This window comes from Manis javanica, chromosome 10, assembly GCF_040802235.1.
Source record: "Manis javanica isolate MJ-LG chromosome 10, MJ_LKY, whole genome shotgun sequence".
Taxonomy (NCBI): domain Eukaryota; kingdom Metazoa; phylum Chordata; class Mammalia; order Pholidota; family Manidae; genus Manis; species Manis javanica.
Genome location: NC_133165.1, coordinates 66,127,851 through 66,272,029, shown reverse-complemented (window position 1 = coordinate 66,272,029; position 144,179 = coordinate 66,127,851). Strand labels below are relative to the sequence as shown.

Below are 144,179 nucleotides of genomic sequence, written 5' to 3'. Positions count from 1 at the left end.
CTTTCATATTCCTGTGAATTGTTTCCCATTCCCTTTGAAGTCCCAGACTCCTACCCACTTCTCCTTGGTTCAGGATGACAGATATGCCTCATTGTCCCTGGATGTCTTTGGAATCTCATGTCTGTGGATTCCTCATACTTACTCTTCGTTATTAAATACTTTCTTTCTCCTGCTAATCTGTCTCATGCCTACTTGATTCTTAGACTAGCTAGAAGAACCTTGAAGGGTAGAGGATGTTTTTCCTCCCAAGCAGCTGCTTGCTGCAAGCTAGGGAACTAGGAAAGTTGGTGCTGTATGGAGGAGTCTGAGTCCAAATGCCTGAGAATTGGGAATTAATGGTACAAGTCCCAGTGTGAGTCCAAGTGTGAGTCCAAAAGCCCAAGAACCAGAAGCACCAGTGTCCAAGGGCAGAAGAGGAATGTCTCAGCTCAAGCAGAGAAAGTGAATTCATCCTTTTCCCACCATTTTTTCCCATTTAGGGCCCTCAATGGATTGTATAATGACCACCCACATTGGAGGGGAGGGTCCTGCTTTACTAAATCCACCTCTTCAAATGCTAGTATCTTCCAAAAACACTCTCACAGACACACCCAGTAATAATGATTTACCAGTTATGTGGTGTCACTCTGGGGGGAATACACCTTCCCAGCCTGGGGCAAAAGACGTTTGAAACTGAAATCAGTTCAAGGGAGAAATAAAGTGGGAGAAAGCCGTTTACTGCTTACAAGCAGTTGTCACTTCTGCTCACCTGTGTCTCTTGCCACCAGGCTGAAAAATGGGACCCTAACCAACCTCTCTGGTCCAGATATGCCTTTGTGCCCCCTGTAATTACCTATTGATATGGAGATGGCTACTTTCCACTCCTTGGAAGCATCTATTGATATGGAGATGTACTAACGCCAGGGAGAGAATCTGGAAATATTGCAATTTTACCCACAGTGGGCATTCTTTAGCCCTATCTGGTTGACATATGAAATTGTTAGGGGGCATTGTGTATTTTCCTCCGTCCTTGTCCCCGCCACAGCAAAGCATTGAAGGGCAGAGGCACAGTAGTGAAGCAGAGTAAAAGTTTTATTTAAAGTCACTTAAAGAGAGAAAAAGTGCAAGCTACCTCAGGGAGGAGAGGCACCCTGAAGGCTGAAGAGAGAAAGTTTAAGGTTAAAAGGTTACGCACTTAGAAAGTACGGGTGACCCCAGAAGAGGAGCACCCTGAAAGGTTGGAGAGAGAGTCTATGCACTTAAAGAGTAAGGGCGACCTCGGAGAGAGGTGTGACCTGAAAGGTTTAGGGTCTGGGGTTTTATAGGTGGTTGAAGATTTTCAGGAATGTGACAAAGGGCTAGTGTGTGGACTTGTTTAGTGGTCCTAGAATGTTCATCCTTGCTGAGACTTTAAGTCTCTTATCAGTCTTCCAGGAAGTTCTGCAAAATTAACATAAGATTCCCTCCCAGGATAGCAGTTTCCTGGTCTAGGAGCATATCAATCAAGACTGCCTGCTTTGCTTCCAAGGTGGCTTGAGTTATTGTCTGTTTGCTAAAGAATATGTTAAGAATCTTACTAACTTCTTGGGTTTTAAAATGCAATTTTAGCTTTAAGATGGAATCTTCCTGTCTTTATTATGCAGTTTATAGCTGGGCCTTTTAGCAGGCTAAAGTAAATCTTACAATGGCATGATCTAAGTGACACAGTGAAGACATGGGCTGTGCTCAGATACTTTACTTTATCTGGGGAATATTAAACATTCCAGGCCAAGTTGCTCCTGGCAGTTTGAGCTTTAACTAATTAACTCATTAACTCTTGGGTCTTTTCTGGCTCTCTAGTTTTAACTGGTTAACTCTGAGACCCATGTAGTGGGCTTTACTGGCCTCAATTCTCTCTCCACCCCATTCATATCTATTTTCCTGCCTTACAAAATTAACACTCAGGGGAGGGAAGTGGGATCTAGAGTGGCTTGAGAGGGTTTCCAAGACCTCAAGGAAAACAGGACAGAGATGCCCAGAGCCATGGATGGACAGCTGCTGAGATCAAAACCTGCCCATGAGCCCCAAGCTGATCAAGTGGGCTGGGAGGAAAGGAGAAGCTGTAACACTGACTCCCACTGAAAGAGGTTTCCCGGAACCAGGGAGGAAAAGGGCAAGAATATCCCTCAAGTCAAGCAGAGGGGAGAGGAGTGGTTCTGGACAAATTCTGGAGATGGGGTTTAGCTCCTACAGTGGTTCCCCCCTCATTATTTAAGCATGAGTCTGTGTCACAGGACAGTTTTAATCGCTGGTGCTGGGATAGCTCAGAATGAGAAAGTTTGAGTTTTTGAGACTATAAGGCTGGGGATTAGACTTAGAACAGGGAGACCAAGTAGATTTTATCTCATGTGTTCATTCAGACCATTGGCTGCCTGACCGCAGAGTTGAGAAGGATTCTGAAGGTGCATTTAAACTCAACAGGAAAGTATGTCCAAGTAGGTCAGTGGTACCTGCCAATATTTTTGGGCAGAATTGTGGGGTGGCCTGAGAGCCCTATCTTACTATATAATTATGCTGCCATGAAGAGGTTCCACCTCAAAGACCAGCTGGCATGTCTATATCCTACTGCCTTGTGGCCCTTGATTTCCAACACCTTGTATGTTCATCTCTAACATAAGTTTCATTTTATATCCTCCAGTTTTTCTCATGCTCTTATACATATTTATTTCTTCAATAATTTGGTACAAAGACTCCCAAACTTACTATGTGTGTGGCAGCTCCTAGTATCTTGGTGATTTTTTTTACAGTATCCCTAGGCCAGAAGTCATCCCTAGAAGTTCCATTTATTAATTAGTTCTAAACAACTTAATAAATATTCATGTCTGAACAACTTAGTAGCTGTTTGAAAAAACTGTATGTATACATTGAAAGAAAAATAACATTTTGATTTCTTAAGGAAACAAAATTACTTATTAATGGATATGTAGCCTGTTGGGCCCTGTATAGCTCCTCAGGCCTTGTGATCAGACTTGCTAAAAATGACTGAGACAATGAGGTAATACAAACAAATTTTATTTAACACTTGGTGAAGCAGGAAGCCTCCAACGGTCCAGGCAACTGCAAAATGGGGCAGAAGGCAGGAAGCTTTTACAGGACAAAGAATAAGGAACAAGAAAAAGAAAAAAATAGAAAATGAATAAGGAACAGGAAATCAGTATGAAGCCCAGAGTTCATATAGCGTTTGGGGAACCAAACATACCTTTGCCCCCAACCCCTTATTGGTGGGGGGACATGTTCAAAGACCCCCAGCACATACCTGAAACCCTGATAGTACCAAACCCTATATATACTGTTTTTTTCCTGTACACACACACTTATGATAAAGTTTAATTTATAAATTTGGCACAGTAAGAGATTAACAACAATAACTAATAATAAAATAGAACCATTATAACAATATACAGTAATAAAAGTTAAGTGAACGGGGTCTCTTTCTCAAAATAATCTCACTGTCCTGCACTCACTCTTCTTGTGATGATGTGAGACGATGAAATGCCTGCGTAATGAGCTAAAGTGAGGTGAGTGACCTCCTATTCCACATTGTTTTGCACGGCAGTGGTGAACCCAGCCTCATAAGTATATGATGTCACAGAAGGAAATGCTGCCCAGTCTAATGCTGATACTGTGAGCTACCTTGAGCTTACATTTGGTGTGGCATTTGGCAGATGGCAAATATGGCTGTGCTGCTCTTAACATTTTAAAATAGCCTGTGGGGTCCCATGAGCATGCCGCATCCCAGAGCTTCTTGGAGCACGGGAAGCGCTCATCTCCTTCACAGGAATACCTGTCTCCTCTTGAAAAAAAAATATTTTCCTGTTTTCTTATCTGACCATTTCTTATCTTCCCATTTTCTTACTGGCCAGAGTCGCTCAAGTAGTGGAATACACTTGGTGTATTTTGGCCTTTAGGAGAAAATGCCAATGAAAATTATGAAAAATGGGGAAAAAAATGAACTCAGGAAGTCTTAGAAAATGAGACAAGGAACCATGCTCTTCCTAAAACATCTGACACATGTCAAAGTATGTCATAAAAGACATTTTTTCTTTTTAAATTATGGCAGACTTCTGTTACTTGGCTTTGAATGACAGCTGGGAGAGATTGGCACAGCGGGGAGTTTGTGAAACTACATACCCAGGGCAAAATGTGGGAAGGTGTTTTTTTTTTTAATCTTTAAAAAACAAGGAGGGAAGGAGAGAGAGAAGGGAAGAAGAGATTGTCGCTCCCTTCATATACATAGCTTTTTCTGTTTTAATTACACATTTGGCAAATATTTATACTCCCTTGTCTACAGGCAGTTACGTTTGCACCAAATGCTTTCATGCAGAATGTTAAAGAAGCAATGGCCGGTCAGAGCCCAGGCTAAAAAGGATTAAAGGATCTGTAGGCTTACAGACCGCCTTCCTGGTGTCTCCTCCTGCCTGGGTGGGTGAGATGGCCTTCAGGCCTGCTCAATTCTTTCTTTTGTTCCACTCTAAGCATCTTTGTATGCTAGTCTCTGGTCCTTCCAGACCAGAACAGGGTGAAGCAAAGCCTCACAGCGGGATGGGGTTGCTCAGACTGGGCACAGTGTTGAAATCTGCAGCCATTTGGAAGTGGGGACTATTGTTCTTAACCTAGGAGGAAGCTTGATTATACAAGTGAATGGGGCCCTCATGGGTAGTTCCTTAAAAACTTTAGTCATACAATCAAAAATCCCACAAGATCCTGAAATCCTTGAATAAAAATGATAGAGCACTCTTTCAGAACCAGGTGTACATTTTTGCTTTTGCTTCCAGATTGTTGAAAATAGGTTTCATCATACAGGAATCTGAGCTTGTTGAGCAAAAATGAATGTGTGATGAGCCCATTGGCTCACAGTCAGCATTTCCTTGCAGCCCAGCCTTAGAACAGGAGCAGTGGTAAGATTTTGCTCTCATCTTGCAAAGCAGCTGCGCTGACACTTCCAGCAGCTGGCTCTAATGTCAGCCATCCACTTGACGCTGATAATTGCATAAGCTAAGTTAAACACTCCAGGCCTTGCTTATAAGCAGCAGCAATGAAGGAAGCACTCCCACAGACAAACAGCCATTGAAAAGAACCAGCCCCTCAGCCTGCAGAGGAGAAAGTTCCCCTTTTTACTGAACTGAAAGGAAAAAAGGGACAGCATCATGTTTTGAGTTACTAGCAATCTATTTCATACTGCAGTCCAACCACTTATCTGCTGGACTGAGCATAGCACTCTAATAATTTTGTTTCATGCTGTTTGGAAAGTTCAAACTCTGCCGCTCAAAACATGCAGCTCATTTGCACCATCATTAAGAAATGAACGAGAGCGGTGGCACTGAAGAGTTGAGTATCGTGCTGTTATACAAAATAGAAACATCCTTTGATCATTTCTCCAGAGACCAGGCATGCCCTGGATTTTGCAAACCAGAAATGACTAAATAAGTGGTGTTACTGAAGGTATGGAAATAAAAAAGTCTGCCCCAAACTGTCTCCTTTACTTTAGGAACTGTTCATTTCCAAAGTCAAACTGGGCAATAAACATTTTTTAAAAGGCACCGTAGAAGTGCCGACCTTTAACCACATCATTAAGCCCAGCAATGAAGCACTTGAGGGATCACAACTACATGGTTACAGAAAGCCGGAAGGTGGACCCGAGGCTTCAATTCAGTCTAGTTTAGACTAGTGTAAGGAAGTTAAATAAGAACAGGGAAAATGGAAAAAGCCAGGTTCCCTGGCTTTGAATACCACCAAAGAAGAGAAGCAAGCAAGGAATGTGTATTGTACTATAGTACAATTATTATCTAAAGCACACAGAACCCTGAGAGGTTCTGGAGGAAGCCAAGAACCACAGATGTTTCCATGGGCCCAATGGACAGTGACCCTGAGTGGTTCCCACTGCAGATCAGGGAAGAAAGGAATGAGTTGAAACCTCGAATTTGGGATCTCAGGTGCAGATTCTGCTCACAGCAGCAGCACTACCAACACTATTGTTTCCTCCCTCACAGGCCTTGAACTTGCTCTTCCTGCTACAACACACACACACCCCCCACCCACCCCCGCCACCTGCCAGTGTTCATTTGGCTTGCTGCTTTGTGTCCTCAGACACCAGCACTCTCCACTGTATCACTCTGTTTTAAAGCTTTCATGGCTCTTACTACCACCCAAGTTTACCTTATTATTATCTAAGTATTTGTTAATGGTCTGTTTCTCCAGTGGTGGTAAACATTTAAGAACTGGATGTGGGGGACAGGGAATGATGGTAACTACATGTAGTACACAACTTCCAAATAATAATAAAATAGACAGCTCTGTTCATTGTGAATTTCAAATAGTCAGTTGATTCTTACAGAATGCCTTTGAGAATTTTTGCCAAACTCTTGTATTTATAATCAAACTGTGGTTGTAGTACAACCACGATTTGCAGAGAGCATTGCATCCCAATCTGCTAACTCTTTTCCTAATAAAAGTATTGCCATCAAATCTTGTATATCATCTGTTATTCAACTATTTCTCAGCCTCATGCAAATTTGCTCACTAAAAGGGCACCCAGTTCAGCTTCAGCACCATCAGTTATAACTGCACTAGCCCTCTGGTTCTATTTTTGTGGAGTGGCAAGGATGGGAACACAGCTTAGTAACAGTTTGCAAAATTCCTGAAAAAGTTAAGTCTGTTCTCATCGTCAACACAGGTTCTGAGCCTCATCAGCTCGGATGGTAGTGAAGCTCTATGAAAGGATGAAGGACGTTTAGTACATATCAAATATATAGGTCCCTTCTTAATATAAAACATACTAATACCTCGGTTTTGAATCTCCTAAACCTTCCTATACCTAATTCTTGCTCTTCCTGGGAAGGGAAGACTGGGAAGAGTCCTGCCATCCCAACTGCGGAAGCCTAGCTGCCAAGGATGGCAATTACCACTCTTTTTATTAGAGGATTCTGAAGACCAGAGATTTGGGGCAGACTGAGACCTGGAGCCGCAGACAGACATCCAGAGCAGTTCTCGAGATCAGACTGCCTTTTTATAAACATGGGGTAATGGCTTGCAGTGTTGAAAGGGTTTTGGTCTCCTGACTCACACTGTTTAATTCTGCCTACTCCCAGAAGGCTGCAGCTTCCACCCGGCTGGTCATGTGAGTGCATGTGGCATTTCTTCAGCTCCTGAGATGCGTAGACTGTCCATTTCCTAGGGCGCCATAACAAAGTGCCACACACTGGGTGGCTTAAACAGCAGAAATGTATCTCTTTGCTTCATCTTAAGGATAAATGAGATGCCAGTAAACTCCTAAGGAACTTGTCATAGTCACATCTAGATCCTTTCTAGGGCCTATTAAATTATTTCGTAGCCCAAAGTGAATTAATAAGGGTACAAGCCTGGAAGATGAGACTGTGGATGTAGAAGAGAAGGAAAATTGTGGGGAAGAAAAGGAAAAGGTGGTTGAATTTAATTTATCTGCAGCCCAGGTGTTATGGATCCTTGTGAGCAGTGCTTCCCCAGCTTTGGAGACAGGGCTCAGTCTGTGTTACATCCTCAACCAAGCACAGAATTATATTGCATCTCAAACTGCAAACAACCGATCAAAGTTCCCCATTAGACCTTTCTGTTATCCACCAGCTCTGGGCTGCCCTCCAAAGTCTCTTTCAATATATTTCCCTCCTATAGCCCTATCTCTTCTATTTACCCCGTCCCTTAATAGTCATCCTTCCTTAAAATTTGTCCTAGGAGAACAATGTGACCCTGTCTCAAATCTTTGCCTTTTGTGGAATTGCACATTACTTAACACTCTTTAAGAAGGATGATTTCACTTGGCACTCAGGAAACACATGATCCTCCAGTTGCAGGGCTCATGTTAGATACTTTATGAAAAGGACTTCCCCAATCCCAGTGCCAAGCACAAAATAATAAATGGGTTGTTATGATTATTATTAAATTACTCCCAATCTCAGTCATTCCAAGTATATGAGAGTCTATTAAATTGAACTCTAACTACTCAGTAAGCATGTATTTAATCGGTACTGCATGCATAGTAAAACAAAATAAGGAAAAAGGAAGTAGCAGATAAGCATTTACTGAGAGCCATCTATGTGCCAGGCACTTTACATATATCCTCTTATTTATTCCTCCAAATAATGTAATGAGAGATTAGTGTCCTCACTTCTATGGATAAGGAGACAGAGCTTTGAGAGGTTATATAACTTGCCCAAAAGGCACAGATCTGAGTTTGCGCCCAGGTCTGTGCGGCTCCAGAGCCCTTTCTCATCTATGAATTACAGTGCCTCAAAAGTAGAATATATGACCAGATGTTAAGTTCTAAAGGAAAAGGGGAGAAGAGAAGGATTAGATGAATAGAAAGGGGAGAGAGAAGACAGGGAGGGGAAGACAGGAAAGAGGACCAGATGCTGAGGGAGGGCTAGAAGAGCAGCGGGGGGGAAGCTGGGCAGGCGAGTCCTCCAGTCCCATCACACCACCTGCTGCTGGAGAGCCTGCACCCTGAACCCGCCCTGTCCGCCTCGGGTGACGACATGTGAGCCCGCGCCAAGGGCGGAGGCGTCCTTCCCGGGCTTACCCGCAGCTGCAGCTAGCGGCGAACGATCTCGCCCTCGCCTTTGACAGGTCCGGACAGAAGCACTTTAGCCTTCTGTGTCCAATTTAATTGTGTCTGATTTATAATTTAATTTTGTCCTACCCAATATTTGTCTTATATGGGTTCATCTCATCCCTATAATCAGAATATAAAACACTCAGTCCATGTACCTTGGTTTACTCTCCTGTAAGAAGCTGATCATGGATGGGAACACATTCTTAACTTCATGAAACCTTTCTAAAACGAAACTGGAGAATGCTAGATAGAACTTGGGATAGAGAGAGTTATTTTAAGAGTAAATAACATAGGACAGAGCAGAGAGCCCAAACATAAACCCACGCACGTGTGGTCAATGAATGCCAAGAACACACAAGGTAGAAAGGATAGCCTCTTTAATATATAATATAAATAAATATATATGATAAATATATTTAATATATTTAATAAATGGTGTTAGGAAAACTACATATCCACATGCAAAAAAGCGAAACAGGACTCTAAGCTTACACCACTCACAATTAACTCAAAATGGATCAAAGACTTAAATATAAGACCTGTAAACATAAAACTCTTAGAAGAAAACATAGGGCAAAAGATCCTTAACACTGACCTTGAATAAGACACCAAAAGCCCAGGCAACGAAAACTAGAACAAGCTGGGATTACATTAAACTAAAGAGCTTCTGCACAATAATCAATAAACTGAAAAGACAACTCACAGAATGACAGAAAATATTTGCAAACCACATATCTGATAAGGGGTTAATATCCAAAGAACTCATACAACTCAGCAACAAAGCAAATAATCCAATTTAAAATGAACAAAGACCTGAATAGATATTTTTCTAAAGAAGACATACTTATGGCCAATAGGTTTATGAAAATTTTCTTAACATCACTGTGAACCTGGGGAGGGAAATTCCTGGGGCAAAATACCTTTGAAACCAAAATTACAGGCAGAAATAAAGTTTAAAACCCATTTATTGCTTACAAGGAGTCGTCCTGCATCTCTTTCTCTCTCCTGTGTAGCAGAAATGAGCAAATACTCCCCCCAACCTCTCAGGTCCAGATAAGCCCTAGGTTGCCCTTGTAATTACCCATTGATATGGAGATTAACTACTTCTCTCCAACCCTTGGAAACACCTGTTAATATGGAGATGCACTAAAGCCAGAAGAGAAATTCTGGAAATATTGCAATTTTACCCACAGTCACTAATCAGGGAAATGAAAATCAAAATAACAATTAGATATCAAAAAGCAAGAGATTATACATGTCAACAGGGATGTGCAGGAAAGGGAGCCCTTATACACATTGATGGGAATATAAAATGGTGCCACCATTATGGGAAAAAGTAGGTGGTTCCTCAAGATCTTAAACAGAGAATTATCATAGATGTAGCAATCCCATTTCTGGGTGTATCTGAAAGAACTGAAATCAGTATCAATATCTCCAAGAGATAATCTGTACCCCCATGTTCATTACAGCATTACTCACATTAGCCAAGATCCAGAAACAACCTAGTATCTATCAACAGGTGAATGGGTAAGATGTGATATATATATTTATGAATTACTCAGTCATGAGAAAGAAGAAATTTTGTCACTTACAACAACATGGATCACCATGAAGGCATTATGGTAAGTGAAATAAGCCAGAGAAAGACAAATACTGTATAATCTCACATGTGGAATCTAAAAAAGCTGAACATGTAAAAACAATACAATAGTGGTTATGAGGTGCTGGGAGATGGGAGATTGGGGAGGTGTTATTTAAAGGTACTAACGTGCAACTGGTAGATAAATAAGTCCTGGAGATCTAAATGCACAACCTAGTGGTTATAGTCAACAATACCCTATTTACAAACAAAGGTCATTAAGAGGCCAGATCTTAATAGTTCTCACCCCAAAAAAGAAATAATAATAATGTAACATGATAGAGGAGTTAGCTAACACTAAGGTGGTAATCATATTGCAATACATAAATGTATCAAACCAACACACCTTCAACTTACAAAATGTTATGTTAGTTATATCTCAATTTTAAAAGTTCAAGGAAAATAAAGAATAACACAGATTTTGGAAATACACTGCTGGATATTATGAACTTATCTTGTCAGTCCCATGGAGGTTAGGGTGCCCCTGGAGGGCATGAATCCCCATCAGCTACGTGGAGAAGAGGTCAGTTTCAGAGCCGGGAGCAGACTCGGGGGGAGGAGCCCACTTGGAGGGAGGATGTGTTCTGTGCTCTGTGCCTGGCTAACCCTGGGCTGTCTCGGGGTTCCTCAGGGTAGGCTGCTCCCCATCACAGGGTGAAAACCTGGGAGGGAGGCAAGGAATGTGCGGAGGAAAGGGCCTCAGGTTAGCTCCTGACTGTTTCTGAATCATTCTCTGTGCCACGTGTCTGCTCATCATCCACGCAGGGTGTCCTTCGCTAGATCAGAGAGGAATCCACACCCGTGCTTGGGTCAGAGTTGATACAGGGAAAGGCTGGGTCCCTCCCCGGAGGTCTAAGGAAGATGCCAGCAAATAACAGGGCCCATCTGCTGCTGAGGCACCTCCAAGGCGGTACTTGGAGGAAGACACCTAACCAAAGCTCTGTCTCAGTTCCCTACTTGTGATATGAAAGGGAACGACGCCTACCTCTCAGGTACAGAGTAAGAGAAATGTATGCCATGAGGATAAGAGATGTATGTGGGGAGTGGCTGGAATTTACATACTCATTCATTGTTTATTCATCTCATCTCATGTTACTGTAATTACTACCTGCCAAGCCCCAGGCAATTGGAATAAGGCAGTGAGCAAGACAAGATCAAGTTCCTGTTCTCTGGACATTTATTCCAGTGAGGAGGGGAGAATGTGCAGCAGATAAATGCATTGTCATAGCCTGATTTAGGCGCATGTGATTTATTCAGGAAAAGCCTGTGAAGAGCTGGGAACCTGGATGGTGTTGAGGAAGGAACTGAGCGAGGGGATGCTCAGATACAGCCTCGCTTTTGCCTGATCGCCGGGGGCTTTTGGGGCACAACCCGCACCTTCAGAGCTGTTCTTTGAGGCAAGCAGGTGAAGCCTTTGGACCCCTCTGTCTGTCAGTCCTCGGCCACGCCAGGCAAAATGGCTCCTCAGACTAGGGAGAGCCCTCAGAGGTCACATGAGTAAGTTGTCAGCAGCCGCAGGCACAGGAAGGGGGCTTTAGTGCTTGGGCTGGGAAAGGGGCTCGACTCTGGGCAGAGTGTCAGTACTGTCCACATATATTCATAAGGCGGAAAGTCATATAGTGGCAAGTTCAAGAAAAGAATGAACATTCAGTAACATGAGAAGACTGTGTGATTACTTCATATTGGGTAGCTTTGAAACAGGTAGATATAGATTGTGTGGAACCTGAAGCTTATAATTTAGAGAAAACTTTTAAAGTAGTAAGAATATAAAACCAAGAATACAAAACTAGTATAAATATGAAGATTTCAAAATGAGAAGTCATGACAAATTGCAAATTTCACTTAGCTTTTATTAGCTACCAAATGTCTCAAACATCACAAAGATTCAGAAAAAACATAACATATTCATTTGAACTCCTTGACAGACCTCTACCATACCTTTTCTTCTGTATTTTGTCTATATACTTTTTGATAACCTCCTCATGTGCTAATGGTTTAGTAATACATTCTCCTTTAAGAGAATAAAGATATTTTGTCCTTTGCCCTAAAATGGTAGACCAAAAAATTATCTTTGTTACTGATTTTTTTTTTTTTTTTAGTTTATTCAGCTTTCAGAACTTGTTATTTGTTAAACTCATGTGATTTTTTAGGCCCTTTGTCAAATTTGGGCAAGCCTCTGTTAAGTTTCTTTCATAAATGTGCTATAAGCTTTGGAAAGATACACCAATCTGTCTTCTGTCATCACACATTTCAGACTCACTCTCCTGCCACATTATCCTCATGTTTTGGTTGTTGGGTGTCCGAGGACATGTTGGTCAGGAAATCATTATTGTGCCAGGCCATGTAGCAGTAAGTACCCACACCAGGAGATGACTGCAAATTACTTCAATATTTTTCATAAACTCAAATGAAACGAATCCCTGAGGTGACTTCCCCTTACCAGGTTTCCAAAATACCGGTAGTCGCTCCAGTGCCCCCTGACAGGGGAACGAGGGAGGGGCAGTTGGAGCAAAAAGAGAGAGTAGGTTTGCATTTTAATTGTGGTTAAAATATCTTACTTTTGCAGCATTTACAAAAATGCCCAGTCACATGAATAGAACCTAGGGTGCCTCCCAGGTTTTAGAAACGGCCCACCCTAGTTATGGGCTCTGACACATTCATCTAAAATCCACTTCCATCAGTAAGGGTCTCTCTAAGGAGGTGACACAGAAGCCAAAATCACTTAGCCAACACTCAGTAAATTATTACGAATTGGACATTCATTATGGGACATAATTATTAATCCACTGTGGTCTTTGAAGGCAAGGATCCTTGGCCCTATCCTAAGGCTCAGACCAAATGATGAAAGGGCAGGAATACAGCACTTCCTCAGGAAGTTGCCTGTATCAGGGACCTTCCCTAAAGTCTCCCCTTTGTGGTCATTGGCCACCCATGCTCACAGGCAATGAATGGCAACAATCTAAGCGTCTGTGCGGGGGCTGGTTGGAATCAGGAAAGATTTCAACCCAGTGCACTGTCTGTCTGTGTTCTGCATCTTCTCTTCCCTTTCTGGGTCTCTGGGCGAAGGAGTCCCTTGTGCTAGCCAGGTGTTCCTGATAAGAACACAAGTCTCCCAGCCTTTCATTTACATGGTTAGCTGCCTGTCTCTCTGACAGAAATAGCTGTGCCAGGGCAGGGACCCTATCTGATTCCTGCGACTAGCACACAGCCCAGCACACAGAGGGCACTTAATCCATGCTCTAAGCTGAGTACACAATGGCCCATCCAGGAATGTATGAAAGAAAGAAAATCATTCCACCAGTTTCTTTCTTCTTTCAAATTCCCAAGGCCAGGTAAGTCAACTCCTTGTCCAGTTTAGTCAGTAATGCAATGCTCGACCCTGAACGACTGAAGAATATTTCAGTTTTTCAGGTCATTTGCAGAAAGTATGAGCTAGTTTACATAAATAATTTTTACTTTTGGATAGGAAGCATTCACGAAATACAGAAGAAACAACACAAACATGCAGTTTTCCTTCTGGTTCCTATGCACTAAAATCCAGAACAGATTCTCTTTTTTTAGTTTCTGAGGACAAGAGAGCTGCTTGTCTAGAATCACTGCTCCCTTTGTTCATAAATGAAAGGTCCTTGTGTTTGCAAGGATTTCACATGATGTATTAAAATAAAAGGCGTGTAGAGTTTTCCATAACAAGTGTGTTCACCAAATTTGCGTGAACCACTTAATTACAGAGAAGTCAGAGGAATAAACCACACTTCTGTGCAGTGCTAATGGGAAGCCTACAGGATGTCTGGATGTTTTTCCTTTGGGTATCTTCTTTCCTCCCTAGCTTTCACAGATTCAAAATCAATAAAACAAAAACAAAAACAAAAACCCTCACAAATTATTTTTTAATTACAACGGATAATTTGAAGCTTATTTCCAAGGGACTAACAATATCAGACATGAAGCTAAATTAATAGCAGAGAAAAAAAATTTTCTCTATATTTAAACTACCAATAGTATTTAATAAAAGGCTACTTAAATCCTTCATAAACTTTCTAGGGTTCTCAAATAAACCTTGGATTAAGACAAGGACCTACTTAATTCTAAAGATTTCAAAGGAGTTAAACAATGCAAATATTTTTCATAAAAAATTTAAATCTGGACAAATCCTAAAGCTAGTAAATGTAGATTAATTCTAGATATTTGGAAAAGATCTCTATTTATCAAATATCTATGTTGGTAAGGCCAGAAGAGCCTTTGTTTCATTAATGAAGGAATGCATAACAGGAGCTGGCAAATAAAAATTTTTTATGTAAGAGCTAATCAATGATTTTAAAAAAGTTAATCCACGTAGCTTTAGGTGACAACTCTCTAACCAACTGCTCTATTTCTAAGAGTAATTATGAATAATATTGAAAGATTTCGCCTAACCAATCAACCATTTCTCTGCACACTGGTCTACTAGGTATCAGCTTATTGGGCTCTGCTAAAATAAGTTAGCAGACTATTAATTTATCTATCATTAGTACTTTAATTTGAAGTGGCACTTGAGCTAGCAAGAATGTGAAGGCAATAATTAGAATTCTGGGTAGCTAGGGTGGGTGGAGGGGTCAGAAAAAGTGAATACATAAAATGGTATCCAAAGGGTGGTTTAAAAAAAAGCAAGAGTCTCTAGGAGACAGAAATCCTCTCCCTGGGAGGAAGCTGTAGAATAAGATCACACATTGGGCTGTGGTTGATTCACTCAAGCCATGCCATCCCTAGAGGCTTTTCAGGAGATGGCAGATGACCTCACAGACCCATGTGCTTGTCTCACTGTGTGACCTGTGCTCTGCAGCCAGACTTACAGTTCAGTCACATGGCCTTGGATAAGGTGCATCTCTGTGTATGCATGTCTTCCCCAAAGAAATGCAGAGGACTTCCTTCAGTTTATGGCCACAGAAGAAAGCCTAGTACATAGCTGATGTTCAATACTTATTAATTGATTGGGTGAATGAAGCATTTCTCCTCTTTGAACCCAATTTTCTCATTTGTAAGATGAGGATCATACTAACATTCAATATAATGCATGTGTACAGGTGGCAGCCAGCCTGGAAATGCAGGAGCTTTAACTACCCCATGTCCTCTATGTCCTTCCTGTTCAGGGGGAGCACAGCTTCCGGATGTGCAGCTGCCGATGGAAGGGCGACGGATGAGGCAACTGCAGGTGGGTCCTGTTCCGTGTTGTTGAATTGCATTTACTTGGAAATTCACTCAGCTCTTTAAGAAGGAGATGTGGTCATACAGATGTCCTTACACTTTTATTTTTGTTGGGTCAGCCCCACATTTAATGAAACGAAAATTACTCCAATAAAATGTGACTGAGGAAGGAAGAGGGAGAGGAACAAACCTTTTCAGTTACATTTCATAGTTCTCATTCTCGTTTGGCTTCCACAGCCTGGGTGGGAAAACGTTTTTAGAATTCAGTGTGCTCATTACAAAATAAGTGTATAAAAGTTGGTATCTTTCCTACAGGTGGCTATGTTCAGTTGGAAAGGAAGGATGGAAGTATTTTTGCAAAAGCAAAGCTAAACATTAAGCACCAATGAATAAACTTAATAATAAACACAAAGGCTATGTGAGGAATTTTCAACAACTTGACTCAGAGACATAAAAGAAAGTAAGAGACACACTTCTCTTATGAATGAGAAGAGTCATAATTATAAAGGCATCAATTTCCCATATTAATTTATAATTTAATATGAACTTTTGCATAGTATTTTTCTTGGACCTATTCAAAATAATTATAAGCATCAACTTTTTAGACAAACTTATAAGAATAACCAATAATTTTAGAAAAACAGGAGAATATGGTTAAGAAAGAACTTGTCCTATCAATTACTTAATATAACATAATATAAAGTCATAATATTTAAGTATTATACTAAATAAGACTTATGATAAGGACTTGTAAGACATATATAAGACTGCTAGTCATGACCTCCTAAATTTATTTCATGGCCTACTAAAGGTTATGAACTGCAGTTTGAGAAAATCTGGTTTATAGATATCAAAAATGGACAATTTGGTTAAATATATTTCAGCATAGTTGTAATGCAGAACATATGCAGCTATTAAAAATAACATGGTAGATTTGACCCAGGAATTCCACTGCTAGGAATTTACCCTAAGAATACAGCAGCCCAGTTTGAAAAAGACAAATGCACCCCTATGTTTATTGCAGCACTATATACAACAGTCAAAAAATGGAAGCAACCTAAATGTCCATCAGTAGATGAATGGATAAAGAAGATGTGGTACATATACATAATGGAATATTATTCAGCCATAAGAAGAAAAAAAATCCTACCATTTGCAACAACAAGAATGGAGCTAGAGGGTATTATGCTCAGTGAAATAAGCCAGGCAGAGAAAAACAAGTACCAAATGATTTCACTCATCTGTGGAGTATAAGAACAAAGAAAAAAACTGAAGGAACAAAACAGCAGCAGAATCACAGAACCCAAGAATGGACTAACAGTTACCAAAGGGAAAGGGACTGGGGAGGTTGGGTGGGAAGGGAGGGATAAGGAGGGGGAAAAAGAAAGGAGGCATTATGATTAGTATATATAATGTGGGGGGAGGCATGGGGAGGGCTGTACAACATAGAGAAGTCAAGTAGTGATTCTACAGCATCTTACTACGTTGATGGACAGTGACTGAAACAGGGTTTTTGTGGGGGGCTTGGTGAAGGGGGAAGCCTAGTAAACATAATGTTCTTCATGTAATTGTAGATTAATGATACCAAAATAAAAAAAAGATTGAAAGAAAAAAAATAATAACATGATAGAACTATATTCACTGGCATGGAAAGGTGTTGACAATATATTGGTAACTAAAAAGTTTACTAGAATTACCTGATCGAAAGAAAAAGAAATATGTATATAAAGGCAGAGAAAAACATAGGACAGACAAGCATCAATATATTAACAAAGGGCTTTAGCTTAAACTTTTTTTCCAAATTTTGCTACTGTAAATAATATGATTACTAATTTTATGAAAAAAATTTCCAAATTTCAGATGATACCCTTAGGCTAGATTCCCAGAAGTAGAATTACTTAATAACATTTATAAGACTACATTGCAAAAATATTTTCTAAAAGGGTCATAGCAATTTTTATTCCTATGGGTAATGTATGACTGCCCACTTCCTTGTACCTACTCATATTAGACATCTCATTTTTAAAAGAATAGATGTAAAATTTTAAAACAGTATTTACTACTTTGATAGGCCAACATTTTTTCACTGCTGTTTTAATTTGTATTTCTCTTGTTTCTGGTGAGGTTAAACACTTTTCCATATGTTAGTCATTTGTATTTCCTCTTTTGTGTATTGTTGCAAATGCTTTCTGCCCAGACCATTTCCTTTCGGGTAGTAACCAACATTAACACCATAATGATTACTATGACATAACTTTTTTCACTCTTAGAGAACATATTATTATATAATCTCATATCAAAACTCAGGAACTAAAACCTTTTCCCATCTAAAGTCCTACCTTATCATAAAGTGAAGAAAAGTTTCAAGATATCTAAGGAACAATATGCCCTACAACTTCATTCCTTGCCGAAGACATTTTCGTCTATGCTTAAGACTCCAAAGATGCCCCAGAAAGGAATTTTAACTAATATTTGGGCCATTACTTTAAGAAATTTTTATTTACACAGCAAAAGGTTTATTATGAGCATTGAATAAATAAAATTGTTTAGAAAAAAACTATATTGTGTCCAACAGACCTAACAAAATAAGCTTACTGAGTTGGAACTAATTCTTGGTCTATTTTCAGCAATTAGCAGAGCTAGCATGAGACTTTCAGAACATATCTGTAGTGCCATAGTGAAGGCAGTCATTATTTTATTTTCATGCGATAGGTACTTGATTAAGTAAAAGCACTTTTGATCAGTGTTTTTCAATCTACAAGTGGGCCATACAAGTAGTTAAGTGGGTCAGACGGGCTTTTTTTAAAGTGAAATACAAGGGAAAAGAAAAGAAAAAACAAAGCAAGAGCATTGCATGTAACAAAGGTAAATATTACTTCATATGGCATCCACATTTATCATACATGTGGTACATACCTGTGGTGAGCCTTTTGTAGTGTATACAAAGGTCAAATCAATATTGTACACTTGAAACTAATATAATATGGTATATAACTACATACTTTAAGTTTTAAAAAAATATTACTTCATATTACTTGCTGGGTTGCTATGTCAAATGCATCCCTACTTGGGTTGTGGCCTACTAGGTTTAAAAGCACAGGACTTAAGATAATAGCCAGTGTTCTTATTATAAATAAAAGTCCTTCATGAGCTCTATCCTCATCTAATAATTACTCTCTATTACCATTAGTCTTTAATAACTTTGATTTGTTTTAAAGAGGCTCATTTATTTGCTGCCACCATATGCTAGGCATTGTCCTAGGCCCTGAGCCTGCAGTGGTAATAAACTGAGCTCCCTGCTCTTCTAGGGCTCCCACAGAACGGGAAGACAGGTGAGGTACAGCGTCTCCCGGTTCTATCAGCACCATGGAAAGAAGGAGGGAAAAGGCAGGGCAAGGGAGTCCGGGGCATTTTAGATAGGAAGGTGGAGGAGGCATCACTGAGAAGGTGACTTCGGAGTGGAGTTCCACATTTAGTTTTTTAATCAGCATTTTAAATGTTATTTTAAATCTAAATGAACATCTTTATAAATAATAGTGAACAATTGCTGAGATTTAGAATACATAAACCATTTCATTCCTTGTTACGATGTTTAACTTTTTGTTCATTTATATATACTAGTCATTTGCTCAACAAATGTTTATTTTGTGCCTATCGAAAGCTGGCCACTGTAGTGCGCCCTGGGGATTGAACGGAGAAGGAGGTAAGCTTAGTTCCTGCTCCCAAACGTGTCCACTTTACAGGGAATTCAAAGCAAGAAAATAGGCAAACACAATCACAACGTGCGAAGTGTGTAGAGGGGAGAACAGGTTGCAATTCCCTTCTTCAGGGACTGGGGACGGCTTCCTGAAGGAATGATGACTACAGTGAGATATAGAGGGTAAAATAAAATTATTATAAGTTCCAAATTTTTGACTCATCCTAGGTTAAAATGGTGGTTGAGACCATAGGCATTTCACTGGGACTTAATGAGAACTTTGAGTAGTGACAGAAATGCTTTCAACTTCACAGAGCCCACCAAGTTGGTCATTAACCCCTGTTTAAAAAATGCAGGAGGGGGTTAGGGAACATTTACACACCTGTTTCCATTAAATTCAAGTTGAATCTATAATGATCCTTTATGTTGGAATCATAAAGTTAGATTTCTGTTTGCTGAGAAGGGCAGAGGGTGTTCTATAATATTCTGAAGTATGTTTGCATAGTTTTCATCGCTGCTGATGCATCACCTAGAGATGACGAATGTTCGTACTGCAGAACTACATTCTACGCATTAGAATGTTATTGCGTAGAATTGTGTTTCTTCAATGAGGTTGTAAACTGTCAAGGGACCTTGTGATAATTAACCAGTAAGGCCTCACTGATGCTGTTTTAATGAACTCAACCAGCAAAAAAGACTGGGTTTTCTTGATGTAAGGAAAATATCTGAAGTTTTTTCTTCTTGTGTACATTATGCTAATAGAAATACAAAGGTGAGGCTAAACCAATTAATTTTAAGCACAACCCCGAATCTCGTTCTTCCACGAAAGTCAGCACACAAGGTGGAGCAAAGTCTAGTGTTCCAGATTAAGCAAACTAAATACAGTCAAAGACTGGAGGCCAGCATAGGCAAGTTGGTTTCAGAAACTGAAAGTCATTCAGATGGAAGCTTCCAGGTGAAGACGGTGGGTTGCCTGGATGTGTATGATTTCCCTCCTCAACTTGAGCTTACTCTATTGTAAAACCCTTCTGAATTGGCTTTTCATAACCACCACCACACAATTTTTTTTTGGTATCATTAATATACAATTACATGAGCAACATTATGGTTACTAGACACCCCCCATTATCAAGTCCCCACCACATACCCCATGACAGTCACTGTCCATCAGCATAGTAAGATGCTGTAGAACCACTACTTGTCTTCTCTGTGCTATACTGCCTTCCCCGTGCCCCCCCCCCACATTATGTGTGCTAATCGTAATGCCCCTTTTTCCCCCTTATCCAATTTTTATCCAAAAAATTTATAGCTCTCTAAAATGCTGTGTACTATACCCATTTCTTTACTGCTTCCTCCTCACTAGAACCTAAGCTCACGGAGAACAGTATTTGTTCTGTCTGTTTTGCTTACTGATTCCCCTGATTTAAGAATGGGAGACTAAAAACTAACTGGGAGTTCAAAAAGGAGACTTACTAACTTTGATTTTCATGCTAGGTCCAGTGTTACATGGGTGGATTATTTGCTGACTGCCTTCCTCCTCCTCACCGCCTACCACATTAGTATTTTTAAGTATTTTCCCTTGGCCTAGCCAGATATTTCCCCAGGAAGTCTTTCAGCCTCCTACCTGAAAGGTAAAGTCTGGCCAACTCAGATTCCCGAAACTGAGTGGGGAGAGAGCTCTGGGAGTTTCTACATTCATTATATTTTTTAAATCAATTTTTCCACATTGGTATATAGACCCATAGGAGCAGATCTATGCCCAAGTGAGATAGCTCAAGAAATAGAAGCAAAAAGTTGATTATCTGCCCTATGTCTTCCCATTGTATGCTTCCAACTTCTGCTAGTTGCCTTTGTCAGTCTCTCTTTGGTCCCATTTATCAACTCAAACATTAACCACTGTGATGTACATTTGATAATAAAAAAATAATTATAAAAAAAGATATGGCTATTTACTTAACCTTCAGTCCTCAACATGCTCCTTGCGGATTTCTGAGAATTTCTCACTCATTTTTCCTTGTCCTCCTACCCTCAGTGAAGCCACATCGTCTCTTCTTATTTAGCACAGGACCTGCCTATATAAGACAAGTCTTGTACATTTCCTTTACCCAAAGCAAGCAGAAACCTTCCTTATACAAGACTGAAGTCACATGTATTTATGACCAAAGTGTGTGAAGTGTAGGAAAAGGGAACCAAGGGAACTGACAGGAAGGACGCAGCATATTCAGGATGTTCAGTGGAGGTTCGTGGACTTCCTTAACTCTACCACATGTATAAAAAAGTGCCAGCTGAGTTTACGTGAACTTGTTGAACTTCCTTCTTCCACGAAGTATATTGGCAAGAAAATGGTCTTCAAAATCAAGTCCTTTGCTGAACCTTCCTTTAATTCTTCTGGTTTCAAGCTACCATGTGCAAATGAGCTGCAAAAACATGTCAAGACTGCCATATTGGCCAGCATTTACCAATGGGGACCCTGGAACTCTCAGATAGGTGATGTTACTTCTCACACAACAGCAATACTTTACCTAAGGATGGCTTGACATGTTATTTTTTAACCTGGCAGCCAAAACACAAATTTGCTGTTGGTACCAATGGAGATATTTTATTTGGTATAAATCTTTTGGGGGAGAACATTGCATTTGTTTCAAAGGAATGTCTTGATAAGGGCTTTTGGGATTGTAAAACAGAAGACTAGCCACCCAAGAGTCCATCGACAGTGAATGGATAAATAGAATGGGTATGTACTAGGATGGACTGTTCTTCAGCCTTAAAAAGGAAGGCTCTTCTGACACATGCTGTGACCTGGATGAGCCTTGAGGACATTGTGTTAAGTGAAATAAGGCAGCCACAGAAAGACAAATACTGTGTCAGTCCATTTGTATGAAGAATCCAGAGTAATCAAATTCATTGAAACAGGAAGTGGATGGTTGTTGCCAGGGACTGGAGCAGGGGAAATGAGCTGTTTAGTGGATACAGAGTTTCAGTTTTAGGAGATGAAAAAGTTCTGGAGATTGGTTGCACAGCAGTGTGAATATACTTGACACCACTGATCTCTAGAATTAAAAATAATTAGGATGGTTAATTTTATGTATTTTGCTGCAGTTAAAAATTCTAAAAACCTCTGGAAGAGACCGTGAAACACAATGTTTAAAACAATTAAACATTTTTAAAGGTTGCTGATTTTAATATACTTATGATGGCTTTCCAGCTTATACAGTTGTTTTTTAAATAAAAACATAATATAATTTTTTAAATACTACCTTTATTTATATTCTTTTTCTCATGACTCTTCCTGTCCTCCTGACAGTCCTGCAGCTCAGTCCTCATGACCACTGTCCCAGAGCATCCCACCTGGGAATGGCTGTGGCATCCCAGTAAATTGAAATGAACAAACTTTCCTAATTTTTACAGAGGATGACAGTTCCCAATAGCAAGTTGCATGGCCTTTCCAATAGTCTTTCACCTGTCTGACTGCGAATAGTAAAAAGTCAAAATATGTAGACCAGAAAGGATGTTTTATTTACTTATCTTCTACACAGCTGACCCTTGAACAACACAGGGATTAAGGATACTATCTCCCTGCACAGTCAAAACCCACATATAACTTTTGATTCTCCCAAACTTAACTACTAGCAGCCTACTATTGACCCGGGCCTTACCAATAACATAAACAGTGGACTAACACATGTTTTATATTATATGCCATATCCTTCCTTATCATAAGGTAAGCTAGAGAAAATTGTGTATTCAAATTGTCTCAAGCCTCCAAATAATGTCTCAATATATTTACTGAGAAAAAAAGTCCATATATAAGAGGACCCGGCAAATTAAAACCAGTGTTGTTCAAGGGTCAACTTTATGCTTTTTCATTGGGAACCCAAGCCCTGGAGATTCTGACTGCATAGGGCTGTAGTGAGCTAAGGAATCTGTGTTTTCTAAGTGGTCTCCAAGTATTTATGATGATTAGCCAGGCTTGGGGACCACCACACTAGAAGGGAAGCATTAAAATATTTGTATGGACTGGTAAATATTTGGGACTAATACTCTGAAGTGATTTTGAAGCTCTTACGAAAAGGGTTCCAAGTTTAAATTAAAAGATCTTTTTCAGGAGAAATGCTTACACTAGAATATGGTTTTACATGTTTATTCTTTCTCCTTGAAGATCCTAATTACATAAACAACTTGATTTCCTCCCTCAATTGTTACTGTAATCAATATGCTTAATTGAAAGTGTATAATTCTTCTTATATAGAATTATATAAGAAGGCCTGTTTGGCCTATAGAGAAAGGTATGTTCAGAATGGTCAGTTCACCTAATGAGTCATACTAAATGTATCTGAAACAGAGACTTAAGCAGGGCCAGCTTCCTGGGCTCAAGACCCATGCTTAGAGCCCCATGCTGGGTTTAATGCTCTCCCATTGCTATCTTGAAATTTTTAATAATTTTTTAACAAGAGGCCCCATATTTTCATTTTGCACTGGGCCCTTCCAAAGAGCTAGCTAGTCGAGGACTTAGATCACTGATTCCCAAATGTGAGGCTCTATGCTCAACTGGGGGAAAGGGTCACATAAGTAAAGAAGCAGCATTGTCTTTCATACTCAATATTCACTGTAGCTGTTTTGCACAAAATTTTCATACTGGTTTTGCCTTGTAGCTTTGCAATGCTAACACTAGTATGTACAACTAAAAAGATGCAACAGCACATAATAATTACATGCAAGATTCCCACAGACATCCTCACTAAAGCGGATATAATTTTCTCATAAATATTTACAAGTTTCAAATTGTTGGATATTAGTCACTCCATTTATCTCGGTGTTTCCTTGTGAATGAAGTCCATCCAGTGCCTACATCATACTGAGAAAAATCTGTGAAACCAATGTGGAAAGAAGAATCGAGAATGCCAAATATACATGTTTCCATCCTGAGCCAAAGAATGAACCATTTGTGCATTCATGTGTTATAAAAAACGTGATTCCTTTTTTCCAGTTTTACAAGGCCAATACCTATCAGATACACTAATTCTTATGGATACTGATTTGCACTAGATCTCAAAAGCCTGTTCATGGAAATGAACAAAGAATGTGTTTGTATTTTTATCCCAGAATTCTTGCCAGAATCCATTCCAAATCAGCAGGGTAACATTTACTTTTACATTTGTGTGTTATAGTGAATTTTATAAACCCTGAAGCGAACTGACTTTTGCTTGTAGAAATATCAACTAAGGTTGGGACAGAAGATGGGGATACAGCAGAACTGAAAAGTTTGTGCCTTATTTATTAAAAGTGATCATCCTTTCTGGCCAGAAATCACCACCCAGTGAGCTTTCTCAGAAAGTACTGAGGCCCAAAGTTTGTGTTTCACTTCCTCCTTTCCCTAAGGCGCTGAGCACAGTGCTGGCCCAGGGAGAGCACTCAGCAAATCCTCTCTTTACCCTTCCTCCAATTTTGGCCTCCCAGGGAACCATCTCCTTCCTTCTGCTAGTGTTTCATCCATGTCTGCCCTGACAGGGTAGCACCCCCAGGTAGTCAACTTTCCATATTCTCTCTTTCACACTTCCATTACAGTGTCATGGTCCCATGCCTTCTGATTTCCCACAGTGAAAACAATCCATTTAGTAAGGCTCAAGTTTTGATAAATTAGTGTATTGACAAGGTAGTGTGGGACTTCTATTATCCCTTAGGTAATATTTTTGCAGTGATATTTCAAGACAGTGTGGCCAATGGAGTAACTCTAAAAGTTGAAATTTCTGGCTAGGCACCTAGGATTTTAAAACACTTCTGAGTCTCATAATTTAGATAGGAGCCCATAGACAGGACTGGCTCTTTCTTAAATAACTTACTTATTTCTTTATTCAACCATCAAACATGTACTGAGGACAGTCTGTGTCAGGGCATACAACACTGAACAAGATGACCACGTCCCAGTTCTCATGGAGCTTATGTTCTAGGCATGTGGGAGTTTATATCCTTATATATGGGTCTAGAGGATGTATAAACAAATAATATTTAGTGATGATAAGTGCCTTGATGAAAATGGGGATGTGAAAAGAAGGGACTACTGGGGCATGGGGTGAGAGCTACAGAAAACTGGTCAGAGAAGGCTTCTCTGGGGGGATGGCATTGAAGTTGAGACCTGAATGATAAGAAGGATGACATGGACTGCCTGGGAAATGAACATGTCTGGTACATGGGAAGAGCTACTGCCAAGTCCCTAAGGTGAGAAGCAGCTCCATGTGTTCAAGGGTGTTGTGGCTAGAATGTAGAATTACAAGGGAGATGATGGGAGAGAGGTAGGCAGAGGCCAGTTCCTGTGGGTCTTAGAGGTCAGGAAGAATCTGGGTTTGACTGGGATGTTTTAAGCAGGGGAATGACAAGTTCCACTTATGTTTTAAAACAACCCTGTGGCATTTGAGTGGTGATGAGACTATAGATGCCAGAAAGGAAGCAGGGAAGGTAGTTAGGATGGAGATGATGGTGGCTTGGGCCAGGATAGCACCAGTGGAGGTGTCAGCTGCGGACAGAGGCAGGATATATCTTAAAAATAGATTCAACAGAATTTAGTGATATACTGCCAATTGTCAAGAGGGAAGTCAAGGATGAAACTGGGTTTTTGGCCTGAGTAACTGAATGTGTGATGGTGTCATTTCCTGAGATGGAAAAGCAAGAATGGGGAGGTAGAACAGGTTTGAAGAGGAAATCAAGAAGCACATTTTTTATAAACGTTGAGTTTGAGTTGCGTATTAGACGCCCAAGGAGAATGGTCAAGTGAGCATTTAGCTATGTAAGTCTGGAGCACAGAGAAGAGGTCACGGATAAAAATTGGGGAGTCGTTGGCAAACAGATGGAAGTGAAAGCCATGGGGTAGGATGAGATGACTAACGAGAGGGTAAATGAAGAGGTGAGGAGCCAGCCACACAACCACTTAGAGGATAAGCAGAGAAGTCGGCAAAGGGGCTGTTTGAGAAGGATAAAAATGTGGACAGTGTGTATCTCAGAAGCTAAGAGAGGGTAGTGTGTCAAGGACAGGGAGGGAGCAGTGTGCTGGATATTGGTGAGAAGCTGCAGAAGGTGCAGTCAGATACGTGGTCATTGGAGGGCTTCGGCCACCTTGGCAGGGCAGTTTCAGAGTGAGGGGACTGAAAACATACATGCCATGCTCTTCCAGGTTGGACAATACCCCCAAAGTGAGGCTGGTCCAGGAGCACAAGATGTTCTTAAAGGCTTTTTATTTTTTCTAAACTATGTGGCACACAGAAAAATACACAACAAAAAAATGCTGTGAAGTTTTCATTGCCACCTACATAGCCCATAAACCTTGAAATACCATGAAAGAAAGAACTCCTAAATAGCCAGCATTAAGAATTTTATGGGGTAGCTCATGAAGAAATAACTAATAAAAGCAATTGTAAAAAGTCTAACAAAAATAGAAAATCTGACTGGGGATAACTCATGCCTGATGAATTTCTCTGTTGTAATACCAACAAAGCTGCCATAAACACATGGTATTGACTTCTGTGATGAAGGCATTCATATTAGAACAAATCCCACAACCAGCAAAACATTTGTCGAGGACTGCAACAGGCTTTTATTTCACTTGTCACGCAGCGCTACTGAAATTGTATCACAGTCTGATTCAACAAATCTTCTCATTGAGCAAATAGTAAAGGGAGGGGGCTGTGCTTGCTGCTGGAGGAGACACAAAGACAAGTCATAAGCAGTCTCTGCCCTTGCAAAGCTGCCAGGAGGCCTCCCTGACAACAGGCTGGCACCCAGCAGGGGCAGGGACTGAGTCAGTGTGGGTGACCACGTAATAACCCAATGCCTAGACTCAGAAGGTGCTTGTCTTCGTCCATTTGGGTGGCTGTAATAAAACACCATAGCTGACAAATTTCTGTTGCTCCTCATAGTTCAGGATCATGGTGCTGGCAGATCTGGTGTTTGGCAAGAGCTTCCTGGTTCATAGACGGTAGCCGGCTTCCTGCTGTGTCTTCCCGTGGCAGAGGGGCCTGGGAGCTTGGTGGGGTCTCTTTCATAAGAGGATGAATCCCATTCACAAGGGCTCCACCTCCCAAAGGCCCCGCCTCTTAATGGCATCACCTTGGGCTTAGGTTTTCAACATATGGATTTTCAGGCCGGAGCAGTGCTCAAGTCAGTATTTGTAAAGAAATGAATGAATTCAAAATAGAGAAATATAAGAATATTTGGTAAATAGTAGGTGTTCAGTAAATATCTATTGAACAATCATTTTAGGATAGTTACAAAAGAAGCAGGAAAACCGTAAAGAAAGAGATAAAGGACTAAGACTGTCAGGAGAGATTCTTGAAAAGATTGTGGCTCCTGTAAGAGGCCTTGAAGGCTAGATGGAATTCTAATAGGTAGAGTTAGAAGGAGAAATATTCCAGGTATGGAAACAGGACACAACTGTTTCTGTAAGATATTCAGCCTCAAAAGGAGATCTTTAAAGAGAAAAGAAAAGAGAAAGACAGCTGAAGGAGGCTCTTCACTACCCAGTCACATGAAGTGTACTGCCTTGAGTTCATTATCTAACACCGAGCCAAATATTCTGTAAGGACAGTGTGTATCCATGTTCTGGCCCGGAGCCCACAGTGACAACTTGCAGAGAAAGCTGTTTTCTGTGAACTGGTACCTACCTCTCCTGCCTGACCCTAACTTCTTAAGAAATACTGGTTTGGGTTAGGTTACCTCTAAGTTTGACATGAAGATAATCAGCCGTCCATCTCAGTCAGTCATGAAAATAGGCCACAGAGCTCAAGCCTCACGTTCTTCTGACCCACCTGCAGGTGGGTGACCCAGAGAGGTGGCGTGCAAGGTTAGCCACAAATGGTTTTCCTCCTGACTTAACGCTCACGGGGCATCTCAGGCAGGCTTCAGGGGCACCTGCCAGACTGACCCACCAAAGGAGCCACTGCAGAATCCTGTCCTGTCCCCCTTCGTCCCCAGATTTGTAGAAGGCAAGGCTCTGGGAGGTGTGAAAAGATTATAAACAGGACAAACGGGGGAAAAGCCTCTTTCTCTCAGGCCTCTGATCCTCTACCTCAGGAACGTCCCAGATGAGTGTTTGGAAGAGGGGAGCAGAGAGAGCAGAGGCAGCTCTGAGGCTGTGGGGCCTGCACAGGCACTTAGGGGCTTTGTTTTCACTGTCTTAAAATTTGTAATAATCTTTGAACAAGGGACTGCGCCTCTTTATTTTGCGCTGTGCCCCACAAACTGTGTGGCCAGTCCTGGAGGTGGGAGCTGGCTAGAACTAGCCTCCAGGGAAAAGCAAGCTCAGGCCTGACTTTCCCCAGGGCCTTGAACTGACACTTCTTGGGCAGTTTCTGGTCAAGTTTTCTCCTCCCAAGTGCACGGATGTCAGAATAGAGGGACCTTGGACTGACTAGTCTGGGTCCCTGGGTCCCTGGGTCCCAGGGAAGAGCAGGGAACAGCTCTCCTCGATTGTGAAATTTTTTTGAAGGCTCCTATTTTACCCTTAAAAAACAAAGTGATATTTGCTTTCTGTTCTATAATATATTTGTTGGATACATTTTGAAAATAAGATAGGCTTTTCCCCAAATAATAGTCATTAAATAAGAGTGACACTGTACATCCTCTTTATCAGTTGTGGAGGAAGAAGGCCTTCTGGCTGCCCAAGAGCTTCCCAGCTGTAGCAACGAGGGGCATGTAGGTCCGGGAGTCGCGAGGCAAAGTCCAATTCAGCAAATACCCTCTCATGGGACTCCTCTCTCCTCTCTCCTCACGTGGTTCCTATGGCCTTTCCTGGCACATTTTGAACCCATGGGCTGGGCTCCTTTTTTTCTGCCCTTCTTCCTTTTCTTCTTCTCATAAAGTCACTTTTGCTTTCAAGAACACTGTCTTAAAGCTGCTCTGTATATCCTCTTTGTCCAGGAGTGCCTTCTTAGTCAGACTAGTTGGCTTCTAATTAGGCCTCCTGGCCTCCTGGGGAGGCTCTGCAGTCCTGGGCTCTACCCACCTCCCAGTCTCCGTCTGCCTTCCGGCTCTGGACACGGATGCATGGGTGGTGGGGCAAGCTTTGAGCATATGCGATACGATCTCAAGCAGTGATATCAGTTACTGGACTCTGTCCTGCAGCTCAGGTTTGCTCCCACAGTGCCCACTTCTCAGAAGACTTAAGGATGCCTACCTGTCCTCAGGCCTCAGTTTAGGTGTCATTTCTTCTAGGAATCCTTACTTGACATACCCCGCTCCCGACTCCCCACAAGACTAAGCTGGTCTTCCCTTACTGATTTCTTCTTCCCTTATAGGAATAATTGCCACACTACATTCTTGCTAACTTGCCTGTATCTCCCACTAAATCCCAAGCATGATCAGAACAGGGACGAGTATGCCTTATTCTCCATGTATTCCCCAAACCTGGTAGCTCCCCCCAGAAATGTTGAATGAGATACCATTAAGTGAGCTCATTTAGTATCTCAAAACAATGCTCAAAGGAAAGTATTAGTGTTCCCATTTAACAGATAGGGAAAGTAAGACTCAGAGAGATTAAGCTGTCCAAAGTCACAGTCAGAAGTGCCATCAGGTTCAGTCAGAGTTCAGTCAGAGAAGCAGAACCACTGGGAGAGACACGAGGGAGGGATTTAAGGATTAGACTTCGAAAGAGCAATTGTCAGAGCTCATAAAATGGTATATGTAAGGCTGTTGCTTCCGCACCTGATGCTGGGGCCTGTGTCTGCAGGGCAGGTAGTTGGGAAGGAAAGATGGACATAAAGTAGAAGAGAGTAAGAACAAATTGGAGCCTGCAGGTACTAGCTGGAACCCTCCAGGACAGACCGGAACCCACATTGGTATCTTCTTGCCTCAAGCTTCCAACTTCCATGTGAGGATGACTTCCAGGAGCACTGGGCATTTTTATTGGGTAAACACACACACACATCTGGTCCCAGGGACACAGAAGCTAAAGAAGGCGCCCAGCTGCTGCTGCATGCCAACCCAGTGAACTGGCAGAGAAGCAAGTGTATCTGAGCTGCAACTGGTGCTTGGATGCCCTGCCCTGCTCAATGTAGATCTATAGTCACTCCATCTCCTAGTCATTTTACTGTTACAAGTTACAAAACAAGGTTTCTACTTCCTGAAACCCATTATTTATAACATTAATATGTATATAACACTATGTAGTATAGGGATGTCCTCAATAATTATTTCCGTGCTAACTGCTTTCCAAAATTCTGGAGTGGGGTGGGGGTGAGAGGGTCCTTGCCTACACCAGCTATCCAATCTCATGTCTAGTTCTTCTGGGACCCCCTCTCCCCAAAACTGTACATGGAATGGCATTTCTTTGCTGGCTTCTATTTTGAGCCTTGAGAGTTCACTGTGGTATGGTGTGGTACCTGTGACTTATGTTTACTTTGTCCCTGTTCCTGGCACAGGGCTCCTAAAACCCTTGGAATTGCTTAAGTGATGAGAACTTAAAGGTGTCTGTTACTATGGTAAAGGAGTGATTTTTGGACTACCCCTCAGGGTGGGGGCTGGTTGGCAGGTGAACCAGTCATGTGATTAGAGGGCTAGAATTTTCTGTCCCACCCCTTCAGTCAGAGGGAGTGAGACGGTCTGGAGGTTGAATCAAAGGCCAGTGGCCAATGATATAATCAGTCATGCTTATGGAACGGAGCCTCCATAAAACCCAAAAGGATGGGGTTCAGAGAGTTTCTGGGTTGGTGAACAAGTGGAGGTTTGGGAAGAGTGGCTGGAAAGGGCATAGAGGCTCTGTGTCCCTGATCTATGCATCTCTCCCACCTAGCTCTTCCTGAGTTATAGCCTTTTATAGTAAACCAATATCTAATAAGTAAAATGTTTCTCTAAGTTCTGTGAACCACTTCACTAAATTAATTAAACCCAAGGAGGGAGTCATGGGAACCTGTGATCTATAGCTTGTTGGGGAACCACAGGTGTTAACCTGGACTTGTGACTGGCATTTGTAGTTGGGGGGGAAGTCTTATAAGACTGTACCCTTAGCCTGTGGAATCTTGTGCTATCTCCAGGTGGATGGTGTCAGGGTTCAGCTGAGTTGTAGAACACCCAGCTGGTGTCTGGAGAATTGCTTGTCAGTGGGGGAAAGCTTTCCCCTGCCCCACACTCCACACATTGCTGCTGGGTGTTCAAAACCTCTTTGAATGGGGAACTGCTGTGAAAGTTGTCTGCAGAGTGGGGATGCTGCACATAGACAGAAAACATGAAGGTATATACAGATCTATATTAAAAAAACCCTACTCATCTCAATATTGTTTCTAATGTGTATGAAGAAATGTAATAAAAACTACATGAACATGTAAAACAAAACATATTGTTCTGTTTGCCTGGACCCTCCATACCTCCACCCTTCAGGTTTCAGCTTGAACAGACACATCTTCCAGAAGCCTTCTCTGACTTCCACTCATGACCACCGCCCTGATGTGATTGACACCTTCTGTTAGTCTGTGTCATAATATCCTTTAATATCCTTTCTGTAATCAAGTGGCTGTTTATCTCTGAGCCTTCCCCAATAGAAAATGAACTCAAAGTGAAAGCTGTTTCTCCTTTCCACCATGGCATTCAAGTGGCTGACATATTACTCAAAGTTCAATAAATAATTATTGACAGACTGAATGAATGAATCAGTTATGAGAAGACAAAATAATTCGTTTTGAGTGTTGGAATAAAATTTGATTTTGTGGAGGTCATTGTTGAATGAACATGATCTAGTCTGTTTTCAAAAGGATCATTGAAAAGTAAGTGATTACATGAAACAAGTATCAACTACATTCAAACAGTCTCTTCTTTGTCATTCTAATATATATATGTACATCCTTTTCTTTTTTTCTCTCCCTTTTCCTTTTCATGGCAGGTATAGGATATTAACAAAGTTAGGGATTTTGTTTCTCAAATATCAGGTCTTTTTTTAATGGGTCAAAAGCCATCTATTTCTCAATATTTAAAACAAAGCTAGAAAAGAAAATGGAATTCAGTGATTAGACTCTTTCCTAAAGAGACAAGAGTACATTTATCACCTGCTCTATGTCAGATGGTTTGATAACTACATAATCTATTGACCCAATTAAATGCTGCTATATGTTTCCATCTTCGCTTTGGTAATTTGCCTTATGAGGCCCAGGAAGCTTTCTCTCATATCTACCACATAAATAAGTATAGCAGGAAAAGTGGGCATTTTTTTTTTTGCACTCAAAGACCATCTTTTTAAGAGAAGAAGTCACTATTCTGGGTCTTTTGCCTCTCTATGTAAACTTTAGAATCAATTTCTTCATATTCATAAAATAACTTGCTGGGATTTCGATTGGGATTGCATTGAATCTATAGATTAAGTTGGGAAGGACTGACATCTTAACAATATTGAGTCTTCCTATCCATGAACATGGACCATCTCTCCATTTATTGAGTTCTTTGATTTCATTCATCAGAGTTTTACAGGTTTCCTCATCTAGATCTTAAACATATTTCATTTTTTTGGATGCTAATGTAAATGGTATTATGTATTTAATTTCAAGTTCCACTGTTCATTTTAGTGTATAGGAAAGCAATTGACTTTTGTATATTAACCTCATATCCTGCACTCTTTCTGTAATCACTTATTAGTTCCAAAAGTTTTCTTTTCATTTCTGGATTTTCTATATAGATGATCATGTCTTCTGTGAAAAAAGATAGTTTTAAGTCTCCTTCCCAATTGTATATCTTTTCTTTCCTTCTTTTGCCTTATGGCATTAACAAAGACTTTCAGTACAATGTTGAAAAGGAGTAGCAAAGGAGTAGCACCTGACCTTAGCAGGAAAGCTTCAAGTTTTTCACCATTAAGTATGATGTGAGCTATTGGTTTTATGTAATAGTTTTTATCAAACTGAGAAAATTCCCCTCTGTTCCTAGTTTACTGAGAGGTTTTATCATGAATGGGTGTTAGATTTTGTCAAATGCTTTTTGTGCAGCTACTGAGATGATCATGTGGCTTTTTATTTTTTAAGTCTATTGATGTGATGGATTACATTAATTAATTTGTTGATATTGAACCAGCCTTGCATACTAGGAAGAAAACCCACTTGGTTGTGATGTATAATCTGCTTACACTTTTTAAGATTTTTATCTGCTGATATTTCCTTGAGGATTTCTGCATCTATGTTCACAATAGACATTGGTCTGTAGTTTGTTTTCTTATAATGTTTGTGTCTAGTTTTAGTACTAGAGTAATGCTGGCCTTATAGAATGAGTTAGGAAGTATACCCTCTGTGTCTATCCTCTGAAAGAGATTATAGAGAATTAGTATAATTTCTTCTTTAAATGTTTGGTAGAATTCATTAGTGAACCCATCTGGATATGGTGTTTTCTGGCTTGGAAGCTTATTAATTATGGACTCAATTTCTTTAATTAGAAACATAAGCTAACACTTGTCTTTTAAAAAATAAATTTAGATGTTAACTTATAGAAAATTGGTAAGATGTTAAAATTTTTGTCTAATGGAGATCCAAATAATTTTTGTTCTCTAACAATGAAAATGGTTTCCTCTCTATAAAGAAAACAGCACCAAAGATTTTATTTTATTGCTCTGTAGGACATTAAGCAAATTTATATCAAATTTAGCAATATTTAGAATGACTTCATCATGTGCTATATTTTTTTGTTTTCCTCATGGCATCTAGGTCAGTGTCAGTACATGCTTGCTGATTTATAAATGTTACTCCAGAAGGAAAGAGCATCAATATACATAAGAAGCAGTAAATTGCTAAATGCAGTCTGTGGAGCCAGGACTATCAGAACTTAAACCCTAGCTCTGTCATTTTCTGTGTATCCTTGACCATGTTACTTAACCTCTCTGTATTTTCATGTTCTTATCCATAAAAATGATATATATTATTTCTTAAAAATGATATATTATTTTTCACATCTTTCTTTGAAGTGGCTTTGTTTACTGCTGATGTTTCCCAATAATGAATTAAAATAAAAACTTGACCTGTGTTTACAGTGCATGATAATACTTTTTTAATATTTTGAAATCATACTTTTGACATTTTATAGGAGTACAACTTGGCTAAATATTTTTAAAGTCTTAAAAATGCACACACTCTTTTACCTAGCAATTGCATATCTAAGAATTGATACTAAGGAGACAGGGTGTGCTCAAAGATTTGGCTGTAAGAATGTTTATTAATGTGCTGTGTGTAATAGTGAAATATCAGAAACAAATGTGCAATATTAGGGGACTGATTAATACCTAAATTTGTTTTAAGAGTGGTTGTTTCTGGGTAAGGCCAATTTGAGGCTTTAAAATTTTCTTTTATGTTGTTCATATTTTCTTGTGACACTTTTGGAAGAAGAACAAAGAAAGCTTGAAGGTCACAGAGTCTAGTTTCATTGCTCTTTCCAGTCTTGTTGACCTCTGTTGAAGTATTTAGTTAGCTCTGGCTGCAGACTTTCCCTCTGATCGAATTCCTGCCCCTATCTCAAGAAACTTCAGGCTTTGAGTAGGATTAATCTATCATCCTAGCTTTTCAATTCCTTACTATCTCATTCCCAGTGACCTTCTTCACTTCTGTAATTCAGTCCAAAGAAATTTGAGACCCTGTCTTCATCCAGAACTGTTCATATCTGACATTTCTATGCTTTTGGCTCTGTTTTGCTTTTAGATAAAATGTCTTGTTTTTCTGATTAAGAGAAGTAACACATGTTTACTAGAAAAAACTTTCAGAAAATACAGAAAGATTCTAAATGAAAATCAAAACAGTACAACCTAGAGCTTATGACTTAGCATTTTTGTAATGCTTAAACTTTTTGTTAAGGATAGTTTTTTGTTTGTGTTCCAAAATGGGGTCTTACTGTTTGTTTATTATAATCTGCTATTTACCACCAATGATTTATCTTTCCAAGCCAATAAATGCAAATCTACATCATCATTATAATGGCTGAAAAATAATTTATTGTATGGCCATTATATTCTTTATCTAACCCACTGTAGAGAAAGTGAAAGTTCCTATGGCCAGGATTCTCACCTGTCCTTGGTCGGCTTGCTCTCTACACACATATGGGCAATAAGTTGTTATTGACTCTATATAAAGAACTCCACCCAGTGCTCTGGGCCTGCAGGGCTGCATGAGAACAGAGGCTGCGGTGGTGGCAGCTCCAAGAACAGAGACTGAGATGGCTGTGGAGGCAGAGAGGCTGAGAGGGACCAGCTTGCTGCATGCAGACTTGCTCAGAGGAGGATAGGACTCTTGTGCTTGACCTGCCACTATGGGAATAAAGTTGGGTATAAACCCTTTCACCCCAAGAATGTTCCGCTGTTAATTTTCAGTTTAACTGAATCAAGAGTCAACTTGCCCAGGGCTGAAACCCATTAGCAAGACACCCAGGATGTCTCAGCCTCAGCACTATTGATATTTGGTGCTGGATACCTGTTGCGGGAGGCTGCGTTGTCCATTGTAGGGCGTTTAGCAGCATCTCTGCCCTCTACCATCTAGAGGCTAGTAGCACCATTCCCCTAGTCACGACAATCACAAATGTTTATGTTTCCAGCTATTGCCAAATGTCTTCTGTGGGCAATATTGCCCCCAGGTGAGAACCATTAATATAATCAATCAGACATTTACATTTATCTACTTTGTCACAATTAAAAACAGTGGTGATTATAGAAATCCAAATATATATAAATTCAGCACTTTTCAAATAACTTCTATACCTTAAATTCCTAGCAAGGAAGAGCATGTTTTAAATTTGGTATCTATTCCCAGATTGTCCTCCAGAAAGGCTGTATCAATTAATAGTAGCGTTAAAGTAACAGAAATGTCATTTTCTCAGATCTTATTTATTTCCAAGTATTGCTGTTGATTCTCAGTGCTAAGCAGAACAAATATTTCTGTGTCATTTTAACTTGTAATTCTTTGATTGATAACCAGGTTGGCAACTTGCACTGTGTTTATTGGCCATTTGTATTACTGCTTTTGTGAACTGCCTATGTCCTTTGCCCATTCTTGATTTTCTAAGAGCTATTAATTCTTTCTCCCAGTTTGTAATTTTTCTGGGAATCTTTATGCTGAGTCTCCCACTACGGAAGGCATATATTTTTATGTTGTCAAATTATCAGGCTTTTTATTATAGTTTCACCTTTAGTGGTGTCATGCTTGGAAAAATCACCTCTGAAGTCTTAAACTTCAGTGTTTTACCCTTAGGCAAACCTTTCATTTTTCTGTATTTTTCACACTCTAACTCTAAGCCTTTTTTTTTAACCTCTGGACCGTGAAAATCAGATTTGAATACACAAATGAATTATCTGGAAACCTTCCTAAAATTCATGTTCTGATTCAGTGGGTTTGGAATGGGACAAGGGAGTCTGCATGTTCAACAACCTCCCAGGTGATGTTAATGCCAGACCACACTTTTTGAGTACCATGTTCCAGAATTTCAGCCCTCAATCCTCTGTACTCCCTACTTCCATCCTCGATTGGTTCTCTTCTGAATTTGCTTCCCCTCCTAACTAGTATGAACCCTATGGGCAGTAATTTCAACTACTTCACCCCTTCGTTTTTCTGGAACAACCCTTCCAGTCTCCATCCCAGTATTGACCAAGCCACCATTTCCTCCAGTCTCCAGCCGCAGCACCATAAAGGGAATCAAGTAACTGCCATTTGGTTCTACAGCAAATGTATGCTTTCTCAAGTCAGATCAGCAAATTTTCACTTTATTCCTTTCCTATTTCTTATAGTAACTTTGCCTAATTGTAACTAATCTCCTCAACCCCATTCCACCTCCTTTCAGGCCTTTTAGTCAATGAAAAACAATCAAAGAGCCTCTTTAAGCCATCTAGTAGAACAGATGTAATTGTATTGTAACTGCCATATACTTTATTTTTAAATCCACTCAAAAAAACAATGGCATATGAAGATTTTCCTAATTTTAAAAAATCCTGCTTAAAGATTTTTTAATTAAAGGAGATTATTTAATAAACACATCACACAATTCCTACAACATGCCTGCTAACCTTACTTAGATAGGTATAATTATTATTTCCATTTTACAGACTGGGAAACTAAGGCACAGTGATCTAACTACTGGAGTCCAAAGAATGATTCTGACCCAAATTATGGAACGCTTAAGTCTTAGGTCTTAAAGATCTCCTCTCTAATGCCTGGGAATCACAAGAGGCCTCAGGGTTCCTAAGAGCTCAATTCTACAACAGTGTATCAGTATCTCTAACAAAGAAGAGGCAGGCAGTCATTAGCGGTTCTTAACTCTTGAGGGCGCATTCGATTCACTCCAGGCACTTGAAAAATATATCCTTTCCTGTATGTCATTGAGAGGAATTCTGTTCAGTTAGTCTGGGGTTGGAGCCCTGGTGCCACCATTTTTGTCTATTGAAGAGGAATGTTATCCCAAATCAGTAGTTTTCATACTTTTATATTCACTGGGCCCTTGACACGAGTTTCTATTACTCTTGACAGGTAATGTGCGACAGGTGTGTGCGGACTTTGCCCTCACCACAAACCGCCTGAGGTTTAAGTGAAGTCCTTGTTTTCCCTAGCGCAAACCCATACCACCCCGTCCGTCCACGAAGAAACGTTTTAGGAAGAAGAACTGAAAACTGGCGTAGGAAGTAAGCGTTGGTGGAGGGAGCCTTGGATTTACAAATAGTGGCTCTGCTTTCTTCCACGTGATTTCCAGTTTAAAATTCAATCTCGATTTAGCCAAATATCATACACCACATGAAGTGGTTGGAAATTTTCCTAGGCTGCACACTGACGGCCTTTAAAACTTCTATACGCGTGGGTTTTTCTTTCTTAAACACACAAGACTGCAGAACAGGGCTGGCAGCGCAGCCCCTGCTACTCCGGCCGCAGACACCCTTAAGGGCCCGCGCAGAGCCGACCGCACGTCCCGGGGCTCCGGGTGAGCCAGGGGCGCGGCCCCCGCACCACCAGACGCGCAAGCAGCCGCGCTTTTACGCTCTCCAAACTCGCTGCGGCCGGAAACACCCAAACGCCCGAGTGTCCCTCGGCGGAGCGTCCTGGACCCAGTCAGTGGCCGGAGCCGCGGCCGCAACAGGAACACACTTTCCACCTGCGGCCCTGGTAAAAACTGAATTCGTGACGGGCCACGCGGTTTCCCGCGACCGCTGGTCCCCAGCCCACGCAGCACCTGGAACCCGGCGTGCGGCCGGGACAGGTTCGCCCAGGTGCCAAAGGGACCTAGGCACCAGGGCCGCACGGCTCCGCCCCGCCACGCCCAGGAGGGACCGCGTGGCGCCTGAGTGGGCCAGCGCGACGTCCGTCAGGCGCCGGGGCGGAGCCCGGGTGTGCCCGCCCCTCTGGCCGGTCTATATGGTCGCGCCCCGCTGGGCTGCGGCGGGCGGGTGGAGGTGTGCGCCTGTCTTGGGGTGAGATTGGGGTGCCCCGGGCCCGCGTAGCTGCTGCGGTCGCTGGGGCCGGCGGGCTGCGGTCCAGGGAGGAGGACCCGGAGGGCGGGGGGCAGGATGGAGGGCGTCCGGGGCTCACCGTACTCCGGGCGCAAACTCCTGAGTGCGTTGCTTCCAACTTTTACCTCCTTAGGAAGCGGGGAGCGATAGCGTTAGGGGACCTGACACGAGAGTGCAGAGCTGGCGCTAGGCATGTCCACCCCGCCCCGCTTCCTTATGTGTTCTCAGCTTTATTATTGCTCTTACTCGCCTCTAGAACATGGACTTCGCCCGCCTCTGGCTAGGGCTGCTCCTGCGGTCGGTGGCCGCTCTGGATTTCGGCTACCACCACCAGGAAGAGATGGAAGCGTTTTTGAAAAATATTGCCCAAGACTACAGTTCCATCACTCACTTACACAGTATTGGGAAGTCTGTGGAAGGTAGGGTTCGTCGTGCACTTTCCCAAACCCTCTCCTCGCTTCCATTCATTACGCATGCCTTAGCCTCGTGTCCCCTCTCCTGAGCTGCACAGATGGTCTCCGAGCAGGTAAACCAGAGCCTCACGTCCTGGCTGCTTTCTGCTGTTGTGTGTGTGTTGTTTTGTCAGGGTAGCGTAGGAAGTCCTGAATTTTACTCAATGTCTCTGTTGTCATTAGGCGTCAGTGAGCCTGTGTGTTAATGGAGTTCAGGATCTTGCCATTGCTTGCCTGGGATGTGTGTTTTAATTCCTTTTCTAAAATAAACCGCCAAGGGAGTCCGTTTATCCACCTCAGGTTTCCCTTTTTGTTGGCTTCATTAAATATGGCTCAAACTATTAGTATTATTTCTTCAAGTATCTTAAGCTAAAATAGTATAGTTCTGTTGGTGAGATTCTATGTCATGTATAATTAGCCCTGCAGCTTAAAGTTTTGCAAAACTATCACTTATACCAGTTCTTCTAATCTTAAATAGTACAGTTCTGCTGGGAAGATTTGTGTCATGTTTAATTAACATTGTGGCTCAAAGTTATGCAAAAAATGTGGCTCTGATACTAAAGTCTGTTTTAAAAATTATCATTCAAATAAGACAATTTCTAGATAATATGTGTTAGTGATTGGTACTATTTCTAGCGTTTTTGTGTTTATCATTTAATTGCCTTATTGTTTTAATTTAGAAATTGTATTAAGTTTTTAAGTACAAATGTTAACTGTATACTAAGTAACTATCATTTTTATGACAGAGAACTTAAATCATAGGGAAATCATTTTGCCCAAGATCTCCCAGATAGTGAGTTTTATAACCAGGATTGGCACTCAGATCATTCTACTTAAAGGCTTAGACATTTTGGGGACAGGGCAAATAGTTTTATCAGATATTATAATTTCTTAATCTTTTATTATATTGGTCCCTCCAAAGAGATTACCTGAAAACGTAATGCTTAAGTCAAGTTTTGTCAACTTAATGCAGTTTATATCTGAACTCTTTATAAGGTGTTTTCAAACTCTGGATTTTAGCTCTGAGCTTTCGAACCAATTCGGAGTCTCTCAATTACCATATTCTTAATCACTTTCCAGGAAAAAAAACATTAAGGTCATGGTTTTTATATTAAAGAATTAGTACATAGATTTACTTATGTGCAATGCAAAATAAAAATCCTGAGCTGTGTGTGTAATGCGATCTTTGTTTTTAAACAACTTTGTCGAACAGTCGGTGCCAGAATTACTCTATATTGCTCTATAATTCAAAGTTATAGAGGTTGGATGTGTGAGAAATCATATCTTGAATCAGCATATGTATGTATTCAACCTTTTGAAAACATTTCTCCCTAGAGCTAGAGAGGCACACTTTTAAAAGGTCTAAGAATACTGATTATATTAATAAAGGAAATATAGAACACAACTACTTGAGTTATTGTTCAGTCATCATTTAAATCACAAGATGATGAGGATGTTGTTAATTTTAAGTACTAAATGACCTTGGCAAGTTGTTTATGTTTTCAAGCACAAAGTGCTTGTGAAAGTTGGGGAATCTCTTTCTTAGTGTGAACCAGCTATTTTGATCTACTCTGCATGTCAGACTACAGTAACAGTGAAAAACAGAAGACTTTGTTTTTTAACCTTGTATGCGCTCTTGTGGTTAAAGCACTGAGAGCTACCATGTAAAAATCAAATCTGACACTAGCAGTCAAATGTTTGTGTTGCATATGTTGTTCATAATAAGTACGCAGATTAAGAAAAATCCCAGATGGGCTGTGAGGTTCCAAGTAGTAGGTTAAGCTCCACCTGGGAGTCAGTTGCGGAAGTGTTGGGGAGGAAGACCTTTCCTCTGCCCTTCAAGGTTCTTCTGGCTTGTCTAAGAATCAAATTGACATGAGACAGATTTACAGGAGGACAAAAACCAAAAGTTAATTACAGTGTTCAGTACAGAGAATCCGTAGACATCGATTCCAAAGACAGTCTGGGACAATGAGGTGTGTCTGTCATCCTGAACTAAGGAGAAGTGGGGAGGGGTCTGAGACCTCACAGGGAAAAGGGAAGGGATTCACAGGGATGTGAAAGACTAAATGTTTGGTAAACAAAATGCTTGGTGGGCCTCACAGACACAATGGGACATACTGAGAATTTCACAGACATATCTACCACATCTCTCGCATTAGCATTGCTAGCTATGGTGATAACTCTCCTGGGGCAGTTCCTTCATCTAAATCCTTTTATGCACTTGGTAGAGGAAAAGTCAAAGTTTCTGAGTCATCTGGGCCTTGTTTTCAGCTCTGACAATCTACCTGTCGCAATGGCACATGTGGAACCGCCTGCCCTTGGCCCCCACACATAAGTAATGAAAGGTGGCCCTCCTTTGCTGGTGCTCTTTGACTAGATAGGCAGTTTTCCCCATCCATCTTGCCCCTCTAACAGGGCATAAGTTTGCTTATCAAACAGCATTTGCCATATATGTTATTTATTTTCCTTTTTATTAATGAACATGGGCAACCTACTTAGAAGTAAAATTCCTACCTGGTCAAATAGATGTATAGTTTTTGTAAATGTGTATCTCATATATTTTCATTGTTTTCATCATGGATTCTATTCTGCTTCTTTCCCCAGTTCACATTATTAAGTTTCTGTGAATTGACAATGTCTACAGGTGGGAATCTGTTGCTGTATAGTGTTTCATCCTCTTGGTTATGAGGATTTTCTTAGATATTCACCTCTTTGGGGCATTTGTGTAGTTTCTGATGTCTGGTATAAACAGTGATGCTATAAAACCATTGATACATGTCATGATAATTACCTTTTATAATTGGTCATTTTTTTTTCAATTTTTATTTTTGAAATGTTTGAAACCTGCAGTAAAGTTGAATACACATATACTATTCACCTAGATTCAGCCATAATAGACTGACCATATTTCATTTGAGCATTTTGGAAGAAACTCACTATTTAATAATGTGGTAGAGAAAATCTTAGGTGAAATAAGTAACTCAAAGAATGGACAACTGAGTTGAGAAAAATCAGAAAAGGTTAAGTAGTCATTCATTCATTCATTCCTCCATTAAGTTAAGGGTATACCTCCCTTTTTCTTTCCTTTTTAAAAAAGATACTCCTAATTCCTTTTGTCTAGCAGAATACCTGGCATATATTCAATAATTTATATCTGTTTGTTTAATGGATTGAATCTTTGCTGTATGAAGCAAGCAAAGATGTATGCCACTCATTCCCCTCCCTGAGGTAGCCCCTTTAAAATACACAGGTGGATTTCCCCTAACTAGGCTCTCTGCTCCCTGTCTAAAAATTACTTCTAGGACTATTTTAAGTGAGATTTCCTACCATCTGTTTTAAGAATCTTGTCTTGCCTCCTGCTAAGTCTAACCTTTATTTTATGTAAAGAAGATTGTATAGGGCAGGGGGCAGATAATAAAAATCTGCGGTAAGGTGCTTTCCATGTATTAGGTGTTTTAATATATTATTTCAAAAGTAGGTGTTATCCTCATTTATAGAACAGGTCAAATGAGGCACAGAGAAGTTAATAAACTCAATGAAGATCACACAGCTGATAAGTGTTAAGGGGAGTATTCAAACTCAGATCCACATATGTGTCTCCCAAACACATCTCTTCTCTTAAAGAAGAAGCTTGGCACAGATGTAGATGGTTACATGGAGACTGAGGTTAGTGGAGGGTTTCAGAGCCATGATTTGGGCACATTTGATCTGCAAGTGTAGCTTCTGCCAAGGATCTGTAGCCATTCGTATATGTGTTGTGGAAGTGAACACCAGTGTGGTAGCCGTTAGCCACTTGGCTACTGAGGTGAAATGTGAGACCAAACGAGATGTGCTAAAGTGACTCTGAAGACTGAATGTTATTGAGGAAATATTTTACTTCTTTGTATTTTCATATAGATTACATGTTGAAATGATAATATTTTAGCTACATAGGTTAAATAAGAGATTTTTTAATTCACCTGTTTCTTTTTACTTCTAATGTGGTTATGGTTACAAGAACATTTTAAGGTATGTATATGGTTTGCATTATATTTTGAGTGGGCTACACTGATGCAGAGAAAAATTTATTAGTAATTTTTTTCTTAGTGCAAAAGGATTTCAAGTTCATTTAGAAAACTTGGAAGAAACAACAAAGCACCAAGAAGAAAAATGAAAATCTCACCATCCAAAGAGAACATTTAATAGACTGGAATAGCTAAAGGCATGCGCTGTTTTATGCCTTTTGCCAGAACCGAACCAATATCTGGTTTGTCCATGCAAACTTGTTCTAAAACTCAGTTTTTTTGTCCTGTTTTGTGTCCTATCAATAAATATACTATTGTTTATCTAACTTATATCCACTGATGGACATTTAGTTTCTTTCTAAACTTTCCATGTTATAAACAATGCCATGGTGAACATCTTTGTGGCTAAGACAGCAGAAGTCGTCAGAGCTGCAGGCTTTGGAACCAGTGCCCAAGATCAAATTCTAGATCCTTTACTTTGTATCAGTGTGATCCCAGTGTTAGCATTTACTAACCCACCAGAAGTTACTCTAGGAGCTGCTGTTAAGGATACATTTCCAAAAAGGAATTTCCCAGGTCTTAAACAGTTTTACGTATTTGATATATGTGACCAAATTGCCTTCCCAGAAGATTGTGATTGTATTGATTTATCTCACAAGAAATGTATGCTAAGGAAAAACTCTTCTAACTCTTATACTAATCATAAGTTGGTACTGGCATTAGTGGTTTGAAAGATTACTGTATTATGTGTCAGAAGGTACTAAGTGTCAGTCATACAAGAGGAATACATCCTAAAGATCTGTACTGCATAGTGCCTATAGGTAACAATACTGTACTGTATACTTAAAAATTTCCTAAGAGGGTAGATCTTATATTGTATTCTTATAATAATAATCATAATAAGAAAGATTACCATAGTATCAATTTCCTATTGTTATGTTTAAAGTGTAAGGGAGAGATGATTTTTCTCATGCTTTTTCTCCAAGAACCCTCACCTTCATATATTCATTCAAAAAACACTTATTGAATTCCTCTGCCAGGAGTCTTCATAACCACTTCAGGTACTCAGAAATCTCCCTGTCATTGGTTAAGATTCCTGCCCCAAAGAGGCATGTAGTGTGTTCTCCTACACAGATCCCTTGCTGTCTACTGCCCTTGACTGGGAGGATTTACCTGATAATTTGTCTTCAGAAAAGATTATTGTGTATAAAATTTTACCAAAACATTTGATTTTCTGTCACACTCTTCATTTCTCAGCTGTGATTGTAAAGTCAGTTTGCTAGACATCTGTATAAAATGCTTATTATGATATAAATATTGAGAACCAAGTATCAAGAAAACCACTAAAATCTAGGAATTCCAGCTGTAATACACATTTGTGACTTGAAGTTATATTGGTTTAGTAAGCCTTTCCCCCTCTTAACTTGAAATGCAAAGTCCTTTTCTGAAACATCTTATAGGTTTCAGCCTTGTTTATAATCGTTCAGGGTTTTTTCAACACACTGCTTTTTTTTTCTTACAAGGAAAATATATTTCTCCTATATTTGTAATATGATATTTTAAAAGAGGAAATTGAGACAGAGAATATCCAAAAAATAGTACAGGATTTCATTCTGCTTCTTATATCTAGTAACCATTTTTATTCCAAATCTCAAATATATCTAATCAGCAATACTCCTGGGGCAAGTGGCATTTGAAAGTTTCAAAAAAAATAATGACATCCAACATCATGTGAATCTTACTATTTGTCTGGTACTTTAATATGTTTCATTTAATCATTTAACAGTGGTCTGAAATACATTATTATCCTCCAATTTATATGTGAAAATTCAGATTGGTAGTGAATGACAGGGGTGAATGGAGCCAAAATCTGTCTCGTGCCAAATGTAGAAAAGAACCCTTAAACCTCTTTGCTATCAAGAAAAGTTTTTCCAGTTACCTTTTTCTCTGTTCTTGTCCCTTACCCCACCTCCTACATAGGTCCTGCCCCACCCCATACCCCTGTGATTCTGAAAAAGTTGACAGGCGTCCTGTGCCATCCAGGCATAGGCCTGTATTGGATGTTTTTTATGTGTTGAATGATCGGCAGTGGAATTCCTTGATCCCTTTTTCATAGTCACAGTTTTATACAAAGCAGTCTGAATTCCATCTTTTGGCCCAGAACGAATTAATTTTTCTACAGGCCAAAATTCTTTGATTATAGGGTGAAAAGGGAACCTGAATTTCTAGTTTGCACACCTATGGGACGTTGACCCATGAAACTCCCATCTCATTAGAGAATAGTGGTTCTCATTAAGAGCAGTACTGCCCCCTAGGGGGGATTTTGAAAATGTGCGAGGGTACATTTAGGGCCTAACTAAGAAGTGTTTGGTTGGGGGACCCTCCTGATGCCTCTTGATCTTACTTTTCAGCAACGCATAGAATAGTTATGCATCGTAGAAAATTGTTGCCCATATTTTCTAATGCCCTCCATGGATGAAAGACCAGCTAGAATTATCTGAGCCTAAAACCAAACTCTGTTTTATGTACAAACAAAAAATTCTTTTTCTCCCACAGTTTTAATATATACTGAAGTTTTCAGGAATATAGCTGTAGATAAATTGAGGTAAAACTCTGCTTTGCTTTGCTCTGAATTTGAGCTAGATTTCATAGTCATAAAGTCCCAGCACTAGTGACCACATGGCTGGATTGGGCTGCATATGTAAGAGATGCATTTATCATGACTCTCAAGCATGGGTGGAAGCAGCTGACTTTTTCATTATGTCCTCTGTCATGTTTACATACTGCCCAGATGTTTACATACTGATACCATTGTTTATTCTAAGCTGCCTGCCTTTTACTTCTCCTTTATATAGTTTGAGCATTATAATGATCTCATTGAAATTTTATATGTAAATGTGTAGTATTTTCTAAGAATTTTATGTCAGCATGTTAAAGGAAGAGTTGCAAAATACTGGACTTGAAAAAAGAGGCATCAAATGATAGGGTTAGGGACTACTGGTCTCAGATCACAGACGTGGAGCTGGTGGGGACCCACTTCAAGTTTACATGGCCAGCTTCCAAAAGGTGTTCGGTTTCTGTTCATAATTAACACGTGTGTCTGGACGTAACACCATGGTGACAGCAGTATCAAGCAGGAGGTGGTAACTGCCACTGACCCCTTTTCTTCTTTCAGTTTGCTTGTTTAGAATGTCCTTTTCTCTAGGAGTACAAAGGAAGTAAGATAAGAAGAGTCTTAAGGCAAAAATTTTTTAAAAGATTGTATCAAATACCAACATGCCTTTGGGTTAGGGGAAGGAGACTAAATCAAATCCTCCTATCTAGTGGATTTAAAACAATGATATTCTTCCTAGCTCCTTAGCAAGTCAATGGAATATAGCATAGTGATTTGTTGAGAGGTTAGTAAGTCCTAATTTGAATTTATGTTAAATGAAAGAAACTTGAGTTTCACATAAAAATGTCCCTCATCTCTTTCGTAAGGATTGTTGCATGTCAGATGTTTGAAATGCAAATTTTCTAGTCAGTGACCCTTCACATACATAGCTTCATCAAGCTCAGCTGGAGGGTTTAGTCTTCACTGCACCAGAAAAAATGCAGCCAACTTCAAACAACACCTTCAAACTGGCTCCACAGACTTATCGTGAACCTACCTGGAGCTGAAGATAACAGCTTTCATGGTGGCATATGAAGGCATTCACTATAGTGCTTACGTATTTGCAAGGTTCACCTTATCACAGAATTCAGTAGAAGAAACCAACTAAATAACCCTTCTAATTAGTTGCTTTTGCAGTTGAATTCCTCTGCTAGGGATCTCTCTGAGGAAACTAGAACCATAGATAAGAAACACAACTGGAGTCACACAGACAGTTACCCAGCCACCCACCTGGGACCCCTTTCTGACAAAGTGCACAGGTGTATAAGGAATAGTCAGGTGAAATTTAGCACGTCACACTTGTAGAGCAGGGATGGACATCAGAGACCATTCCATACTTTGGTCAGTTAATAGAGGCCTAGTTAAAAGTGTTACTTCCTCCTAGAAGCCTCCTCCTAGTCCCGGGAGCAGAGCTGAATCTCCTTACACTCTTTCCCAAGCATCTTCCGCTAACCTCACCAGTGGTGCCCCGGTAGGGCAGGGCCCAGGCTTCATTCATCTTTGTATCCTAAGCCTGAATATGAGCTTATTACATGTGCCAGGCACTCTGAGGGCCGAAGCTGAAGAACTTTTCCGTGTGTAATAAATGATACATAAGTGTAAATATACTTTTATACAGTATAAGTATATTATTGTATAAAATATAAGATGCATATTTTATATGTCTATATAACTATATAGGAATATATATAACTATTATATAACTTCATATAGTTACGTATATTGTATGTAGTAAGGATTTTAGTCCCAAGAAAATGAAATAGTTTTCTTGCAATATAACCTTTTTTTTTGGCTAAAACTATTTCATGGCAAATAATGTGATAACTTGGAGAGGTAGAATTGGAGGACCTCATTATGCCACAACTCAGGTCACTGGAGGCAGCAGGGGAGTTAGTGTCTTTCAGTCAGGAAAGGGTATAATTGAGTTATTCACTGACAAGTCTTAAGTGGTTCTGTCCCCCTGCCCCGTGGTTCCCCCAAACACTAACCAAACATGTATAAGAGACAATAAATATAGGAGATACACATACACACACACACACACACACACACACACACACACCTCTGTTAAGAGTTTAAGTAACTGTCCCTGATTTTATTTGAACAGTGCAAGAATCATTCAAGTGTCTATTTAGGTAATTTAAAAAGAGAAAAGGATTGTGTGGTGGAGCCTACCCCCCTGCAAGTTAAGATTTGAAACCCCTCACTTTTGTGTCTTTTTCCCTGGATATTCAAGAATGTTGTACAGATTTAAGATAAAGTCAGCTGACATGTTTAATTTTTCTTGCTGTGGGTGGTTCAGACGGCACAGGTAGATAGGTATTATTGCTGGTAACTCAGTCAAGCCCATTCATTAAAATTCTTTTAAGGGGGAGTAGTCACTCTTGTGAAAGTATAGACAGACCCCTGGGGATATGTGGGGAGCACACATTATTTTAACATGTGGCAATTCTGCGGGAGTTTTCCCATTATTTTTTTTATTAACGTATCCTTTAAATACAATGTTATACCTGTCTCAAATGTACAACACAGTGGTTCAACAGTTACCCATATTACCTCTCTCGTGCAGTTACTATCTATCACCATACAAAGATGTTACAGAATCATTGACTGTATCCTCCATGCTGTACTCTGACCATCTTATATTGTGATTGCAAATTATTGTGCCCCTTTATCCTCACCCTTTCCCCCAGTCCATCCTCACCTCTCCCCCTTGGTAACCACTAGCCACTTCTCAGTGTCTATGAGTCTACTGCTGTTTGTTCCCTCTATTCTGCTTTGTTTTTATAGTCCAGAAATAAGTGAAATCATATGGTATTTGTCTTTCTCCTTCTAGCTTATTTCACTGAGAAAAATACCCTCTAAGTCCATCCATGTTGTTGCAAATGGCAGGATTTCTTTTCATATTATTGCTCAATAATATTCCATTGTGTATATGTACCACATCTTCTTCATCCATTCATCTATTGATGGACACTTAGGTTGCTTCCATATCTTGGCTATTGCAAATAGTGCAGGGATAAACATAGGGGTGCATATGTCTTTTTTGAATCAGTGATTTTGTTTTCTTCAGATAAATTCCTAGAAGTGGAATTACTGGATTGAATGGTATTTTGATTTTTAGTTTTTTGAGGAACCTCCATACTGCTTTCCACAGAGGTTGCACCAATTTACATTCCCATTAACATTTCAGGAGGGTTCCCCTTTCTCCACATCCTTGCCAACGTTTGTTGTGATTAGTGACATGGAGCATCTTTACATGCTTCTGTTGACCATTTGTATTTCTTCTTTGGAGAAATGTCTGTTAAGTTTACCCATTATTTTAAAATTAGATTTTTATCTTCATAATTAACCAGGTGGATATGGAATTAAATTTCAGATAAAGGTTACTCAGTTGGGGAACACATTTTTTTTTCTTCTACTCTTAAGGGCTCAGCTGAGTAATCTTACTATAATAGAGATAACCTAGAGACAAGCTTAGCTAGTTTATCATTTGTAACTGGTAAGTTCCTTTCTAATTATGAAGAAAAGAAACAAACAAATTGGGATATAGTATAGCACTTCTAGCCTTAGCAAACATTTTAGCTGGGCTTGGTTATCTTTTGAGTTTTAAGAACATGTACCTTTAAATGTACAAAATGTGTTTTCAGACTGTACAGCATACACTAGTTCAAAGTGTAGGGGTGGGTAGCAGGTGCAAAGAACTTGAGGTAGGAAGGTTTTTGCTGTGTTCTAGGAATGGAGACAAGAAGTGTGGAGCTGGAGCACAGTGAGCAAAGCAGGTGTAGAATGGGATGGAGTTGGAGAGCTGTACAGGAGACAGATCACTCCGTGCCTTATAAGCCAGTTCAAACATAGAGAGCTCAGGTCTGAGAATGGAACCATTGGAGGGTTTTAAGCAGAGTGATATAAACTGATGTAGGGGTTTTGTTTTGTTTTTTTAAAAAAAGATAACTTTGGCTGCTGAAGAGAATTAACTAGAATTAATTAAACTTCTAATTAATTAATTAGAAGGGGCAAGCATGGAAGCAGGGAGAATAATCCAATTATAACCCAGGCATATGGTGATGATAGTGTTTGGATGAGGGTGCTATATTAGAAATGGAAATGAAGAGGGATTAGAGGTTTGTTGCCGAAATAAAACCAATGACACTTGCTAATATATTGCAAGTGGGGGTGGGGATCAGGGTAAAAACAATTTAGGATGACCTTTAGGTTTCACATTTGGGCAACTTAGGATGTGAAGAACTATTTACCACGGTGGCAAACACTAGAAGTTGACAAGTTTGGGGTGAAAGCAACAGCTCTGATTTAGACAATTTTTTACAAGTTTGAAGTCCGTAATAGATATCCAGTGGGGATGTCAAATAGACAGTTGGGTATGTGTGTGGAGTGTGGGGGAGGGGGTTGGCTGTAGAAATAAACTTGAGAGTCATCAGTATTGATGGCATTGAAAGCCATGAGTCTAACAAAATAATCTAGTAAAAGAACGGAGATGGGGGAAGGCCAGAAGAGAGCTAAAGGATACCTGACCATTTAGAGTCTAGTAGAGGGAGAAGCAAAGGAAATCAGCAGTGAGGTAGGAGGACAAATGAAGAGCGGTGTCACAGACATCGAGGAAGAGCAGCAGTTCAAGGAGGCTCCATTTGGGTCCCACAACCACCCACTAATGAATTACTGGAAGGATTCATGACTCAATTCATAAAATCATATTCACAGATATGATGTATTAAGCAAAGGGTCCATTGAGGAAAAGCAGGATAATGACACACATAGGCAGACTAGAGAGGTAGGTCAGCATCAGTCTTCTCCTTCTCCCTCTGTGAGGATCCCACAGATGCACATGTCTCCCCAGTGAACAGTCCCTCCACCCAGGGAAGCCCACCCAAGATGTGGCAGTTTAGGGTTCTTCCTAGTTTGTGTGTGACCAGCCAGGGTCCAGACCCACACGAGGTACCAGATGCACCCCGTGGATCTTCATGTTTACTTTACACAGTGATTTCAGCCTGGTGTGTCCTGACCCTCTGACTTGGGGATACAAAGTAACATCGTTAGTTAGTGAACATTTCGGGAGTTTAGTGCTCAGAGTTTGGTTAAGGTTCATCACCATGACTGTTGGTGTTTCCAGAAATAAGAAGTGAGTAAAACAGACCACTGTGTTAACTCTGTCCTCCCTGGGGCCCTGGTGCACCGCAGCTAATGCTGCTGCATGTGAACATTGAGAACTGTGAGGCTGACTGATAGTCCCAAAGTATAATTAGGGAAATTCTGTTTTTCTCCAGACAGATTCACTCAATTTATGCAGCAAACCTTTATCTAATGCCCAATATAGTTTGTGGCCTGTGCTGGCATAGGAAGACAGAGGTAAAGAAGTTACATACAGGTCCACGCTGATGGAGCTGACAATCTGGGGGAGAGTGGGAAGGGAGAGACACCAATAAATACAGATGGGATGGCCCTGTGGGAGCACATGGGTGGGACTACAGCAGCCAAGACCTGAAGGATGAGGAGAAATCAGCCAAGAGGAAGGGGAAGCCCAGGCAGGCAACAGGCAGCATGTCACAGGCCTAGTGGTGAAGGACACTGACTTCCAGGAGCAAAGGAGCTCAGTGCAGCTGAAGAGAGTGACGGGGAGCGAGGAGGCAAGGTGGGCAGATAACAGACCTTGCACTTCTTGTTAAAGACTTTGTCCTTTATCCAAGGGGTGTCATAATCGTCCTTGTGATTCATACTAAGAACATGATAAATTTTTTTCATATGGTTTTTTTCACTGAAGTATAGTCCATAGATTTGTTTTCTTGATTGGAAAATTTCTGATAATTTTACATTTTGTTTGCATTACAATAGAGATTCCCTGTAAGAAACAAGGCAGAACAGCCCTTTCTGGAATTAATAAAAAAAAAAAAAGGTGGGAAAATAAAAACACACTGGGGGGAGTAAACCAGAGAACCAACAAATGTACTATTAAATTATTTGTAAACATAATAACAGTTCCTAACAACTATCAGTGTGAAGAGTTCTGATTTAAATACCATAATTGGATCAAGTTATTCACTTAAGTCTGAAAGATCATTTACCTTATTAGAGACATTGTAATAGTGTGTGACACATAGTGTCTTTTCTTTTTGCTTTCAGAGAGCACAGATCACACAAAAAGAAATGACTTTTTTAATCAGCAATGTTGGAGACAGATTCTGTGTATGCCAAACTTATACAGAAACTGACATATTAATTAAATCTAGAATTCAAAGATAAATGCCAGAGTATCTAGGAACAGATACTTTTTCCCCAGATGTATTAAGATATAATTGGCATGATTTCACCCATTTGTGAAGTATCCAACAAAGCAAAACTGAAGAAACAAAATAGCAGCAGACTCGCAGACTCCAAGAAGGGACTAGCAGTTACCAAAGGGAAGGGGTAGGAAGGGAGGGAGAAGGGGATTAAGGGGCATTATAATTAGCACTCACAATACCGAGGAAGGCACTACAGCATGGAGAAGACAAGTAATGACTCTGTAGCATCTTACTACACTGATGGACAGTAACTGCAATGGGGTGGGGGGTGGGGGAGATTTGATAATATGGGTAAATGTTGAAACCACAATGTTGCTTATGGGAAACTTTCATAAGATTGTATATCAATGATGCCTTAATTTTTTAAAAAGATATAATTGGCATATAACATTGTGTCAGTTTAAAGTGTGAAAGGTAATGATTTGATACACACACATATATATATATTGTGAAATGATTACCACAGTAGGGTGTGTTAACACATCCTTCACCTCACATAATTACTATTTTGTTATTTGTGGTGCTGATGAGGACGTTAAGATGTACTCTTTTTATAATTAGAGTATATAATACAGTATCTATAGTCACCATGCTGTACATTAGATCCACAGAACTTACAACTGGAAGTTTATACCCTTTGACCAACATCTCCTCATTTCCCTACTCCCAGCTCCTGGCAACCACCAATTCACTCTCTGTTCCTATGAGTTCGGCTTTTGTAGATTCCCCATATAAGTGAATTCACAGAGTATTTATCTCTGTCCGTCTGACTTACTCACTTAGCATAATGCCCTCAAGTTTTATCTGTGTTGTCACAGTGGCAGTATTACCTTCCTTTTATGGCTGAATGATATTCCATAATATATCCCATACACCTGAGTGTGTGTGTGTGTGTGTGTGTGTGTGTGTGTGTGTGTGTGTGTGTGTGTGTGTGTGCGTGTGTGCACGTACATTTTCTTTATCTATTCAGCTACCCCAGGACAACCCAGGCTATTTCCATATCCTGGCTGTTGTGAATGATGCTGCGGTGGATGTGGTGTGCAGGTACTTCTTCAAGATATTGATTTCAGTTCCTACAGGTAAATACCCAGAAGTGGGATTGCTGGATCATATGATGGTTCTATTTTCAATACTTTGAGGAACCATCATACTGTTTTCCATAATGGCTGCACCACTTTACATTCCTACCAGCAATGCACAAGATAGGAACAAATACCATCTACTTAAAGTAATTGTGAATATTGTCATTATGAAATATACCCATTTATACTTTCAGGCGGCATGTAGCAGCCCTGAGAGGGAACTTCGTCTTGGTCTGACTTTCTAGCGAAGCTTTCCGTTAGGGGCAGCCAGGATGCAAAATGAAGGGCATGCAGCTGCTGCTTGTTGATTACCTGTCACATGCCAGGTGCTGTGCTAGGTCCTTTACAAAGTTTCCTCCGGCAAGCTGTGTAGAAACTCTCTATGTTAGTTGCACTCCCATTTTAGCACTGAGAACAAACAGAGTTCATGGATGAAGAAACAGATGATCCAAAATTCTGTCTTGGAAACTATAAGTTTGGATCATTTTGTCTTTTAGTAGCTAATTTATATACTTGTTCAACAGATATTTATTGAGCTTTGGTGGTCTACCAGAACCTGTGTGGGTGGACATAACAAAGAACAAGACCTGGACTTTCCTCTATAGGAACTAGGGTTGAGGGCTTTACACCCATCACCTTGGGAAATGCACTGGAACAGAGCTGTGAACATCAAAGGCCTGGCTCCCAGGGTGCTGGCGAAAGTTGAGAAAGGCTTATCATGGAAACAGACTTGAACAAAGCTTCCAGCATTACCAGGCAGACAGGTGAGGGGACAGGAATTCCAGATAAAGTGAATGGGAACACGGCCTGGAGCCTCGAGTGCATGGCGGGGTGGTGCCACAAGAAACAGAGTGCACTCAGTGCTGAGGTGGGACACCCTGGTACACACCATCAAGGGTGCGGATTTGAGCATCATTTCTAATACTTTGAGGAACCATCATACTGAGTTTACTGAGTACAAACTAAGAGGCCCTAATGAGTCTTAGCATCTAGAGTCTCTTAGTTTGTGCTCAGAGGAAATACAAAGTTCTTGAAAGTTTTTGTCATTATGGGGTTTGTTTGTTTTGCTGTTTGGAAACAGTTTATTCAAAGAACAGTGATAAATAGGGAAAATATTTTGACTCCTGTAATTCTTCACTAAAATCGCAATATTTGTAGCCCCAAGGGAACTCTATTTCCATAGGACATTCTGTTCTCTGCCCTTGGGAAAATATCCTTTAAAAAGGAATTAAAAGGGGGTATATCAGAATTAGGAATGAAGTTGTACACTTCATTGAATGCTTGCTATGTACTAGCTGTTCTTTGCATTATTTTGAGTAGGGCAGTAATTTGGGAGTGAGGCAGTGTTATCCCTGTTAGTAGATGGGAAACTGAGGCTTGGGGAAAAGGTGATTTGCCTCAGACAACTTAGGTAGGAAGTGGCTGAACTGGGAATTCAAACCCAGGTCCGTCAGGATTCAAAGCCCCAATGTTCTCTAGAGCCTGGAAACTTCTGTGGTGACTTGGAACCTTGGATAAGGAGAGAGAAGACAGCATGAATTCCCCTTCCTTAAATGAGAGCAGCTCAGCTTTAACTTTTACATTGCATTGTCACATAGGATTTTACTGGAGTAAAATTCCCATGGGTGGGGCTAGGACCTCCAGTACTATGTTGAATAACAGTGGGGAGAGTGGGCATTCTTGTCTTGTTTGCGATCACAGAGGAAAAGCTTTCAGCTTCTCGCCGTTAAGTATGATGTTGGCTGTGGGTTTGTCATATATGGCCTTTATTATGTTGAGGTACTTGCCCTTTATACCCATTTTGTTGAGAGTTTTTATCATGAATGGATGTTGAATTTTCAGCATATATGGAGATGATCATGTAGTTTTTGTCCTTCTTTCTGTTGATGTGGATGATGCTGATGGATTTTCGAATGTTGTACCATCCTTGCATCCCTGAAATGAATCATGTTCACCAATCTTTTTCTTTATGTTTTTATGTTTTATGTCTCATTTAAAATGGCCACCTTTAACCCCAAGGTCATAAATACAGTCTATACTTTTTTCTGTGTTTTTATAGGTTTTACATTTAGCACCTGAATCCATCTGCCATCTATTTTTGTGAATGGAATGGTGTGTGGATAGATTTCATATCCTACAGTATATATATATTTTTGGATGTTCAAATGTTTTAAAAGCATGAATGCCTTTTGTAAGCAGAAAGAGCTATGATGGTTTTGAAAAGACCCTCATGGAGTGGGCATCCAAAAGAGGAAAGATAAAGTGATGGGGAAAGAAGGCTGTGACCTATGGAGTAGATTTGGGCCAAAATGGGTCTAGACAAGTACAGAGGCAGAAAGATGAACCCCTGGCTGACCTTGTGTCCTTGTAGCTACAGCCCCTCAGGAAATACATGAAATGTCACAGCTTCAGAATATAAGCCCTGGAAAATAAGCCAGAATGAATCAGAGATAGGATTCTTTGGTTATTTCCAGTTGTGATGCAATGGAATTCTTAATCCATCATCTGGGACAGAAGTGAGTTTGGGATAATACCCTACTTAAAAATAATCCAACCCTGGATTAATGATTGACTGTATGCCCATTCTGGCTAGCAGAGGTTAGTAAAAGTTAGTAAATGTTAGTACAAATGCATGTAGGTATGTTAATTAGCACTTTTTAGATTTAAGAGTTTCTTTTTCTTTTTCTGAGGGTTTTTTGTTTAATGCATTTGAAAAAATACATATATGGAGAATTGACACATGAGAATGCATTGGTTCAAGACCAGCAGATCTATACAAATTGAGATTTTTGGAAAGTGGAAAAAATTACCTATGTTTAAAAACTGGAAACTGCAACCAGTGTAAGCCGATAAATCCCTTTTAACATGGAGGAAGAGTCTTCATAAGGCCTTCCATGGTTTTTATTAAACTGGGGAGCCTCAGCTGGCTGTGCTAGGGTTCCTCATATGCAAAACAAAATGAGGGGATTCCCCTGACTGGTCTCCATGTTTCCCCACCCCAGCCCAGCACCACCTTCTTAATGAAGCAGGTCTCCATCCTCATAACCTGAAATAGGATGCTGTATGGCAGAAATATGGGGAACAAATGAGTGAGCCTTCTGTAGATAATTTTTACAGTGAGATGCAGTGGGAAGTAGCTAGGCTAATCCACCCGAATCTCCTCAGTGTCTTTCTTCCTTTGGCATTAAGACCATGTGATGTGCCTTGGGTGTCTGTTACACCGATGAGTTTAGAGAGACCAGTTCATCCATCATATCAAACACACAGGGTGCTTGCTCCATGCCAGACCCTGTTCTGTTCTACATGCTTTTTGAATATTAGCTTATTTACTCTCATAACCCTATGAGGTACTGTTACAAGCCTTATTTACACATGAGGAAACTGAGGTTCCAAAGAGCTAAATGGGGTGCCCAGGATCACACAGGAAGCAGCATTACAATTTGGACCCAGGTAGCCTGGAGCCAGGCAAGTATAACCACTATGCTCATGCTGCCTCCAGACTGGCTATTTCAGCAAATGCAGTGGTCAGGAAAGAACTGTACTCTGCTGAACCCTCGTGAGACCCAGCTGAAAAGCCTGTGTCAGGAAAAGATGCTTATAATGCCTCTATGGTTATCAGAGAGCCCTGGAAGGAGTCTCTTGAAAGTTGAAAACCAGAGCTGCCACTCTGGCCCATCTGCACTCCAGACCAGCCCTCTGACTTCAGTTGCAGTGTGAGCTCTGTAGTTCCTGGCAAAGTTTAGCCTTGTGGCTAAAAAAGAAACTGAAAAGAGTGCCTTCAGGTATAAGACGGGGCATGTCCATGCAGGGCTGAGTTCTGTCTCTGCTTCCCTCTGGGAGGAAGTGGTTCTCCATGTGGTTTGCATCACATGATGGAATACTATACAGCCCTGAGAATGAACACTTTACATGTACACACAACAGTGTGAGTGAATCCACAGTAGGCAACAGTACCCAGAAGGAGACTTGAGGTTGCTTCCAGAGTGCTGGCTACACAATGATTTGTTCAGTTTATAAAACCCACAGTAAGCTATACAAGGTATAGTTTTCTATATGTATATTATATTTCACTAAAGAGAGCCTTTTTAATGTATATTAAAAAAGATATTGTGAAAAATGCAAACTCCTGAACTTACTGAGATTTCCATTCTTGGTAAGGCACCAGAGTTTGCAGGTTTTTTTTTTTTTTTTTTGAGAGGACATCTCTCATATTTATTGATCAAATGGTTGTTAACAACAATAAAATTCTGTATAGGGGAGTCAATGCTCAATGCACAATCATTAATCCACCCCCAGCCTAATTCTCATCAGTCTCCAATCTTCTGAAGCATAACGAACAAGTTCTTACATGGTGAACAAATTCTTACATAGTGAATAAGTTCTTACATGGTGAACAGTACAAGGGCAATCACAAAAACTTTCGGTTTTGATCACTCATTATGAAGAGTTTGCAGTTTTAACAAATACCCCAGATAATTCTACTGCAGGTAGCCCAGAGAAATGCTTGTAAGAAACACAATCATGCTACTGACCTTGATCTGCTTAACTCTGGGTGTCAGTAGGAGAGTATAGGCCAAGCAAAGGAATTACTTGCGAATAACTGAACTCCTACTCTAGGAGTATCTTAGATGATTAAAAAAAAAAATGCACTAAAATGCCTGCAATAAGATTTCTGTGCATTCCTCTCCTGCCTATATGAGAAGTGTTTAAGTATTTTCCTGCATTTTCATGGCAACAGGATAAATTGCAGCCCTAGCTCTATTCTACCAAAGTTTGTCTCCATTAGATAGAAGTCATCCGTGTATGGCTGTATCACCATCCATACCCTTCACTCCCTCTTCTTCCCCTTCAAGTACTATGGTTAAAACTGCCCTCCAACCCCCAGGTTTCCCACCGGACCTTTGCATAACCTTTTCGTGCCTACTTACATGCATGCTCACTGCCAAGGGCTCCTCAAGCAGTGCCTTGTCACTGGTCTTCAAGGCACATCTGACTCTGAGTGATGCTGGGCATATCTTGAGGTATTGCCCTCTTAGTAATTCTGTGGCCGAGCTTTGATGGCTTCCTGAGCAACGAGAACATTTGGCAAACCTCGTTGCCCCTCCTCTCTGAAGAACTCTATCTCATGCTTTCAGCCAGCCGTTTGAGCATGGTGAGGTAAAATAGGTGACCACTTGAATAAGGTCTCTGCCTACAAACTTCTTAGACTCAGTTGCAAATAGAGACACACTGTCAGGAAGGGTAAAGGCTGGCCACCTTGAGCTGCAAATGACGGGTGCAGGGTCATGATTTACCCAGCAGAATGAGATGAGCCAGGGTTACATTGATTCATTGTGAGAATGTATCCAATATGGTCAAAAAGTGTCTCTGGAATGCTCCTTATGATTATTTGGACTTGTCATTAATGTTCTTGTGACAACACCCCATGGAAAAGTAGGTGCTTTTCAAGAGGCTTGACTTGCATCACACATTTCTGTGGATTAAATCAATTCTAGGCCTTTGGACATGGCATCTGGAACATTCTTTCTTAAGAATAATTTGTCGAGTGAGGACTTGATAATATGGGTGACCGTTGAAACCAGTGTTGTTTATGTGAAACCATCATAAGATTGTGTATCAATGATACTTTAGTATAAATAAATAAGTGATACCAATCCGGGGGTGGTGGGGGGAGAATGGTTTGTCAGTGAGCAGTGTGCTGTGTGACCAATCCGGCTTGTTTCCTTGTGAAATTGGCAGGGTGTACATTATTAATTAAGTATTTTACAAACAAAGATCCTGATAAGATTTGTTTAATAGGTGAGAAACTCGGCTGCTTATGGACAGCTGCATTTCCTCATGTTTCTACAGATATGGACATTTCTCAACTCGCATTTAAGGATTATGCAAGCTACTCATACAGTTTGCCAAAGCTGAAGAGTTGGGCCTGGGAGATAACTCATGTGATCTCGGGTCTGCTCTACAGGTAGTTGAGAACCTGACTACTCAGTGTTGTTCCTTTAGACCTACTAAACAAAAGCTGCAGTGTGGTACAGAATGGCCTTGTTAAAGCTGTGGTCTTCGGCTTAGGAGAGACTTTTATGAGCAGTCAGTTGTAAATACACAGCCAGAGAAACAGTTAGGAGACGTAGCAACTTCCAAAATAAATGCCGGTCCCTTTGTCTCTGTGTGCATAGGCCTACTTCACAGATAACACTGACTTTGAATAGTAAGCTGTTGGTATCTCAAAGCTCTTCTAGACACAAAAGGAAATAAACACATGACATTCTGGAAAGCATCTTCTTATTGTTCAGTCTCTCGCCACTACTGGAGAAGAGTCTTATTAAGAGTTGCTTTTGTGGGGAGGGGAGAGGGACCTGCGAGAGGAGCTCTTGCTGTATTTTGAGTTAGATGCCTCCTACATTTAGGAATTAGGCACCTCGTGCTCTTGGTCCTAAGATGGGTAAATAGCTATTGCATCTAAGATGGTAACAGAGGAAGTTCTGTTTTACGTTGGAGGTGCAACATGGAACAAACATTAATCTTTAAGTTAATACCAGGTCAAAGGCCAAGCTTTCTCAGCCTATTTCCTCATCTGGTGAAATAAGGATAGTATCTGCTTTACTATCTCATTGGGTATCTGTTAAAGATTAAATTGATAGGATGAAGTGTGTGCAGACACTTTGGAAATAATGTAAAATACCAGTGTTTTGAGCAGGCATGATTCCTTGAAATTGTTGAGCTCTTCCTCAGATTCCATGATCCATCATTTAAATACACTCTCCCCTCTGTAATGCTAATGATCAGATTCTCAGGGAAACACTGGAAAAGCCCCAGATCAATAGAAATTCCTACTCAAGCAGCTCAACCAGTGATACACTATCACTGCTAACGGGTGAGCTGAAGGCCCATTGCTTTGTGAGCTTGGGAAAGCTGTTGGTAATTTCTGAAGGTAGGGTGTTGCCAGTGATGTGAATTCCTGGGCACTGGTTCTTGGGGTATTTTTGTTTATTTTTGTTTTTTTTAAGTAAATATTTTTATTTGTATTGGCTTTGCAACTGTAGGTACAGAAAATTTAACATGCTGCTTTGCTGGAGAAATTAATTAGCACCAGCACATGGTTTAAATGTTCTGCAGCTATAGTGTTACAGTATGCCCATATTCTTGGCTGTGTTAAAAATGAACAGAAACAAATGTAAATAAATCTCACATTCACCACTCCTTTGAAAGAGGTTGAGTGATCATTGTGAGGCTTCTTAAGGTTATTGACAGCAAACATATGCTGTGATTTTGTTTAAGGGCAAATTGAAAGGATCCTTGAAAGCCACAGCGTGTGGTCCTGCACTGATGTCCTTTGGATAAAAGTAGGGCTTCTCCTGAGTCCTTGTTCACTGGCTGGGTGACATTCAGACCTCTCTTTCTCCTTTCCTGCAGCCACTGCCCCAGGCCTGCCTCCCCTCCCTGGCCCTCTCACTCCTGTAGTAGTCTTGCTGCTCTGTTCCAAGTTCTAACCAAAGCCCAAAGGGGGAATGGTGATCAAATTGAAGCAGAGAGGACAATTCCAACAATTTACATTCTTTTTTTCCCTCATCCAAAGCCCAACCTTGAAAGGAAGACGTGGAGGTCATAATTAAACTGCCCAACACCCAAGCTGTACTGATTCCTTACTCTTACCCTGTTTTCATCACTTGGCCTTTACTTGATTTAACCTGGTGATCAGAAGGCTCAGTGGTCACATAAATCATATGATTTTAAAATATTATTGTAGTCATTTGACCCAGGAATTCCACTCCTAGGAATTTACCCGAAGAAAACAAATCCCTGATTCAAAAAGACATGTGCAGCCCTGTTTATCACTGCACTATATACAATAGCCAAGATATGGAAGCAACCTAAGTGTCCATTAGTAGATGAATCGATCAAGATGATGTGGTACATATACACAATGGAATATTACTCAGCCATAAGAAAACAAATCCTACCATTTGCAACAACATGGATGGAACTAGAGGGTATTATGCTCAGTGAAATAAGCCAGGCGGAGAAAGACAAGTACCAAATGATCTCACTCATTTGTGGAGTATAAAAACAAAGCAAAACTGAAAGAACAAAACAGCAGCAGACTCACAGACTCTGAGAAGGGACTAGTGTTTATCAAAGGGAAAGGAGTGGGGAGGGTGGGTTGGGAGGGAGGGAGAAGGATTACAGGGCACTATAATTGGCAGTCACAATATTGGTAGGTCACAGGGAAGGCAGTACAGCATGGAGACTAGTGATTCTATAGCATCTTACTGTGCTGATCGACAGTAAGTGCAATGGGGTGGGGCGGGGATTTGATAATATGGATGAATGTTGAAACCACAGTGTTGCTCATGTGAAACCTTCTTTAGAGTGTATATCAATGATACCTTAATTGAAAAAAAATATTGTAGTCTTTTTCCTGCCATAATAAAAATAAAGTGTTCTTTCGTTAACATTAAGATTTGTGTCAAGATGATTTTTCTGTCTCAGTACACATGGAGATTTAATAAGCGAACGTGCTTATGGTTTTGGATAGTTCACACAGTAATTTCTTAGCCCCTTTTGTAGTGTATTTCTGTGCTTTCATCGGAAGAGGCCGCCTGTCAGTTTCTCCCTGCGGGGCCTCCATTCCCACTGTGGCCTCACCCTTCAGGGGAACAGCTCCAACTTCTCTTGGTCCCCTCACCTCTACAAGGTGCAGAAGCCAGTGGATCAGGCCATGATTTTTTTCTCTACCTTTTTAAACCTTTCCCTACCAGCTTTTTATTTTGAAATCTATAGGAAATTGTAAAATATTGTAATATACAAAAATTGTAAAATAAATACACAGTCTTCATGTAGATCCTCCAATAGTTAACATTTTGCCACATTTCCTCCCTCTCTCTCATGAGCTCTATCTGTAGATTTTGCTGAACTGTTAGAAATGGTGAACAGCATGCCACATCATCCCTAAATACTTTAGCACGTCACCTAAAAATGACTTCTCATCTAACCACACATACCATTATTAAACTAAGAAATATAATAACTCAATAAACAGTATACTCTATTTTTAAGTTCTCCATGATCCCAAGAATGCCTTTGATAACTTTTTTTCCTCCTAGAATCCAGTCAAGGCCCACACGTTGCATAGAGTTATGTCTCTTTAGTCTCATAATCTTGGACCTTCCCTCTGCCTTTTTTGACAATGACCAACTCATAGTGAATCAGTTTTATGTCATTGGCTGATTCCTAATGACCCAGTTCCTTATCTGCAGCTCTTGGGTTGCATCCCTGCAGTGATAGATAGGAGTCTATCATAGCAGGGCCAGACTGGAAATCTTTTTTTTTTCCTGTATTAAATAAGTCTAATTGAAAAATATGAATCCAGTGTTTGTTAGTAATCCTCAAACTGTACAGAGATGAAATAAGGCAACATATTAACAATTAATGAATCTAGGTGAAGGGCATAATGGGTGTTTACTACCCTAGAAATATTTTCTGTAAATTTGAAATCTAAAAATAACAAGTTGGAGGAAAATACACTGAAAAAGTGTAAGAAAATTAAATTCATTTGTTTCTGTTTGTATTGCATTTTTTATTTTCCCCCAATTTTCCTGATACTATTTACCAGCTTTGGGGTACATCAAAAGTTAGCATCATTTCAGAAGTCAAAACTGTACAAAAAGGTTTACTTGAGACACATTGCTCCCTGACTCCATCCTTTCTTCTTCTCTATTGTCACTAACCACCTGTAGGTAACCAGTCTCACTACTTTGTGGCTCAGCCTTCCTGTGTTTTTTTTTTTTATTGAAGTATTGTTGATAAACAACCTTATATTGGTTTCAAGTCTGTAGCACAGTGGTTCAGCAGTTACCCATAGTCTTAAGTCCTCAGCCCCACTAGCGCAGTTACTATCTGTCAACCCAGAAAGATGTTACAGAATCATTGGCTATATTCTGCATGCTGTACTGCTGTCCCTGTGACCAACTTGTATTATGATTGAGAATTTTGGTGCCCATTTATCTCCCTTACCCTCCTACCCACCTGCCCCAACCTTCGGAATGAATGATGTCCTTTGGATAAAAGTAGGGCTTCTCCTGAATCCTTGTTCACATGGCTTCCCCCATGTAACCACCAGTCACTTCTCAGGGTCCATGAGTCCACTGCTGTTTTGTTCATTTTGTCTTTTGCTTTTGGATCCACAAATAAGTGAAATCATATGGTATTTGTCTTTCTCTGTCTGGTTTATTTCACTGAACATAATACCCTCTAGCTTGATCCATGTTGTTGCAAATGGTAAGATTTCTTTCTCTTTTATGGCTAAATAATATTCCATTGTGTATTGTACCACATCTTTATCCATTCCTCTATTGCTGGACACTTAGGTTGCTTCCATATCTTGGCTATTGTGAATAATGTGGCAATAAACATAGGGGTGCATACATCTTTCAAATCAGAGATTTTGTTTTCTTTGGGTAAATTCGTAGGAGTGGAGTTACTGGGATGTATGATATTTCTATTTTTAGTTTTTTGAGGAACCTCCGTACTGCTTCCACAGTGGCACACCAATTTCATTCCTACCAACAGCATAGGAGGGTTCCCATTTCTCTACATCCTCACCAACACTTGTTACTTCTTCAGACTGGAAATCTTAACATGGTTTGCAGCCTCACTAGCCTGGAGAGTTAACGTCTGTGGGATGGCGTCAATCACTTTGGCAACAGGCCACCTAAGAAGGTGTTGTGACAGACTTGTTATAGTCAGTGGTGCAGATGATTAGCTGAGGTGGCCTGGTTCCTGCCTGACCCTGTGGCAACATATGCATGCTGTGAAGCTCAGCACTGTCCTTGAGCATTGAGCATGGAATTCCCAATGAAATTCAGTCCTTGAACTTAAGAAGTCAGTGCACTTGATGTCTAGTGATATGTTTGTGGCAGTTTTTGTGCTAATAGATTTTGAAGGACATGTTCTCCAAGACAGCTCCTTCTACTTTCTGAATCTATACTTCAGTTTAAAAAAAAAACTTAAGCGATTTTTGGTCTATCTGAACTGATTTGATGTGTAGATTTTCTGGACCGTACATTTCTGCTGACTGTTGGCATAAGGTCTCTAACCAATGTTACAGACATTGTTTATATTTGGGATTTTTCTTTAATTGCTCCGATGGTGCATTATCTTCTGGGGCCTATAGTTTGTCCTCATCCAATTCTGTCCATGTGAGCCCCTTAAACAGATGTGTGCTTATGATGTTTCTGGCTCTCTTTGTAAACCTTGGGACTAGGAAACGAGAGAGCAACCCCATGAGGTGTGTGTGCCATTAATCCTATAACAAGAATGAGGAAACTGATTCACTCAGATTAAGCAACTTTGCCCAGTCCCACAGGACTCATAAGTGTCAGAACTGGGGCTTAAACCCTGGTGATTTGCTTCTGGGACCTGCATGCCTTCACATGGTGTGACGTGCCGCTAAAGGGTTGCTGCATGTCTTTTAAGAGAACTCAGATGCTGTTCTGCAGCAGGTGGCATGCTGCTAAGATGCTGGTTTTGATGTCCTTACTACTAAACTATTGATCTGTTAGTGAGGCTTAACTCTCAGAACAGTGACACCAGCGAGAAGCCTGCTTTGTTAGTCCCATAATCCACCAAATGCTCCAGGTTTGCATCAAGTTTAGTCATTGAAGGAGCCTTATATGGGCTCTTCCACTGTCAGGAGCTCAGCATCCTGTCTGCACCCTGGCAAAGCCTTTGGGGGCATACACACTGGGAGTCAACTGACTGAAAGAAAAAGTTTTACCCTTCAAAGTAGTTCACGCAGACTAGTAAATTAAGTTATTATTCCTGGCCACTAGAGATGAGTCCTTATGGGAGCAATAAGTAGACAATAAGGATAAGCAGGCCTCCAGCAAACTTGTTTTTTGGGTCAAATGGCTCTGAAGTGACATCGTAAATTACAGCCTTGCAACCCCGACAGGTACTCCTTAGAAATAGAAACCCAAAGTGGGGAGAAGGGACTGGACCACCAGCACTGATCCGGAAGGCCCCCGACAGACACTAAGGAGGCCCTCAGATGGGCAGACTGTTCAGGGCTGACTGTAATGTCCGCATCCTTTAAAATAACATTTAAAAAAATCTGTTTAAGTACGTGTTTGTGCTTTAAGGTAATACTTTACTTCCCTAATGCGATTGCCAAACTGCTTTTCGCAAGGATGATCTGCTGAAGTTTGACCTCTCTCTGGAGAGACCCAAAAGGGAAGTTCTCAGCTTTTTATAGTATGAGGCCTCTAGAGGTTTTTTCACTTTCGGGATTGAAAACAAGTTTCCTGACTCTGTTTAAAAAAAATAAAAAGACTAGACAAGAACATAGGGAAATCATGATGGTTGGAACGTAAGAATTATGGCTAGTTTTTAAAACTCAGGTTTTTTTTTTAAATACTTTTTATAATTTGTAGCTTAAGAATTAAGAGTTTTAGAGGCAGGGAAACGGAATCATTGGTCTCCGGCCTGGGAATGGAGTGGGAGAAACAGAGAAGGTAGAGTTGCAAGAGGAGGAGGGCAAAGGAGTTTCCTGCGATCTTGTTTGGGTTGCTGGTTGGTGATTAAGGAGGTGAAACCCTCTGCTTCTCTGGGAGTCTCAGGTCTTTGACTGGCAATCAGGAAAGAAGAAGAAATGAAAATTTATTATAGCTCAGTGCATCGCCATACTTTTCCTTTCTCCAGTTGAAAAGGGAAATATCCGAGCAATCAGGAGAACCCTGCAACCTCCCCATTCACCTGCTCAGGGAGACGTAAAGTGGAGCCTGACCTCTGCATTTCTCAGATATCACTTCAAGACGTGAGTGCCATGGGGACAAATGCATAGGCACATGAAGCCCCGTCGTCCCGTGGTGCTGGAAGAGTCTGCCCTGGTTTGGCCTGCAGCACTCTCTCGTGCGTACTCCAAGGCCGTCTACTCTGGAACTGATCTAGGAAATTGGATCTTTTTCAGAGCCCACCCCAAAAGCACTTTGTAGACCAGCTGCAGACTTTTCCATCAATACTGGAGAACAGCTCCACCTAGTCCCTGAACCCCCAGCTCCAATTGGACTTCTTCAGTTGTTTGTTAATAGATCCAGTTATCCGTTCATTCAGCCGTCATTTATTGACCATCTGCTACGTATGTGCCAGAAACTAGATTCTGCAAGCACAAAGATACACAATCCCTTACCTGCAGGAAAACCTGTAGTTTCAATAAGTGTTTGGAGAGGGGTTGCAGAAGTACTATGAGAACCCAAAAGGGAGAGTAACTTGAGGCTGGTGGGACGAGGAAAGAGAAGAGACAGAAGGGGGTGACATGGGAGTGGAAGTTGGCCACTTTGCTCAGGTGGGCAGAGGACTGTCCGTGCAGAAGGAAGCATGTGTCAAAGGTGTCACGGTGGGTGGTTGGCTCCTTTGGGAGCTACACCTGGTTAAGAAGGGCTGGAGCCTAGTGTATGGGACTGTGGTGGGGGCTCCAGTCAGGAAGGGGACAGATCGTGAAAGGTCTGGGGTGCCCTGCTGAGGGACTTGGCTTCTATATTGAGGCCACAGGGAGCCATTGCAGGATAAACAGTGTAGCTGTGAGGTCCAGTTCATGTTTGACTACCCCCCAAATAATGGGAAGTTTATGGAACATCACGTTTCATATGGACTTTTTTTCAAATGATGAAGGTGATGTCAGAAATAGAAAACTAGTGTTTTTCAGGATAGTGTAAATTAGTGATTTACATTTGCTTTAGCTGAGCAAGTGCCCGGCTCAGGGTAGGCCTACAGTACATATTTGTTTAATGAATAAAGGAGAAAATGAGAAGTCAAGCCTTTGTACAGGATGATAGCTTTCACAATGAAGATGTATCTGATTCTTTTTAAGTCCATAGCAGGATTTACTAAGGAGTCTGGCCACCCTGGAAAGCTGCATTTGATCCATCAGGGCTGCAGGTGCAGGCCACAGTGCCAGCTGCAGCCTTCAGCTTCGTCTCCTGGCTGTGGTTCAGCCAGTCTTTGCTGTCCAGTTCCTGGCTCCTGGTGCCAGACAGGCTTGCTACCAACCGGTTACTGGACTGCCATTTTGTCAGTGGGGGACAAATGCATAGGCACATGAAGCCCCGTCGTCCTTACATGGCATCCTCTGTTCACCTTGCCTGAGATTGCCCCCACTGCCCCCACCGCATGATGAGCGTCTGGGTCCTCCTGTTGTTTGTGTTTCTCTGTCCATGCCCAACTTTGTACAATTAGAATTCAAAGCATCATCTCAGCTCTGGAATCATGTCTGTCCAATATACTGTTTGATGGTGCCAGCGGATGTAACAAGATTACCCAGGGAAAGAATTCCCAGAGAGGCTTTGCCAGGGACACCTAACGGTGGCATTCCTTTCTCATGCTGTGTTTTCAAGGCAGTTCAATAGGGGTTTTTTGTTGTCTGCTATCAACAGACATCATGAATGTGCATGATACCTTCTGCTGCTATAAAAATAAGGCTACAGCATGTTTAGCAATTGATAATTTGGATTGAGAAGTAAAATATACATGTAAAAACCTTATTAACTGAGGCTTATGTATAATTCATACCAGATGAATAGTTGGGAAGGAAAGTTTTTAAACTTTCCTTCCCTGGGTCACCACCACAAAAATTTTACAGTTCTGGAACCCCTGTCTGGAAAACCCTAATGTCACATTAAGAATAATGAACATTCAGTGGAGGGAAGCTAACTGGGGTTGGGTTGGCTACAAAGGGTCTGTCAGACAGGATAAGCTAGACTCTACTGCAGAAATAAAAGACCCCCAAATTTCAGTGGTTTCCAAAAGCAGGACAAAGGTTTGTGTGTCACAATACATGTCCATCGCCAGTAGTTGGTGGTGGCCTTGTTCCTGTCACCTGCCCTCTAGGACCCAACCTGACAGAGTGACTTCTACTAAAATACTGCTGGTCTTATGATAGAGGAAACAAGGCAGCAAACCTTGAGCCGGCTCTTCAGGCTTCTCCCCAGTGACGTGTGCCATTTCCACCCACACGTCACTGGGCGGGTCACATGAGCACACGGGGATCCGGGGCGCTGAGTGGCCAGCACTGAGGTGGAGCCCTTGCCAAGATGGGAGCTGAACCCTGGTGGGTGTGGTGGCCGTGATTCTGACGTACCCAGGGGCGACGGGAAGGCTGTGATGGTGTGGACAATGGTGACAACATTACTAAGAAACGTTGACTCATCCAGGTAAAGCCCTTAGAAAACTAACTGAAAGGGAGAAGTTCGTTTTATTGAGCTACAGTGGGCTACAGTGTTTTTCAATAGCAAAGCTTGTGATGTCATTTTATAGAAATCTGCCAAAGAGGGAGAAATCAGGATGAGTGAGAGCAGTCTGCAGAACTTCTTGGGGCTTGGATTTTGGGGAATGCACAGGATTTGAGAAGGCAGAAAAATCTGGTGATATATTTTAGGCTAAGGACAATGCAAATAAAGATGCGGCTGAGCCTGGCGGTGCATGAAGGAGCCTGAAACTGGTGGGAGCCTTTGTACTTTCACAGGTGGAGGGCAGTGTGGGTGAGGCTGGGTGACGGGGGACCCTGAGAACCAGGGCGGAGGGAGTGCCAGCATTTACTATGGAACAGTAGTCCTGGAGAGCCACCAGAAACTTTGGAAATGCTATAGTATGTATTTATTGAACACCTGCTGTGCACCAGCCACTGTTAGGTGCTAAGAATACAGTCGTGAACAAAACCGGTAAACCAAACAAAATGGTCAGCTCACAGAATGCTCTTGTGTGTGTTCCCTTCTAGGTGAGATATGACACAAAGAAATAATTAAATTTATAATGCGTAGTGAAAGCGGCATGAAGAAAAGTTAGGGCAGGGTTAGAGAATGAGCAGGGTATATATGGAGGTGTCAGTTGTGCAGCCAGAGGGGTGGGTTGGGGAGATGAGGGTGAGGGAGTCCTGGGTGGCAGCTCTGCAGCCCGGCGTCCAGTGACAGGGTTGGTACATGGGGCTGATGGCAGCCTCCTTGGCCCGGCCCGCCCACTGGTGTAGGAGGAGCCGAGTGGTGTAAAGAAGGTGGCCAGTAGGGTCTACTGCTGGGGTCCCAACTGGGAAAATGCAGAAGGATGGGCTGCCTAAATCCAAAGCACCCAGGCTTGACAGCCATGCAGAAGCCCTGGTGACCCAGAGGCCTTCAGCCGCCTCTGGGCCCCACTCACCTCAGAGGGCTCCCACTGAGGAGCCCACGCCGAGATCACTGTGCAGTGGGAAGCTCCAGTGGAGTGCAAGTCAGGGCTAAACACCTTCCTGTAAGTTCTGGGATACCTCCTGTGCACCCCCACCCCCATAGTTAACTGAGCCTCAGCACTCCTGCCCCTAAGTAGGATTTAGAATTGCCCCAGGCAAAAGAGGCAGCCTGGGCCCATTGCAGCTCCCAGGCAGAGCAGAACAGAGCACCCGCCCTTATCACAGCCCCTCTGGACCCCTGCGACACCCACTGCCTTTCTGTACCCTGAGCCCTTTCCTGACAAGTTCCTCCGTTCACACAGCAGGCCAGGAATCCCAGCCCACTGCACAGGGAGGGGCAGTTAAGCTCCATGCGGATCACATGGCTGGCTTGGAGGGGGCGCCGCATCTGTGCAAGCGTGGGTTCTTGGCTTTGCAAGTACGGAAACAGCCCGGGTGCTCACAGCGGCTGGCCGGAACCCCTCAGCGCAGTACAGAAGTCACAGTGAATGCTTGCCATGGAGGGAGGGTTGTGCATGAACTGTGTGTCCCAGAGGTAGGGTATGTAGAGAGCAGATGGGTTTTGTCCACGTCTTGCCTTCTGTTGCCTGCTCCACACCCTGCGTTTTTTAAGCCTCATCTTTGCTGACTAGTAGCCGAACATTTTGCAGGGAAAACACCTAGCAGCCAGGTCCTCTCAAGTACAGTGGCTCCACAACTTTGCAGCACAAACTCACTAAGGCTTGTATGTAGTTCTTAAGGAGCAGTCTGGGGATAAACTGGCATTCCAGTTTGGGGTTTGCATACAAAAGGGAGCAAACAGTAGCTTTAAATTCTCAAGCCATTCCCCAGCACTCTCTCAAATTCCTCCTTCCATTTCCAATTCTTCAGAGGAGAGAAAAGAAAAAAAAATCTCAACACCAGCAATGGTACATTCCAAGCTTGAGGCACAGGCACACATTTCTTTGATTTTTCTTTGATTTTTGTCTTTGCTGTCTTCCATCTCTAGGTGACTAGAGCAGTGCAGCTAAATGGTTAAGGAAAGCACAGTCTCTGGGGACAGACTGCCCCCCTCAGCTTTAGCGTGTGTAGGAATCCCCGGATTCTCACTAAAATACACATGGCTGGTCCTCAACCTCAAGGCTTGGCAACCTCTGACTCAGTACCTCGGCAGTGGGGCCTGAGCATGTGCATCTATAACGAGTTCCAGGAGACGCTGAGGCTGCTTGTCCTGGGACCACACTTTGAGAGCCACTGCCTTGTGAGGCTGTCTAAGATTGTGTCCGCCTGTGGGAAAGGATCTCATACCTGCCACTCATGATTGTTGGGTTAAGTGAATAGATGTAAGATGCTGTGAGCTGTGAACGATCTGGAAATTTCTGCCTCTGGCTTTTGTCCCTGTTTGGTTGCTGCCATTTCTATGTGTTTCATTTTTGTAATGAACCACTCTGTAGGCACCTTTTTTCCTCCACTGCAAAGCCAGAGGAAGTGGAAATTTTGGAGGCTGACTTAACCTGACTTAAGCCATGTGCTGTTTTCACCTCTCCTGGGGACTCATCTGTTATTTAATAGGGCTTTGTAGTTGTGTGATAAGCTCTTTGTGTGTGATAATGGGAATGAGCACAAGTGACATTAAAGGTTTGGTGTCAGATTGTTGGCTCATTCTTAGGGAAGGTGGGAAGACTTCACCATCCCTGCAACAGCCTTGTCCCTGGAACTGATATTCCCACGTACATGTGAGGGCACTGAAGCTCTGACATAGGTCGAAGGGTAAGTGTAAGAACACAAAGAGAAATGTGCCAGTCTGGGAAATCAGCAGCTGATCTGTGATGCTGGATTCCAGAGCTCCATGGATCAGGCTGTACATACAGCAAGCCTCTTGAAAGACCAGAATGTGGCTTGTCATCACGGCAGCTCGGCTCCAGGGATGGGCCACTAGGCAGGGTCCCTGCTTCTCTCTGGGCACGTTCCCCTGATGCGCTCAGAGCAGAGAGGATAGCCGGACAGGACAGCCCTGTCAGGGGTCTTGCTCTGGCTCAGTCAGTCAGAGCCACGCAGCAGCCTGGGTCTTGCTCCAGACTGCGTGGGAACATCCCCCCAAAGCAGGTTGGGCTCTGGCCTGTCTAGTATTTTTGGGAGATCAAGATAGCCTGGGGCCATCAGAAGAACACCATTCTGGAATCAGACCTAGGTTTGAACCCTGGTTCTGCTACTTAAATCTGTTTCCTCAACTGTAAATTGTGGAGGTGCCCAGCACACAGAAATGTTGTGAAGATCATCATATGAAGTGCTTAGCACACAGTGCCTGGCCCATAGTGTCTGTGCTTAGTGAATGATAGTTTTTGGTATTTTTGTTTTAAACAACTGGAGAGATGGAAAAGTGAAAAAAAAAGTTACTTGATGTTATCATCCTATACCTTAGCCCCTTATCACTGACAGTGCACCATCTTCAACTTCTGTAGAGACTAACCCGTTATTTAATTTAAGGCTTTATATCCCATGGAGCTGTTTCCTACCATGATACTTTTATTTTTATGAACAATCTATTTTGCATGGTTGCAATGATATAATTTTGCATTCAGATTTCTTTCCCATGATCAAATATTTTTATGTTATAAATTTGGTACATAATTTACATAAAACTACTTATTATAGGACATCTAACAATAGAGCACTTGTTGAATAAGTGGTAGTGCATTCATATGGTAAAATTTTAAGTAGCCATTTAAAAATCTATCGAGGTGTATTTGTTAACAGAAACACATTCCTGATTATGAGAGTAATGAGGTAAAATGAGATGCTTTTACCTAAAGACCGTCTACCTCCCAGCTCTATCTGGATGCTCACTGCCTCAGTCCCTACAGATTTCAGACTTCAATGGGCCTCAGAATCACCAAAGCCTGTGAAATGCAGATTCCAGGTGTCCCCCTCAAGAGTTTGATTTTGGAGACAGGAACTGACATTTTTACTAGAGTCCAGCCGAATCTGAGGTCGGGAGGACACTCCAGCCACTTCTACCTGTTGAAGCTATCCTTAATTTTCCAGGGGAAGTTCCAGCGTTGCCCTGAACTCCCACAGTGCTCTGTAGCACTCACTGTCTGCCTTCCTCTCATGTGGGTCTTCATAAATCCTTCTAAATTGTGAAACTGTTCCTGACCCTCCAAGCAAACCCAGTTCGGGGCCCATGTCACACCCCCGGGACCTGTGTCAAGCCCTGAGAGAGTTCCGGAATGTAAATACCAAATTTTTGGGAACCAAGTTCATTTACTTTGTAGTGAAGAGAAGGAGTCCAAGCAGCTCAGAATTCTTTTGCACACCGAGTATGACCGAGGACTTTTGGGAATAAAGGCGGCTTTTCCAACCTTGACAGAACAAAAAATCTTGTTTAAATTACTCTTATGTTGGCAATCAGGCTGTGAAAAGTAAATAGTTTGTCCTTGGTACATTTACTCAGCTCTAAGCTGGAGATGACCAGGGCTCGCGAGCATGGGTGGGCCAAGCCTGTCAGGAGGCCCGTCATTCCGATCTGGGGATCTCTCCCAGGTGTCCTGGCTGGTTTTCAGTCTCAGACTTTGTGACATGGAGGTTATTCAAGGTGAGTTTCTCATCTTGCAGTTCACTTAGCGGCCACTTGTGCTGAACTCGAGATTGAATTACCCACCAAAGTAATTTTAAATAGGTTTGATTTGATTTCCCTCCGTCCTTAAACCAAATAATACCGGATGTCTGCATTAAGTCAGCTTTTTGTTGCCTCACATTCTTTTTTATGTGACACGCCAGCTGCTGCAGATGCAGAGTTATAAATAAAACAGGTGGTGAGTACTGTGTTGAGGTGTTATTGCATTTTCCCCTTTGTCTGTGAGGGGACTAGACCATGTTCTGTGCAAATCTGTGATTATTCCAGCTTTAAAAGCATTAGTAGCTATGGAAAAGAATTCCTCAGAAGGAAACCTAATGAGTCAGGTTGATGAGTTCACTCAAAATACGTTCTTCCTTGCTTCACGTGAAAATGTTAACTTTGTAGAATTGAAGCTCCAGAGGACCTGAGAATTAGGACCATCAGGGAACAGGAGGTTCTGGTGTATGAAGTGGTTCCCATGGGAAATCACTAGATGGATTGTGTTTGTCCACATGGCAAGCTCAGAGTCATTCTTCAAAACCCCATTCAGAAGTCATCTATATAACTCAACATCTGTACAGCTTCTCACCACCCCCTGCCCTTTTCTTCTATGTCCACAACAGTACTGTACACACACTTCTATGATTGTATATGCCACAGTCTTGTGTAATTATATATTTGCACATTGCTCTTCTCCACTAAATCAGAAAATCAGTGGGTATAGAGAGTGTGACTTAGCTGTACAATCCCCTCACTGGTTAAATGTCTGGTTGTAGTACTAAATGAATGGGTGGATGGATGAATTAATGAGGCTTCTACACTAAGCAGGAGGCATCAGATAAACTGCATTTTGTGGGTATTTTCTGAGAATTCCTGCAGTGACTACATTTAAAACACCACCCTGTCATGACAAATTTTCCTAAGATATTTTTATATAAACTGAAACTCAATGGTGAAACAGCCAAGACCAGTAGCTGCTTCTCTCGGGGTTCTTTGTGACAACTGAATGTCCCCCCAGCGTGCTAGGCCCCTGATTTAAGGTACTAGATCTGAAATTCTGCTGAAAGTTGCTCCACAATAGCCCATTAACTGCTGTTAAATTCCTTTCCTAGGCTCTTGAATTCCACAGAAGCCTTAAATAGCACCAATGTTTGAACTTTGTGTATATGTGATAGATAACAAACATACATTCTCCAATCTCTAATCTTGAAGTGTTTATATTAGAAGAGTCAGGTGATTTTTAGAATTGAAAAGGATCTCTTCACTTTAGTGATTAGGAAGCCAAGCCTGCTGAGAGATGGGCAGTTTTTGTTAGTGGAAGAAACACTAGAATTGAAGTCAAATAGGATGGGATTCAAGCCTTGTCTCTGGGGCTCAAATGAAAGCCTCTTAGTGAATGTGATTCAAAGCAATTTAATATTTTTTTGAAGATCAGTTTTCTCATTTGTAGTTACATTAAAAAATCCATCTTGTGGCCAACAGGCACATGAAAAGATGCTCCACATTGCTAATTATCAGGGAAATACAAATTAAAACCACAATGAGATATCACCTCACACCAGTTAGGGTGGTCAACATCAAAAAGACTAGGAACAACATGCTGATGAGGATGCGGAGAAAGGGGAACCCTCCTACACTGCTGGGGAGAATGTAAACTAGTTCAACCATTGTGGAAAGCAATATGGAGGTTCTTCAAAAAACTAAAAATAGAAATACCATTTGACCCAGGAATTCCACTTGTAGGAATCTACCCACAGAAAACAACTTCTCAGATTTAAAAAGACATATGCACCCCTATGTTTATCACAGCACTATTTACAGTAGCCAAGATATGGAAGCAACCTAAGTGCCCGTCAGTAGATGAATGGATAAAGAAGAAGTGGTACAGACACACAATGGAATATTATTCAGCCATAAGAAAAAAATGAAATTCTACCATTTGTAACAACATGGATGGAGCTAAGAGGGTATTATGCTCAGTGAAATAAGCCAGACAGAGAAAGACAAATACTAAATGATTTCCCTCATTTGTGAGGTATAACAACAAAGCAAAACTGAAGAAACAAAATAGCAGCAGACTCACAGACTCCCAAGACGGGACTAGCGGTTACCAAAGGGGAGGGTGGGGGAGGGCAGATGGGGAGGGAGGGAGAAGGGGATTGTGGGGTATCATGATTGGTGCACATGGTGTGTGTGGGGTCACGGGGAAGACAGTATAGCTCAGAGAAGACAAATAGGGACTCTGTGGCATCTTACTACACTGATGGACTGCAGCGGGGTATGGTGGGGGACTCAATAATAAGGGTGAATGTAGTAACCACATTGTGTTTCTTGTGAAACCTTCATAAGATTGTCTATCAATAATACCTTAATAAAAAGAAAAGGGGGGAAAAATCCATCTTGGTGGTGGTTGATGATGGGATCACCTGAGTTAAAGTGAATGAGAATGTTGGCTGCAGTGTCTACAGAGAGCAAATCGTCAAAGACATGCAGTCACTCTGCCCTTTCTTGCCCAAATCACACCCTCCTGGACCGTTAGAACTTAGGATTTTTCCTTGAAGCTTTATCAGGTTGGACTGTGGTTCCCAGTTTACTTGACAGAACTCAGCACATCAAGGACACTCCCTGCAAAGGAGCTGTTACATCAGCATTTGAGTGCAAGGTTCAGTATTTCTTACCTTAAAAACAATCTCCTTTCTGAGTTACATGTTTATGCCTGTGACTTTTCTCACTTTCCTTGCACTGCGAGTTGAACCCCACCCCCAACCATCAACCATCAACTGTAATTTGTGTAATTGTATGAATTAGCAAGATTCTATAAAGCACTAGGAACTCAGAGCAAAGTATATAATTATTTTGGAAAAATAAGATGTACAAAGCCTAATAACTGTTTGTTTTTTAAAAAGTCACCATCTAAAATAATAGGGTAAATACATGTGCTAAATTGAAATCGTTTTGGCTGACAAAACATTTTAAGCGAGGAGCTGTTAGTCACGTGAGGTTTAGTCATCATGAGTCACTACTCAGGTAGGAGAAGCAGGATAGTTTCCTGTTCTCATTCTCCTGGTCGTCATTTTAAAAGACAGCTGATTTCCCTATCTTTTTCTCCCCTGTAAAGGCAGAAACCTGTGGGTTCTTGTTGTGGGTCGCTCACCAAAGGAACACAGAATCGGGATCCCGGAGTTTAAATACGTGGCCAACATGCATGGAGATGAGGTATGTGTGTGTGTCTTGAAGATCTGAAATGTCACCACAGAAAGTGCCCCTCTGGTCTTCTGAGCTCTGTGCAAATGCTAAGGAAGCAGCACACATTGTAGCGAAGAATCCAGAAAGGTCTTCCCATGAGGTCATCCACGAGAATTTAAGGAACCAGAGTCCAACAACCATTGCAGCCATTTGGTTGTTTATGCAGTGCCCTGGGAGGGAAACTGGAGCTTCTGTCCTGTTGAGGCTGGAAGCACAACAGTGCCTAAGCTCTGAGCTGCCAGCCGGGGCCCCAGGCACCTTCCGTGCTGCTTTTTCCCTACCTCCTGGTCAGCACCAAGGGGACCCAGCAAAGGAGCTATGTTATATCTGAACTCAGGACAATCAAAAGATTCCACATAGCTCTCCAAACTCCTAATATTTGGCTTTTTTAATGCTTTTACCACTTTCTTTTAATCTAACACTCAATGTTTCCAGCACTGAAGTTCAGACAGTCACACTTCGGGTTTTCTCCTACCCACCATTCAGCACTCTTAAATTCCATAATGTCTTGCCTCTTTTCCAATTCAGCAGAGATAAACTTTATTTTTGTTTTGTTCTATGTTACTTATTTTGTATTTTGAAAAATACTCTTTTACCACTCCTATCTGCTCAGCCATTCTTGCCAGGCATTTAAAGATGCACACCTCTATTTCTCAAATTACTTCCTCAGAGTATTTTAAGAATGCAACAACTGCAGTATTTTCTGTTCGCTGGGCACCATACAAGTGGGCAATCAAGTGGAAAGGAAAGATAGTTCCTGGCCATAACAGTCAAGAAAATTTTCATAGGGACATGTGTAAAATGCACTTAACTTTAAGGAATGTCAAAAGAAATGCATATTCCAATAAGTACAACCTACTGACTTCTTAAAACACTCCTGAATTTGCAGTAGTGTGGGTGGTGTGTTCTAATCAAATGCTGTACTTGTCCTGGCTTAACCCTCCACAAACCCAGACTATAGGAACAGAATCCACCCTTCTTGGTACACACAGCCTGCCCTTTCCAGACATGCTGCCCCACCTGCCCTGCCCAGAGAGGGTACTTCTTCCCGCTGGAGATTAGATGCAAACACTTGCCTCTGAAAAGGGTAGGTCTTTGAACCTGATTTGTGGCTGGGTGGCAGTTCAATCCCCCTGTGACATTTTTTAGCATAACGGGATGTGCTTTTAAAGACTGAATGTTGCTGAGAGTCTGACAAAAGTTGTGTTTAATAAAACAATTGTTCATTGCAGACAGCAGCCCAGACTTCCTTTCCCTTCTGCTGTCTGGTCTATTGATCAGGGTACTGTGAAATCCATTTTTAATAAGAGATGTATGGTACTCATTGCCTTCAGTAGTTTATTTATTGGATTCCTGGCATTTCAAAGGTTGCAGCCTGCTCTTCAGAACCTAATCCTCCAAAGATAAGCAAGAGTCCTTTCCCTCACTCACCTCCAAATCTGCATATTGCTTCCGTGCACTTTCCCAAAGTTCTGGCATCTTTTCTCCAGCTAGTTGATGTAGCCCATCAAATCAGGGCTCTCTAATTCATTTGATTCTTTAAAGAATGCTGAGGACTAAGATTAGGTGGGGGGAAATGTCTGAATGTATTTGGGGCTGGGGGACCTGAAGCCCTGTTATTACCTGTGTGTCCCAGCTGGCAGCAGTGTCTGGGAGCTCTAGGGCCCCTGACAAACTTATCATGAATCTGCGGTCATGTACCTCTGCCCTCCTGGTGTCACTGGGAGCTGGGGAAGGTGATGGCTTAACCCAGGAGTCACTCTGAGTAGAGACTCTAACCTTCACTCATCCTTCCTCTCTCAGAGCATTGGAATTAAAAGAACATTTTCAAGAACACATTGTTAAAAAGCAATGTAGCTGATATTATAGGGCAGTGGTTCTTACCTTCCTTGGATGGATATTCTGGCACAAACATTGAATGCTGCGCTCAGGGTCAATGGATCTTGTAGGAATTCCTGGATCTCACGTGGAGAATCCTAGCAAGGGGGATCTGCGCACTGAGGCATGATGGACAGAACTGGCCACACTATTTCAAAACTATTCCTTGTCTCACCTGGACCCCACCCCAAAGTGTGTGTGTGTGTGTGTGTGTGTGTGTGTGTGTGTGCACCCATGTCCCACACTTACTACCAAGGCTAGGTGACAGCATGAGCAGTATCAGGAAGTCCCGACGCTGCTCATCATACCTGCTATAAGTTTTACCTTACCTCATTATGCCTGGTTTTAGAATCAGATCTTTTTAAAATTAAAAATAATCTGTTCTTAATACAAAATCAACATATGGACATCTTAGGGAAAAATACAGATAAACCAAAATGAATAAAATATTATATACTGCCCTTCCAGAATTAGTAATGTTAATTCCTTACTATTTATCCTTCTAGATATTTGGGTGTGCCTATGTGTACATGACGTTTTCCCAATGAGTCAGTCATATTAATGTGCTATTTGTAACACACTTTTAAGTTAACACTAGCTACCCTTTCATGTCACTGAACGTTTATCCTGTTGTTCTCTCGCACCCCACACTCTAGTTTCTCCAGTCGTCCTCAGAATGTCCTCAGAAGTGTCCAAGTCAGGATCCAGTCCAGGGCCATGCATCACATTTGGTCGATCTATCCCTTGAACCTCTGCTATCCAGCACTTAAAGGATCTTTTCATGACTGTGGACTTAATAAAGAGACCCTATTGTCATCTGTCCTACACAATCTCCCACATTCTGGATTTGTGGTTGCCTTCCTTTTATAGTATCAAAAACTTGTGCCTCTTGTCCCACTATTTACTTCAAACTGAAGGTTCCTTGTAAGATTTAGATGAAACCTTTCTGGCTAATACACATCTTAGGGATTACAAAGGTGCATTCCTTTGGCTGATGCTAAGCATCCAGGCTAATTCACCTGGCTGCACTCAAGAATGAAAAAGGCAAACTGGGAGGCAAAATCAACTTGAAATGGCCCATTTGCAGGCAAGTACTGTTATAAAAGTAGTGAAGTTAAACCTATTCTTGTTCTGTATGATATTTTCCTAGTCATCTTCAATCGCCTTGCCATTGGCTCACATCTTTTGGATGACACCGGCTCACTGTTGCCTTGTTGATCGGAGAGTCCAGTTACCATCTGTACAGTATTTTGCAGGAACCTAGTAACAGCCAACACATTTGTCAGGCACAGACAGTACTAGGTGCCTTGTGGGCGTTTCTTCTCATCGCTTCTGCAGAAGTCATGTGTGTTTGTCCCGTTTACCAGAAGGGAAGCTGGGTTTATGTCTCCTTACAAGCTGTCTGAATGCAGTGTCTGAGCACGAAGCTATGGCTCTGCCTCCTATACTTTCTCTGTTGCTTTTGAAAGGTTCTGTTCTTATTGTTTGCATTTTTACCTACCAATCTATGCTCTATGACAAATTCTGTTTAAGTTGCTATGTGGTTGGTCCAGTGCCATTTGATGGGAAGATTTGGGCTTATTCATCCTGTAGAAGAGTAGCAAGCTCTTAGAATAAATATCTCCAAGTCACCTATTTCTGCCCCTTTCTTTTTTCTACTCCCTGCCTCCCCCTTCTAGTTGCTTTTGAATCAAACTGGGGAACTAGCAGAGCACCTGCCTGCCTTTGATAAGCCTGTCACCTTGATGTTCATGCTGTTTTCAGGAAAACATGAGAAATGTTTGAGTTTCTACCTTTCTCATCTTAATAAGACTAGCAGGTGTTTTTCTAGTTCATCCAGGCCCTTGTTTGCCCACCATTGACATGCTGCATTGTAGAAGCCTGGATTCAGGTTTAATTATGCAAGCTCCTAACTGGCAGTGCTAACTCACCTCATGTCTAATGATTATTTTTCACTGAAAGGGATGATACCAATGAACACTCAGTGGGGCTGCCATTCCCTTACTCCACAAATATTCACACTGGTTAGAAGTGGGGTCTTTGTTCCCCTCTCCTCCCCTCATTTTGCTGCTGGCTGGGTTTGTAGTAAACTATGACCAGTAATCCATGGTGAGAGCTTTACTGAAAACTGGGACCCTTCCCTGAAATGGGGGACATCTAATACCCTCTGCCTGAACGTGGGTGCAGGACAGAAGCCTGGGAAAATCACTCCTTGTGCCTTGAGCCCTCCCTATTCTTGGTTTTCTGCCTGTTTTCTATCCCAGGCTTTTTAAATCTTGTAGAAAGAAAACCTTACACTTGGGTAATCTCTAAATTGTTAAGACATCTCTAATTCCTCTCTAATGGAATTGTTGAAGTGAGGCATGACTATGTACCTAAAAAGTTGGGTGCCAATCATCTCAAGCTGATCTAGTAATAGGCAAAACAGGTCAGAGGCTGGGCTCACAAGGTTCTTTAACCTCAGGGCCTATGGGAGTAGGTATTGACTTTGTGCTTGTCAGGGTTAGCTGAATTACCAGTTGATTCTACTTCCCCGACCAAGTTTCTGTTTCTCAAGCATTAATGAATTATGTTTATGATGATGGTTTATTCAGGTTCAGATTTTTGAGATGTCCACATCACACTTAGAATTTCACATTTGGTAGCATTAATTTAAAGTGCATTGTATTCAAGATATTTAGGTTGAAAGGAAAAATAATCCCTGGATAATAGTGACCATATTTTTCAACCTGAAAATAAATGTTCTTCACACACCTTCCAGGAATAAGAGACAGTTTGTGAGATGAAGTTTGTATGCCTAAATGTTTGTAGTTAGAAAATATTTTAATGATTTATATGAACAACAGGACATAGTATCTGAAATTGTGCCTGTCCAGGAAAATCCTGGGATGTGTCATCAGCATGCAGTTGAGGTGCCAAAGAGACTCAAACAAAACAAAAATTTAAGGCTTGTCCTTCCAAATGCCTTTCCAAGCTCTTTTCTACACACTATCCCAGATGGTAGCAAAATGTCCTATTACACAGTATGATTTTGGATCATTCTTTCTTTATGGATTTAACAGAACGAGTTTTTATTTCAGGTGAAGTGTCTAACTCGTTTTAATCAAGTGTAAAGTTCCTCATATGATTATCCTTTTCCTCTTCATCTCCCTTTTTGGTGAGGCTGGGCCAGGGTGACCAGATACCCCGAGTCTTTGGCATGATCAGAATGGTGAGCCCCACCTTGTAAATACTGTTCAATATTGCAAATCCTTCAAATGAAATAATTTGTGCACCAGGAGCTAGGCCAAGATACCAGAGCCCCCGAGGAAGCTGGTTAGGATCCCTGCCCTCTAGACTTAGATGGTGGAGTCGGAGTGGAGTGGTCCAGCTCAGTCAGGCCGTTGCAGTGTGTGTGAGCGGTGTTAGGACAGCACCTGTGTAGAGTTATGGGAGCACACAGGCAGGTCACGGAAACCAGACTTTGGGAGGCCCGGGAAAAGTGTGCTAGATAATGTGTCCCTTTGGCTGGTATTTGAAGAAGGCTATAGCTGGGCAATCAGACAAGTGACCTAGATCTGTAACACACTATGTGGAGCTCTGGAACTGACAGGCTTGTTTCTACCTCAGAAGCTGCATTTCAGTATAGCATTCCAGAACAGGTTCCATCATTAGGATAGGTGAAGGTTTTGTACTGTCTCTCACATAACACATTAGCTGTGTTGTGGATTCCTCAAAAAAATTTTCCATTGTTTATAGACATTCTTTCAAGAGCTAGAGCACTGATTTTTATCTACCTAGCAAATTCCAACTTGACTGAACTAAAACTGATAGAGAATGTTTTTTCTTCTTTCTGGGTTATTGCCAGAATGTTTTTTCTTCTTTCTGGGTTATTGCCAGTTCGGCTAGTAGGTGAGATCAGGAAAAGGTTCCAGAAGCTCATGTGTTCACCCAGCCTTCCAGTCTTTTAATTAGGATTCTTGCATTAAGTGTACACTCTCATGAAAAAGAAGGGAGCATGTTAAATGAAAAGCTGGTTAAGCTACTAGAGACTGTTTTGACCATATTTTTTTGTGAAATTTGGACTCTGTAAGGTTTCATATTCAAAGACTTAATTTTAAACAAAGGGAGGTTTATACATAAAACATGAATGAATGAGACATGTATATTAAGGTTAGGAAGAATTAATTTGAATAATATTTGGCATAAATATGCTGTTAAAGTGGTAGCAAAATATGGCCCAAAAAAAGAGGACTTTGTTTCAAACTCCCTCTGAAATTTCATGTTTACCTCAGCATTTTTTAAATTATCTAACTCATTATTGGTTCTTTCTCGTATTTCCAAGATTTTTTATTTACCTGCCTCAGTTAAGAACTTGATTTGTTTTCAAATGTGGAGACAAATGAAATACTTTGGTTACATGTTTGTGTCATTGAAAGCAAACAATTTTGTTGTTTTTATAAACATAGTGTTTTATTTTAAAAAGTGACACTAGAAAAACAAAAGCAAATAAAATTCAGAGTACAGTCCCTTAGAAACAATCATCATTAATATTTTCCAGACATCATTGTAAACATTTACATATTTCTGTAGTACAGGAGGGATTAAGAGAATAGAAAATGAAATGTGTGTCATATGTGTTATCTTTATATAAGAAGTATTAGATTTAATTTTACTCAAATATAACACAATAGAACTAAGGTGAAATTTTAAATAATTGGTGGACTTGATAAATATTTTCTGAAAATAAGGAATTATCATAAGATTCTTCTAAAGTCAAGAAAAAAAATTAGGAAAACTTAGACATTGTAATCATTTGAAATATGTGTTGTTGTTTTTTTTACTTTGGTAGTATCTTATGACCCAGTGCTATGAAAGTGAAGAAACTGGCAGTCTTTCTTCTTTCCTCTCCCCCAACCCCACCCTCTGTTTATTATAAACCTTAATTTTTACATTCTGTTAAGACTATACTACCACAGTTGCTTAAATCAAGTTCTATAGCTTAATCATAGCTTCTTTAGTTTTTGTTTTCATTTCCTTTTGGTTGGAAGAACTTCGTTGCCAACTCAATTCATGAGTCCTGGCATCCTGAGAATGTATGGTTCGTAGTTAAGAGGGAGTCACGTTTAGAACCACATGGGGTTCTGATAGGGTCCTGCTCTGTACTGGACTTGGGACTCAGATGGGCCTCAGGTTCTTCCTGGTTCATCCCTCTAACTGAACCGTCCCACAGTCTCCAACCAGCATTGAGAAGTTTTAGGAACTGCAAGTCACTCCTGGCCACTTCCTCCACCCTTTCCTCACTTAACCTTTTTCTCTTCCCCAGCCCTTTAGCAAAAAAGCTCCTTACTTTGGCACACTTTCCATTTTCCAGTAACCTTTCACAAACTGAAGTCACCACCACTCCCGCCCTGATTGTGGGCAGCCAGTAAGGAGCTACTGGGGGTCGCTTCCACAGTGTGAGAGCTCCCGAAGCACAGAACTGGAAACCCAGCATGTGGCTGGTCTTTTTTGTTTATTAGTTTGTAAGGACTTTTTCAGGTTTACAATTTTGAATTATAACAAAAATTAAGGTAGTGGAAGAAGATAAAAATGAGTAGAAAAAAAATCGAAATCAGAATTGAATATATTTTTCAACTCTGAATTTTACTGTTACTTATGAATATGTAATTCACATATCCCAAGTTTTCTTACCCCAGTTTCAATTATTCTACATTCATTAGGATAACAAATTCATAAAATGCAGTCTTTTTGCTTGTCAGTGAAGTGAATGAAGCGAGGAACTGCCATTCAAGGACTGCTTATCCTTTGTCACAACAGTGAATTCATACAGTGGAGCTGTCATTAAAAATTATTTTCCCGCCCCCTGCCTACATTAATGCCTCTGTATCACTGTCCTTAATCACTTGCTGCATCTGATTTCCCATTTACTACCCACTCAACAGCATCTGATCTTATGTAACAGGCAACCATTCCTTATTGAGAAGCAGGTTCCTTGAAACTAGCATTATAGGATGAAAATGATACAGCCTAATCAAACCTTTCTATAGTAAGACTGAAATGTGAATTATTTTATTTTTTAATAAGAAAAATAGTAAATCTTTTATTGGAGATTATAAAGCAAGGTCTCTCACAGGTCTTCAGTTTCCCGCTGGATGTGACCATTTCTATTTTCATAGTAATGCTTTTATTTTAATGTACATTAGAAACATATCTAGCAAAGTGATAATGACAAAATGGTTTTCATTTTTAATATAAGCAAAAAGTAAGCCAATTTAAAGAAAATATAAACTAAACAACAGTAGAGATAATATGCAGAGATGGTAAAAAATCTTGGATATGTACGATGACTAAAATTTCAGAAACACAAGAAAGTGGAAATCAGAAATTTACAGATATGGCAAAATTTACACAAATGTGCAATAGAGGACTTTGTAAATTGGGGGATATGGAAATCTGAAACCTATTTAAAGTATGCTTATTACAAACTTGGTTTTTTTTCTACTAAAATCTCCCTATGTCTATTGCAGTGGTTCTCAATCTCTTATACACCAAGACATACAAGATGGCTTTCATACACACCGTGCTTTCTCATGGAGATACGCAGCTCCTGTGCCTTCTCTGTAATGCCACCTCTTTGTCCACCACTTCAGAAAGTATTTTGGAAGACAGGCAAATTGTTATAATGAAAATAACCTTCAATCCATTCTAATTCATTTTTTAAAAAGTAAATAATAAAAGGCGCATAACAATTTTTCTTAAATTTTTGTTAATATAGTTTTTAGCACACTAGTGATTGACTGCCACTTGCCAGAGCATCAGTGTGCTTGAGAAATGGTCTCACAAATGGCTGTGGTCTCAGCTACCACGTGTAGGGTCCTTTGTTTGGGAATGTGTGCTTTGGGGACTGTTTTCCTTGTTTTCCTCTTTAACAGACTGTAGGGCGGGAACTGTTGCTCCATTTAATTGAGCATCTTGTGACCAGTGATGGAAAAGACCTTGAAATCACAAATCTAATCAACAGTACCCGAATACACATCATGCCTTCAATGAACCCAGACGGGTTCGAAGCTGTCCGAAAGCCTGACTGTTCATACAGTGAAGGAAGGTAAGGTGGGCTGGCCCATGTTTATTAAAACAACAGAAAGGCCCCCATCAGATAACACCCCTTGGCCCTGTGGAGAGAAGTGAGTGGGCCATCTCATTCATCACCATTGTGCTGAAAGCTCTTTAGGGCCCCATTGCTTTTAGTATGAAAAATAAAACCCTGAAGGAACTGCTTTCCTCCTGTGCCCCTCGTACTGCTCCGGCTTCCCTTGCCACTCCTCCACACTCACCCTGCTTCCGAAGCCTGAGGTCCTTCATCTGGAACCACCAGGCTCTTCCTAGCCTCAGTCTTGAGCACATCCCATTCTCTTCCTCACCGTGCCCCCTGCTGACAGCATTTCCTCAAAGACTCCTTCCTCACCTGTCATGCTAGGTCCCCACTTTACCTTCAGAGCACAATTTTTAAGATCTAATTTCTTGTTTAATGTCCCTCTCCCCACAAAACTGTAAGCTCCCTGAAGCTCCCGTGTTTGTTCATCATGTTTAAATCCCCAGTGCCTGGCACAGTGCCTAGGCCCTCAATAGTTACTGGTGGATTTATGAAGCCACAATAAGAATTAACGAAAAAAGAAGAGTGAGTCTTGTAGTATTTTTTATTTAAAGTTTATTTTGTTCCAAGCTGCCATGGGAAGTTTGGAATTTCTCAACTAATATACATTTATGTTTGTGCAGTTAAGCATTTATTTGCTTTTACCAAAAATAAAATCTCACCATTTGGTTCCCTACAACATTAGATATTTCTAGCTTTATTCAACATATTTAAACATGCCCAATCCATGTTCCAGAAATAATTTGTATAAAGTAGCTTGTTCCTGGTATATCCATTATCAATTGCTATGTTAACAAACCACCCAAAATTCAGGTACTAAAACCTTGTTATTTACTCTCAATTATGTAGGTTAGGAATTTGCGCAGGCAGAGCAAGGAGGCTATTCTCTGTGCCATGCTGTCTGGGGCCACAGCAGGGGTCCGGCTGAGACAACCAGCCTGGGGCCACGCATGCGGAGTCCCAGTTCCGTCAGCTGGGTTCCTCGCTCCTCCACGTAGACTCTCCACATGGCCAGCCCTGAGGCCTCAGGGTGCCAGACGGGCGTGCTCCAAGAGCAAAAGCCCCGAAATGCAAAGTCCCAGTGCCATGCTTACATCATACCTACCCCCCCACTCATGAGAGCAAGTCACACAGGAGGGGACTACATATTGTGTGAGCACCAAGTGTGAGTCCCGGGGGGCCAGCGAGGCAACCATCACCACCCTTGTTAACACTTGGAGAAGCACCTGGAGCCCAACCAAGGTCTACACCCTAAACCCTGCATGAATCCACTCCCTCACCAACTGTAGGCAAACCCTAAAACAATTCTTTCTTTTAAAGGGAAAATGCTAACCACTATGACCTGAATAGAAATTTCCCCGACGCATTTGAAGACAACAATGTGACGAGGCAGCCTGAGACCGCATCGGTCATGGAGTGGCTGCACAGGGAGACATTCGTCCTCTCTGCCAACCTCCACGGCGGCGCACTGGTGGCCAGCTACCCGCTGGACAATGGTGTCCCGGGTAAGCAGGCGGCCCGACCCCGCTCCAGCTTTCCCCGTCCGAGAGGAGCTGCAAACCCTGCCTCTACGGGGGGACGAACTACCGCCTCCCACTTACCTTCTCTGCAGCAGTAGGAAGAGCCTCATTTTCTCATCCTTCCCACAGCTTATAAACCGTAGATGGGCACTGTGGCTGGACTGACAACCAAGAGCAGTATTATGGGACACTCATCAGGGAAACGGTAAAATCGGGGTTTAGGTTACCTGACAAGGCAAAATGGCTAAAGGAAAATAAATCTACTTACCTTCTTTTAAAATTCTGTGAGATGAGGTATGTACAAAGGACTGAAAAATATTACAGTGGCTTCATTTAACCTCTATAATATGTAGGGAAAGTTTACTGACCTCCAGAAACTAGCAAGAGTGCCTGAGGATATTTAACTTCTCAGCTGATTTAGGAGTTTGAACATGTACATGGCATATTTTATGTGATATCACCTTGTGTATGTTCATTAAAAACCAAGAAGAGTAAAAAGAGCACTCACGGAAGTAGAGGATCTCTAGGAAATGAGAGCCTTGTGTGCAATGTGATGATTAATTTAATATGGTGTATGTTTCCTCTCATATCAACTGAAAGGTCTTGGTTTGTCTTTCACATGCAGCAACTGGGACATTACACTACCGTAGCTTAACCCTTGATGATGACGTTTTTCAATACCTTGCACATACCTACGCTTCACAAAATGTCAACATGAAGAAAGGAAATGAGTGTAAAACTGTGAACTCTCATAATGGAATTATCAATGGATACTCTTGGTATCCCCTCAAAGGTGAGTTCTTCTTCATTTCTAGCACTCTGCTGCCTTCACCCACAGTGCAGGCCCTTCCATCTCTGTCAGCGGATACTGGTGGTGGCTGGTGGCGGGAGAGATGCTCGGATGCCTGTTCAGCACCTACCTAATGAGCCAGGAACTGTGCCAAGAAAGATGAACAGGACACAGGTAGGGGAGAGCAACATGAAAATAAATGGTGATGGTCATGTAATTAGAAAAAGAAATTTATAAAAGATACAGTGTACCACAGGGGTGTAAAGCCAATACAATAGGAAGTAGTGAAGACACGGAGAAAGCTAATACTTAGGCTTTATCTACTGGGGACTTAGATCCAGCTAATTACTGCCATGCAGCAGTGGGATCCTACTACTCTACTATTGCCAGATCTTCTGGCTTATAAAACAAGCTGGATTTGTACATGAAGTATCATGATTTTAAAGCCACTCTGCAGGTTAAACGAAAGAGCTGTCCCAGCTGGATACAGCAGGAGGGGGGTCTTCAGCTTTCTGCCCTTGCAACAGAATGGCCAGTGAGGGAGGGGATTGCCCGGGGGTGTAGAGCTCCTCCCAGTTAGGGAGCTGAGAATGGTTAGGACATAGGATGGCAGGGCAAGAGAGGAGACGGTGGGCTGGGACTGGCTCCCCAGGGCCTCAGAGTGCCCTACTCTCTCCATGCTTGGCATTCTCAATCCTGCATGCTTTGCACACCTATTTTGCTTTTTAAATTTTTTCTATGTGAGATACCGTCATCCAGCCAATGGCTTTTGTTTTGTTTCTCTCATCCTTTTTTCTTTTATTTCTTGGTGAAAATGAAGCCAAAGAGAAATACAAATCTTACAAGTAAATGAAATAGAGAAATTTTTCCTGGCTGGAATCTAGACCTACGTAGATGTTACTTAGTATTTAAATAATATTTTGGCTATCAGCATGAAATTTTTTCTAATTCAGTACTTCCCAAGTACTCTGACGGAATTGAGAATACACATTCTACTGGGCAAATATCAAGTATAACAAAATCTGGCAGCATTTCCATCAAAGTTACTATATTTCATCAAATCCAACATTGCTATTGATTGTAAAATATAATGTACCACCAAGACAAAAAGGTTTCCAGCCAGATTAATGATACAATGATGTTTTTCAGCCATCACATTCAAAATACATCCCAATTCAGAAATTTTTACATATATCCACATGAAATATGATCTCAAGGCAGGAACTGAAAGTGAGCATGAGCAAAGGTGACCCCAGAAGCAAGGACATCTGGTATTTTCCACCTGAGAGTCAGCACTGCCTCCTTTCAATCCTAGCAGCAATTTGGTATAATGGATAAGAGCACCAGATCTTGGGCAAGATGTCCTGTGCTCCACACTCTGGAGTTCACGGGCTAGAATCCCAGGACATGCTACTTACCATCTGTGATTAATTTTCCTCAGATGTAAAGTTTTCGTGATTGCTGTGAGGACTGAATGAGTTGATACAAAGCTCTTCAAATGGTACCTAGCAATAGTGAACACTTGGTAAAGGTTAGCCATTATTACTCCTCCAAAGGAGTGTACTTAGTTTTATATAATGTATTTATGAATGTTGGTAAAAATATTTTTAAAGAAATTTTGCTCTTGTCACATTTAAAATGTAATTTAGGGAATAAATGTAATTTGTAACCTTTCTGTAACATGATTTTTTTTAAAAGGACCCTCTACCTCCCCCTCAGTTTTGATGCACATTTGAACTCAAGTCAGTTCTGCTCTGGTTACCCATGTGGTAGTTTAGGACTGCCTGGCTATGCCTGAGTAATGTCAAGCCCTGATTTCACATGCTAATATGTCAAATTGATCTTTTCCTCTTTACATGTACTTTTCCTTGCAACTGATTCATTTGTCCCCAAAGTATATGATACTTGGCTCCATTACAATTTTAGACTTAAAAAAAATTTAAATGTTTGTATTTAGGTGGAATGCAAGATTACAACTACATCTGGGCCCAGTGTTTTGAAATCACATTGGAGCTGTCATGCTGTAAATATCCTCGTGAGGAGGAGCTTCCAATCTACTGGAATGAAAACAAAGCCTCATTAATTGAATATATAAAACAGGTGCACCTAGGTTTGTAAGATTTTCTTAATTCCTACTGACACAAAATATAGCATCTGGCAAAAGCTTTGGGTTGAAAAAATGCAACCCCCTATTTGTTTTCTAGGTATGGCCTCATTTTCAGGACAGAACTAGTGGTTAAAACTTCTTTATGCATGAGTCTGCAGTATGTGAGAAATGCAGTACCCATCAGTTCATATAAGAGACAGCATGATGTAGGTTACTTTAATATGGGAGCAGAAAACAGAGTTCTTCTGATTTTACATGTTGAATGACCTGGAAATCTGGCAAAAGATCAGGAAACAAGTTACTACTCTTTCACTATCACCCATTTAGAAAAAGCTAAGCTTGCCTGTCACTTGTCGTATAACACCACAGACCCAGAGAACACTGGACATGCCATTTTGCATTTTTTCACACTATAATGGTGCTATAGCACCATTAGTTTCAACCGCTTTCATCTCTCAACACATTAAATGACCCCACACTGGCAAATGACCCCTGATGGCTATGTGGCCTTTATCACAGATGAACAGATGTGGCAAGAGTAGTAGTTCTTAAATATGTGCCATAGACTTGCCAGGAGGGCTTGTTAAAACAGATAGCTAGGTGCTATCCCTGGAGTTTCTGACTTAGTGGGTCTGGAATAGCATCTCCCCAGGTGTTGCTGACTGCTGGTCCAGGGCCCAGGCTTTGAAAATCATTGCACAAGAGAAACAGACTGCTCGGGATGAGGATGGAATCATGCATAGTTCAGGTGTAACCAGTCTGTGTCTTTGGGCAGAATGTAGATGGCTCTTCTGCACTGCCAGAGTTAGTTATTTTTCTCCATTCATAATGGCTTTGAGGGGTGAAAAGGACATACCAGGATTTGGCGCACTAACTATGCTACCAACATAAAGCCAAAGTGGAAGGTGTGAGTTTGTGTTGAAGAGGTTTGCATTATGGGCCTGCTGCGTAATAGCAAAATTCCTGGAATCTTCTGCATGCTTTACACCAAAGCTTTCCACCTGCTAAAAAGAGGTGGTGACAGTTGTGGGAGGGAAGTCAGAAGCACAGGGGTACAGGGCTGAGTACAAGGACAATCAGGAACTTCCCTTGGCCACACATCCTTAAAGTGAATGCCTCTCTCCCCTTTCATGACGTCTATCCCCAACTGTTGCCCGCCCTGCCCCATCCCACCTCCCCTGCTGAACCCAAGTTTATAGATTCTGGTGAACTTACAGAGCTGTGTGTAACTGGCTGAGACATTTATGGGGCAGGTTGATAGTCTCTGATGGGGATGTTACAAATATCATATTTTTCACCAGCATCTTAGTAACATTTATTAAGCTTATTGGGTCTTTCTCCTTTCTCATGATGTCATCAAACCTTGTTTTGGGTTCCCTCTTGCTTAGTACTCTGGTATTCTTCACTAGATTTTCCTTATGGGGCACACAGGAACTACCTATATAAATCCTTTAGTGTCTGCCTATTCTTTTTTAAAATTTCTCCAGCACCATCATGGGAGTGCAACTGAACATGAAATATATGTTTCATGTAACTACCACTCTTCGGATTTCAAACTAGCTGTAAAGGTTATTTACCTACCATTGAATTCAGGTAGGCTCTGAAGTACTGTGCTGACATAATATTGCCAGTAAAAGAGCCCTGTAAACTGTTAAATGTACATATTACAGCATAACTATTGTGATTATTAATTTGTGGGGCTTACAAGTCCACTTACACAGGAATTTATCTGCAGGTCCCTATAATCAAGATGTGCACAACTCACTTAAAGAACATAAATATTGGCACATCAACCCTGCCCCCTTGTGGTTTAAGACAGAGGCATGTTTTTCACAATACTAACAGTGCAATTATTACTTGATAGGCAGGTTCTCTCGATATTGGTGCCCAATAGGAAGCTGAAGAATACTTTTGTTTGTGGGTGATGTGAGCAAACACCTCTTTACTGGTGTTCAGGAAATACTGGTATTTGTCCAGATGTGTTAACTTCACTGGCTCAGTCTCACCACTTGCTAAGATACCTCTGAGTCTCTTAGATTTTTACCCATCTGCAAGTCTCTGGCCTAACTTGTCTGGGAAGGAAAGGCTCCTGTTCTAATGGAAGGGCCTGGTGAGGAAGGCAGGAGCCCAGGAAAGGCTCAAGCTGTTTGGTCATCTGCCTTGTCTCACCCCAACTTGTTTTAAGGCTCCACTGGAACTATTCTGTCAGTTAAATCTCACTGCTGACCTCAGTCTAAACTCAGCCTTAGTGCTCTGCAGTCACGCTAGGAGGACTTGCTTGCCTCGGGATGAAGGCTGTGGTGGCCAGAGGCTAAGTCTGAATTCCAGGGGCCTGGAACATCCTGCGTATTATCCTCTCTGGGGAGGAGCAAGATGCCAATGTGAGGATTCAACAAGAAAATGCACATTAAGCACTCAGCATAGAGCCTGAAACATACTACTCAATAAATGTTTGTTCCTCTTACTAGTATTAAGACCCCATCTATTGATTTCTGCTTCCAAATACCCTTGTGATTATAATTTTTTCCCATGTAGTTTGCCTGAGCACTAGACTACTGAGTCCTTGCATAGATAAGTATCTTACTGTAAGTTAATACAATGGCATTTAGTTTTGTTTAGAATTTTATGGAATCTACCTGTGGCAACACTGCAGCAGTTTGGTGACTGAGTAAACAACTTCAAAATGACAGGAATGGATGTAGATTATCATCTGTGTTCTCTCATTTTGATATGCTATAATTAGAATGAATAGTCAACCACAGACTTAACCTATAAGTCAGATTGGTAGCTTGACTGTTATATCAAAAATTAGTTTACCAAGTTCTGGTTTAAGAAGGCAGCGTAGGAGGACCCTGAACTCACCACCTCACAGACACACGAAATCTACAGCTATACATGGAACAGTTTCTTCTGAGAGAAACTAAAAACCAACCTGACTCCTATACATTGGGTGAATCACAGTAAACCCACACTGAAGTGGGTAGAAAAGGCTGAGATGCAACCATGCCATGACCCCCACAGTGACCCACAATCAAGAAGGAACTCACACTCCAAACTTCCCCTGAGAAGGGTTTGAACTCCGCATCTGTCACCCCAACTTTTAAGACCTGCACCCAGGATAAAAGCCCCCAAAACATCTAGCTTTGAAAGACAAGGGGCATGTGTCCATGAGACCCTCAAAGTTATAGCGAACTGAGAAAGAGTTCTTAAAAGGACTCACATACTCACCTGGCTACCTCCCAGGACAGAGGCAGATGACTGAAAAGCAGCATCCAGTTTTTCTGTGAAAAAAGTCTATTTGCTTGACTTAAAGCTTTGGCCCGAGGGGCAGGCATCTAATTTAACACGCCATCTGAGAGTCTACTGAAATACTCTCCAAGGACGGTGGGTGCCCTCGTGGGGCCCTTCCTCCCTGCAGTTGACTGGTATCTCCTGGAGAGGTGCTGTGCACTCATCTTTTTTTGTGGCTAATACCCAGGGCATCCCTTTTGATTATCTGGCTCTGGTGGCCAGCAGAGCTTCTGTTCACAGGTCCCACAAGACCACAACAAATGGAGAAAGAGTACTTAACTGACCACCCCAGGACACAGCAGATAGGTAGCAGACGGAAATGCCCAGTCTTTCTGTGAAAGAAGCCTATTTGCTTACCTTCACAGCCATGGCCTGAGGGGCAGGCCTCAAATTATTTAACACACATCTAAGGGCAGACTGCAGTCCTTTCCTGAGACCAGGGAGGTCGGTGGAGGTCAGCATGCACCACCTGTATCCTCTCTCTCTCTCTGCCCTACCCCAGGTCACTGGTGCTCCAAGATAGAAGCATGTGTACACATCTGGTACCCCAGCTTTTGTGGCTGCTGCCCAGGAGACTCATCCCTTGATAGCCTGGCTCTGTTGACCAGCAGAGCTTGTGTTCACAGGTTCAAAAGGACAAACAACCCCAAGAGATCCACACTAAGGCACATTATAATTACAATGTCAAAAGTTAAAGACAAGGAGAAAATCTTGAAAGCAGTAATAGGAAAACAAACTTACATACAAGGAAACTTTGTAAGATTATCAGATTTTTCAGCAGAAACTTTGCAAGCTGGAAGGGAATGACATGACATGACATATTCACAAAGTACTGAAAGGAAAAAAATGCCAAACCAAGTGTATTCTACCTGGCAAAGTTATCCTTCCAGACAAGTAAAAGTTAAAGGATTTCATCATCACTAGAACACCCTTACAATAAATGTTAAAGGAACTTCCTTAAGCTGGAATGAAAGGGGCATTAATCAGTAACAGCAAAACATAAGAAAGGATTAACCTCACTAGCAAAGGTAAATATTTATTCTATTACTAATCTAATATCATAAAGATAGTGGGTTTTAATCACTTATGAAACTAGTATGAAAGGTTAAAAGGCAAAAGTATTAAGGCTACTATAATTATAATAATTTGTTAATGGATATGCAAGATATAAATTGTGATGTCAGAAACATAAAACATGGGCAAGGGGAGTACAAATGTAGAACTTTAAAATGCATTTGAACTTAAGTTGTTATCAACTTAAAATAGACTTTTATAAAAATAAGTAGTTTAATGTAAGTCTCATGGTAACCACAAAGCAAAAACCTATAGATGCACAAAAGACAAAAAAAAAATCTAAGCATACCATTATAAAAAATATCACATCACAAAGGAAGAGGGCAAGAAAAGGAACAAGACAGCCAGAAAACAATTATGAAAAAGGCAGTAAGTATATACCTAGCAATAATTACTTTAAATGTAAATGGACTAAGTTTTTCAAAAGACAGTGGCTAAATGGATAAAAAGGCTAAGACCCATCTATATGCTGTCTACAGGAGACTATCTTCAGATATAAGGACACACACAAAGACTAGAAAGGAATTTCATACAAATGGAATCCAAAAGAAAACTGGAATAGCTATACTTAGGCTTTAAGGTAAAGACTGTAATAACAGACAAGGTTATTACATAATGGGGTCAATCTAACAAGAAGATACAACATTTGTAAATATTAGGAGCACCTAAATATATAAAGCAAATTTTAACAGACCCCAAAGGGAGAAATAAGACAATATAATAATAGTAGGGGACTTTAATACCCCACTTTCATCAATGGAAAGATCACCCAGACAAAACCACTAAGGAAACATTGGCTTTAAATGATACATTAGACCAGATGGACTTAACAGACATATACAGAATATTCCTACCAAAAGAATAGAACACACATTTTCTCAAGGGCACATGGAACATTCTCCAGGATCGATTCACATGCTAGGCCACAAAACAAATCTTAATAAGTTAAGAAAATTGAAATCATATCAAGCATCTTTTCCAACCACAATGCTATAAAACAAGGAATCAACAAGAAAAAAAACTGGAAAATTCACAAATCTGTGGAGATGAAACATCCTATTGAACAACCAATACATCAAGCAGAAACCAAAAGATAAAACAAAAAAACCTTGAAACAAATGAAAATGAAATACAACATACCAAAACTTATGGGATGCAGCAAAAGCAGTTCTGAGAGGGAAATTCATAGGAATAAAAGACCAGATGGCATCACAGATTTCTACCAAACATTTAAAGAACATCTGTCTTTCTCAAACTATTCCAAAAATTGAAGAGGAAGGAACGCTTCCAAATCATTCTGAGGCTAGCATCACCTTGATAACAAAACCAAACAAAAGACACTAAAAAAAAATTACAGGCCAAAATCCTTGATGAACATAGATGCAGAAATCCTCAACAAAATATCAGCAAACCAAATTAACAAATAAATTAAAAGATCACTCACCATGATTAAGTGGGATTTATTCTAGGAATGGAAGGATAGTTCAGTATCTGCAAATCAATGTGATATACCACATTAGCAAAAGGAAGGATAAAAACCTTATGGTCATCTCAATAGATGCAGAAGCATTTGACAAAATCAGCATCCATTCACGATAAACTCTCCATAAAGTGGGTATAGAGGGAATGTACCTCAATATAATAAAGGCCATATATGACAAACCCACAGCTACCATCAACTCTAATCGCCAGAGAAAAAAAAATTGTTAACTGGCCATATTGTGGTGATCATTTCACATTATGTGTACTTCAAATCATATTGCACACCTGAAACTAATGTTGTATGTCAATCATATCTCAGTTTTTCAAAAAATTTGCCTTCCACTCTTTATTAATTCAAAACACCTTAATAAATACTGAACATTTTTCTTAAATAAGTACAAAAAATTATTTCATATACCATAAAATGTGGTAGTAACATTTCTCTTCGTCTTACAGGTGTAAAGGGTCAAGTTTTTGATCGGAATGGAAATCCATTACCCAATGTAATTGTAGAAGTCCAAGACAGAAAACACATCTGCCCCTATAGAACCAACAAATTTGGAGAGTATTATCTCCTCCTTTTGCCTGGGTCCTATAAAATAAATGTAAGTAAGTATACAGTCCTAGTTTTTGTTATTAAAATATAGCCCTCATAACTTAACCAGAAGGATTCTAAGTCAGGAATGTCCCAAAAGTAGAAACATCAAATCAGAAGGAAAAGACAGCATCAGACTTGAACTTTGTGAAGGGAGAATGGGAAATGGGGAATAATAGGAACAAGCCAGAAAAATGCTTTTTCCCAACTGGCAATTGATTTTTCTTTAACAGAAGCCAAATCCTATTTCTTGTGATACCTTTTATGATTAAAAAATGAAACAAGCCTTCTTAATAATTATTAAAAAATACAGCCAAAATACTTCCAAGCTTCATAGAATATTTTAACACCCATTCTATAAAACATAATTTCTGCTATTAAAAAATAGATTGGGATACAAGTTCCTTAGAATTTCATTACAAATAAAATTTGATGCACAGATTTTACCACTATATCAAGCAGGTGATATATGTATTTTGTAGCCCTTTTATAAGCAACTGATGGTGAGTTTTCCCATCATGCAAATTCCAGGTTTTAGTTGTTAGGACAGATGTTTCAGTCATTTCTTCATAGAAGGGAATAGGGAAAAAGTTTGAGCCCAAGTAGATTTATGTGAATGAACTAAATGAGTTTAAGTACCTGATTTAGTTGGCCAGATTGTGCCTCTTCCTCTTTGATATGACTCTTTCTAAGAAACTTAAGATTTTTCTACTTTGCTTAGTGGGTCTGATGCCAACCACAGCAGTGTTTCTGTGCAGAGCTACTCCTGGGAGAAGATATAAAAACTGGCTTTGTATTTCATTATTTCATCTCTAGGACATAATAAAAGTCCTGCTTTTCAGCTGACAAAACTGCAGGATTCCAAGTCTCCTTGCTTTACAGGTTTTCCTCACAGTGCCATTCTGGGGCTCATTAGTTGTTAATCCTCTCTCCTCTTACTGAGAAGATGAATAGAGCTGGAAAGACCTCAGCTCTATGTGAATCTTTGCTTTAAAGGCCCTTTATTTTCCTGTTATTTACTATGACATTTCCATTCTATGGGTTAAAAAAAGGTTTTCCTTAGAGTAAATCTAAATTATTTTTATGTAACCTCATAAATACTGTCACACCTTTGTAGAAAGTTATTAACTGCCCATTTCCAGTTAGACTAATGCAGTACATGTTGGCTTTAGCTATTAGTTCTAGGAAAAGACTGGAAAGCAATACTTTGGAAGTTTAAATGAATGGCTAAAATATGTACCAACTGGTGGTTACATAAATGTTACTCTCTATTCTTTTCCTTCTCCACCTATAAAAGTGTCTCTTGGTGGACATGGTGTTCAGTTAGCATTTGTCTTATATTTCCTGATTGTTTCCTCCCCTTACCTCCCCCCACCCCCAAAAAATCCCATCAAATCTAGCTGAAAATTCAGACTCATGAAGAAAACTAAGTTAAAGTTTTTTAAGGAAGCAATAAACCTGTACATTTATATCAGCTGCAAGGAAAATGGAATAAACTGTGAAAAGAATTTCACTTACAAATAATCTTGATACCCAATCAGGGTACAGACCAGGGACAAAGGGACACAGTAAATGCTTTACCTTTGCTCTCCGTGAAAATGACGGGGGGAGAATCAGTCTATTGCTTCCTTCTCTAGGCTTACATCTCAAGAGAAGTGACCTGTCTTGATTTCACTTTGTAACTCCTGGCAACTGCATTAACAACTATAGACGGGATCAGCAGGCATTGGACGACTCATTCAGTGAGCAAGACTTCAGCTGTTACTAGCCAGAAGCCTGGCAGACTGTTACATGTGTTTCATAATGGCTTCATTTTAGTGGTGGATATCAGTGTTAGTAACCACAAAACATCTGAAATCACTCAGATAAGTGTTTCTTGTTTCCTCTCAGGTTACAGTCCCTGGACAGCATCCATACCTCACAGAGGTAACTATTCAAAAAAAATCCCAGAAATTCAGTGCTTTCAAAAAGGATATTTTACTTCGATTCAGAGGACAACTGGATTCTACCACAGTATTGAATCCTTCATGTCCTACGATTCCTCTATATGGTGATTCGCCAAACCACTCCATTGCAACAAAGCCTAGTTTGTTCTTATTTTTAGTGACTCTTTTCTACATATTTTTCAAATGAAGCAAAATGTGAAAATTCAATGTTGGTCACCACGTGGAATCAGGGATCACTCATGCCAGGTTACTGCAACTCTCAACTGAATAAAGGCCATGGTCCCTAATTGTCAACAAATCCTGCAACAAAGAATGTGTGATGACAAAAGGAAGGATTTAGTCCAAGGGCGAATGGAAGACATCTACTTAAGAAGTATACCCCCTTAAACTTCATCTTGAATCTTAGAAATTTCTAAGTTAAACTTAAGAAGAAAAAAATTAGTTCCTGCAATAAACTAAGTTTACTTTGTAAACAGAGAGCCAGAGAAATATAAGCAATGAAGGTGAACATTCATTGATCAACTACTGTATTTTAAGACCTTTTGCCCTGTGTGCTGTAAAGGAAGAATTCTCAGCAAAGGAAGAAATGATAGGACTTGAAATATTCAGTTTTGCAAATGTCTACAGAAACATGAGAGAAAATGGCAATCATGTCTCGGTGGCCCAAGAAAACATGGGCCTGATGAGATGACATGGGCCTAATGTCTACAGAGCCCCAAAACAAAAGGTCAATTAAGTGTCCCTGTCTTTCTGCCCATTGATGCCACAGTCCTATTATGATGATCCCCAAATGTGTAACTCTAGCTTTTATCCAAGCTCCAAACTCACATCCAACTGCCCACTGTACATATCCACCTGGAAGTGACCTACAGACACTTCAAACACATGTCAAAATTGAAAGTGCCTTTCTTTCTGAAGCTGTTCTTCCTATTTCTCTGTTTCAGGTACCACCAAACCAGGAACCTGGGAGTTATCCTTGATACTTCTCTTCCTCCTTTATTCCATACATTCAGTCATTAATGTTAATTATAAACACTGCTTGATTCTACTTCTCTCTCCATGGCTACTAAACACTAAGTTTAGGCCCTCAATTCACCTGCACCATCAGCAGCTTTACTGGTCTTTTGCTCCCAGCCTCTCTTCCTCAAATCCACCCTCCACACAGCACTGAGGGAGTCTCATCAAAACAAAGATCAACAATCAACTGCTTATAGTTCTTACCATGTAATGTGCTGTTTGTATCCTGTACCTGGCATGCCATTCTGACCCCACTGCATTTCTTTTCTCACTGCTCTTTTAACTTTCAGTTCAGGCATCAACTCCTCAAAGAACCCTTTGTATTATCCCATCCCATCCCACACTCTCCCAGTCAATGCAGGGGCTCCTTCCTCTTTGTTCCCCAAATTAAATAGGTTACCTCTATCATAATTTTTCTCTATATAGAGTATGAGCTCTTTGAAGCCAGGGTCTATTTAATGTTTGAAAATTTCATTTTTACATCCTCAGAGCCTAGCACTCTAGTGCTAGTAGTAGGAAATGAGTAAATGAAGAAACAAATAATTCCAGTGACCAAACTCCCAGGCTTTCCCTGAAACTAGAGCTTTGAGTCATCTAGGAGACAAGGTCCTGTACTTTGGCAATCTGGCTCAGTACTGATAGCAATGAAGGAGTATTTTCAGTATGTATCAAGGAATAAATTAAAATATGGTGCTTTTACTGGGCTTTGAATTGATCCTAAGGTTCATAGTAATATGTTACCTGTTAACAAGCTACCATTTTTATCAGTAAACAAAATTTTCACTATTAGTACTCAAACTGAAGCAGTAATTCTCCACTACAGTGGAATTTAACCTATCTTAAAACATTATATTTAAGAATTAATGAGAGGAAACATCAAATAAAATAGCAACTCAGAAGCAGATTCCTCAGAAGCAGATTCCTAATGCTATTATGTATTGCTCATGGAAAGCGAACTGCCTTGGTTCTATTTTAAATTGAAAGTTTTATAGGATCTGGAAACAATTTATAGTGGACTTTGTACACAGTGGGTGCTTGAGAACCACAAATGAATGGGAAATACATGGGCATTTTGGAGCTATTCCTTTGCCAAGCTTATTCTGCATGCACAAAGTCGTTAGCATGAATGTAATTTGTAGTTTTCTTTCACTTCTTATATAATCTAGTAATATGAATATCTTGATCATTTTATTTAAATAAGCAGTAATTTATTATATATTTGTAAGTTTGTATTAATATTGCAGAAAATGATTTTGGTATGTTAAATATGTATAAACATATATAAAACTGACTTATCAAGACATAAACAATTTTTCAATGAGGCATTTCTGCGTTACAGCTTTTCCTTTTCTAGGATAACAATTTTCAAAAGGACATGAACCAAAATCTGAACTGGTTCATGAGCCTTAGTGGAAGTTTCTTGAAATAGTAATTTTAAAATCAGAAATGTTATCAAACTTAAACTCATTGAGAGGCAAGCTAAATAACTATAATAATCTCCAAACATGAACTTAATTCAGAGCAGGTTCAGGTACATACTTTGGCTAGCATGCAAAAATAAAGTTCATATAGGTTGGATCCCTGCTACACCCTCCACTAAATGAAGCATCCAAGAGGAGAAAACATGGAATTTCAACTAGTCAGACCAGAGCCTCAAATCTCCCTGAATAACATTTTCCTACTTTTTCCCACCCCATTATACTGGTGGTCATGCCCCTTAAGTTCTCAGTTCCTTTTATAGGAAACCAACATGATAAGGCTTTTCAAAATAAGAGATAAGAAGATAGCATGTGGGAATACTGTGATAATTAGGGTGCAGGAGCCCTGGGTTCAAACCCACCCCACATAAATTTCCCTTACTCTGAAATGAAGGCCCTGCTTGACTGATTCTGTGACTGTCAGGAGCAGCACCATTAAGACGTCATATTTTGGTGCTTGCCTAGGTAGAGGAAGGACAATTAACACTAAGACGGCATAAATATCTTGAGGGCACCATAATAATCTTATTAAAGACCAAGCCTTTTACCTCATCTGTGAACAGAATGGGCCTGAAAATTGGTTAGCTAGAATGAATAAAAAAGGTAATAGTTTAATAAAAAAGGTAACAGCTTTTTTTCTCACATATCTACATTAACATGAATGAATCTAAAAAGGCGGGGAGCATTTTAAGAGAAATGTTAAGACTGCGGGTTAAGTGTGTTGATTTTGGTGCTTAATTTATAATTCAGAGTTGAGCTGTTGGATGTTTCAGAAATGTTAAAAACCTCTTCTCAATATTTCTGAAAGTCTAAGAAATCAATGGTGTTTTGTTACAGAAGCAAATCTGTATTGGGGGTGTTTCTAAAAACAGTGTTAAGAATTTAGCACTAGCTTTAGAAAGTAAAAATATCTGGTATTGGATTAGAAATATGAACATAGCATATTTTCTCACTGCAGCAGGATAGGTGCTTATTAAGTTTGGTTTTTAACTACACAGTGACAATACAGTTGTCTGTTTTACATATCCCTTTTATCATACTCATGACTTCAGATGGGAAAGGGAAAGATGATGATTATTAAAGAGCCTCCTCCCCTTCCCAAAAAAGTTCATAACACCTACAATAGAAGTTTGGAGAATCTAACTTCACTAAACCTCTACACTATCACTGATAAGCACGTTTTATTGTACTGTATTGTCAACAAACCATTTTATCATACTTCACCATATAAACTATTCCACAGCCTTGTATAGATGTTTCATAGCTGGGTTTTTTTTTTTACAAGTATCTCAGTGGCTTTCTTTTGTACTCTAATTAAGAACTTAAGATGTACAAATTGTCTAAGACTGTACAGTTTATTGGGTAGGGGCCATGACTACCTCTGAATTCAGTAAATTTAGAATTGTTTTTATTCTCAATAAAGAATATTCATGTAAACAGTGAATACTGTTTCTTTCCATTACATTGCCTTAAAAACAAATGCACAAGTGTTCACAAAGTCTACATTCTAGAGAGAACTGATTACTGGCAAATAAAACCTGGGAAAGACCAAATCTGATTACTTTGATGAGGCAATAATATCAACAACTCTTCAAAGCCCAGAGAGACCTTCCAGAACAGTTTATATTACATATACCCATCCTATCATATATGTTATATTCCATATCAATTTATACTATGGGGCAGATGAAGAAGTGTGCCCTCTGGTAAAAAAACAAAACTGTGCAAAATTTACAATGCACATTAATATAGTAAAGGATCTGAGAAATCACGCAGAAAAGAAATGGATTTCCCAAACACACTCAGCTATGGAACCATTTTCTTAAATAATTTAGCCTATTATCTATCATCCCTGTTGAATTTACATTCCTAGATTTCCAAACACATTTAAAGAGACACTGGTAGAGGAAGGTCTATTGTCCTGAAAAGTAAATGTTACTGATTTCAAATAGCTTTTGAAACACAGAACAGTTATAAACAAAGTCTTCAACTCCTATAGTAATTGGAAAACTAACAGCCCTAACCCTCATAAAGAGTACTGAATTTCTAGTTCTGGGTCAGATTGAGCTCAAGCTTGTTAGCCCTCTAAAACATGCTAAACAATAGTTTAATGAGATGTGCTGGAAATAGGTAATTCACAGGTACCAATTTCTAAGAATTGATAAGTATCTCAGAAAGTAAACTGGTAACATTTTTCTATTTTTAAAGAATTCATTATAGAGGAACCTCCTTGGCGTCAGTTAGACTTCAGTGTTTAAATTTGCAGTTCCTTGGAGCATCCATTATTCTCCACCCCCCAAAAGCAAGGTACAATTTTAAAATGAACTGAATCTTAAAATATTAGATATAGGGAAAAAAGTAAAAGAAAATTAAGTATAAACAAGTGATCAGTCCATTTTTTTATGATAGAATTATGTGTTTTTCCTACTTCATTTCTGAAAATTTTCTTACTACTTTTGTAAGAAAAGCAACTGATATAAAGAATGGAACCTCGTTTTAGAAGCACCAGTTTACACAAGTAACTGACACACCTCACATACACATTAAACATTGCCAAAGTTCATGCAAAGTGCCACTTCACTTAGGTCAAAGTGAAACAAACTTTTTTGGGGGGTCAAGGACATCTGTCCTTTAAAACCAAAGTGTGGAATTCTTATACACAATATATTTTCTCATGAACCTCTAAAGGACGAATAGTGAAGAATTTCTGGACCAAAATTTGCAGTCTGTGTTGTAACAACCAAAACTAGAACCTCATGCTTTCTAGCCCAATGTTCTCTCTTCCAGGAGTATGCCATCCATACTGTTAGGGGTTTACCTACCATCAATGAATGTACTCAGAGAACTCCCAATGTAGTGCTTCCACCTTGTGGATAGAAAAGTTCCTAACTAAAGGGATTCGGTCTCCTCACATGCCTCTTAAAAAGAAATAAAATAAATCATGAGAAAAGATGAAAAACTTTTTTATACCAAGGGATTTTTGTTTTAGCTTCCCAACTTTGTTACAATTCTTATATCAACTTTACTTAATCCTAGGCTTTAAAATATTTATTGTCTCTAATTCTCAAGTCACTAAACAAGTAAGTACCTGATCTGCTATTTGAATTTAGCCCTTCCCTCTCCACGAGGAAGGGAAATATTTCCATTTATAAAAATAAAAAGTCATGGGAGATTAAGGATTCAAATGAACTTTGTTGCAGCAAGGTTTGAGAAGATAATGGTGAGAATTTGTTTCATAGAAACCTCTGAAGTCTAAATTGTTCAGGCAGAACATTTGAGATATCCAACAAGCAATGGAATTACTGAAACTTTCTTTTCTACATTTAAATTAGGGAAGCGACATGAAGGCATTTGTGAATTATCTGTAAATGAACCAAAAATGGTAGAGACCAAAGCCCATTTAGGCAGATTTTACACTGATCTTGTAGAAAGATCTAATACAGGGTATGGCCTGGGAAGGTATAAACTAAACACATACATAAAAGTACTAAAATTTTAAATTCATCTAACATGACAGCAAAAACAAAAAGTTGAAATTTTGAAATCTAGAATGTGAATGATAGTTATTTTGTTAAGCAGACTTGTTAGGTTGTTGGCAGGACATTAAACTATCATACATTCTGAAGGCAAATCTGTGGGACTAAAACAAGGATGAAAGGAAAATGTCTACCATTTTTAATAAAAGAAACTTTAAAAGAGCTTTAAAGTTTTTTTTTAATTTAAGAATTCAAGTATGTTTAGTATCACCTCTCCTAAAAAATTATAAAAAATATTATTCTAATATTAATACAAAAATATACCGTTAATGTATTTCATTAATATACCATTAGTGTATTTCAATATTAATATTGAAATATATATGTATATATCATTTCAAATGCATTCAGCTATCATAAATTACTGAACACATACCGACTCCCATCTGCTTGTCACTTCAAACTGCTCGTTCTATTTACTGTTGCTTTTTCTTAGTTCCTGTTAAGTCCATATTATAACATAGTCAACACTTCTGAGCCCCTTCTAATATGCTGCTGTTGTCATGTATTTATTTTTTTAAAGCCTTTTTTTGTAAATGTCAAAAATTCCCTATCATGTGTAACAAAGCCGGCTATGAGAGACAATATGGCCACAGACACTTAAACAACTGATTTTTCTTCCAGGTAAACAAATAATTTTTTTTGGTAAATACTAACTTAAAACCCAATTCAGCATCCAAACCAGTAAGTACAACAACAAACATTTCACAATGCCATGACAATTTGCATGTATCATGAGCCTACATAACTACACACTAACCAGTATCTTAAAACCCTTATTGAAAATAAAAAGCAAACTAAATGATGCCATTAACTAACCCTAGTCTGGCTTTGGGATCCACCAATCCTGATTTAAAAAACCAGCTTCAAGACTCAGATCCCAATGCTTTGATTCATTCAATACATTCTTACTGAGCACCAAATACATGAATCATAATCAAGAAGTCTTGGTCTTATGGAATTTAGGTTCAGAGAAATTACAGGCAATTTGAATAGCTTTTCAAGCTGACCAGTGAGCAGGGTGACTAGCCCTAGTTCCCATCCCCACCCTAACTACTTCCCTTGCAAACTGTTATCTGTCACTTGTTGAGAAACCACTTACACCAACCTACCATGCAGTGACACAAGTGAACAAGACAGAGAAAAAACAGCATTTTGTCACCCTACAATTTAGTTAACACCATTCTCTCAAGTTGGTCTCTCAAGTTGGGAGGCTCCCAAGTACATCAGCTGCCCATTACTGTATGTACTTCCAAAGTGGGCAGGCACAGCTCTTCCAGAAACAAGCATATTCAGACTTGAACTTTTGATTACCTAGTTGATTGATATTCAAATATAATTTTCATTTTACTATGGAAAAATTGTTTGTAAGATCCAATAATCACATTCTTGAAACAATTCTTAATCAAATATTTAATAAAGTGTTTGTGAACCAATAAACATCTGTATACTAAACCTAAAAATTTAGACAATCAAGGCTCCATTTGTAATGTAGATATGCCGAATGAGACCCTATCTGCACAGATTTGAATGTTTTATAAATAGCGCAATCACTACATAATATACCCTGAATATAGTGTTTATAGTCTCATTTTTACTATCAACTCCCCTTAGAAAGGACTGATTCTACTCAGCTATAGCTGAAGTACTGTAAGCCTCTAGTAATAAGGCTTTTACTGTATTTGAGAACCAATCTTAGGCTAAGGTACTGATCCCTCCAGCCATTTGTTTCCTACTATCTCATATGTATACATGTTTAAGTTGTGCACATGGTTTAAAGCTTAATACAATGTACTGTTAGTAACTGGCACACAAACTTGATGTGATAAATTATCCCTCTCAGTTCTAAACACTTTATAGTTTCAGTTGATTATCCTCACCTGAGTATATACAACTGCCACAGATAGGAGAAAAACACTGGGACCTTAAATCTAAGTGGTTTTTTTCACTATTTTGCTGAATATTCATATTTAAATACAAATCAAGATGTTAGTCTATGCAGTTTGAGAGAGATTTCAGAATCCTATCTTGTGACCCTGTCATTCTTGAAGACGAGTGATACATAGTTTCTGGGCAATTTAGAAAAAAGTTATGACATTCTCAGGCAGTTTAAAAACAAACAGTCCTTCTGTTTATTAAATTTCTGCATTAAGTCTTTGTGAAGTCACTGGCCTCTAAAACTGGCCTTAAGCAAAAGTCTGAAACCTAGGTAACTACCAGGAACCATGTAATCCAGCCCAAGAAAGTACTTTAAAGTGTCTTAGAACTGTTTTTCAATGTGTGGAAAACAAAAGATTGCACTAATTCCTGAAACTAGGTGTGGAAAAGGGTTACAGATATAGAGGTTAGACTCCTAGATAATTCCACATCATGTTAGGGAACCTTATGAGTTCTGTCTCATGGGTAAATGGTGGCTCAGACTTCTCAACTGACATCATTACCTCCTATCCCTTACTATACCAGAGGATGAAGAATAAGTAGTTCACTTTTACTTTCATGGCCCCAAATACAACCACTGATATCTTTTTTACCTTGAAAAACTATTTTGAGAGGCTCTGGAAGAGTAGAGAAACTAAGGATTGGAAGATTTTAAAAGTACCTAAAATTTAAATAATAAATCTTTCACACAAACTTTTTCTCCTTATATGAAAAGTACTAGATTTATATTTAAAATGTCCTACCTGTATTTTTAAAAAGATATCAGATACTTCTCATTTATGAGAGAGTGGAAATTATTTAAAATATGAGGAGCTAGCAGTAGAGGATGAGCTACATATCCAATTCAAATTACATTAAAACCCAAATATAAAATATAAACAGAAGTGAAATTTTCCTAAAAGGAAGTATTCACTATTCCCCTCCCAAAGAAGGCGAATTACACTAGAGAGAAGAAATCCACATGCAACTGAGATACTTTTGCCCTTTGATATCAAGGTAAAAAAATAAAAATAAATTTCATGTTGTCTAAATTTTCAGGGTTATATAGTTGAAATATATAATTGTATTTTTATAGACATGTCAACTAGGGAAAATAAGTTAGCACAATCATTTGAATTGGTTGCCTACATACTGGACAGGGCTTATTTCTCTTCTTTAGCTTCTTTGCACATGTGAAACATGCCATAAGATGTCCCGTTTTGCCATGAACAATGCACCCATTTTTAGGTCGACCTTGGCAAATCACACAAGGTTCAATGGCATTAAGAGGAAAACTAGATTCCACACTTTCTTCTTTGTCTTGTGTGTCTTCCCTCTCAAACTCTTTGACATCTTCTTGGCTGCTATAAATGACACTATTAGAAGTTGATGGCTGAGAATAGTCCTCACTTTCTTGGGATTGGGAGGTTTGTGTGATTTTATCATCATTTTCCTCAACACATGGCTCTCTAGACTCATTCACTGTATTTTTTTTACAATCAGGGACATCAAAGCCCTCTTCTGCTTGTGCTGAGCTTTCTAGTTTGGCTTTCTCAGGCTTTTTCCCTTTGTCTCTGCCTTTGTCTTCAGGAAGCCAATTCTCACGAAGGGCCCAACATCTGTTGCAATGTGGTGGCAGGGGAGGATTCATTTCACTGCACGAAGTACACTTCCAATAGTCCTTCAGTGAAATAACAAGAGTTAGTTTCTGTAACCCTGTAATAACCAACCATAGCAATGTAGCAGCTTCAGTATGTCTAAGGTAAAGTGTACACACAGCTCACTTTTCAGCATTTCATGTTTTACACAGAACATTCAACATGTAAATTCTTTCCTCAAGTATGTGATTTTACTTTTTTTTTCCCCAGCCAAACCATGCTGAAAAATCCTAAAACAAAAATACATTCACTGTGTATCTTAACCACATACCCATAAAGTTACCTGTTTCAGGACATATTATAGTTGGTTCATTTAGTTGAAGCAAATGCTATGGGATTGTTTATCCTGTAATGAGGCCCATACCACTCCACTGCCTTAGAGGCTCAACCCCGGATACTGTGCCCAGAGACCACTTGATCAATCTAAATGGAACTACCGCCCAGTCTGCCACTGACTGAAACTCCCTTAGAAATGCTCTAAAACTAGGGCTCAACTGAGCATCCCGAGCAGCCCCCTAACTTCATCTACAAAGGAAATGCTAAAGCATTCTTCAGCAATCATTGCCAGCTAAAATCTACCACCCTTGTTACTATCCAAAATGTATGCCCCTTACTTGGCTATCCTTTTTTGTGTTCTCATCACTGCTAATTGCTTCTTCCTTCCTTACCTCATTTCCCATTCCACCATGCAATTTGTATAACAAACTCCTCCACATCCCCAGTCTCTTTATTGAATATAGCCATATCCCCTACCTTAACTAAGCATGGCTCTTGCCTAAGGACACTGTATGTGTAGAACAGCACATAGAGGTCCTTCCTATCTTACCATGAATAATGTAACAACCAGTTTTAAACTGCCTGACAGATGACATAAGAGGTTAGCAATATGGGTGAAGACTGTTCATTCTCCCACTTGGTTCTTTCAAGTTCTCAAAGTAGGTTTCCAGTAACTGACAAAACCAAAGACTAAGGTCTTGAGGAGGGACAGGGGGATGCTTCAACGAGTACAGTAAGTTGCAATATCTATGTGTGAAACATTTCACTCAACCTGACATGTGTCAACTACTTGAGTTATTTTCGAATACAGCAAAAAAATTTTCAAAAATCTCACAATTTCACCTTTTTTGCATTTAGATAGTAACTTGTTTTCAACTCAGAAAAGAGAAATGAGATTTCCTACTCAAATATAAGACAATATAAAGAGCAAGAATTAAAGCAAATAATATTCTGCAAAAGAATCCCAACAAATTCCAACACCTCTGAAAGCCAGTACAGCATAAAATGTAAATATTTAAGTCCTGGTTTCTTTAATAGCAAATCCCACCGCATTCTCTAGTACAAATCAGTATGAAAGATGTTTACATTCAACAAGATTGGCAAAATACTGATAACTGTTAGAGCTGAGCAGCATGTATACTGGACATAAATCACACTATTTTCTATGCTATACATACTTGAAATTCTCCACGATTAAGTCTTTAAAAGTTCAAATTCCAGCACCAATAAAAAAAAAAAAAAACCAAAAATGTAGCAACAGTTCCCAATACAAATAAAATGCTTCAAATCACTAAAACTTTAAAAAAGTATTTTAACTTTATAAAAAATATCTCAGTAAACGACATACTTTTCTAACCTTTACCTCAATGTTATTTTTTGATTCCTTAAAAAAGTAAATGCATACTTACAGCTAAGGAAATTTCAGGATCTTCTTCAAATGAATCTGTATCACTCTCTCCTGCCTGATACACAGTAACTCGATATACCTAATAAAATAAATCCATTAGAATCAATTCATCACCTTTTTTCTTCAACCAGGAAGGCTTCTCAGTGCTAAGTCCTGAACAGACAGAATTCCTCATACACAGAAGTACATGCTAAAATGAAGGTCAAATGGAATGGGTGAATATAAAGGGGAAGAAATGGAGAACAATGAAATCCTCACCCACTGTGGTGAAAAGGCAATAGAGTGTTTAAAATAGATAAAGCAAAAAATTCAGTATAAACATTTTTATTTTATAAATACAGAAATATTAAGTAACTGTGAAACAGCAAGAAATGTTGACAGTAGTCACCTTCAGGAAACAGATCTGAAGGGACTGTGTGACTTCAACTGTATGCATGCTTTACTTTCATAAAAAGTAAATTAATATGACAAGAGAAGAACTGAATACTCAAAAAAGTGAACAGATGAACGCTCATTAAGGTCTACTGACTTCTGGCATTAGTAGTTATAAGAATTCAATCAGACAAGGAACTACAAAAGTCTCAAGTCCACAAAACAATATTCCAGTTTGCATAAATCAAGAGTCAAAGATTTCAAATGAAATATGAATATATTATTTCAATCTTATTGGTCAATGAGTATGGAAAATATTTAACAACACTTAAATATAATTAAGAGAAAAAACTTACCTCATCATCTTCGTCTGAGAGTTCTTGTCCATCTTCACTAAGGCTATAATCTTCTGAATCAAGAGACTCAACTTCAAATTCTACACTGAACTGATCTGAAACTGAATCCTGATCCAACCAATCACCTGAATGTTCACTTACACCAGCATCAAGATCCTAAAATTGGGGGGGAAAATGTGATTTAAATTAGTATTATTTTCCTTGTTCAAAACCCCATTACATAGAGAGCAAACCCCCTTGGTATTCAAGGTACGAACAGTATGACAACATTTTCAGCTTATCTCCAACTAGATACCCCCCAACACACACTAAATATGAGCAATCAGCCAGATCGATTTGTTTCCTAAATCAAACTTGGCACTTCTACTTGCAAATTAACTTGAATAACTCAACATGTTTTAAGACATACTCATCTGTTTTGCCAAAGCCTCTGCCAATACCACAGCTAAGAGTACTTCCACCTCTAATTATCTTTACTACTTGTGTATTATTGAATATATTTTCACCCATAAATTTTGCAAAACATAATTTTGTATGCATGTTTCTTACTTGAATTATACCCACTTTAAGAGTTAAGACCATGTCTTGATCATCTTTACATCTTCAGATTGGTAAAATACAAGTAGTTTGAAGATACACAATAATTTTAAGACTTATGTTTTTAATGAACTTTGAGAATAATTTGAAAGACCTTTCAGGAATAATTTTTTAAATTCGTTTTTAAAATTCTGTATCTGTTCATGTAAGTCCTCATTTCAAAGTACAAAAGCCAGTAAGACTTTGAGTCCCATAATAATTGCTGTCAGTGGCTAAGAATAGGAACATATGCAAAGCAGAAGGCTAGAACCAGAGAAACTACATTGGTCTAGGAGTCAGAACACACACAAATCTAAATTCTAGATTTTCTACTAAATAGCTATGTAACTTTGGACACATTTAACCTGTGAAAGCCACAGCTACTTCACATCTATGAAGAGTTTGGATTATATAATCTCCAATATTTTCATCATTTACAAAAACAAAAATAAAGTATAACTGAGGTCAAAAAATGGATTTTTACAGTGATATTAAGAATGTAGTAGTAGTAAAAATAACATTCACCAAGTTGTAGTTTTAAACAAGGACACTATTAACAATTAGATTAAAATCACAAGTCAAATTAGAATGCAGTATTTTTAGCAAAGTAACCTAACAAACCGGATACTTCAATTAACTAATCTTCAGTGCACTAAGTTTGGCATAAAAGAGTAAATCACAAGAAAAATCAAGTTTCAGAAAGCACCTTCTATAGCAGGGATTGGCAAACTGTGGCCTACCACCCATCTATTTTTATAAAGCTTTACTGGACACAGCCATGCCCATTTGTCTACCTGTTATCTATAGTTGCTTTTGCCTTACAGGAGTAGAGTTGAATAGATGCAACAAAGACCATGTGGCCTGAAAAGCCCAAAACAGTTACTATCTAGCTCTTTACAGAAAAGCTTGACTATCCCTATTCTAGGATATTATGAAGAAAGCAGTATTAAAAGTTGTTTTTAAAAGTTCCAGCTAATGTTCAAAGGTTGATCCAGAAACTTTTAAATACTGTACATTTAGAAAGGATCATATTTAATCTGGGGAGATTTTACATTTTGAAGTCAGAAGTCCCTGGTTCTGCCTAAATTCCAACTGTGACAACTGTTAGATACCTTAAATAAGTTATTTGAAACCCTTAAGTCTTAGTTTTCCCTTCTGTAAATGGAGTTTGAGGCTGCTGAGATATCATGTAAATTGCTAGTACAGAGCTTAGAATATAGCCTTAATTCCCAAATGTACTAAACCCAAAAGGAAGAAAAGATGAGAGGCACTTCCCTCTAACTCTCTTTACAAATGGGTGAATGATTACACCAAATGATTACTAGAGCATTCTTATATCAGGTAAGCTAAAATGAAGAGGGAAAAAAACCCTGCAAAAAGCTTTCACAAGTATGGACTTAACCTGGAAACAACAGACTAAAAGATAGTCCAATACTCTCTTCTAAAAATCCTAACAAAAAGAAAAAAAGAAACGCCTTGATAACAAGGGCTTTAAATATTATTTAGCTAGAATTAAGAAACATCTTTAACAAAGACCATAAGTATAATGGGGCATAGTAGTTCTATTTAAACCTTTTATAAGGAATACAATTACCCAAACTTGAAGTTTGTGTACATATTAAGTTTTTTTTAATTGGATTCCATTTTTAGATATCGCATATTTGCTCTCAAAAACCTGTGTTTTTTTCATAGCATTTATTAAATGTTTTAATCATTTCACTGTTGATGATCTATCTCCCCGTGAAGGTAGGGACCATATCCACCATGACTGCCACTGTAATTCCAATGCCAAACGGAACCTGACACATAAAGAAGACAAATACCTACTAATAAAGATTTTGCTCTCAGGGGAGCTCACCACGCCATCTAGTGGCTTACACAGTAACAGCTCTATTAAATACTAACTCCAGAGGGCACATCTGTAGCCATAAAACCCTTCTTTGGAAGAGAGAAAATAAACACAGGAAGTAGCGAGAATACATAAAAAGAATAGGGTACTATCATAATTAGTTCGGTCACACTTCTAAAGAACATTAAAATGATCATTAATATCCAGGATGATCATGAGACACTGCCATACCACAAAGGTTCCAATTGTAGTAACATTTTAAAGACAAATGTTTAATGATAAGAAAGAAAATATTCCATCTGTTAAGCATTCTTGTTAGCAAGAACTTTTTTTTTTAACCAAACCTCTTTCAGTGACATCTCTTAAGAATTTTACTCCTAGCTAATGCTTCGGGATTTTGTTTCAATCAAAAGATCTGATACTCTCCCATCATCATCTATGCAGTGATACACCACCATTTCACAGCCTTAGCTAACAGACCTTCTCCGTCTAGACACATGACAAATGTGGAGCTCAGACTATGCTTATTTGCTGTTAGCCACATTTAAAAAGTATTTTTACCCTAAATATTTTGGATGAATTTGTCTCAAAATTCTAAGACACCTAAGTGAACCAAATTTTTCCTTTTGTTCCCCTATTTTTTTAAATGTGTAACTTCTAAATTCTCAAGACTACTCTATACATCAATTTATTTGAATTTACTACTGGTGTAGTGGCCCTACAAGAATCTCCAATATGCAGGGTGGACCTTAATGACTATTAATATTGGTATTAATCTTATCAACACAGTCTAGTGCAACTCCACTATTTTCCACCCTTCTCCCCAAACCTGGGGGTGGAGGTGGGGAAGATCCATGCAGTCGTTTTATATGAAAGAAAAATTTAACACAATGTATGGCAGCAATCCTGTAACATATATGTGCACTCCATCTGAACATTTATAAGGACTACCAGAACCAGATTTTCAAAAATGAGAGTCTTGTTTTATTTGCAGATGAGATTACCGAGTTTGACGGAGTCCCTGTTGACTCACTGCCACTGCTTCTTTCACAACATATCTCCCTTATGACACACAGAGCAAGGCTCTCATCAAAGGAAAGGGATATACTATCAGATTTGTGGCGCTTTCTTTGTCGTTCACCAGGTAATTCATCTGAACATTCTTCTAGACATGTAAGGAAAAAAAAGTTAATTAAATTGCTCTACTATGATTTATTTAGAAATTGAGCTGTCCTGAGTACCTATATGTACTGAAATTTAGTTTCAATGAAAGTAAACAGAGAAAGTCAGTTACTATTGTTTCCAAAGTCAACAGTTTTATTGATCTGTCCAGCCGAGTTATAGCAGAATGATGTATTTTTAAGTTTTTTTAAAGCTGCTCTCAGAACTTCTTCTCCATTAAGTCACAATCAATTTAATCCATCTAGAGCTTTCAATAACTGATATAGGAATTTTCTATCTAAACCAATCTTTAGGATCTAAGATTTCATTCTTTTTTCTGAAACAAATAATTAATAATGCTTAATTTAGTTAAATAGTATTCTTAATATTTCAATTTCCAGAATACCCTGTATTGGATTCAATACCCAGTGAAACAGTCCGTTTTCAATAATAAACTACCTCTGACTTACAGTCAGAATGTTACCAAATCTGTCAGGAAAATAAGTGAGAGTCCTATCTTACATCAGACATAAAAATATATTCCAAGTGAATTAAAGAACCAAAACCAAAGAACAAAACTATCTAAATACTTAACAGAAAATATTCTTAGAATACTGAGTGGGGAAGTTATGACTCTCAAGAAAAACACTATCAAGATTAGACTATATTAAGATTTACATGGCAAAATGAAATACCATAAAAATTAAAAGTCAAATGTCAACTTAAAATATCTGCAAAATACATAAAATGGTTAATGTTCATTTTATACAAAGCCCTTCCACCAAATAAAACACAAACTTAAAGTCAAAAATGAAAAGGCAATTCACAGAATACAAATGACTAATAAACATGAAAAAAATATATCTTCTATCTCTTAGTGATCAAGGAAATGCAAAACAAAATGAGATACCACTTTTACCCATGAGAATGACAAAAATTAAAATGACACAGTCTCAAGAGATTAGACAGAAAAGACATTTTGATACACTGTTGGTAGACATGCAAAACAGTGCAGTATTTTTTGGGCAAGTTCTCTATCCTAGGGAAATACTTGTGTAATTATTTAAGGATGTATGTGCAAAAGTGCTCACTGCAGCCTTATATGTTAAGTACCTAACAGTATGGGATCACATGAGATACAATCCATATGCCTGAAACATATACAATCCTCACACCTTTGCTCACTCCATTTCCCTCTCTTGTCTTTTGAAGTCATCTCTTTCTGAATTTCCAAAACACTCAGGTCCTACACTTGCAGTGGGCACAAAACTAAAGTCAGCCATCACCCCTGCCACCAAAGGAAGCTCACATTCAAACATCAAGGCAACAGGGAAAAAATGATTTACAGCTATCATGAGTGCTATGAAGTGAAACAATGAGGATGCTAAGGAAAAGTGAACAAGATTCTACCATTCTGGCTGGTTAGAGACAGCCTCTCTGAGAAGGTCAGCAAAACTCATTTAAGAAAAATGGGAGCTTGTCCGGCAAGGCTGAGGTAGATGAACTGGCAGAAAAAAAACTGTGTGCAAACATGTTAAAGCAGCAAAGAGTTTTGACTTGTTCAAGGAACCAAGGAATTAGTACAACTGAAACACAATGAAAGTGAGGGAAAGGCCAAAAACCAGATTAAAGGTAGATCAGGGCCTTGTAGGCCAAGGTGAGAAGTGTGGTTTTATTCGAAGCCAATGGTAAGTAACCAAAGTAGCTAAGTGAGGAAGTGACATTATCTAATTTACCTTTTATGATCTCTTTACTGTGTGAAGAAACAGAAAGAGAAAAGAGTAGAAGCAGAGAGAAAATCAGCAAGGTGCTGCAGGGGAGGCAAGAGATGACAAGGCCTGGATAGAGTGAAGACATTCTTATCATCAGGTATGCTTTAAATTGTAAATAATGCTATAATTAGTATCTCTACATATAATCTTATTCAGCTGAATTTGATTATATCCCTAAGATAGATTCCTAAAACTAGTTATTGAGATAAAATTGAGATAAAGAACTCCAAGCCCTTTTATAATACATAAAGGTTTAACCAATGTATACCAATTGATACACCAATAGTATACCAGTGCCAACACATGAAAAAATGTATCTGCTTTTTGATAAACCACAAAAGACCTCTTTTTGTATTTTTCTATTATCTGTAAAGCCAACCTGCTAAAATCTCCCACTTCCTGAAATTTATCAGTCATTTGGATATATCATGAAAAACTTGTTTTGTTCTTTCTGCTATTTGGATTTTTAAATATATTTTTGAGAACTTTTTATGTAGTAAGGATATTAACACTGTCCAATTTAAAGTAAGTATCTTTCAAAATGTTGCACTTTTTAAAATTCATCTTTTAAATTCACTTAGACTTCATTTTGGCATAAAATACAGATACACCTTGATCTCCCTCCCCCAAATAACTGTTTATTCCAAGCCCATGATTTAGTAAAGACATCCTCTACTATCACTACTCTCATGTACAAGATTCTAGTCTAGGCTTATCTAATCTGTGTCTGCTGACCTCTTCTTTCATCTGAATCACACACACAATTTTAGGTAGTAGGACTTTTGATCAGGTAATAGCCTCCTCTGCCTCCACTGTCTTTGTAAAAATGTTCTCAGCTATTTTCTTTACCTCATCTTCTTAGTTGTTCTTTACGTTCTCTGCGTTTAAACTTACTGGATTTATCATTTATTAGAAACAACCATTAAATATTTTAATTGCTAAGGTAGCTAAGAATAATGACTAAAACAAGAATTTACATCCTTGTCCTGAATTATCCTGAATAAGAGAGAGCTGGCTAACTATAAACGCCAGTGGAGCATAGGAAAGTATATCTGCTATAGTCAACTAGAAAAATGTTGCTAAGAAAGCAATTTTTAAACCAAATAATATTACATAAAATAAGAAACTCAAATTCAATCATCTAAACCAAAAAGGCACAATTTCATTGAGCCTAAATACACTAATTTCATTAGAGAGTGAACACTGAAAAGCAGTTTGAAAGTGCCAAGATTCATATATACCTGTCTCACTAATTGCTCTCCTTCTAGATGAGGTAGATGGTCTAGAAACCAAATCTGAAGATGAAGGTTTCTCTTCCTGTAGCTCTTGCACAGGGTCCTAAGCATTCAAAGGGGGGGAAAAAAAAAAACCAACCCAAACTTAACTTGTTAACACCAGGAAGCTAAAAATCATTTGTTTTAAATAACCTTTCCAATTTTCAAGAAACATCAATACTTGAATGAGTTCATTTCAAGATTACCTTTTCATCACTCCCACCTTCGAGGTGACACCTGTTTTCACTCACAGATGTGCCTGAATCTGATGATTCTGATAGAAAATAAAAACAAAGAATCACAAACTGAAAGAAAGGGCTATTCAACAGATTTTAGTCCAGGACAAACTGCTACACAATTTAATCTTTGAACAAATATTAAACAGAGCCATCCCTATGCTAGATACTGGAGACATAAATAATTCAACATTCATACAGAAAATACCTAAGAGTAATTAATTATAAAGTGTAATAAGCACAATAAAAAAGGTATTATAAGATAAATTAGTAAAGAAGATGGAGCCATGACTATTTGGTAGGGACGGGACAAGGTCTAAGAAACAAAGAATCAGAAAAGCTTTTATAGTGGAATATGAAGTAGGCCTAGGAAAGGCCATTCTACAGAGGGGACACTGTGTGATAAAAGCATCCAGCTGTGAACCTCCAATGCCTGTTGCAGGGAACTACAGGTAATTCATTACTACTACAATGTAAGCAGGACGATAACGGGTCTGGTGTGCCCTGCTACATGGCACAAGGATATCAACAAGCAGCCCTTATGCCACCAATCCCACATCACTGCATTCTCCCCAGCTGATACTTCAGAGGCTTCGCTAAGGCACTGCTGCATCCAACTCGCGATTAAAAAGGTTTAATTCAAGACAGAAAACTGACTTGCTAGTCCACAGTGAGTACTATCCACAGAGAAATAAGGGACCCCTATATGATTATTTTAAGCCGAGAAATGACAAGTCACTCTGGCGAGAATAGGGGGAAGCTAGTATTAAAATAGTAATTGCAATAATACAAATGAAAAAGCATTAAAGCCTGACCTGAAGCACAGAAAAAGGTCACTTCTAAAAGAAGTATAAAGGTAAAAGTGAAAAAGCCTTGTTGTCTGATATACAAGGAAAGGGAGAAGCTGAGAAGGATCCTAAGATTTCACTTTGGGTAGATGAATGGGTGGCACCATTCACCAAGAAAGTAGCTCGGAAGATGAACATATCTGGGTGGGAAGACGATAAAGTGGACAAAAATCGCTCAGGTAGGCAGGTTCAGTTTGTAGGTAGATGTACAGATCTGGAGCTCAAAAGTCAAAAACGCAGATATGCAATATATAAAATTAGCAAAGATCATAACCAAATACCCTTTGCTACTGCCTTAAAAACATCTTCATTTTAACACTGAAATCAGGCCTGAGCTAACATTTTGAAATTATATACACTATCACAAGTGTATTTCTTCTTTGTATTATGGTACTATATTGTATAATATACTATGGCATTGATTTTAAATTGTACATATAGATAGGTTGTATTTTGAGTATAATAAAGGAAATGTTATGAAACAGATGTAATAAAAAGGAAGTACAAAGTGTGGCAAGGTTGAGAACACTCATAAGGAGGAGTTCTGAAGTTAATTCTACTAAACTGAAACCTGAAACAAATTCAAAATGGAAATGACATAAGCAATCTGTAGGTTATTGTTTCATTAATATAATTTTCCTAGTAGTCTAACAAGATTCATTTAAATGAAAGAATACTTCAAAAAACTGAAAATACTACTAGAGATACTATAGGTGTTTACTTTATTAGCCTTCATTTAATTTCATAAAAAGCTCTGTAAAACAATAAAATGTCAAGTCACTGGCCCTAATAATTACTTCTTTTCTAGGCTATGATGGCGATGCCCTTTTCTGGGTCTTAAATCCTAACTCTCGAAGAATGAGTATTCAATTCAACACTATAATTAAACACCGTATTAATAAAACACGTGTGTGATGCAGAATGCAAAACTGAATAAGATACAGGAAAGAGAAATATAAACAAGTGTAACAAAGTAATATAACAATAAAGTCTAAAGTATAAATACAGAAGAGTGGGAGCACAAAGTAGTGGTCAGTTCATTCTGGGGAGTAAGCAAACTTCTGAGAACAGTTCTTAATTGTAGTTCAAGGATGGGCTTTAAGAAGCCTGTGGTGTGCTAAGCCACGACACTCAGAAGCAGACTATGTACCTCTCTTCCCAACTCCACGTTTGCAGCCTGAAAATGGCCATAGTGGGGGTATTTACATGACGGAAACCAGCAACCACTACAAATGGGGATTTTCCCTGGAAAAATGGGTTTTTAAACATTTACCAGCATACCACTGTGGATATTTATGTGTATCTTTCTGGAATGAGAACCCAGTGCTTTTATCAGATTATCAAAGGGATATGTGACCCAAAAATAGCAAATTAAGAACTGTAAGCCCAAAGGTGGGGAAGTAAAATTCCACTTGCATAAACAAACTGATAGTTTTGTCTGTTATAAAAACAAAAAAGGACCCATCCATTCAAATGGTCCTACCTAGATATGTTACTTACCAAAGCCTTTCAGTACATCTCTACAAAGGAGTTTCTGAAATTATCTTCAAAACAATTCTAATGCTGGTATCTCAAGGCTTAAATTAATGTAAGATACTTTACATATCATAACTCTTCATTAAAATCTTAGTATTGTTGTTTTATTTCATACATATTTCTTCCTATTAAATTTAGCACTCTTTTATTGTAATTATATAATTAAAGCAACTTTTAACGAGAATCACGGCTGTAAAATGATTACACATACACAAAATGTCTTTAAATTTTTATGGTATTCAAAATTAACTTACCCTGCTGATTGACTACTACCAAGTTTCTGTAGATCATTGTATATATTTTCCTTGCAGAGAGAAAAAAAAGATGCACTTTAAAACACAAAAACATATTAAACTACTTAACCAGACTTTTAAATACAGTTGGCCCTTGAACAATATGGGTTTGAACTGTGCCAGTCCACTTAAATGCAAATTTTTTTTCAATAAATATACTGGAAAATGTTTTGAAGATCTGCCACAATTTGAATAAAATACTGTCTTTTCTCTAGCTTATCTTATTGTAAAATAGTATATAATACAGAAAACATATAAAATGTGTGCTAATAAAATGTTTATGTTCTCAGTTACACTTCTGGTCAACAGCAGGCTATTAGTTGCTAAGTTTTTGGGGAGCTGAAAGTTATAAGCAGATTTTTAATTTTGCAGGGGTTGGCTGGCACTCCAACCCATGTTATTCAAGGGTCAACTGGATAGTCATTCTTCCCTAATCTTCTTAGCTTTCTGTCTTTTCCGAACACTCAATAATGAATATGTATTGTGCATATCATAATGTTCTTATAAATATCCCATTTAATTATCTTTTTAGCTCTAATATTGAGCATTAAATATTAGGATCTAGTTAATTGTTTCAGTGAAAAGAATTTACCCCATTTATTAAAATACACATGCTAAGGCTACACACAGACTATGCTAAACCAAATGGGGCAAGGAATTCCAAATGTAAAGTAAGAATGACAGGAAAAAGTGTCTACAGCTCCCAGTAGAATAACTGCAGAAGTGTTATCTGGGTTAAATTCAGCTGATTAAGTGCCATAATGTTTATATGACAAAGAAAATGGTCTCTGAAATAATTAGGCTCAAATTTAGACCTTTACCACAGGGTGGTATAAAGATTATCTTTGAAAGTGGCTAATATTTTTAACATGCAATAACTGTAATATATAAATGCTTTTTATGTGCCAAATGCTACTTTTACACATTGTCTCTTTATAACCTCCATGAGGTTCTTATATTGCCCATACTTTATAAACAGGGCAGACTTAGAACTTGCAGTAAGTCAATTTACCTTGTCACACAGCTGATAATTGAGCTAGGTCTCAAATGCAGGTTTTGTAAGATTCTAGAACTCAGGTTCTCAAGTAATATGCTATATTGCTAAGAGATTAAATTTCAGCACCTCTTGTATATATTGTAACAATCTTACTCTGATAAAAGGGAACGAGAGGGGGTGAACTGAAATGTTTGCTCAGCTGGCTTTTTACAATGGACTACACTGAAAAACTTACCTGTGCTCTTTCACAGAGAAGCTTGGCACTCCAAACAAATCCCCTAGAAGATCATTCGAACAATATACAATATGCTGTTGTTTCTCATCATATAATCGTTTAGTCATAATATACTGGCCAAGATAAAATATAACCTGAAACAGAAACATGATTTCTGGGCATTCAAGAAAATCAAAATTTAGTTTAAAAAAATCAGTATCTCATTTTCCTGAAGAAGTTTAAACAACCAGCAACCACATCCACAACCATGTAGAATGACAACCATTCTGTACTCTTAAAAAAGCTGCTTTTAAATCTTTTTCTTTTCATTTGATGGAAAGAAATATTGCTTCTGCAAATTACTTAAACCTTAAAAAATGTATTTTTTTTTTTTTTGGCAGACTTTTTAATTCTGCTCAGGTATCTAGGTATTATTACTAGAAGGGAAAAGGCAACAAAATGCAAAACCATTGATAGTAGAAAAAAGTTACTGAATCAAAAACACCCATTACAATACAGCAGTGACCTAGAAGCATTTAGCAATAGTCCCCAAACACCAAATATCTCAGCAGCCTCTGAAATCATCACAGATGAGGAAGACAGGAAAATGACAAACTACATTATGCAACAGTTCGGAAGGATTCAGTGAATGAAAAAAGCCCTGAAGATACCAATATAATTTGTATAATAATCAAAATAATAACCTTGAAACATGCATATACAAGTTATATTCTCTGTGCTCCATTAAGACCAAGTAGGCAATATATTTTAAAACATCCACATACAAACCTAGTAACAATCACCTAAATATGTATGGTGTTTTACAGTTTACGATGTACTTCTACAAAAATTGTCTCATTCTTCTGGTATTTCACAGAATTGTTACCACTGTATTAGAAATAAGGGAATTGACCTGGTCTTCTAACTCCTAGTCCAGTGTTTTTTCTACTACTCCATACTAGCTTTCACTGCTCTCCTATACGTCAGAACAAAGATCTTACAACTAAAAACTGTTTCAGACAATATATACATTACTGCTATAGTTTAGCATAAGTATTCTAAGTCTACATATGGCCTTGATCAATTCTGTCATTTCTATATACTAAATTCATACTTGTTTGTTTCCTTAACTGATTACATATTGTCAAACTCAAGTTAAGAGCCCTAAAAAACATCATTTACCTTGACGCTTTCCTGTAAGCACTCTACAGACTTACCTCGATAAGCAGCCTTCAACTTAAAAGAAATATTTCTATGTAACTGTAGACTGGAAAGGTGGCTGACAGTGGGAAAAGAGAAAGAGAACCTAGATTCCTACCAAACATCCTGTAAGAAATTCAAACAAGTGTGGCTGAAAAGGAAAATGGTCTGGAATTTCTTCCTGCCATACTATCCTGATGTATGTAAGGGTACTTAAGTGTTTTAAGTCATCAGAGCTCCATAAATTAAGTAGGAGAGATGGGGAAGATGCATTATTTCATTCATACTGAAATTTTGCCTTATATGGCCCAATCTCTCACTGAAAACCATGCTTCAGTGCACAAACTTAAAGCCAGAGAATACACTGAAATGAATGCATTAAACAGAACATATGTTCATGAATCAGCTCACCTCTATCCCAGAAAGATCAGTGTAGTGTACATCCATGGATGACCAAGAAGCCCTTGGATAGGATTCAGGGGGTCCATTAATTTGGATGGAGAAAAAATTTATCTTTATTTTTGCTAACTTTTAACGGAAATTCAGCTTTTCCTTCTATTACAAATACAGGCAAAACCCCCACAAAGTATTAGTAAAACCTGTGATTTTGCCACCAATAAAAATCACATGTTTTCAAATGATACTATGCTTGGTATAATCTCAAAGTATCAATTATACTGCTCATTATTCAAAACTATTTTTTTTTATTTTGTTATCATTAATCTGCAATTACATGAAGAACATTATGTTTACTAGGCTCCCCCCTTCAAAACTGTATTTTAATATAATGTTTCTTTTGTAATCCTATGTTTTGTTTCATGTATTTAAAAATATGACTCTAAAAAGGAATTAATCTGAGAAGACTTTACCCATCTGCCAAGTGGGCCCACACCACAAAAATGGTAACACATACAGAGCTTCCCTTTGTCTCTGAATACCTAGCTGTGAAATGCTATTCAAGCATATTAGAACTTTCAGCTTCAAGTTATAATCCAAATGACACAATACTTAATATTATTACTGAAAAATCCCATATGGCCAATTTCTCCCCACAATTATATGTAACCTGTAAGGCATTTATTATCTCATTAACTCTAATTAAGCTTACCTCTTTCATAGTATAAGTGTCTTTTTGTGCACCAACAGACTTTAGCAACTTCAAAAGCAATGGCTTTGGCCTAACCTATAAAGAACAAAGAGTTGCTATTATACTTCCAAAATTATTCCAGAACTTTAAGACCTGCAGCAAACACAGCCATAAGGGATTTTTCAATAGACACTATGTTTAACAACCTCACAAGGTTAGACCTCAAAAACAAGTCATGGTTTCACTTAATGCAACAGAACTAGAAACTGAATACCACTGACTGTCAAGGGGTTTGGTAAAAAAATGCTAGAATCTAACTATTATACAAATGATTAGATTCCTCAAGTAATATCAGTTCCAATCTGAAATTCTACCTATGCAAAGGCAGTGGAAATTATTTTTTCCTCCAATTATTTCTATCTCTTCTTACTACTTACAAACTCAACCATAAATGAAATACTTCAATGAGCTTACTGTAGGCTAAATTACAAAATCCAAGAGAAAAAACTAAATCTTTAGTGAGTCCTTTTATCAATCTCTTCTTTCTATAGATTGGGTTCTTGAAAGTTGGAGAACTTAAAATAACCCAAGCTGACAAGAATAATTAAGAGCAGATCTGAGACTGTAACTCATATCCCTCAACTACAAGCCAGCATTTTCTTCCTATTATATCATGCTGCCTCTTAGTTGATCTACATTTCAATTATCTGCTTTTCAAACATTTCTGAGCTTCTACATGCACCAGACAGTGCTAGGTACTACAAAAAAAAAAAAAAAAAAGGAGAGAAGACATGACCTGTATTCAAGGAGCCAGCCAATTATATCAGTTGATAATTTTTTTCTATAAAGTACCAGATAGTAAATTGTTTGTTTTTCTGCCAGATGGTCTGACTCAGAAGAATAAATAATATGTAAACAAATAAGCATGTCTGCTTTTCAGTAAAACTTTACAAAAACAAGCAGCAGGCCAAATCTGGCCCATAGGCTATATAGTTTGTGCCTGACCCTGATCTACAGGCTTTGCAAATGGTATTGAGAAAATAATTAGCAAGGAGCAGGGATGTAACGTGTTTATGCTCTTTCTCTACTTATCTGTTGCTTTTTCAAAATCTTCAAAACTCAATTATCTTTATACTTAGCCACCCCCCATACAGACTGATAACTATGTACCTCTCTTCGATATATTCCTACCTTTCTGTCTAACTTTGAAATCTGACAGCATCACAGTTTGAGATCTAACTAACACTGAGCAAAGCTGCCTATTTCCAGCTTGTCAATTGAAAAATTTTAAATCACCCAATAAATGTAGTATTAAATCATTAATTGTTCCAATCACACATTTTTAATGCATTGTACATTCAAGCTATTTAAAGAACGAACTCAGAAAAGACATAAACTTCCTTTCTCCTTAAATTTTATATATGTAATAGTAACTTCAAGCTACATAAAACAACTCAAGATAAAAATCTGCAATGGAAAGCCATCACTTTTTATTAAGACTTGGAAGACATACATTAACAGGAAAACTACTATAGAAGAGAATACCATTCTTAATTAACATATAGAACAAAAAGAATAAATTCCAGATGAAGAGAGATCTAGCTGTAAGATTTTTAAATACTAGAAAATACAGGAATGTATTTGCATAAATTTGAGGTGGGTGAGTTTTCATAAGAATGGTATGAAATTCAAAAGCCAATAAAAGTCATAAAAACATTCTCAATGGGGAAAAGACAACATAAAAGTTAAATACACCTGAAACACAGAAAACTACAATAAACAAAAACACAATAAACCTAAAAAAAAGTGGATAAAACATGGCAAATCCCAGAAGAAAATGATTTAATGAATTACAAAATGCCCAACCTCACCAGGGATTACAGAAATTCAAGTTTAAACAGTGATAAAGTACCTTTTGCCCAAAAAATGTTAAAATTATAAAAACTGGTAATAGTGTTGGCAAAAGTGAAAACTGTTAAAACCTTTTGGTTAGCAATTTACAAGTAGTAATCATACATGTGTACAGTTTATGACCTAGAGTCCTACTTCTGTAAAATTTTTCCTACAGAAATCTTTACGTAAAACTTGTGTGAGGATACATGTACAAAACACTATAAAGCTCAAAAACTAAAAGCAACTTTAAAAATCTACCAGTAAAACTGTAGATTTAAAAAATGGTATACTAATGCTGGTATATTATGGAGCCATTATAAAGAATTCTATAGTTTTTATTTATTGACATGGATGTTATTTGCAAAACACCTCTAATGTAATCCTGTTTTAGTAGAACAAGACAGTAACACAGATTAAAATTCACATGTGTGTATATATGTGGTATGTACATAGAAAAGATCTGAAATGAGACAAAGTAGTTTTCACTTTGTGTTTCTGAAGTGCCTAAAATCTTTGCAACGAATTACTTTTATGAGTTTCAGAAACCATTTAAAAAGTTAAATACTGACAAGTCAAAATAGAAAAATAATCGGTCACATAAACAACTTCAGTAACCATGCTAAGCATGTAATGGAACTCACTTTTAAATCCAATGGGCTAAAAAGAGCTGAGAAAATAAATACTGATTCTTACAGTATTTATCCACATAGTTACCCCTGAGAGGCAGATTTAAGCTATGTACATACATTTTCACCTAAAGAGCCCTGCTACAATTGTGGTCTACAGAATTCACCTCATAAAATAATTTTTTTTTAAAGTTACACTTGAGACAAAAATACCAACCAGGGTCTCTTGTTCCGAAGCTGGAATCTGTGAGGTGCTTACAGCACCATCAGTAGACACAGACATGTTGGTATTGCACATTTGCCTAAGAGCAGGAAAAAAACACACGATAAAAACTTGAAATAAGGGAACATCTGCGAAGGAGACAAAAATCATACAGAAATGAGAAATATAATGTCTTTAAATAACGCCTTTAATAAAACTAAAGCCATTAGCAAGTGAGTCCTTACCTGGATTAATAGAGTAAGTGCTGTATGTCGGTGACCACAGGTATCTATCTCCAACCGTCAGTGAAAATAGCTGGGAAAAGTCACGGTTTAAATAGCCCCAGCTGGAGGCAAGTCAGGACTTAGCTCCTTTCATTGCAAACTAGGAACGTGTCCGAACTTGACCAGCCCGGAAGGAAAAGCTGAGTCAACCTGTCCACAGAACCAGCCCGAACTAGCCCAGTCAGCGCCCTGCTCCGACCGGGAGAGAGCAAGCACCTGTCATCATTAGCCCGACCCCGAGTCGGGAGCCGGCGGCGCCCGCAGCGCCCCCCGCCCAAGTGACCTTTACCCCAGCCCAGGGGAGCCTCCCGCTGCCCCGCCCCGGCGGGGGCCCGGAACTCCGTCCTCCTCCTCCTCCTGGGTGACGGCAACCTCGCCTCCTCCCAACAAACCACCCACACCCAAGCGCAGGTGCCCCGCGCCCCCCTACCACGAAAGGCACAAAGGCTGCGTGCTGGGAACGCGAGCAGGCCTGGAGACACCAAGCACAAAGCAAACCCAGAGCTGCCCGCGCGTTTCCCGGCCGATACCTGATCCTCACCACGCTGGGGTTTCCGTGTTTAGAGTCGGGTGGGAGACCCCTTGAGGCTCCCCAGTTCCCCTCACGGGGCGCGCGGAAGCACGACGCCCTGGGCCTTGGCGGCCATTCCACTCGCGGGACCCAGGCCGCCGGGGCGCCCGAACGCACTAGATCCGGAGGAGAAGGCTCCTGGCGGCGAAAGTGGCAGGACCTCGGTCAGAGGGACTGGGGCTGCCCCTCAAGCTCGGCTTCTTGCCCCGTTTCCCCTCCAGTCTCACAGCGCCCCGCAGGCCCCAGAGGAGCCGAGCTAGCAGCGGTGCGCCCGGTGCGCGCCCCCTGCGCGCCCCCTGCAGCCCGCGGAGAGCGCGCCGGAAGCCGCGGCCCATCCGGGCTCTACGCGCGCGCGCGCGCGCGCGCCCAATCCCCGCCGCCTTGGCCAATTGGGGCGATCGGGGAGTTGGGCGCGCGGCCAGGGCCGCGCCGCCCTGGCAGGTGAGGGAAAGGAGACGGCGCGCGCGGCGGGCTGGCATCGCGTCGAGGTCTCTGGGTGGATCTCGGTCCTGCCGGCCGCAGCCGCGTTCGGCGCAGGACGCTTAGGACTTCGTTACCGTTGTGCTATTTTTGTATTTCATGTGTTTACACCTCCCGACCGCGGTGGGAACTGCAGGCAAATGCGTACATAAGTGCCGCTACCAAAAAAAGAAACCAGAATTAACAGCTGTGTGATATATTAAGCCCCACAACCAGCCGCTGGAGTTGTATACAAATGAGTATTTCAAGACTTGTTATTTAAAAAGTATGCTTAAAAATAACACTATATTCCCAACTTCATACTCTACTACAAAGCCACAATAATCAAGATAGTTTCGTACTGGCACAAGAAGAGAGCCACAGACCAGTGTTACAGAATAGAGTCCAGATATTAACCCAAACATATATGGTCAATTAATATACGATAAAGGAGCCATGGACATACAATGGGGAAATGACAGTCTCTAACAGCTGGTGTTGGCAAAACGGGACAGCTACATGTAAGAGAATGAAACTGGATCATTGCCTAGCCCCATACACAAAAGTAAATTCAAAATGGATCAAAGACCTGAATGTAAGCCATGAAACCATAAAACTCTTAGGAAAAAACAGAGGCAAAAATCTCTTGGACATAAACATGAGCGACTTCTTCATGAACATATCTACCCAGGCAAGGGAAACAAAAGCAAAAATGAACAAGTGGGACTATATCAAGCTGAAAAGCTTCTGTACAGCAAAGGATACCACCAAGAGAACAAAAAGGCATCCTACAGTATGGGAGAATATATTCATAAATCACAAATCCGATAAAGGGTTGACATCCAAAATACATAAAGAGCTCATGCACCTCAACAAACAAAAAGTAAATAATCCAATTAAAAAATGGGCAGAGAAGCTGAACAGACAGTTCTCCAAAGAAGAAATTCAGATGGCCAACAGACACATGAAAAGATGCTCCACATTGCTAGTCATCAGAGAAATGCAAATTAAAACCACAATGAGATATCACCTCACAGCAGTAAGGATCGCCAAACTAGTTCAACCATTGTGGAAAGCAGTATGGAGGTTCCTCAAAAAGCTCAAAATAGAAATACCATTTGACCCAGGAATTCCACTTCTAGGAATTTACCGTAAGATTGCAGCAGCCCAGTTTGAAAAAGACATATGCACCCCTATGTTTATCACAGCACTATTTACAATAGCCAAGAAATGGAAGCAACCTAAGTGTCCATCAGTAGATGAATGGATAAAGAAGAGGTGGTACATATACACAATGGAATATTATTCAGCCATAAGAAAACAAATCCTACCATTTACAACAACATGGATGGAGCTAGAGGGTATTATGCTCAGTGAAAAAAGGCCAGGCGGAGAAAGCCAAGTACCAAATGATTTCACTCGTACGTGGAGTATAAGAACAAAGAAAAAACTGAAAGAGCAAAACAGCAGCAGAATCACAGAACCTAAGAATGGACTAACGGTTATCAAAGGGAAGGGACTGGGGAGGATGGTTGTGAAGGGAGGGATAAGGGGGTGGGGGAGGGGAAGAAAGGGGGCCTTATGATTAGCATGTATAATGTTGGTGGGGGCACGGGGAGGGCTGTGCAACACAGAGAAAACAAGTAGTGATTCTACAGCATATTACTATGCTGATGGATAGCGACTGTAAAGGGGTTTGTGGGGGGGACTTGGTGATGGGGGGAGTCTAGTAAACATAATGTTCTTCATGTAATTGTAGATTAATGATACAAAAAATAAATAAATAACAGTATAGGCTTGTACATGGTACAGATGTTCTAGGTGGTGGAATAAGAGAACTTAGGGTGGCTGTCATTGGGGGAGGAATGAGGAAGAGTGCTTTTTACTTTATGCTTTAGAATGTTTGGGTTTGTTTACATAATATATATATTTATATATTAGACTCTCAGTACTGAAAGACACACCTACTTGTCCCTTTTGACATATAGGTGTGGCAATCTCAAAAATGAACAAGGACCTAAGAATTGAGTTAGCTCAGCCCAGATAGCACAGGCAAAGAACAGCTTCTTTGGCCAGGAAGCACTTAGTTTCTTTTGGACAAGAATCCTTTTTATAGTTGCACATTTCCCTTCTCGCACTCCCTAGCCTAGTGGAAAGGAATCTTAAACATAGTGCTTGCTCAGTTGATGTAGAATTTGGTTTGATTTATAAAAGAAAATCTCAAAAGATGGAGAAAATATAAGCATAAAAAGATAAATTCACAAGTTGGCAGTTGTTAAGGCCAAATGAAGGAACAGGTATGTGCTATGAGTTCACAAAAACAGAATTTCTCTGTGAATACCTGGATAGTTCACAAAGGCCTCAGAGAGAATCAAACATATTTTGTGCCTTGGTAAGACTTAAATTAAAAGAGGAAAATATTCCAGGCACAAGAGAAATATTATTTTTTAAAGTACAGAAGTGAAAACATAAGGGCTGTTGAACATAACAAATAAATCAGTTTATCTTGCATAAAAACCAAGGGGGAATAAAAAGTTTTAAAAACTTGGAGGTTCCTAAAATGCCAAGCAAGGGAATTTGGCTTTGGATAGGGTAGGAAGTTAGATCAGAAGGATGTAAACAGATGAATTACTTCAAACTGTATTTTTTACAGCAACACCATAAGCAGATTCAAGCTCTGAATAGGCTGGTAAGCTCCTCTGGACCAACGTTTCCCCTTCTTTTTTTAAAACATTCTCTTGGCAGAATTAGTAGAGCAGAAACAAGGACAGAACTAATAAAGTTAGTCCTTTTCTAATGCAACAGAAAAGAGGTGCAGAAATGAGGAAGAAGTGATAGGATTCATAGTACTGGGGAAACGGATGAGGCAAGGATGTTATCTTTCAAAAAACTGGTATTGAAAACTTGCTGCATGGACCAAGTTCTACCCAAAGCCCCAGGTGGTGAATGAGATAGTCACACTTGCTGCTATCAGAGAACCTGGCAGCCTGACTCTGAATTTGTCCCAAAGAGAATGGTGACACTGCTGACAAAACGGGAGGAAATGAAAGGTTGGGTAGATGTTGAGTTTGGATGATGTGTCACAGAACAGTTCAATGGCAGAAAATGTGGAGCTGAAGCTCAGGCTGGAGACAGAGCTTTTGAGGTGATAACTGGTTCAGCACTTACAAGCTGATGAGTTCCTAAAAGGAGAGCAGAGACTGGACTGGAATAAGGCAGCTGGGCTGTTAGCAACAGAGAGTGAGAGGAATCAGCAGAAGGCCAACCATCCCAGGGCTGTATAATGGTGCCTAAAAACCAGAGGAGTAAAATAATCGTACGAATACTGCAGGAGTCAAAGAAAATGAAGAATGAGAAAACACACTGGATCTGCTCACTTTAAAAACAGTTCCTGTTGTCTGTGACTTTACTATTATGAAAAAAAATGCAGACCAGCTGCTGTTGTTTCCCTGCCTTTCATAGTCATGCTGTATCACTCTGTCTTGTGTTTACTGGAGGCTTTTCTGGGGCAAACTTCTGCTGTAAGTTTAGTATCATTGTCTTGACAACCTCCTTTATTCCAAGAGATGGAGATAGTTTGAACATCTATATATTCTTGGGACCTAAACTCTGCAAACACATCCCCAATAGACTTTTATCCTGGTCCCAGGGCCACTTCATACTTGGATTTATTCATGATAACTGACTAATCTTTAAAGAATAGTGAAAAATTAATAGTCAGAAACAGTGTTTAGAATGTTGAAAGTTTCACAATATTTATGAGCCTGTTTAGAATTACAGAAGTAGTTCAAATTCCATTTATCTTTCCAAACATCTGGAGATAGATAGTGTTATTTAAAAAGCAAAATCCCAGCAAATGGTGACTATAAATGCAGGCTTTTGTTTCTATTTTGAGAATTAATCAACTAATTCTTGGTTTATTTTGACAAGTTTAATATGCAGAAACATTCACAGAACAATCAATATCCAATGTAGCCACTGCCTAGAATTTGAGGTTAACATTTTATACATTAGATAGTTAAAAAATCCAACATTAAAAAAAATGAAATCCCCCTATTCTCATTTTTAATTTCATTCTCCTCCCTCTCTTAAGGCTATCATAATTATCAATTTGATATATGTTCATTGAGTCCATATTTTTATTCATTGACTATAAATTTATGAGTCCATAAACAGTACAATAAGCTACATACATCCAAGAGGAATTGCTGGGTCACAGGGTATTTAGCTTTGTGATAAGCTTCAATATCTAACAGGGAAAGTGGTCCTAATCTTTTTCAGTATTGCTTTGGTTCTTTTTGGATGCCACTTTTAAAATCAGTTTGTTTAATTCATAAAAAAAATTGGGATTTGATTCAAATTGCATTGGATTAATAGATTAATTTGACATCTTTTCAGTCTGGATTCTTCCCAGACAAGAACATGACATACTGTCCCATTACTTTGAGGTCTGCCTTTTTTTATCCTTAATGATGTTTTCTCCTTTTCTCCTTAGGGCTTTTGTATCTTCAGCTAGTTTTTTCTTTAGTAATATATAATTTTTGTTGCTATTGTAAATTATATCTTTTTTCTATTTATTTCTGTTTGGTTATTTCTGACCAATGGGATAATTATTGGTCTTTGTATTTTGATCTTAGAGCCAGCAACACTACTGCATTTTATTTTATAAATACTACTAGTTTTTCAGCACATGCCCTTGAACTTTTCTAAGCAAATAATATCTGTAAAAATCATCAATTTGTCTTTTCCCGGCTTATATCTTATTTTATTGTTTTATAACCATTAGAACTATTACTTTATGGAATAGTGGCAATGATAGCAGGCATCCTTGTCTTATTCCTGATTTTAACAATTCCTTTTAAGTTTTCATGTTTGCTATAAATTTTAGGCAGATGTCCGTGTTACAGTATAAAAGTTTCCTTCTATTCATGGTCTTTGGAATTTTAAAAATATAAGTGAGTATACAATTTTATCTAATACTTCTTTATGCATCTGGAGATAAATATGAGATTTTCCCTTAATCTATTAATATGGCAAGATTACAGCGATGGACTTTCTAATATTAAACCATCCTTGTATTTACTTGGATAAACTTTAGTTATAATTGTTCTTTTTTCTCTTAGACACTGATGAATTGAGTTTGTAACAGGCATTGTGTAACAGGAGGATAAGGAGCATTAATGATATCTTATCCTGTCCTTTCCAAATACTTAAGGGATTTCAGTGAGGATATTGTCTTGTTAAGAACAATGACCAAGTTTTCCAAGGCTAAGTTCACATAAAACCAGTTCTTGAGCTGAGACTCTCATTTCCACAGGGGCAATACAGGTTCAACCAGTTGGATGACTTTTACCATTGAGAGTTTTAATGGAGGGCCAGGAGCAAAATAGGTCACCTTTTGGAGGAATAGAGTTTATAACCTCCCATATGCTCCAACTAAATCTGAGACTTGTGATCATATCTTATCTGAAAGTTGCTGAGCCACTCAACTGGCAGAGGAGTTGCAGTGAGTTGGAGCAGCATCTCCTGCTTTGGTGTGGAAGGGTTGCTAGGTTTCTCATAGGTCAGTGGTCCCTGAAGATGGCAGGAATGTTAAGGAGTTTTGCTGGTAGCCCCTAGATGGCCACTGGCAGCAAGAGACTATAGGATATCTACTGGTGGCAAGTGCTAAGTAGGCACTCAAAACAGTTGAGCTTCATTCAGATCCCTTCTTTCCAACTTCTTGCCAGGACCATGCTATAGGACCTTTGGAGACACCTGCCACCTGCCGCATGGAGGGACCCGGTGTCCAAATGGTATTAAACAAAGAAGCCAAGACAACCAATGGAAAAGGGACTGAACTGCCTCCATCACCTTACTGGGGTTGCTCATATAAAAGAACCATGATTATATCCAACTAATAAAAGGGCAACAAACTTTGAAGAGCAATCATGTAAGGAAAGGTGATTTCCCTCTCCCTCCTCCTTCCCACCCCAATGCTAATGGAATGATGTGGTAGTTTTCTATCACTGTGTAACAGCAACATGTAGTGGCTTAAAACAACATAAATGTGCATCTCACAGTTCTGTGTGTCAGAAGTCCACTTAAGCGCAACTGGGTTTCTCTGATGTAGGTTTCACAAAGCCAAACTCAAGATTGGCCAGCTTCGGCTCTTATCTGGAGGGACTATAGCTCACTCAGATTGTTGGCCAAATTCAGCTTCTGATGATTGTGGAGCTATGGCCCCCTTTTCCTTGCTGACTGTCAGTGGAGGCCACTCTCAGCTCCTAAAGGCTGCCTGCATTCCTTGGCACAGGGCCCCCTTCATCTTCAGGCCAGTAACAGTGTGTCAAGTCCCCCTTACACTTGAATTTCTGACTTACTCCTTTACCACCCTCCAGAGAAAACTGAGCTTAAAAGCTTCTGTGATTGGAACTGGCCAACCAGACGATCTCCCTTTTGCCATGTAATGTAACATGATCATGTATGTAATATTTCATCATATTCACAGGTTCTACGTACACTCAAAGGGCAGGGGATTATACAAGGACAAGGGTCATTGAGGGCCATTGTTGGCATTCTGCATACCACAGGTAAGAACAGGAGAGGGTGTGAGATGTGACAAGCAGATTCATGCCCAGAGCCCACCCCCAATTCCAGGTCACCATTGCTGCAAGTTCAACCTGTTCTGGAAAACAGGGGGGAAAGCTTTGAATCAAATATGAATTAAAGTTTCAGAATGAAGGAATCAGCCTTAATAATTAAAATGAGACTGCTTTAATAACTAAAAGAACTGAAAAATGATGGATTTGGATTGAGGTGTCTTTGAAGGAGACTGCTTCCCAGCAGAAAAGGGATTATCTGTTACATTCAACAAAACACATTTGACTGCAGTGAAAGCACAATAAGAAATTTTTTTGTCTAGGTTTTCAAGATTGGTTTATATTGTTACCCTCTTAACCTCCTTCCTGTTTGAGGATGTCTCCACCTTACGAGTGTTGGTGAGAGGCAGTTCCCTCCTCCACCCACCACAAAAGCAAAACTGCAGACACCTGCTTTCCCAGCCTCCCTTGCCGCTAGGATGTGAGCTTGTGACCTAGACCTAGAATTTCTGACTAGGGACACAAAAGCCAAGATCTTGGGACACTGGGTGGCTGAAGGCATTTGGAAGTTTCAGCATAGCAACTCTGAGATCTGGAGGCAGTGGAGGCTCTGGTGCCCAGTGGCCTGCAGAGACCAGGGATCACTGGGCTGGTTTGGGGCATGATTTTGGCTGCTGCCCAGCCTCCTATGTACATGCCTACTTCCCCAGCTAGTTCTTCATCCCTTCCAGCTTCTGTGAGCCAGTATCCTTTTAATAGCTTTTTCTTCTGCCTAAATCACACCAGGTTGGTATTATGGGTTGAACTGTGTCCCCTAAAAATCTGTATGTTGAAGTCCTAGCCCCCATTATCTCAGAATGTCACTTTATTTGGGCTGCTGCAGATGTGATTAGTTAAGATGAAGTCACACCAGAGTAGGGTGAGCCCCTAATCCAATATGACTGGTGCCCAAATAAAACGGGGAAATTTGAACACAGACAGACAGGGACACCACCATGTGAAGATAGGAGTTGGCTGCCACAAACAGAGACACCTGGAACAGATTCTTCCTTAGCACCTTTAGAGGGAGCAAGGCCCTCCTCATACCTTGATTTCAGACTTCTGGCCTCCCAAATTGTGAGTCAGTATCTGTTGTTCTGAGCCACCTACTCTGTGGCACTTTTTAAAGGCAGCCCTAGTGAACTAATAGTTCTCCTTACCTTCAAGAATTATGGCTAATCTAATTGTATATTGTGTGAGTAATTATGGTACAATACAAGGCTGTCAAATTGATAGCACAGGCAGAGATGGGTGTCTCTGAATGCAGATCGGCATGGGCTTCAAACTTAAAATCTCCTAGAAGTAGTAATGCCTTGCAGGACTGTAGAGCAGTCTTTGGTGGCATTAAAGTCTTCCTCCCCAGGCAAGGTGGGGTGGACATTGCCATGTTCAGTGGATGCATTGATTGGGTCAGAAAATTCCTGCCCTGGAGGTCAGCAGTCTGCCTGACTACTCAATTTTACACTGTTGCCAGTTGCCAAGGCATCTGGAACTGTCTATAGCTGCTGCACCTGGCTCCAGATATTTCTGCTGTTGATCTTCAAAGTAGTTAAAAAGATACTGTGCCTTCTCTATGATGAGGAGCTGTCTCATAAGCACATGGATTTCCAATTTTTTTCTAACGTGGCTCAGTCCACAAGGGGACAGCCAACTTCTGTTTGTCAGTCCCCCAGTTGAAGTCTTTTTAACACTTGCTTTGTAAAAAATGCCAAGACTTTGTTTCTTATTATGAACCAACACTATCACTTATATAGATTACATCATTTTGGGTCAGACTGTTCCCTAGAACTCAAAACAGAAAGCAGAAAGTTAAGCCACAGAAGCACAAATGAGGAAGCTTGTGGCAGGCGCTGAACAGAGGATAGCTCAGGATGCCCTCACTGACTGGGATTCTTGGCAGCATAGTATACTTACTCTCCATGGCTGGATCAAAGGGACAGCTGCCTTACCAGCTCTAACTGGCTGTGACTGTAGATGGCACTGAAAACATGGGGTGAATAGACCTATAAACAATATTGTAATAATTATCTAAGTAGTGGGTTTGCTTGTTGAACTCACTACAACTCAGACCAGCAAATACAAACCCTTCGATTTTGCCTACCATTTTTCCTGAGGCTGTACCTGAAGTTTAATAGAAAAACTCATTACATATCCAATACTATTTAAATCTGGTATAATCTGATCATTTAAACTGTCAGTTTAGACAGGGTCCAGTCTCTCTTAAATAGAAATGGTCCTAAGTGTCTATGGAATTTAACAGTTTGTCTTAAGGATTTTAACAATTAGTCATGCAATAAATGTTCTGGTTTTAAAAAATAGATGGATGGATGGGTGGATGAATAGATAGGTAGATGATAGGAATGTTTAGTCTTTCTTTTAGATTTCCATCCCCCCCTGCTTCTCTAAATTGGTATTTTAGTATTTGGAGTCGGGGGAGGGGGGAGGGGAGCGCCACAGCTCTACTCTGTCAAATCTGCTCCATCCGCTGCTTTCCAGCCTGATCTGAAGTCCCTTGTCCACCTGCTTACTACATACTTGGTTAGCTTCTGACGCTGCAACCTAGAGGTTAAAGCCCAGTCCTGGTGAGAAAGTCTAGTCCCATTCCCTTGCTCTGTGAACCCCTTGGCTTTAACCCTTACTCACTGCTTAGATTTGGAGGCTGCCTTATTATTTCTAGGACATATCTTTTTCTTAATTTTGAGTTATGTTTTATATGCATATTCGTGTATATTTAAATTTATGTTTATATTTATAAATTTATATGTATTAAAGTATTTTTTGATATTATATGTAGCACTGCTGTTTCAAGGGAGTAGCCATACTTCATCCACATCAGTTATTCACCAAAAAATGGACTTTATTCTTTAAAATAAAATTTAAATACATACATTAATCTTTGTTTAAAAGGGAGTGGATGTCATAGATAAGGACAAATCCCCTTTGAGCCCTACCCATATCCATGTCCCTCATTATCCTAGAGGTGATCTGGGTTATCAATTAGGCTAATTTCCTCTCAGTTCTTCTTTCATACATTTATACACGTTTGCATGTGCCTTCATAAACATGTAATCTCATTCTTTGACATTGTTTACTTTCTTTTTACATAAAAAGTTATCATAGTACTGTATCTGTAACTTGCTTTTTTACCCAATTGGATGCTATAGGGAGCTATCCAGGTTGGCACAGACCTACCTTTGTTCTTTAAACTGGTTAACACCACTGCATACATAGTTTGAGTGTGCACTTTATTAGCCCTTCTTCTAGTCATGGTTCAGTATTTCCAGTTTTTCCCTATGAGGAACTTAGCAATGGACATGTTTGTACATGTTTTCTTGTGCACAAGTGTTTCTTGAAGTAGAAGTGTCTATCTACTGTGTGTATATCTGCTGTGAATTACTGATTCATAGCATATGTGTATTTTTATTTTACACAGTATTGCCAAATTTCTCTTCAGTGTGTCTGTATCAGTTTTATACTACCATTAGGAGTGTGTGTGTGTTCCTACACCCACATTAATATATTTTATTAATGTATTTAATTTTTGCCAGTGTAACAGTTGAAAATTATCTGTGTTTGAAATATCATCAATTTTTATTGATAATTGCTGAGGTTCAGCTTCTATTCATATGTTCATTGGCTAATTGTATTAATTTTTCTATAAATAACTTATTCTGTTATTTTTCTATGTTCCCATTGAGTTTTCCTTTTTGTAGGAGTGCTTTATAGATCTAAATGCCAATCCTTTCTGGGTTACACATATGGCAAATATTATATCCTAATCTGTCACCTGCCTTTGAACTTTGCTTAAACTTGTACATGTTACCCAAACTTATCAATGGTGTAACTTCGCTCATGATGCCTTTTGTAGTAGAGAACGTTTACATACTTTTCCAGTATATCATCTTTATGGACTCAAGCTTATCAATCTGTTCCTTTACAGATTTTTCATTCAGGGTATGGTTTAGAATGACTTCTAGCTTCCCAAAGTCATAAACATATTATCCTATATTTTCTTCTGATATATTAAGGGTGTTTCCTTTTTTTAATGTTTGAGTCTTTAACCCCTCCAGAATTTATTTTCATGAAGGGTATTAGGTAGAGAATCGAACTGTATTTTTATCAAAGCAAATGATCAATTGTCCCAGTGCCATTTACTGAATTGGTAGGACTTCCCCCACTGAGAGGGAATCCCATCATTATTGTACATATCACCCTAACTTGGGTGGACTAGCCAGCTGCAGGGATAACCTATGCTAAGAAAAAGCTGACACATAGGCTGCTGAAATTAGGCAGATACCCTAGACTTACCTAAGTGGGCAGGATGTGGTCTTAGAATGAAAACTGTAACTTAGTTATTTTATAGCCTGTCTGGAATAATAGTAAAGGAGGGTTATGTTTACAAAGAGGAATTATATTAAAAAGAGAATTAGTAAGAATTTGATTGTGATTGTCTAGGACAGGAAGAGTTGAGTCACTCAAAAACTACATAAAATTTCCAGGCCTTCCCATGGCTTGAAAGAAATAACTTTCTACGTTTGTCTATTCCTTTACCTCTGATTTATGCCTGTTAAAAAACTTTCTGCTAGCCTATTCTGTTTCACAGGTACCTTGATACAAAAGGAGGAAATGCCCATAGGGAAGAAGTGAGTATCTCAGGTTTATCTACCTTTCTGAATTGAGAAATAGATATTCTAGTCAACAAATCAGTCCCTTAACTTTGTGTAAACAGCTCAAACCATACAGTTTTCTGAATTTCTGTGGTTTTCTCTCCAGTGCTTGCAGTGCCCGGTACACAGAAGGTACTCAGGACATTTGTTGAGTGCTCGCTCCAATGGCCAAACCATCATCGTTGTTTTGTTAGGCCAGCATTTTAAAGGCTATGAATCAGAGCGACTTTCTCCCCATAGTATTACTGTGTAAATTTCTTTCTACAGAGAGATACAAGCCTATGGCTTCAAGTAGTTCATCACATTCACCCATTTCTCATTCATTATTCACTCATTCAATAAAAATTTGCTAAGAACCTGTTGACCATGATGCTAACCTCTGGGGAATACAACAATAACTTTTTTTCCCTAAAGGCTACAATTCTTGTATTCAACTAGAGTGCAAGGTAGAGGGGATTGCAATTATAAGGAGCTGGAAATTCTAAAGAGCAGGTTGAAAGCAGTGGGGGAAAGCAAGCTGTTGTGCTCGGAAAGGAGAGAAGACTAGTAATCATTAACTGGGGAGGTCCATGGACCTCCAAGGTCCTATCCAACCAACTGAGGTTCAGGTATCCAGTACAAAGTGAAAATCCCAAGCTTTTCCAGAAGACTGGGGAATCACACAGATTAGCTGATCAAGAACCATTGAACATTTAGGTGCTTTCCAATTGTTTGCTATTATCAACAGTGCTGTAATAAATTTCCCTGCTCAAAAGCCCTGTGCACATCTTAACTGTGATCTTTAAGTGTTGATGCTAAGGATCAACTCCTGTAGGTGGATTCTCTGGGTCATAGAAATATTATGCCCATTTTTGCAGTCCTATGATCTATATATGAGAGTACTTATTTTTCTATGCCCTTGGCTATACTGAATTTGGAAAGATGGATTTATAGGTCTCTGTGAAAATTAAGACAAAATCTTTGCCAATTTTTTATGTTAAAATTGTCCATGTTACTTTTCATTTCAAAACTTTAATCAGTTAGAAAAACATGTATGCTACATTTATAGAAAAGGAATTTACATTATATTGCAATGACCCTGGGGTCTTGTTTGTTTGTATTAACATTCCTGAGTGGAAGTAGAAGGTGCTCTCCAATGCTTCACGGTAGGTTGAAGGTAGAGGTGTGATAGAAGAAAGAAAGAGTAGCGGAAAAGGTTCAGAACAAAAACAAATACATTAAGAAGTAAAGACAGAAAGCACAAGAGTGAGAAAGGGAAATGATGTAGGAGCAAGAAGGCCCAGACTCCTGCCACCACATGCCCTGCCCACACTTGTCCATTTTCTTGTGTAGTCAGTTGCCCTATCTCATGTTTCAGTTTCAGCATTTAGCAATGGCAGCTGCCTGTATCATTAGAGGAAATGAAAGAGCATGCACAATTACAAGAAGTAATTACTGGGGCCCAAATGAGAAATTAACACAGAAAGTTTTTTTTAAGGGAAAAATCCATGTGTTGCAACTTGCTAAGCCAACAGGACTTTAGGGCTCTGCACCACAGATGTTAGTCATCTCTTCCTTTTAAGCGGTTCCCTCCCTTGTTTTCTAACTGGTCATCTGTGTTGTTAATAAACACAGCAGGGCCCTTCAAGCCTCTGAAAAATCCGAAAATGAATTCAAATGCTAATAAGCAGCATTTCTCAAAGGGAAATGTAAATCAATTGATTACATTTTATTTCTTTCTAGCTCTTAGGATCTTTCCTATTTCAAGAGGCTTTGGTTTTAAGATGACAGAGGAGGAAGTTTCTAAGTTGGCTCCCTCTAACGACCAGAAAATGCCATAAATCTAAATGCGGTTTTGTTTTCAATCTGGAGGTTTTTTAAATCTCAGTAAGATTAATAGTTTACAATCCTCTAGTCACCAATTTAAAGAGTAAAACTCACCAGTTTTAAGTTATTTAAAGACATAAATCCCAATATGCCACTAAAAATAGCAAGGAAATTTAATAGGATAATTTTTACAAGTAAACTATTGTCTATTTTCAAAAGTAGGGGTGAGGGAATTGGGGAGATACTGGTCAAGGAGTACAAACTTGCAGTTAGAAAATGAGTAAGTTCTGGAGCTCTAACACAGCATGGCGACTATAGGTAACAGTTAATAATGCTATATTACATTCTTCAAAATTGCTAAGAGACTAGAGCTGAAATGTTCTCTGAAAGGGTATCTCGCCACAACCCTCCTTACCCAGAATGACTCAGGAGACACGGGCCCACGCAAGAGATTTTATCTGAAGGAAAGAGTGGTTGCCCCAGAGGGGAGTGGGGAGAGAGAGAGAAGGAGCAGCAGAGAGAGCAGTGGGACAGAGAGAGCAGAGAGCAGAGAGAGAGAGAGGGAGAGAGAGCAGGGGGACAGAGAGACAGAGACAAAGAAAGAGCGAGGGCAGCAGAGAGACAGACAGACAGAGAGAAAGAGAGCAGTGAGACAGAGACAGAGAGACAGAGAGCAGTGAGACGACAGAGAGAGAGAGAGAGGGCAGCAGAGAGACAGAGACAGAGAGACAGAGCAGTGAGACGACAGAGAGAGGGTAGCAGAGAGACAGACAGAGAGAAAGAGAGCAGTGAGACAGAGAGAGGGCAGCAGAGAGACAGACAGAGACAGAGAGACAGAGAGCAGTGAGACGACAGAGAGAGAGAGAGGGGAGCAGAGAGACAGACAGAGACAGAGAGCAGTGAGACGACAGAGAGAGAGAGGGCAGCAGAGAGACAGACAAAGAAAGAGAGACAGAGAGAAAGAGAGCAGTGAGACAGAGAGAGAAAGAGCAGCAGCGTGGTGCCTTTTATTGTGGCGGATCTGCTCGGCCTGTTACCTTGGGGGAGGGTCGGGATGTTAAGAGATAAGGCGAGGGAAGCCCAGTCAAGCTCCAGGCAAGCCCAGGCATAATTCTCACCGGCTTATGTGCTTGGTACCATGGGGCAAATGGAGGATAAATTACTATATTCTTACATTCTCACCACAAAAAAGAAATAATTATATGAGGTAATGGAGGTGTTAGCTAAACCACTATGGTGGTAATCATACTGTAGTGCATAAATGTATCAACATGTTGCACACCTTAAACTCACACAATGTTATCTCAATCAAAATAAAAAATAACAGTGAGCAATTAAAAACACCCATAAAAACAAAAAACAAAATACAACATAGACCAATGGATATTTAATTTAACAGAGGATCAACTTACTTCAGTTGCGATGTTTTCTAAATCAGTGGATATTTAAAAACATTTTTTTCTAAAATTTCAAGGAAAACTGTAGTAAGTTGGAAACAAATCACTTAAAATTTAAACACCAGTTTTAAAAAAAGTTTCTTATCACAATTAAAAATAAATAAGGTTTAAAAAAAAAAGTAAACCAGAATCTAGACCAGCACTTTGCTCAGCATAGGTGAAAACAGTCTTTTAGCTTGATGTGAAAAGATAAATCCTCTGCAGCCAGTCACATGGGGAGTTTCTTGAATTACACTGCAATTCTCTCAGCGCATATCAGAATATTTTAAGCAGAAATTTGGCTGTAACCCTTAGTTTGTGTGTCTAACAAATATCTGTTGACAGAGTGCAAGGCATTTGAAAGACAACCAGGTTAAAAAACATACACAATCCTCCCCTTTTTGGAGATTGCAGGGCTGTGAAGGAGAAAGACCAGAAACAAACATATAATTGCAAATAGGGATGCAACTTTAGAAGGAAAAGAACTGGGTTTTAAAAGACAGACATACATACAGACACACCCTGAGATCTGCCTGAGGGGGACGGATCCAAGCAGATGGTGGAGAGAGCTTTGCAGGCAGTGGGAAACTCTGACAGAGACCCCATGAGTAATGATCACTCAGCTGCTCAGAGAGCCGCATGCTTTTGGTACAGCTGGTGGTATGGTAATATTTTCTTGTTCATGTATGTGTGATTGCATAACAGTTCAGTATTTTGTATATGGCCGTATTCTTTGGCCTTTAGTTTGAGGGCTCTGTGATGGAAGGAAATGCCCTCCATTTCTTTCCATGTTTCTGGGTTTCCATTTTGCTGCAGTCTTAACTCACACTACCAACTGAATAAAGAACTATTTCTTTGAGTCTACCTCCGCACCGAGGGGAAAGTCCCCTCGGTAAGATTGCTTCACTCAAGGATTGTGTATCCCTAGCGCATACCAGAGTGCCTGCCATAATCAATGCTCAGTAAGTATTTGTGGGGAAGGGAATAAGAGAGCAAGTAAATAAATGTCTATTTCCATGTGTCCAGTTAAGTCACTCATTTAATCATTCAATCATTCGATGGATAATCATGGAACACATGTGGCATGCCAGGCATTGTGCTACTGCTGGGGACCCAAAGGGGAGCAGAAACAGGCCCCCGTCATTTTGGAGCCTGTAGTCTATTCAATGTAACAGAAGTCAGAGGTGGAAAACTTACTGGGCATATACTGTATTTTCCTTATTGTTAGGGGAGGAAGGGCACAGGTCCACCATGCCTTGATTTGACCACATTATTTCTAAAAGCTCAGAGCAGGGCTCCTTGCTGAGCAGAAGCCAGTGTCCATGACTGGTTCATAGAGATGGCGAACCCCTCGACTGGAGTTAGTCTCTTAGTGAGGAATGTGCTTCTGTTGCAGAATGCCAAAACCCGTGAGCAGGTCTGACTTCAAGTGAGATCAACTTTTTGAGTGAGATCCGACCCAGGGCCTGTGGATTGGGGCAGTCCTGAGATGAGAGGAAGCAAAGTGGAGAGGATTCCACAGACAAGATGAAGAGAGGCTGCTGGATCAGCACAGACCCTCAAGAATGTGACACAGGTGATCTCACTGCCCTTGTTTGGGGGCAGGCTGCCCTTTCCTCCCAAAGCTGACAGTTAGCTTCCCTTATCCATGGGTCCCAGGTGAGGTTTGCTCCTTGAGAGGCAACTCCAGCTTCCCCGCCTCTGCATAGATCTGGCAGTAGGACATTATACTGCAACAACCTCCCTAGTGGACCAGCACTTCAGACAAGTCACTCAACCACCAACCTAAACAGATGGACTTGTCACAGAGCGGTCTATTCTGCTTCACAGCCTGCTGCTCTTTGTTTATACCTCATTTAGAAAAAGACACGAACGTCCTGAAGAATCAAGTCATCTGTGATTGCAGAAGTGAGAGAGGAACTTTTCAGGGGAATTGTCCAGAGAACCTCCTTTCCACTGAGTTTATGGCTATGGTTCCTTCTTCAAGAGAGAGATTCTGATGCGTCAACAAGGAAGTTTTTATTTGTTGAGTGGTTGTTCTCTGACAAAGAGGCTCTAACGATTGTGAGTGCAGTTTCTGTGGCCAAACAGCCTTGGCGCTCTAGCTCTGACACCAACTTTCCTATTGTCTGCATTCCTTGGTTTCCTCATCTGTAAAATGGGGAATAACAAGATTGTTGCCAGGATCATATAAGTTAATAATATACTGTTATCATTGTTAATGATAATAATATGTGGTTCCTCCTTAAGGGAATTTTACAAGCCGTAAAACACACTGCTGTTATCCAGACCTGATAGCCACCTTTCTTGTCAGGCTCTTGCCTGCCGCAGGGCTTTGGCCTTTGCTGTATCATCTTTCTAAAAACCTCTTCCCCAGGCTTGTGCGTGGTGGATCCCCTTTCATCCTTGAGCTCTTGGCTCTGATGTCACCTTCTCAGAGGTGCCCCTTGTCTGTCCCTAGTTCCTGTCTATCACATTCCCTATTCTCTTCCCAGAGTTGACTGTGTTCTGGAATCACCTATGCTACCTCTCTACTTGGTAACTGTCTTCCATCACTGGGCCTGCAACTTCACTGGGGCAGTGACATTGTCTTGCCTCCTGTGACATTCTCAGAGTGTGGTCCATGGACCCGTTGAAAGGCTCTTGTAGG

The 144,179-nt window shown here is 39.7% G+C and overlaps 2 protein-coding genes and 1 long non-coding RNA gene across 16 annotated transcripts; 1 reads left to right on the top strand and 2 right to left on the bottom strand.

The window, feature by feature from the left end:
* Positions 1 to 38,415: 38,415 nt before the first annotated feature.
* On the top strand, positions 38,416 to 101,843 carry CPM (carboxypeptidase M). 4 transcript variants are annotated; one of them, XR_005061012.2, is made up of 10 exons: positions 38,416 to 38,500; positions 38,796 to 38,958; positions 75,959 to 76,056; positions 84,879 to 85,051; positions 86,420 to 86,604; positions 87,245 to 87,412; positions 89,367 to 89,519; positions 95,820 to 95,968; positions 97,596 to 97,700; positions 97,849 to 97,988. XR_005061012.2 is itself a non-coding variant. In XM_017656081.3 (9 exons), the coding sequence occupies exons 2-9, from the start codon at positions 38,799 to 38,801 to the stop codon at positions 98,089 to 98,091; spliced, it is 1,329 nt and encodes a 442-aa protein (XP_017511570.2). In that variant the 5' UTR covers positions 38,416 to 38,500; positions 38,796 to 38,798; the 3' UTR covers positions 98,092 to 101,843. The 4 variants fall into 4 exon arrangements, 3 of the variants coding, with proteins under 3 accessions (XP_017511570.2, XP_036872932.1, XP_017511571.2); XM_017656081.3 differs by lacking the exon at positions 97,596 to 97,700 and having other exon boundaries at positions 97,849 to 101,843; XM_037017037.2 differs by lacking the exon at positions 97,596 to 97,700 and having other exon boundaries at positions 95,820 to 95,972; positions 97,849 to 101,843.
* LOC140844107 (uncharacterized) lies at positions 44,616 to 61,164 on the bottom strand. The gene is made up of 2 exons (XR_012122341.1): positions 57,958 to 61,164; positions 44,616 to 46,199 (listed from the first exon to the last, which is right to left on the bottom strand). It is a non-coding gene; the product is annotated as an uncharacterized lncRNA (long non-coding RNA).
* Positions 101,844 to 106,043: 4,200 nt separating the features above from the next.
* MDM2 (MDM2 proto-oncogene) lies at positions 106,044 to 126,875 on the bottom strand. 11 transcript variants are annotated; one of them, XM_017656077.3, is made up of 12 exons: positions 126,501 to 126,875; positions 125,932 to 126,001; positions 125,702 to 125,786; positions 122,987 to 123,061; positions 120,700 to 120,833; positions 119,429 to 119,478; positions 116,761 to 116,828; positions 116,522 to 116,618; positions 113,352 to 113,509; positions 109,923 to 110,078; positions 109,196 to 109,273; positions 106,044 to 107,533 (listed from the first exon to the last, which is right to left on the bottom strand). In XM_017656077.3, exons 3-12 carry the CDS (start codon positions 125,780 to 125,782, stop codon positions 106,958 to 106,960), a joined length of 1,473 nt encoding a protein of 490 aa, XP_017511566.3. In that variant the 5' UTR covers positions 125,783 to 125,786; positions 125,932 to 126,001; positions 126,501 to 126,875; the 3' UTR covers positions 106,044 to 106,957. The 11 variants fall into 11 exon arrangements, with proteins under 11 accessions (XP_017511566.3, XP_036872930.2, XP_017511564.3 ...); XM_037017035.2 differs by having other exon boundaries at positions 113,352 to 113,512; positions 125,702 to 125,835; positions 125,932 to 126,159; positions 126,501 to 126,874; XM_017656075.3 differs by having other exon boundaries at positions 113,352 to 113,512; positions 125,702 to 125,835; positions 126,501 to 126,874.
* Between the last annotated feature and the right edge of the window lie 17,304 nt (positions 126,876 to 144,179).

What these genes read in the sequence shown, in the direction of transcription:
- CPM (XM_017656081.3), top strand. Translation starts at nt 38,799, where the DNA reads ATGGACTTCGCCCGCCTCTGGCTAGGGCTGCTCCTGCGGTCGGTGGCC. An exon ending in TATTGGGAAGTCTGTGGAAG is followed by an intron (nt 38,959 to 75,958) that starts GTAGGGTTCGTC and finishes TCCCCTGTAAAG; the next exon opens with GCAGAAACCTGTGGGTTCTT. An exon ending in TGTTCATACAGTGAAGGAAG is followed by an intron (nt 85,052 to 86,419) that starts GTAAGGTGGGCT and finishes TTTCTTTTAAAG; the next exon opens with GGAAAATGCTAACCACTATG.
- MDM2 (XM_037017035.2), bottom strand. Translation starts at nt 125,782, where the DNA reads ATGTGCAATACCAACATGTCTGTGTCTACTGATGGTGCTGTAAGCACC. An exon ending in CTTCGGAACAAGAGACCCTG is followed by an intron (nt 123,062 to 125,701) that starts GTTGGTATTTTT and finishes TGTTCTTTATAG; the next exon opens with GTTAGGCCAAAGCCATTGCT. An exon ending in TTCTCTGTGAAAGAGCACAG is followed by an intron (nt 119,479 to 120,699) that starts GTAAGTTTTTCA and finishes TCTCTCTGCAAG; the next exon opens with GAAAATATATACAATGATCT.